At 42.5% G+C, this 139,000-nt stretch overlaps 4 protein-coding genes across 5 annotated transcripts; 2 read left to right on the top strand and 2 right to left on the bottom strand.

The window, feature by feature from the left end:
• Nucleotides 1-21,278: 21,278 nt before the first annotated feature.
• LOC137914774 (G-protein coupled receptor 22-like) lies at nt 21,279-22,595 on the top strand. Its single transcript, XM_068758268.1, has one exon. It carries the CDS (start codon nt 21,279-21,281, stop codon nt 22,593-22,595), a length of 1,317 nt encoding a protein of 438 aa, XP_068614369.1.
• A 9,779-nt stretch (nt 22,596-32,374) lies between these two features.
• LOC137914776 (B-cell receptor-associated protein 29-like) lies at nt 32,375-35,418 on the top strand. Of its 2 annotated transcripts, none has more exons than XM_068758269.1 (8): nt 32,375-32,445; nt 32,787-32,891; nt 33,096-33,196; nt 33,294-33,441; nt 33,541-33,676; nt 33,788-33,884; nt 34,007-34,107; nt 34,369-35,418. In XM_068758269.1, the coding sequence occupies exons 2-8, from the start codon at nt 32,800-32,802 to the stop codon at nt 34,402-34,404; spliced, it is 711 nt and encodes a 236-aa protein (XP_068614370.1). In that variant the 5' UTR covers nt 32,375-32,445; nt 32,787-32,799; the 3' UTR covers nt 34,405-35,418. The 2 variants fall into 2 exon arrangements, with proteins under 2 accessions (XP_068614370.1, XP_068614371.1); XM_068758270.1 differs by having other exon boundaries at nt 32,383-32,445; nt 32,791-32,891.
• On the bottom strand, nt 35,403-42,050 carry LOC137914773 (solute carrier organic anion transporter family member 1C1-like). The gene is made up of 14 exons (XM_068758267.1): nt 41,955-42,050; nt 40,238-40,379; nt 39,722-39,854; nt 39,381-39,502; nt 39,119-39,265; nt 38,828-38,926; nt 38,294-38,542; nt 37,897-38,061; nt 37,107-37,302; nt 36,780-36,945; nt 36,501-36,685; nt 36,271-36,335; nt 35,908-36,025; nt 35,403-35,601 (listed from the first exon to the last, which is right to left on the bottom strand). The coding sequence occupies exons 1-14, from the start codon at nt 42,048-42,050 to the stop codon at nt 35,403-35,405; spliced, it is 2,082 nt and encodes a 693-aa protein (XP_068614368.1).
• An 8,670-nt stretch (nt 42,051-50,720) lies between these two features.
• On the bottom strand, nt 50,721-99,613 carry LOC137914769 (cGMP-inhibited 3',5'-cyclic phosphodiesterase 3A-like). Its single transcript, XM_068758264.1, has 14 exons — nt 98,693-99,613; nt 70,333-70,383; nt 64,864-65,124; nt 62,575-62,732; nt 56,411-56,484; nt 55,732-55,883; nt 55,477-55,614; nt 55,160-55,271; nt 54,826-54,939; nt 54,082-54,281; nt 53,700-53,903; nt 52,901-53,062; nt 51,161-51,419; nt 50,721-51,031 (listed from the first exon to the last, which is right to left on the bottom strand). The coding sequence occupies exons 1-14, from the start codon at nt 99,611-99,613 to the stop codon at nt 50,721-50,723; spliced, it is 3,117 nt and encodes a 1,038-aa protein (XP_068614365.1).
• Between the last annotated feature and the right edge of the window lie 39,387 nt (nt 99,614-139,000).

Consider the following 139,000-nt stretch of genomic DNA (forward strand, 5'->3'; position numbering starts at 1 on the left):
GCACTGATAATAGTGGTAAAGCGTTGGACCCTCAGATCTCTGATTTCCTCAGCAGGACCGGACGGTTGAATCACTGGACGCTTTTCAATTTTTGCTGCACAACACACAGGAAAATGTGAAATGTGGGAGAATGACATGATACTGATGCTATTTTTTAAGAATGCCCCTTTTTTATTTCATTTTTTTTAATTTTAATATATTGGCTTGTGAATTTTTTATTTCATTTATATATTTTTAATTTTAATCTAGATGGAAAGAAGGTAAGTAGAGGGCTTCAGGTACCTCGGGTCAGTGCAGGGTGATGGAGAATGTGGAAAGGAAGTGAAGAATCGTGTGCAGGCAGGCTGGAACGGGTGGAGGAAAGTATCAGGTGTACTCTGTGATAGAGTGTCAGCGAGGATGAAGGGAAAGGTCTACAAGACAGTGGAGAGGACAGCCATGATGGACGGCTTAGAGACAGTGGCTCTGAGGAAAAGACAGGAGGCGGAGCTAGAAGTGAAGGAGATGAAAATGCTGAGGTTCTCCTTGGGAGTTAGTAATGAGACAATAAGAGGGAGAGTGAAGGAGACAAGGTCAGAGAGACCAGACTTCCATGGTTTGGACATGTCCAGAGGAGAGACAGGGACTATATCGGTAGAAGGATGCTGAGGATGGAGCTGCCAGGGAACAGAGCTAGAGGTCGACCCAGGAGAAGATACATGGATGTAGTGAGGGAGGACATGAGAGTGGCTGGTGTGGGGGAGGACGATGCAAAGGACAGGGTGAAGTGGATTTGCTGTGGCGACCCCTAACGGGACAAGACAAAAGTACAGTATTCATATTTTATATATTTGTATCACCTTATTGGTCTTTGTCACGAGAAGCATCAACTCCTGGTTATGTACCTTCTGGACAAATCCATATGCTGCATCCGTATCTGCTGTAACCTCACATCGAGTCAAATAGGTGTCAGAGCCGACACAACAGCTTGCTGGTTGTGAAACCGTGGGGGGGTAGAAGCCAGACAATGGAAGCAGATGACATACTGAGCTCAGCTTCCTGCTGCTGACTTTAGATGACAAAGAGAAGGGGGAAAAAAACACCACAGTGGAAAGCTGTGCCCTGTGTTCTGCCAACATCCTTTCAGCTTAACCTCCACAAACAGGTACTCTACCTGTAAAGACTCAATTAGAAAGCTATTAGCCACCGACAGACTGCGGGCTAATTGCTGCCTCAGGGGAATCCAGAAATGGGAGGAATCAGTGTACAAGGACAAAAACACACCATGAAATCCACCAACCCATGACATACTTTACAGGAAAGGACAGGAAGCTGTCTATTATTTCACTAAACAGATCAGAATCTGTTTAGTGAAACTTATGACAAGTTTGATTTCTTCTTTTGGTAGACAGAGTGGCAGGGAGGAAAACCATACTAATCTGACCTCTATGTCATTTGGGATGTAATCAGCAAAGAATTTGGGATGAAAATCAGCAAAAATAAATAAAAAATCCCAAAAAACTGTAGTTATTCTAATGAAAAATGCATAAATAACATGATTATAATTGTGATCCAAGTCAAACATTTTCTTTTTTTTTAAATCAATTGCATGGCTGCTTTTTACTTTGTCATGCTCACAATGGTGAGTTCAAAGGTATCTAAATTGATGCAGGAGAGCCAGATATAGCAGCTGCTTTGTGCGGCTCATCGTTTTTTCTTGTCAAAACCTGAAGCAGTTTTAGGTTTTAACCTCAACCCCCTATTCCTCAAGATGAGATGAGCAGCAGACTATAGAGAGGTCTGGCCAGAGAGCCCACTTGCAGCTAATGCTGGAAACACACTGCCTCCGGCGAGGAAGCATCTGGACAGCCGCACCAGCCCATTAAACACTGTGGCTGATGGGTGATGCGCTGCAAGTTAGGAAATGCTTGCATTTGGCACATCTGTTTTCCAAGCAGGGAAAAATGGTGCCCTGGTCAGAATTTATGAAGGATTTTATTTTTTTTATTACAGCGAAACTGTATTTTAAAATATGCATAAGAAAACTTGTGAGGTGAGAAATATGCAGTGCGTTAATAGAATATTGAATGAGATTGGCACGGCCTAGTTCAAGGTTTTAAACTATTTGCATAAAGCTGAGGTTGAGTTGTGCTTATGTAAATACATAGAAGGTAAATATTCTTTCGGTGGCCAATTGACTCAAATGACATCACTTGAGATAATCTAACAGCTTTCTCTCGAAGACGCCGCCACTGGTTTAACATAGCACAAAACACAGGTAGTGGTAAACCTGATGCAAGGCAGCCTTTGCACCGATCGCATCGTGACCAGTGCCAGATCTGCCTCATATCCCATCACTGTGCTGATGATATTATCTATGCATCATGGCTGGAATGATACTTGGTCATTTTTCCCAATCACAGTATTCTCCATAACAACCTGGAAAAAAGCCACGGGCAAAAAAACCTCAACGCTCACTTTCAGCATTTTCAGGCTGTAAATCAGTTGTTCAGTTTTTCAGAGCCAGCTGAAGAATCAGCCTTTTGTTGGGCACAATAACTAAAGCAAAAAAAATGATGCTGAAGTAGGTGAGAAAACAAACACATCTCTGCGTAAACTCCGTAAAGTAAACCAACCTGGCCAATAGCTCCTGAATAGGAATTGGAAGATTTGTTTTATTACATTTAATGTTTATTGGCTTATATTCTAAATGCTGCATAAAACCGCAGGTGTGCGTAGCCATGAAGGACACAGTCCAAGTCCAATTAGACCACCTCCGGTGTGATGCAGCAAGCTGCCGATTCTCAGTCACTGATCCTTTAACAGGGGATGTCGACATTTGAGGTAGAGGATTCAAAGAAACATCCTCATGGCTCCGTGGCCGTTTAAAACAGGACCTTTGCATTCATTATGCCGCCGAGGTTGAGGGTGATTTCAAACAGCATCTTCCCACAACTCTGCAGAGAGTTCCTCAATCTATCACAGACGCCTTCCCCTGTCATGCTGAAGTTGTCAGGCCTCCAGCGTTTTAGAGAATGACGTCGGCAAAGCACAAGCAATCTTCCAAAACTGGGTCATATTCAAATCTATCTCTGCAAATGAGCAAGATTTGCTGGATTAAGAGTAATTATTGTCTGGCATTTTCATGCAGCGCTCAATGAGTTTCAGCGGACATGAGATTCAAGCAGCATGTATTCAGACACGATAAAGGATTACCCTATTTTGGGCTCTGTGAAGGATGAGGGGAAGATGAAAGCTAGACTCTATCGCAAAGCCTCATGACAAGACAAATTCTTAACCAACAAACCCAAATAAGATGAAATCAACGTTTCATGACGTATCTCACAAGGCGGCAGCTCCCACTCGCAAACATTCATTGTCACTGTGCATCAGTGGTGTAATTTATTTTAGACTAATTGTTAGTTTGCATCGGCGGTGTAAAATCATTTTATTTTTATTTTTCTAATGTTACGTTGCATCAATTGAGTTAGTGAATATTGGTTTTATTTGTATTTGTATTGTTAAATTTGTATTGTTAATTGTGGATGATTTATGTACGAAGGACTTTCAACGGAAACAAGACCGCAAGGGCTTTTTTGAAATGCTCCTCTTAGACAGGATGTTTGACTCTATTTGTACTGTAATACATGCTACTGTGTGACTGTACTTGTACTCTAACATTCTATATCTAATAAATATATTCATCATCATCATCAGACAATGCATTTACGGTTACAGTTATGCTTGCGCAAATTGGACGTCTTCATTTTTTCTTATTTCATCCATAAACATTTCACCAGATGACAAATCAGCAACCCCCCCCCCCCGCTTTGAAACTCTGAGGTTGTCGCATTATTTTTCTCTTAAACTGATGCACGACACGCCTAGAAAAGTTATTATGATTCTGCATTTATATATTCTTCGTCTTCTGCATCGCATGGACACAGATTCCTTGTTGGCACGAGCTGCGTTCCTCTCTTTCAATATGAGGTAACCGCGGTGCAATAAATGGTTACAGCTTCACAACAGAATCTAAAACTACATGTCGTATGCCTGTCTTTACCAAACTCTTCCTTCCTCGGGGTGAGATGCGTTATCCCATTTGATGAACAATGTTTATAAGACAAAGTGTCAAGATTATATAATTTTACTGGAAATAAATTAGACAGTTCCCATGTTGCTTACTATTAGAAGTTTTCACACGTCGCTATACCAATTCTCACATCCAGTTATTGAGATTACAAGTCACGGATCTTAATTCAACTCAATTACTGAGATTACTTGCACAAGACATATTGTTAGATTAAGTGTCAGCCCTTTCTCCTTATTATTCTATTTCCCTCTTCACGCGAGGACAACTTTGCATTTAGTGTTACAGAGTAATATTAGACCAAGATAACAGTATCGTCTAAATAAGTGTAACAGGAAGATGGCGGTTTATGAATTCTAATTTTTCCTCATCTGTATAACGTGCATTTATGCTGGAGAGTGATTAAGCTCCATCCGAAAACAGAGCAGCTGAGCTACTGATGCAAATTCAATATGATGGCCTTAGACCCTTAGCCATCGATGGCATGACGCCAGGATAATAAATTAGATATTTTGCTGCAGTATCCATGATACCCTTTTTATAGCTGGTATAACACTCCAAGGCAATATGGAGTTATGTTCCAAGTATTAATACTTTATTTCAGCAAGTATTGAGCGATTCTATTTCCTTTCAGGAAGAGCAAATGGCTTATAATGGCTTGGCCAACAAAGTTCTGTGGGAAATAGGAAGACCTTCAAAGAGTAAAGGAGACTTTTAATGACATAAGTTACCAAAGGAACTTCAGCCTCTGAAAGAATTTGTAGTTTCAAAAAACAGCACTTTTTTTTTAACCTTTTGTGTTTAATGAGTGCTCTTAATTTAATGTACATTTACAGAGTAAATTCCTTTATACATCTCCCCTCACTTTCCCCTTTCTGTTTATCCATTAGTTCTTTTGTCTTCTAGAATTGTGCTTGGAAGATGAGTTTGACAAAAAACATGCATTATTCATCTGTTTGTCCTTCCTGACATTGCAGAGCTGAGCTGTAAGCACAGCGGTGCAAAGCAGAGCTATACACAATCCATCGAGCGGGGGCTGACATGCACCACAATGGGATGTATTTATTGGATGCCACAGGATGTTTGTGTAAACAGCAAAGTGTTGCGGGCCTTTCTTCTACACACTGACACTCTCTGGACCCTTTTCACACCAAAGACAGTTGCACTTTGTTGGTATTCTGCGCTTTAGCTCATGGAATAGCAAGACCACTTGTTTCAGAAAGGATCTTGACACCTTTCCTGAACTTGATCAAAAATTATGCTCTTTCTTTTGAACCGCAAAATCAGTGATAGCAGAAAGGAGCCACACATTCAAATCTTCATAATGTCTCCTAAAGATTTTTGTTTTGTGAGGTTTTAAGAACAAATTGGGATTCACCAAACTCTTTAAACAGCCCTTAAATTGTTCATTTTATTGATAACCCTTGATGAAGCTTCTCCATTCTGTGATTTATTTCGTGACCCGATACACTAATAACATCAAACTTGATTCCAAATGGGACATTTCTGTGCACATTTCTGTGCAGAGTTTGTATGTTCTCCCTCTGTCTGCCTGCCTACCTTACCTAATTCCATGAGAAAATGTGAAAATTCCAAGTTCATTAGTTCACATTTAGCATAACAAACCTTTTTCTCCTGTTATATATATATATATGTGCTGTAAAGTAATTAGGTCACAATGCTGCGCTCTTATGCTTCAATGATGGAAAGCAGCAGATCGTACCAGAGAGCATTTCAGATTTCATCCTTTGTGTCAGCGTCTGAAGTGTCTGCAGCAAATGAATAGAATTTATACAGTTGCCAACATCGCGTCATTGGATGACTGCTGTGTTCCAACAAAGGAAGTTCTTTTGATGTGATGTTAGAGATTAAAAAACATTGAGCCCTGATGATGGGAATATTGTGAAAAGAATGTTAATGTTGTATTAACTTGAGTAATTCATTCTACATGAGGCTTTATAATACTTGATTTATTTCCATCCTGTGGAGGAGGGCAGACTATCTGTGCATTGACCTCATAGAGGAGTACTTTTAAATTCTTTTAAATCACGCACATGCAAAATTACATTGAGTTTCGCTTACAAATGACTTTGCTGATTATTAATATATGAGTTGCCATTGTGGCGGTCACATGATGCAGTGCTTGGGGAGGATGGATTTTACTTAAACCCCTGTTTCTATTTAAATTGATAAATAAGATGTCAGTTTTAGATTTGTTTATTATTTATGTCCGGTTATAATAGGTCTTTATTAGCTTTTGTCCACCTCTCCGAGAAATGGCGGGGGTCGTGACTACTGTAGAACCCCGAGGGGCTTAGACATGTGAACGAATCAGCAGGAAGACATCATGTAAAATGGAGAGTAGTTTGCTGTTTCAGAAAGTAGTAATGTTTACACTTACTGACTAAATCGTATTTTTGATGCACCGATTAGAACTAAAGTATCCTATATACAGTACACGGTTTAGATATTGGCTATTGAGTGGGGTTTACACTTTTACAGAGAATGGCGGTTCCAATTAATATTCAGCAAAGCCCTTAAAAGAAGTCAAGTACCAAAGCTGATGATGAAAGACTATGCAAATCCAGTTGTTCACAAAGTACTACAGCTCAAATGTAATTATGAATATAACAACAAAGGCTTGAAATGCGGAATTGGTCCTATATATACTTTCATCTCTTCCTTATTTATCAGGAAAGTTCATTTCATGGCTAACCGGTTCATTACTGCGGTCACGCTTGAAGGGCCTTCTCTGATAAAACTCACTAAGGAGTTAAAGCGCTAAGCCGCTGGAGCGCAGGCCTTAATAATGTCCTCTCTCCGTGTCTTCGCTGCTCTTTATCACAGCAATATTGCAGTTAAGTTAAACTTTAACCCTTTTTTTCATAGAACTCATACACCTTTGAATGCAAGCGACTGCTATGTGGTGGAGCAAATCCAGCAACGCAAGAGAACCGTCCTTTATCAGAAAAGGCCACATACTCAGCCTCACCTGCTCCGTTCACCGTAGACAATTCTTCTACTGTTCTGGAGGGAGAGACTTTCTGCAAAGGTCCAGCTACAGGCAAGACGGCTCTGCACTGAATACTGATAGCAACCCTAAACTGCACCGTGCCGTCCTTTATTTCCTTTCCGGGGAGTTCAGCCTACCGTACTAAATATCCCGATTCAGCAGAATCTCTGACCTGACGCCGACTCACGCTTGTGAAAGCCAACCAGCGATGCCAGTGATCCCAGTTGATTGATCCCACATGCGTGATGTGTGAGACGCAGAAACAACTGGCGCTTTCTAAAAAAAACAATTTTTAATCTTTTCTTAAATGCACGCTCTAATTTAAATTGCGTCTCTCAAACAAAGTGCACTGAAATGCACTTTGGTAATTTGCAACTTGGATGGGTTGGCATTCTTTTCCCGTCAGTTTTAATCTAACACTCGCATGTAATATTCCCCTGAAGGATCTGTGTTTATCCTGATGGACCACACAGGTTAAATAAATAATCCACTATTTTGATCCTGATCTGAGATAAGCAGCACAGGTACCGTTTAGGCACTCGCACATGGACATGTATTACTAATAGAGCTTGAAATGCTGTGGTCAAAATGAACAAGCAAACATTGGTTCACGGTTCATGCTATTTATCCAAGGAGGATCAGAACCCCTGCTTAATCCAGTAGAATTGAGCGGCATCACTCAACCGTATTGATCTTCAAATGAAGTAGGAGAGAGATATATCCTCCGAAGAAAGATTGACTTAATATCTCGAGCTGCCAGGGATAGAGAATTAGAACAAAAATAAATAAATAAAGGCTTCTCTAAGCTGTCAGAGAGACTGCAGCTGGAAGAGGTGAGATGCTAAATGTTAAAACTGTAGCGTCTGGTTGGCCATTATGGCTTCATCAGGTAGAGGTCAGGCGGCTTAGATAAACTAAACATTGTGTTGAGTTTTCAATTAGGTAATCAAAGAAGAGAAATAAATCAAGCTCAAAGAGTTTGTGCTCTATAAATAGCCCGCACAGTCTGTTCTGGCCAATTATTTATGAATAATAATGGAGAAAAACCAGCATAGAGACGTGTTACAGTTCAAAACAACATCATACATCTCGGCTCTCATCGCCCAAGGCAAGTTGGTGCGAGTGTGTGTAGGTGTGTGCGTGTGTGTGTGTGGGGTACAGGTAAAAATAAGATATGCAAAACAGAACGATGCATAATTTTGAGCAACACACGAGGTGAATGCAAATCCAGGTGAACATCACCGTCCCTCAAACCACCGACATGAAGAGGAAGGAGAGTCTGCAGAATTCATCAAACGCTGTCATCCAACAATCTGTCAGGGAGTAGAGGAATTCTGAGGGGAAATGATTTCTGGATCAAAGTTATGCCACTGTTTCCAGCTTCACGTAGAAAAATGTTGCATTTTACCAGCCATCTGTTCCTGAAGGTGCTACTCTGTGACGCAGAGAGAGTTGGCGATATTCTGGTTAACTGGGCCGATAGCTGGCATTTTGATACCACATCTGCCAACGGCCGCAGCCACAAGGTGGCTGAACAGAGCAGGACCCTAGACGCGTCAGCAGATTGAATATATAGCATAGAGGATAGTGAAGCTGAAATGCCACTTCCAACATCAGTGTAATCGACTCCTAATTATGCCCAGTGTTCTGAAATCAAATGATTGGTATGTTTCATTGAATTTGAAGAATTTTTTTTTATTCCATATTAAATTGTTGTATTGCCGTTACACAACAATCAAAAACCTGACATCAGCGTCGCATCGCAGCCATCTGCCATTCAGCTATAGAAATATCACATGGCTCATTGACAGTCCCATAATGATCGCGCTTATGTGTGAATAAATCACATCCATGACATTATGGTCTGTCTGCCTCTGACAGGAATCAACAAAGATGAACAGAGGTGCCACTAATAACCTCTTGCGACCATAAAGCATCGACTGCAGCTGATGGTTCGTTACGGCGCTCATAACATTAATTGTGCTTTCTAAAGCATGCTGGCGCTGATTATAATGATCTGATCCACTGGAGCGCACCACATTTTGGGAATTGGAAAAGCTTGGCCCAACATCAAACATTACTCAGCAGCGTGTTCAGTTTAGTGTAAATATCAACTGCGGGGGGGGGGGGGGCACACAGAAAAGCTTGTGCCATCCTTCTAGTGCTGCCTGATTTGCATTTATACAATGCAACACTGAAAAATTGTTGTGGCAGTCCTGTTAGCGGTGAAGTTGGATATAGACTGTGTTATGGAAGTTGTTAAATTGCAGCGCTGTTCAGTCCTCAGTCCTCAGTGTACCGTGTACAGTATACTGTGTACAGTATACAGTACACTGGGAGGAAGCCTTTGTGTTCAGTGTTCATAAGGGATGCCGCTCATCCGATTCGATTGTGAAACTCTAGCAAATGAGGTGAGACCTGCTACACGAGTTGTATCCAGGGATAGAAGAGTTGCATTTGGCTCCTATAGATATAATCCCATGTCTGATTTGCATCTCAAATCTAAATCGGGTCCTTTATTTGCAGTGCGGGTCAGTGTAGTGATAATAGCGATGAATAATCAACCAATGATTCACCTCTGTCAACTGTTCTGTCAATCAGGGACTCATGAGAGCAGAGCTCGGAGACTTTGAATCCCCAAAATGCGCCAATATAACCCTAATTGTGGAAACTGAAGGTTTGTCAAAATATTCTCCATAATTTGAATAATGATTCCACAGTTGCCAGTTGAATGGAGGGATTATTTGCATCCTGCATCCTTACATCAGTTCTGTATGCAGAATGCACCTAAATCAGGACAATGTCCCCCTGAGTTCTGGGCCATGATGACAAGAACCAACACCGTCATCTAGATTTGAGAACTTCCTCTGTGACATTTTACCTTCTTCTGTCTGTCATTTGTTAGAAAGGAAGGTGCACATATGCACTCAATACATATATTAAAGGTCTTGTTCAGAAGAAGCATCCAAAGTGGCCACATGGATCTAGATGCAATGCAAACTCTGTCCACACACTCCTGTTCCATTGCTATCCAATTAAAACATCACTCATAATATCAAGATAAATAGTGTGTGGCGTGCGGCTTATTATCAGGGGCTCAGACCCTGGACATTACTGGGTGTTCTGAAATTTGAGGCCATCTTTGGCAATTTCAAGATTCAGTTGGTGTTGGAGATAAGCACAAATCAATTTTTGATTATTCCACAAACAAATAAAGAGAGGTGTTTTCAGACTTTCACTTCGGCAGTGCTCTGCTGTGGCGTTGCTAATGCTGTCTGCAGCCGCGCAAGACAAAAGGCAAGATATTTAACACCAGATTGTCATCACCTCATCAGACTCGACTGAAAGTCTTTGAAGTCCAACGGTGTGTGCTTGTAGTGCTGGAGCTAGCAGGTCTGCCTGACAAAGCATAATCTCTGGGTGAAGCTGAATGTTTTGTATTCACATAATGTTATTATTTTTGTCTCAAGGTGGTATAGTTTTCATTTGGAGACTCGTCCTCTTTGAAAGATAAATTACAAGCCCTAATGTGTTGTGCACCATCTGTGTTTTGTTCACTGTTCAATTTTTGTTAAGCAAATTAAATCTTTCTTGATATTTTCAAACAAATTCAGGCAAATGCAATATAATGATGATTTTTATGTGAGCCAATCCCTCCCTAACTTTATTTTGTGCAATTTTGGATATATTACCAGTCCAGAAATTGTGCCTGAATAAACTGCATCCATACAACGTGACCATTTGTACTGCCACAAAGTGGATCAGATTGGCTATATTAGATGCATGAATCGATGACAGCACCTCCTCTTTACTGCCTACACTTGTGTTTTCTTGTAAATGGAAATTGTGCACCACCTGCTACAGTAGAGCAAGCCAGCAGCCTTTAAGTCAGGCCCAGATACAGATCTCCTGGTCTTCTGTGTGTGTGGGTGGACATTCTCCCTTCCACTCTGTAGCAGCCAGAATGTCTGTATAAACTTCAGCGCCTTCTCCAAGCAGCTTACTTACTATGCATGTCTCAATTGTCTTTTGACAGAGACACAGACAGGAATATATCAGCATCACTTCTGGCCTACCCTTCCATGATCTTTAACATGATGCCGTGTCAGGAAGGCAGACAGAATGGGGTGGGAGGAGCGGAGTGGGGGTGCAGAGGTAAAAATAAAAACAGAGAACCAAGGAAGGGCGAACCAAAGGCATACTCAAACAAATTACTATTTATGTGAAAACGAACATCTTTGCAGATGTTACAGGGGGACCCGTCTGCACAGCATGCCAAAGAACACAAAGTAAAAGAGTTCTTATGTGCCTTCTGCAAGTTTTCACCCTGTTAAAAAATAAAAACCCCACCTTGCTGAAATCCAGACAGATGGTCTGATATCATCCATCCCGAGTATTTTTCACAGTATGTTCCTTCAAATGCACAATCTGACACCGGGCAGTAAGGGCCCTGTTGCTTGCCATCTGTTTGCGATTGTTGGCAGCAGAGTGAGCATTTCCTGTTGCGATCGCTCCTGTTGGGGACACCGTTGATTACACACTCTGACGTTCATGTCACATAAAGAAAAAACAAAACTGCATTGCTGCAATCATCATCTTATCTCTCAGCTATATCGTGTATTCTTACCTGCAGAGTGTCGAATTGCAAAACAAAACAGCTTTGCCACTGAAGTATTTCATTATGGAGTTGCCCCAAAATAGACATTACCAAACAGAAGTTGTTCTTATTCTCTGGTAAATGTAAAAAGAGAATCTGAATGAAGACTGAGTGCTTTTAGATGTGGCTAATGTTTTCCTATGAATATCTTACAGAGGACTTTCAACGGAAACAAGACCGCAAGGGCTTTTTTGAAATGCTCCTCTCCGACAGGATGTTTGACTGTACTTGTACTGTAATACATACTATTGTTTGACTGTAATCTAACATTCTATCTAATAAATATATTCATCTTCATCATCATCATCAGCCCAGAAGAAATCCAATCTCTACCGATCATCCAGTCCATCCAGGAACAACAGTGAATATGTCAATGAAACATAATTCTAATCAGTTTGTTTAATGATATGAGGCTTCTTTCTACTGGGTCCAACACACGGCCTGTTTATAAGACCCCGTGCTTTTACAGTTTATCACAGCCAACACCCCGGAGAACATATCTATCATTTTCTGAGCCGCTGTTAAAATGATCTTTGGGTGTCATAGTTATGGCAGTAGTGTATATTAGCCATGTCTTGCAAGCAGAAAAATGTGCAGATGAATTATTAAAGTAACCCAATATGATTCCGGAGAGGAGAGGAGAGATATTTCACTTTGTCAACAATCATAGATCTCTCTGTGCTGCTAACATAACATACCACCATGCCTTCAGTATTTCAGGCTGTATTTTCTCAGATCAACACTGCTTTTAGTGAATTTCTGACTTCCAAGGTTTTTTTTTTTCGATGAATTTTATCTTGCCTGGGGTTCTTTCTTTTTTTTTTTTTTTTGTCACAATCCACTTATCTTCCATACAATTTACCTGCTGTCTCTGATTATTCAAAAGGTCAAATTATCTACAGTCATTTAAAGCATCAGTCTTAGAGAGAGAGAGAGAGAAAAGGATCTTTCATTCCATGCCTGTCAAAGGTGAGTCGTGTATTCTTATGGTATAATTATAAGACCTCAGTTATTGCTACACTTCCTCACTATAGTATAAAGAGCCATTAGCGCTGCAATTAAGTCCTAATTGCATATAACTGACATATTTTTACTTCCCCTGAGATACTGGAGAAGTAAGGGGGGGAAGCTTGCCTTTATATTTCATGGTACATTACGAAACCCCTGATATCTTATGAATGACAATAACAGGGGTTTATTTTCATGTGTTTGAGAGCAATCACCGTAATACCCAGCAGAGGACCCAGCAATCCAGGTTCCCACCTCCTGTCAGGTGGATCTGTGGACTGGAACATACGGATGTTGACCTAGGGAGAGCTGAGGTCTTGTGAAGAACCCCGGCAGACAGAAGCAGAGACAAAGATGCTGATCTGTGTGCAACAGTAGCTGGAGGCAGGCTTTAATGAAGCGGCAGCAGCTGAGGTAGGAAGGGTCATCCTGGCTGTCAGAGCCACCCAGTGGGCCATTAGCGGTGGACCATTGAGTAGAGAGGCCTCGCTGACACGGTGCGACGAGGGGCAGACACAAGTTGACAGCCAGCGCTGGCTGATTATTGTTAGGTGCTAGCATGGAAAGTGAGAAGGAAGTAGACCGGGCAAAGCACAAACCAGAGGTCAGAAGAAAATAAAAGACACTATAAGGAAAAGAACAACAGCAAAAGACAGGCCATCTGTTTTTTACACAAGGTACCATAATGAAACCTTCACTGCAGGCATTACATTTCACATAAAACAAGACAGCTGTGAAAAGACAAATACAACACTGCAGATAGAAGCTGTTCTTTTGTGAATATAAAAGAAAATCATGCATTTTTACTGACTAGTGCTGCTTCGGTATATATATCTTTGCTACTTTTGTCAGGGTATTGTTAGGTGTCGCCAGTCAGATAAGCATGCAGGAGTGGAGGCTCACAAACACCAATTATTAAGCCATTGGCTATGATTTTATGGCCGATCAGTGTCTATTACAGAGGAAAGAGAACACCAATTTGAATGCATGTGAGCTTGCGAAAACATTCAAATGTGTGGGCCTCCTTTTTGGTCTCTGAGTTTCATGTCTCCACCCCCCTAAACTTTACCAACATTCTCTTCGTTGATTACTCACATTTCTTTTCAGCAAGGTATAAAAATACTTTGCTGAAAAGAAATGTCAGGGTTATTTTTTCACTCACTTCATGTAACTTAGCATTTTTCCTGACTTTTTCTTTGTAAAATGACATTTACTGTGACTTGTTAAGACAGTTCAGTTTTAATATAATATTATTGTATCATTGTGCTGGTTCAAAAACAACAACGCACAATCAGTTTTTCTTGCAAACTTAATAATAAAAAAGATACTTGTCTTTATGTTCTGTTTTGTTGTGATTTTTCTTTGATATATACGGTCATTGTGCTAGCAGACGGGAAAGTCAATGGGCCAGACGGCATTAGATCACAGACAGTTCGGCAGTATTCAGAACACAAACATGTGTGTTAACACACTTACGCACAGCCTGGGGAGAAAGCACATGTTGTGCACCAAACATCCAATGACAAATGCATATTTTTAAATATGCATTTAAGATACAGACAATCAAATATCTTCCATTTAACCTCACATTATGCAGTCAATGAAAATAAAACGTTTGCTGAAGTCCCTCATCTTAGTTGTTAGGCGCTGGTGTTTAAAGAAAATGACATTTTCCAATATGTCAATTCCCACGGGTCTCAGCATGACCAGACGAATGTGAGGACAAACATGTCGCGCTTTGATGGTGCCTGCAGGGAGATGCATTAGTGTGTGTGCATCTGTGTGTTTCTCCCTGTCTCCTATGTGCTTCCCTCTGCTGCCATTACACCGCCCCTTGGGTGAGTGTGAGGCCCCCCCGTGCACTTCTCTGCGTTCCCACGCCTGAGCCGACGGTCTTTGACATGGCTAATATAAACAGATGCTGCGCTGTGACAGGAAGTGGCTGACTTCTGAGCAGTCGATGGAATAGAAGTCGCTTGTCTCTGTGACAGAGAACAGTGAGGAGGTCACAGGTCGGCAGGAAACGGCAAATAATCATTTGTCTGTTGGGGATGATGGGGATTGAAGATCCCGTCGCTAAGCCTGTCATCTGACTGCAACTTGATCGTCATCATGGCTCCGACCTCAGTGGCCCAGAACGTGATCAGAACTCTAAAACTATAGCATAACAGATGCAAATGTTTCTAATGTAGTAAAAGAAAGAGAGCGAGAGCGAGAGGAATGCAGAAAGATACACACGAATCCGGCAACTAATATAATGACCAAATGAAATGAAAGCAAGAAAGAAACTTGTTAAATTAATTATGGGAACTTTAAAGTACACTTCGGGCTTTAATGACGGAAGTATTTTTTTCACACGAGATCCTGGAAGGAAAACAAGCAGCAAAAAGTGATGTTCAGAGAACAGAGAGTTGTCAGTTGAACATACATGTGTCCAATCAAGCAAGATTAATTTCAACAGTATAGCAGTGTTTTACAATTCACATATTCAGTGTCTTCAGCCTATGAAAAAAAAATCACAGTAAAGAAAATGAGTGGAATGACAAGGGGGTGGGACCAAATCCAGCATTTAAAAATGATGATTTCAAAATAACAAACGTGAAGCATTCACATATTACATTTGTGTGTGTGCGAGTTGGCCTTGATGGAGAAGACAGTACTGTATTTAGAATTGTTAAGATGGGAGAATTGCATATTTGAAGATCACGCGTGTAATAAAATAAATAATAAAATATTCTAAATAAACAGATCATTACTCTTGTAATCAAGAGAACTCAAGTTCATGATCAGAAGAGAAATTAAGAAATTAAACGTGGCTAAAAATTACTTAGCGCACACACCTCCACCAAGAAATAGTGTGACTCCCATAATACAAACAACTTACTCTTGGTTTCTGGACGCAAACTGTCGAGATACCAATTTATTAATGATTTAATAAATTTCTGTTCAGGATCTAGCTCATTAACACTGAATCAGCAAACTACAATTTGATTTAATTCTATGAAGTGAAACAATTACCAACTCAGATTACAAACATATTTTCATATTTATTTTCCAAAGCAATACTTGTCTGTCACAAATATTACATCCCTATATGTTCCTGCTTTCATCCCCTTTTTTAATTAAATTGCACGACCACCACCACCAATTTCACAAGAGCATCATTATTCAAAAAATAATTACACAATAATTTGAGGGTAGCAATTTACTATAGCAAAATCAAATTAACTTGTTGTTTTTAACAGTATTTCACGGTGTAATGCACTAAATGTCACACATAAATGAAGCCACTTCAGTGCTAATGGACCAGCACGGGAATGGAGAGGAAACATTGACATTTCCTCCGTGAGGCTGCTCATCGGTCTCGGATGCAACCAGGATGGGCTTCTCATCACATCCTCTTCCGGTGCAGCTCGACCCAGAGAATTTCAACCATTATTGAGTGAGCATGAATCCAGCGAAGGGTCAAGCAGGATGCCTTGTGTTCAAATAAAAGCAAAACACCTGCAGCAGGAATGCAGACTTCCATCTTTTTCTCTGTACTCTGTTTGTAATCGCTACAGGGAACAAAAGCACTCAAGATATATTATTTGTCCTTCTCTGTAGACCTCTGTATGCTGGGTGTCCTGGACATGCTGGCTTCCATCCCACTGCTACATAACTACCTGCTGGTGTTGTCAATGAAGGCACATTTGCATCTTCTTTATCTGATTAGCCAAGGCCAGAGAGGAGCCCCCCACACACACACATACACACACTCATACACACTGTAGCAAGGGTGTGTGCGCACATTAAGCGTGGCAAGAAGTGTATCGACAGGAACATGCATGCAGCATAATCATGCCATTCCGTAGCCTTTCAGAGTGAGAGGAGAAAAAAATGTAGTGAATCTCAGACAGTAAAATCTGAGGACTGACAGGGAAAAACTGGATGAAATATTAATGCCAATGAAATATTAACATCATTCTTCTATTGAACTCCTTCTATTGAATTGAGTTCTGGGAAATCAGTGTTTTGAAAGAAACATGTTTACCACTCTTTAAAATAGGACTATTTCCAGTGACCCATTAGAAGCTTCTACATGGAAATACAAGCCTTGCTTTTTATTCTTTTTTTTATTATGTATAATGCATTGACTTACAGGTAGCTGACAGAGGAGCTGATTTGCATTGATGTACTGTGTAATTATCGTCTGACAGCCTGATGCTAACAGATAGATCCCATGTAATGATGGCCGCTTAGATCACGGTGCACTATATTGCAAACCCAAGAAAAAGCATGCACCCACTTGACCAAAAAGTACATCTGTACGGAAAGCATGCAATTCTGCACAATCAGGGATATCCCATGACTACTATAATGTAATTGAGATTTTTTATTGACCTTCAATCTGATTAACTTTTCTCGTCATTGTCCTCCCTGCTAAGGAAGAACCATACAGGTGCCAATCAGATTTGAACACCTTGGAAATTAACTGAAACATTTGCCTGTGATAATCAAACTTCCACCAATGGAGTAACAGGACTGAATGTTCTTCTGTGGGATTTAATGAGGACTTCCAGATAGCTGAGGCATAGCTAACAGATACCTTCTTCTTCTTCTTCTTCGATGATGGAGACTGTCAACCAGGATGCCCTCTGGCAATAGTTGCACCTGATCGGTCCTGACTAAAGAATGGAGGGTGGTAAAGCTTTGAGCGATTTGACCGAGTATCTTAATATAATCACTATCGCCATCTGTTTTTTTTTGTTTTTTTTTACTTCTACTCTTTCTCCATAATCTCTCCCACTCGCAGAATGTATCGCCTCTCTGTCGGTGACACATGTGCATTAAGACCCATGTTTGAGTGAAAAATCAATGCTAAAATATTGCTTCTCTGTTCTGGCTCCTCATCATTCCACCTATGTAGCACGAACACATTGCTGGTTCATTACACCGTGACATAACTAATTGATCTAGCATCCCAGAACGTTCTCCTCGTTTTCTCTCGACTGTCTTCAAGCCGACTCTGCGGCATGCTGTGAGTTTAGCGCAGTGGCATTTCAAGTCCTTGTACAAAAGCGTAGTACAAGCTTTTTTTTTCACAGCAGCCGCACATGGGATGTCACAATCACTGTCAGGGACGAGTGGATGGATTAACAACAAAAATAAATACCGCCCCTCGCTGGACGGGAAAGGGTTAAGCCTATTACAAAGGACCAATCAGGATTGGGGTAGCACTGCAAACCTCCGCAGTAAGAGAGAGAGAGAAGGAGAGAGAGACGGAAAAGGGGAGTGAGAGAGAGGAGGGAGCAGAGATAGAGAGATACCAGGAGTGTGATGGTTTCTGGTTTACGCTCTTATTCTGACGTTTCAGCAGAGAGGTGGTGCAACAGAGTTCAGGAGATGGAAAACAGGGTCCAAATGAATGGATAGGATGACAGGGGAAAGACTCGGGAAAAGCCTCATCCCTGTGGACTAATCCCTGTTCACTTGTTTTTCTCAGGAAGGAAGGGGCATCTGCCAGTTGTGTGACCCTTGTGCTTTCATCAATATTCAACCCCTCTTTCTCGGATTAATGCAGGAAGGAGCTGAAGACAAAACCGGCAGCTCCTATCAGTCGACCTAGATTGTTGCAGAGCTGCAAGTAGAAGGGACAGCACAGTGTGTGGATCGGCTCCAGAGCATCTTGTGTTTACCCTGCATGGTGAGATTTGCTGTGTTTTGATGGGGCGCTCTACATATTGGCATGATTTACGGCATTTGGTGGAGGAGGGGGGCATGTAACAGAGAATAAAACTTACAAATATGTCAACAGATGCACGCGATTAGAAGCCATCGCCCTAATTTAGTAACTGTTGCACGACTTTTATTTCTGGCCATGCTTCAAGTGTAAATATAAATCACTCTTTAATATTAAATCTCGAAATTCCAAGTCGGCGATACTTTAAACATCGGCTCTCAAAAGCCATTTGACAATGTGGTAACGCATCGGGACATCTGTATATTCTCATGCTGTGAGCACATCCGTTTGTGTCTTACTCCCACATAATATGAAAGATCTGGCTTTGTTCAATGGGAAACGTGATTTGCTGCGTGCACTTCCACACTGTCAATCCTGACAACATGCATGACGCTCGTTTTGCCTGGTACAGAAACACCGGACCCACTGATCCTTTCTGACACTGTAAAGTAAAGTACGGCATCCATCACTGAAACAACCTTGAAGAATGACCGACATGTGCCTCTGCAAGTCTGCAGACATAACATGGCTCAAATATGGCGCTCAGGCTCTAAGCAAGTCTGTCCTATCATTAAAATCGCATGACAATATCACCACTGTTTCTGTACACGTGAGACTCACGGCAAGAGCAGCAAAAATGTTACGACAGTAAATCTTCAAATCTGAGAACGGGAGGCTGGGATGCAGTACCAGTTCCCTTTTGTTCTGGAAATCGTTGCTGGTGCTGTTATGTTAATGGTTTATCAAAGACATAAAGACATCAGGCAATGCACAGGAACATAAGACATTGCATGCTTGTTGCTATGCTAATGAGAATGTCCTTATATGTATATTTTCACTAATGCACCCCCACACTTCATCTCCTACTCCTCCTACTCTGTCTATCTATCTATCTATCTATCTATCTGCTACCCTGCCCTTTCTCTCTTCTCAGGTCACTGTGAAAGAGCGACGTGGGACTGAAGGAAAGAGACGATGTTGTATGCAACACCTGTTTCCTAGAGCCCCATGCTTGTCTGGGATCTGTTCTTTTTTATTATCTACAAGGCATGCTGTCTCTGCCTGATGAAGTCACGTCCATCACCACATGCGGATGATCTCCTTCTGAATTGCTGAATCAACCCCCTCCAATGTAAATCACGAATCCCACAGTGGTTGCATGTCACGTTGGACAAACACGCGCACACACACATGCACTTTAATAATCTGTTCTACTCACGCCATCTCCAGTGATTGAGGGCTCAGCATGTCGAGGGGCAAATTGGAGGCCTGCGCTCGATTTACAAGTCAATGGTGGCTGGAGCCAGGCGCACAGAGAATGATGAGAAAGGTGGAAAGTGAAGGCCTGTTCCGTTAGTGCTCCGAGGGGAGACATGGACTCGGATGCTACCTGGACAGATCGTGGACATTACCTTGGTTTAAAGTGGGGAATCCACATGACGTACTGACAATCTTTGCTTCTCGAGCACAAGCGAATGGATGTAATCGTTTTTTTGTATTCACAGATCTGACAACCATCTTCTCAGTGAGACAAAAAAAAAAGCCGGATTGCACAATGAGAATTACATTCCAGCCCCGCTCAGCGGAAGGAGTCTGCATTTCTTTGTCTTCATGGTTGTCTCTGTCGCTCCTGCCTGGGAATATCATGACATTATAAACAGGAGGTGGCTCCAACATCTTATCCCTCTTCCACTCATCCATCTGTGCTCCTACCACCAACCAAAACCAAAAGGGACACAATATCTGAGACGCAGCCTGTAGAGGACACTAACCTATATTCTTATCCACCGGGTGACTCCATAACTCGCTGATCGCTGAGGTCTGGGGGAAAAAAGGCTGCAGCCGACAGACAATCCATCCAGAGACGGGCCGGAGCTTCTCTGGCCGTCGCTAACTCTCTGGCAGGGACTGGCATTGAAAGGAAAAGCTTTACTGTGGGGCTCTGCTGGAGCAGGAACAGTTTTCCACTGGCTGTGTTTGGATGTGATGCTTCTCTCTGTGGATCTAATAGAGACTCTATGGCCTGATTACGCAGCCCTGCTATTCAGATAGTGCTGGAGGGAAGGGTAAATATGACTTCAAATCAATTAAGAGTTCAGATTGGATTCATCACTCATTATTTCTTTAGGTTGGATTATTTTAATATTGTATGTTAATCAGTTAAAGTAAGTGATTCTTGAGTTCAAGTGTAATAGATTTATTTTCTTTTTTTTTTACACCAATGTGAAAATAATGACTGCCCTGAAATCCAATTATGATAAGTGCACTAATCCCTCATTTGTTTATGACCATCTTGTACTTTAAAGTGCATCTCAGCGAGATGGATGCCTGCTAGTGGGCGGCTAAACACAGAGGCGGTTATGATATCCTCTCGTAATGTCGCCGAGACTCCAATAATTTAAACAATTCCAGTAGTGATGAGTTAAGTCACCACATATATAGTATAGCAAATATAATATTACCTATCCTGTTCAGAAGAGACTCTAGAATGCAAACCATTACAGAGTTATTGTGTCAATGTTTCTGACACACACCTTCGCTATTCATGTAAACATGGTGATAAAAGAAAGTACAAGCTGATATTGAGACAAGTAATTGCAGGAAAATATTCTAGCATAATTGTCTGGTCCTTTTTTTGGGGGGGAGCATTTAATCCTAAAAGCCTCCTTGTTGTTTGACGGCTGGCTGCGTTGCGTCAGATAACATTTGTTAGTTTTGTGTTGATGTCAGCTTGCCAAAGATGCGAAAGCATCGTTTTTTTACTTTACCTTTAGATGAAATTTCTTCTCCTCTCTCTACACACAGGATAATGCATATCCATCCCTACCCGGAACAAGAAGCCACCATGAGCAACGTCACGGTCACCGACAACACTGAGCCCATCAGCCGTACCATGAGTCCGGCCACCCCCAGCCCGTATACCTATCCCGTTAGTTTCCAGGTCTCTCTGACTGGCTTCCTCATGCTGGAAATCCTCCTGGGCCTGAGTTCCAACCTCACCGTTCTTGCCCTCTACTGTATGAAGTCAAATCTAATTAGTTCTGTCAGTAACATCGTCACCATGAACCTCCATGTGTTGGATGTGCTGGTTTGCGTGTGCTGTATCCCCCTCACCATTGTGGTGGTGCTGCTTTCCCTCGAGGGAGACACTGCTCTGGTCTGCTGCTTCCATGAAGCCTGCGTCTCCTTCGCAAGTGTTGCCACTGCCGCTAACGTGCTCGCCATCACCCTCGATCGCTATGACATTTCGGTTAAGCCAGCCAACCGGGTGCTGACCATGGGACGTGCCCTGGCCCTGCTGGCTGCCATTTGGGTGCTATCCTTTGTTAGTTTCCTTGTACCCTTTATTGAAGTTGGCTTCTTTGCCCGGGGCAATGTGGAGCTGAACCAGACGGCGGTGGAGGATGTGATTGACACTAACCAGTACTACACAGATCTCGGCCTCTACTACCACTTGCTTGCGCAGATTCCTATTTTCTTCTTTACTGCTGTTGTCATGCTCATCACCTACTCCAAGATTCTGCAGGCTCTCAATATTCGCATTGGCACACGTTTTCACGCTTCACAGAAAAAGAAGGCTCGCAGGAAAAAGCGCCCATCCATGACTGCTATGACAACGCAGCAAGAGGCCACAGATGGTTCCCAGAGCAGTGGCAGCCGTAACCCCACACTGGGTATGCGCACCTCCGTCTCGGTCATCATTGCACTGCGCAGAGCCGTTAAGCGTCACAGAGAAAGGCGGGAGCGCCAGAAGAGGGTTTTTAGGATGTCCCTCCTGATTGTGTCTACCTTCCTGCTGTGCTGGACGCCCATCACCGTGCTCAACACAGTTATCCTCAGTGTAGGCCCCAGTGACCTGATGGTCAAGTTGAGACTGGGCTTCCTGGTCATGGCTTACGGGACCACCATTTTTCACCCTCTTCTCTATGCCTTCACGAGGCAGAAGTTCCAAAAAGTCTTGAAAAGCAAGATGAAGAAGCGAGTGGTGTCAATCATCGAGGCGGATCCTACCCCTAATAACGCCATAATACACAACTCGTGGATCGACCCAAAGAGGAACAAAAAGGTAACGTTTGAGGACAAAGAGGCCCGGCAGAAATGTCTGTCTTCTGAGGATGTGGAGTGAAGGGAACTCTTAACCTTTGGGCTAAACAGTCAATTAAAGCAGCTAAAACTGACATCAGGTCATGATGAAAAAGGGAAAATGCTAATCCAAAGCAGAAATGTAAATAGTATGTGCAATAGAATGTACAGTAAGGAGACATGGATAATTTATTACTATTTATTGAGAGCAAAAGTAGGTTTCATAGATGAATCATACACTGTACTGTAGATATTGCATGGCTTTTTGTAACGTAGCAACATACAGTATAATATGTACATACGGTACTTGATACATGTACAGCTTAGGGTAAGAAAAGCATCATATAAATTGAGTCAGAATTGTTATGTATGCGTATATTTATAATAAATTTTATGTTCACTCACATAACGTGGCAAAATGTTTTCAATCCCCCCCCCCCAAGGAAAATGTTTGTTATCCTGTAGCAGCTGTGAGATTACGGCCATTCATCAACGCGCCACTTGTTCTGACAACAGACTGTGTAATGGCCCCAGAGACCACTGACCTTATTGCCTGGGAGCCCACTGAGGGAAGGACCTTCCGTCTGAAGTGAGACTTATAGGTACGAGAATGCAACAAAGGCAGAAAGGTCAAACACGCACAGATAGGAATGGAAAGGAAGAGCAAAGTGAAGCAGGCTATTTTTACACAGCTGAACAGCAATTGGGGCACTTTTTTTGCACTCATTGCTATATGAGAATAAGCGCAGACAGTCCGGCGTGGTTCTCGGCACTTCATTTGACATAAACCAGGTTTAATAAAAGCCTCGCCTGTTTCACTTTAACAGTCATGTCTTTGGGCCAAACGGAAAATCTGCAAAAGCTTTATTCTGGTTTGATGAAAAGCGAGTGACTTCACGGTGGGACTGTGGCAAACGCAGCACAGATAAAAAACGCAGCGAAAATAGTAACAAATACTTGTTTTATTCTTAGAGACAGCCAAATCCTCAGATGCTCTATTTTCATAGAGAAGAGATTCAATCTAAATAAAGCACGATGATGCAGAAGGTTGTATTATCAAATTGTCTGCTTTTACTAATGCCAGCTGTACAACAATGCTCTCTGAATATGCAAATCCTTATCTGCAATGAAAAAACAAACACTTTTTTTTCAAAAATCTTGAAGCCTAATAAAATAATCTGTTTACAGCACAAAATAACAGAAAATGAAGTTCCAGTCACAGAAGAAAACACAGTGAAATTGCATTTTCTAAGCGCCGGTACTAAATGCATATAAACGCACTCAACCTCGTACATTGGCTCAACGTCTATGTTTTTCCTAAATAAGTTTGAATAATATATTCATAAAACTGCAGTAGAAATTCAGTAGTAAGAACCTGCAAGCGGGGGGATTCTGTCATCTTATTACTTTCAGGCTGCGCTCTCATACTGAATCTGAGCAGAGTTCTAATATTCATTAGCATATAGAGCCATCCTCGGCCTGCCTGGCAGCTCCCTCCATTACAGCCCCCGGGTCAAGCATTGCATTGAGATGAAGATTATGAGATACACAGTGAATTCATATGCATACATAAAGGATTGCACAAACAAATGCATGCATGCACAGATATCTATTCTACACTGTACTATGGCGTATGTCGCGGTAATGAGCTTATTACACCTTTACTGTTTCAGGTACAGTGGAAAACTGAAGAGCCCTTTAGCGCCTGAGAGCACATGGCAGTTGGCTATACCACAATGATTACACAACCTTGGTCAGATGCTTCTCTTTCTGCCAGTGTGTGGTCTGCAGCACAACAGAGAGGGATGATGTGGGGGTATCGACGCCTGCAAGGTTCTTTATTACCCCGCCGTATACAGGAAGAGTAAATGTCATAGTGCCTTGAGGGCAAGTCTGTGATTGAAAGTAGAGATGCAATCGCCGCTAGCAACAGATGAATCGGCAAGGAATATAATATATATGGGATATACGTAGACAGTATACAGTGGAACGGCGGCTTATGACTTTATTACGTTCTTTAACTCTGTACGTAACCCGAAACGTTCATCAAACTAAATAATTGTTTGCATCAAAATTAATGTAAATCCTGTTTATTCCATTCTCCAGCCCCAGAAAATATAGAAAGGAATTAAAGATGATTGTAATCATAGAATAGCAGGAGAATTTTATGTAAATGGGACGTCTACTCTTCTACTTCTAACACTTGAGACCTTTGCTTCATTAGCACAGTCGCTCCTTTAGCCACATCAGCTGCATTTAGTGCATCTTTGTTCTTCAGGATAATGCAAATTGTCAATTTAGCCATTTTGTATTACTTGGCGAGTTCGGAAACACAAACACCATTTTTTTTCATTTTTATCTATTACTTCCTTCTTCATTTCCATTGTAAAACTCTTATGCTTCTTACTCCCACTACCAGTACCAATTTTAACTTTCTTGGGAGCCATAATTAGGTTAAATCAAATAAAAAATAAAAGCACCAGAAACACATGTTTTAAAAGGAGAGCATAACGAGAATGCTGCAAACAACGGTATGCACAAAGCACAACTTACGAGCTCGACGACGCCAAGCGCGGGAGCTGCTGTGCATGTGTGTTTGTATACCAAAGCTTGTTCGTGTTAGTAAACTGAGGAGTTGGCTCCACTAAACTATATAGTGTATATAACCTTAAAGCTAAAAATAGTAGGGTATCAATATGCATGTTGGCACTACAGCAAAGGAACATTCTGTCTCCCATTCCTGGTGAATGCATAATTTAGAAGTCTGCTCTAATGCCAGGTACTAAACCAAACTTCATCACTGTTACTGAAAAATCATTTGCATTGATTGCCTTCTAAAAATTACCCTTCAGTGACTAATACTGTTTACGTCAACAAGAATTTGAGATCGCACTTTTATTTTCCATCCCGAGGCAAAGCCACGCTGATCAAAAAGTCCTTTCAAGCACGATCAACAGAGCATTGTGTCTGACTGCAGTGTCATTTTGTTAACACTGTGCTCATGGATTATTTTGTTTTCACTAATCACTAAGACTGATGGATCCGTTCTCTTGATGCTATTTTCAGCCGCTGAAGCAGGGTGTGTATTGGATAGACGCACTCAGCTTGAAGTTTATCGGATACATTAATCTCAGATGTTTGTGGAACATGGAGAAATGTTAATGCTCTATTTTATTGTGCCTACACCAAGCTTAGTGGTTGTAAAGCCAAGCAGCTTTGCTGATTGAGCTTTTTCTTATTTTAGATCATAAAAATCAGAGGGGGGAGCATTGAATCTTTCCTTATATGTATATGCTGTCTTTTTAAAGAAACGCCTGCCGCTGCTTTCACTAAATAACTATTTATTGGTTCAACCCCTCCACCTTGTTTTAATTGATTATTGCTATATTAGTTTGGACTCTGGCTATCTCGTGATGACCTTCCTAATCTTGGCCCAACTTGGAACAAAACTGGCTGCTTCAGAAGCATCTCCATCTGGTTAAAAGCCACTCATTATAGCAGCAGCACAGCTCCGACACACTTTTAACTCACAGGCAGTAAATCAGGCACCAGAACTAGAACCGATTCAAGGTCAAAATGGACGCTGCTGCTAACAGCAATGACAGTCTTAATATTTTTTGGTAAATGATATTCCTGTAGAGGACCATAGTCAATAACCAGACACCTATATATTTTTTTTATACATACATATTTATACATGACACATGCTGACATAAATTGCCAAGCATGTCGTACTCAAAAACACGATGAAAATAGTAAAAAAATAAATATATATACTACTTTTATTCTGTCATTTCAGAAAACGTGTAATAATATGAGGAGCAGACATTTAGATTTAAAGGCTTACAATTAAAATTCTGCACTCCATCATCAGCAATAGTATCAAGTCGAATAGCGTTAGGATTTCTGGCCATATTGCTAGATAACAATGATTAATAATAAGAGAACATCACCTCTAACCTGAGCTGACCTCCAGAGAAAAAAACTTGTTCAATACACTATAATCAATAGCTGAAGGTCAATCAGACGTAGAATCCCTTGATCCTGGTGTGTCCTTTATCCCCTCCCCTATACTCCCTCTCAAGGCTCATACTTGCTGCTATCTCTAGCACATATATTATATCCTTCCCTGTATCGGTCAGTGGCTGCTCTTAAGCAGCCATCCCCAATTCAGATGCCATCTCTTCAGGGCCCCTCTCCATCCAGCTGCAGACACAGAATAAAAGCCTGGGAAATCACATTAGTCTGTCCGTATGAAGCCTTTATTGGATTAGTTCAGCGAACACTCAACTGTGATTCTGCTATCGTAGAGGAGAAGAAAGTGAACTGAGCACAACAGTCAGCACAGCTTGACAAATTGTTGGTTGTGGTCATTTTGCAAATGTAACTCTCACCGAGCCGCATTTAGAACGACAGAAGGACACTTTATGGAGTTGAAAGATATACGACTCTGAGATACATGCTGTAATGTCCGTACAAGAAAACTCCAGCTCAGAGAGAACAGGCAGAGACAATGGCTCATGACCTCTACTGAGACCATAATGGCATCATTGTTTGTTAGCAAAGAAAAATAACGCACCCATCATTCCTTCAATGCTGTGGAGATTGAAGAGGGCGGACATCCAATGACAATGAATAAACACTCCATTTTACCAAAAACTGATATTTAAATCACATCGGATATTGATGAAGGAATTATTATTGAGGGTGAGCTGATTTATACTTCCTATTGGTGCCCAATTATAAATAACCAACCAACCAACCATTGAGGCAGAGGCTAATGAATTGCTGCTGTCGGTTTGTTGATCTGTCTGTCTGCTTCATTGTTAGCATGATAATTCAAAATTCTATAGACGGATCTTGATGACATTTTCAGGAAATGTTGGGAATGTTACCAGGAGCAGATTGTTACATTTTCGTGATGATCCTGGATTATGGGTCACTTTGAAATTGTAATTAAGATTGCAGTCAATGGAGCTCCAAAATGTGTTCATTTTGATGATGATGATACATATCACGATTCAAGAATTTTATTATCATTATGCTAACATAACAAAATCGTGTGAAGGCCCACGGCTTCAGGCACTGGGTGATTCTCATGAAATCAAGATTGAGAAGGTGTCAAGCATAACAATTTTTAACATACCCTACATTTAGATGTAATTTCCAATTAATTCTCATTACCGAAACATTTGTGAGGATTTACAATTGTGTTTATTTAATTACTTTTGTAAAAGATAACATACACATTTTGTATGTATTGGTCACTAAATAACTAGTGTGGTATAACTTGTCTCTTATATTTTAAAACAAAATATGATAATATAATTATTACTTAATTTGTAAAACAAGACCAGGTTGCGGTAATGAGAAGGCCATGTCGGTAATGAGGATCGCCCTTTTCTTTTCACTTGATGCTTGCTTGCAACAAAATACCATACTTGAGTATAACATTTCATGAAAAAGATTGACACACAGAAATATAGAAATAGATTGTTGAATAGAGAGTTATAGCGCATTCCCTCCTTTATTGGTTTGTTTCTCATTACCGAAACATTGTATCTCTCCACCGCAACAGGCCCTCAACTGTTGCGGTGGATGATAATGGTGTTGCGGTGGATGAGTGACAATGAACGTTTATGCTAACATAGTTAGTACGTGATGTGCGCGCTAAACTATTCTTAGCTGTTTATGTTTAGACCATAATTGGGTAATAATAATAAATAGAATCATTATAATTTTTTTTAACTTCAAAACTTCACGTTTCGGTAATGAGAACTAAAAAGTTGTGTAGCTACTTAAACATACAAACTTTGAAATTATATCTTCACTGTAACTGTTTATAGTATAACATGCACTAAAGTTTATTCTTTTTTATCTTTCTTAATTAGTAATATTTCCATCTCATAGAACCCAAATCCAGTTATGGACACGTTGCGGCAATGAGAAATTTACCCTTAAATGTAAAGAAAAACGACAAAATTTATATTTATTATGGTAAATTTAAATCATGAGCAAATAGTACATTAAGAGATGTCTATAATGGTATCCTTATTATTTTGATAGCATTAAGTTTTATAATCAAAATGCGTCATGCCACCTTGTTCGTCTGGTTTCGCGAGAATCACCCTTTTGCCCCTTGACCCTCTGGAGGTAATTTTTTTCTCCTCCCCTCCTCTCCACCACCTCCCGGGCACAATGTCCCCTAACCCTGCCAGGCTCTCCACGACCTCTTGGCCCAAAGCTAAACTTTTAGCGGAAGACCTCCATGGGAGGGGGTGCCGCCGCTCAGCTCATGCCCAGCAAAGGTGCCCGAATCTCGGATGCGAAAAACGCGTTTGACCCTTGACCCACTGGAGGTCATTTTTTTCTCCTTCCTTCCTCTCCACCACCTCCCGGGCACCATGTCCCCTAACCCTGCCAGGCTCTCCACGACCTCCCGGCCCAAAGCTCAACTTTTAGCGGAAGACCTCCAGGGGAGGGGGTGTCGCCGCTCAGCTCATGCCCAGCGAAGGTGCCCGAATCTCGGATGCGAAAAGCACCTATAGGGACATAAAACAAAAATCTAAATCTCTCCTAAAAAAACAATATATGACAATGGGACTGAGAATCCAGCAAATACTGCAAACACCAACAGCAGCACAGTGGGACAGCCACATCACCATGTGGACGGTGTAAATCTACGGTAATAAGGAGCTGCTTGGCTGGCATCTGTGCTCACTGAGTGCTTTTCTAGATTTTTATGCTGTGATCAAATCAAAAGATGAAACATATTTCAGTTGAATGTATTTTAATGAGTTTGTCAAATGGATCTTTCCACATCACCACCTTTATTAAAAAATATATTTGTATTAGATTAGTGCATTTCTTTTAGAGTGCACTGTGCTTCTTTGAATGGAGAAAAACAGTTACTTGTGCATTTATTTCCTCCAATAAGATATCATCTTAAGAACTTATGCATCTAAATCAAAAAGGTTTGTTGCACCAGTTCCACCAGCACAGAAAGTTGGAGTTGTGCAGAAATGTGTGTCTTTTATTCATATTCCACAGCTGGTGCAGATATGCCCAAACAATATATGCATGAAGCCATGTGTCAGTCCAGTTATTTATCAGGCAATGACAGAATGTCAAGCGTTACGTGTGAGAAGAGAGACAGCAGAAAGACAATCGCTGCTCTCCAGCTCTCCCCGCAATGATGACTGCTGCCTGTAATACCAGTTCTCTTCTCTTGACATGAAAAGATATGACTGGGGGCCGCAACAGAGCTCAGCCCCATAAGCCTGGCAGCTCAGGTCTAGTGAGCATTTGTGTTTTTATTAAAGTCAAAATAGACAACAATATTTTGTTTGTGATTGCAAAAACAAAACCGTTTAAGTGTTAACAAATCATATGGAAGAGAAGGTTCTACATGTGAGGCGTTCACATGCAAATCCGTTGTCTGCATGACCTGGAATGGAACCGGGCCACTGTGAGGTCTCCAAAGATGCATGGGACACGCTATCTGCACCCCGATAAATATTAATTCATATCTGTCAGACTTATAATTATAAAAAAAATAATTGCTGGTCAAGTCCATGAAGGGATGGATGATATGTCGAGCAATATAAAATCACACTGGGAAGACAAATGCAATTGGTGGGAAGTTTGTACTGGCAATTATCTTATAGCTTTTTCATTATTTTTCATTACGCCACTTATAGATGACTCAACATGACAGCATGTCCAGAAGTGATTAAACCTGTCAACCCTGAATAAACCCTGAAATAGCTCTAGCTGCGTATGGATCGAACCGCTGCTCCTGTAAATAAACAATAATCGTAAACATGCAGTAACAGTTTAATTTCTTTAACACCACGCAGCTGGGGACGAGCCATCTGGTGCTTTTTCAGGCAGCGACCTGACCGTATCCTTAAATGTGCAGAAGTGGGCTGAAACAAACGTTAACCTCTTTGATGCTGAACATTATCCACCCATCTTTTATTTTGTGATTTGCACAGTTTACTGCCCAACAACTCCCCCTCAACTCCTCTCACCGTAGCTCTTTGCAAAACTGTTTTCAAGCCTCTATCTATACATGCATCTTGAAATAGCGTTGCTGGGAAACAGCGTATAAGCAAGGGAAATTGCAAATAGATTGTGAAATCATCTTCTGGTCTTACATTCTTCTTGAACAAACATTCAATATTATGCCATATGTGTTAATATATGATAATCCCTATCAGAAGCATTGTTTAAATTGCAGGAACCACTGCAAACTTAAGACTCGGTCATTTAAGAAATTACAAAAGGTAAAACTGAGTATTAAAACAATTAACCTCTGCGACATTTAAATAAATTGTCCACTCCTTTCTTAGTGGTGCGTACTCTACATTGGATCATAAATAACTAAGCAGCAGCAGTCCCTGAAAATGAAATTAAATCCTAATCTACATTCCAATCAAGAATGTGGGCGACCACATTTCATGATACAGTACTCCTATAGGCAGCTCTTGAGAGAAGAGAACCCAACAAGCAAGTCATCATCCTGCAGGATCACTGGAACCAGTAAGACATATTTGTGCCTCACACTCATGTCTGCTTATACCACTTAAAAACACACTAATGTCACAATGCCATCACAAACCTCATTATAATCTAATTCCATCAAAAGCATGGCCAAAATTCCCAAATGAAAAACAAATCTCTCTCTCTCTCTCAAATCTTATATAACGTTTAGGATAGTATTTTAGAAGGCCCTTCTTATGTATGATCACATTTACTGCTGCATCTGTCACGGCAGATATTTCAATAGAGACGCACCTTAAACACAACAGATGGAGCTCTTGGTTTGCGACAAACCACCGCACACACTATCAGTGTAGGATGACCATCTGCTTATGGCAGGAGTTTTGCAGCAATGACTTTTCAGTCTCCTGAATTGAAACCTCAGAGATTTCAGGAGAGGACAGCAATCAAAGCGTATATTCACTCCCTTAATGCCATTTGCCCACTCTCAAAAAGCTATCAGAGCTTGCAGCTGTAAACATTTTGCTCCTCAGCACTCCTGAGACATGCAGTCAAAGAGTGTAGCAGCCTCTTTCACCGAGGACGCTGAATACGCTCTGCAAGCTGCACAAAAAGCAGTACTTTTCTACCTCTTGGTAGTTAAACCATATTTCAGTGACAGCTATTTATAGGCAGCTGGCTGTAAACGGAGCCCTTAATCCTCCACACTCTTGGCTTGATGCGAATCTCATTGGGAATATTTGGATTGGATTTACTGAAATCACCAAAGCACACAGGGCGTCCTTCCTAAACTGTGACGAAGCTCAACTACAGGACAAGATAACGCTGCCCTCTTGTGGCTCTTTGTTGGGCTTGTTCTGTCCAGAAAAATGTGGATCCAGTCTGTGGAAATTCATCATGTCTAATGAGATGCTGAGAGCATTAGGTGTGATTTTTTATTCCAGGGAAGAACAAAAGAAACCAATAATTAATTATTATTCGTATTAACAGACTGTTCTTCTTCATGATTATATTTGTACCTTGGCATGAAATGTGAGAAGACTACAAAAACACACCCACAAATCAACATATTCATCACGACACACAGCAGTGGGGGGAAGAACACACGTTAAAAAACACTTTTCATTGAACTATTCATTCAATTGATTAAAAATAAAGTTGTTTTTTTGGTCAGATTGGTCGGTCAGGGTTTGATCTTTCACAAATTCAGCAGGGCTGAACCAATCATGTTGACTGACAGTTTTATTTAGGGCAGGAGCTCCTCTGATGCTCACTAGCAGCTGTTGTGAATGTGTGTGTGTGTGTGTGTGTGTGTGTGTGTGAGAGAGAGAGAGCATTTGTGTGTTCATCCGGACTTTTCCATTACTCTGATCGTTCAACTTAGTCTGGTAAGCCAACAACTCTATTTATTGCTTGAACTAGATCAGCCACCTCCTGCTCTTCAATAAAACGAGAACACCGGTTGATGATACAAACGCTGAAGCCTCAGAATACACTGTAAAAAGCCTATAAATAGCAAATAGGCCAGGGAAGCTTGCTCTAGATCGCCTGCTTAATGTAGTGGGCCTACAAAAACATTTTGTGAGTGAAAGTCAGACTTCAGTATATGAGTAGCAGAGCGTATGAGTTCCTATTGTGAAGATGTAATAAATGCATCGGACTATTTTGGCATATTCGTTTGCCTCCATCGTTTCCGGTTTGGAGCTCATTAACCGGTTGTTCCCCTCAGGAAGGGAACGGCCATGACTCTGCAGTGGACAGCTGTGGCTTTCTTTCTCTATGCAGAGATAGCAGTCAACCTCATCTTGTGCATACCCTTCATATCAGCAAAGAGGTACTGCAGTTAAATAATCCCACAATGCATCCATAAGTTAATTCTGCTGCCCGTTCTCGGAGTCCGTTCAAAAATGATGTCCTCTGGAGGAACGTCTTTCTAAAAGGAAGATGTGGCGGCTCACCAGCAGAGTGCACCCATGTGCAACGACTGCATTCTGCATCATGACAGACATTCACAGTGGCCTCATCGCCTACTTTTCAGATGGCGTTTGGTTTTCAGCTTGAGAATATGGAACTGGTTATCGCCGTACTGGAACAAGTGCTTCTTTACCATGATCATGGTCCTCGTCGTTCTTTTCCTGGGTAAGTCTATCTGCTGTAGGAGACAGACATTTGGACAGCAGCGTGACCAGACTGACAGCATCTGTTACATTTCTGCGCGCTTCTTCATCACCTGCAGATGCCGTCCGTGAGGTGCAGAAGTACTCGGGTCCCGAGCCCATGCAGGATGCTAAGGTGAACCCGAACGTGTACGACCACATCCACATGAAGCTCTTCAGAGCCCAGAGGAACCTCTACATATCTGGATTCTCTCTCTTCCTTTGGCTGTTAGTGTAATTTCTGTCCGCATTTATTCAGAATAAAAGTGTTTTTATTCTGGGGCCCTCTCATTCCCCTCCTTCTCCTCCTCCGTCCACTTATCACAGCATCATGCGTCGGGTCGTCACCTTGCTCGACCAGGTTGCAGCCACATTAGAGGACCGTTCAGATCTTCAAGCACGGATGGACGACGGTGTCAAAATAGCCAAGCAGCAGCAGGACGACAACCTGATGCTAAAACAAGTGAGTCTTAGTCAGATGACCTTTGTGTCACATCTGAAAATCGAACGTTTTGGTTCAAAACGTTTTCAAGATTCGTCTTCCATGCTTTGACTTAGCCGTTTATGTTCCAAGGCTCTCCTGGATGAAAAAAAAGCCATGTCAGCAGAAAACCAGCAACTGAAGCTGGAAGCTGAGAAGCTGGCGAAACATATGAAGGCTGCTGAGGAGGGTAAGACGTCACCGCCTGGTTCACACAGGATTATTAGGAAAAGCTCTTCTCGCCAGAACTGGGATGATAAAAGAAGCTGAGCTGAGGCGTTGATTTTATAGACTGTGGAACTGTTTGTAAAGCTGTGAGCAGGTCTCGCGTTGAACTGGAGGCCATGAAGAGGCAGGCCAAGGGTCTCGCACAGGAGTACGACAGGCTGCTGAAGGAACACCATCAACTCCAGGTACACACTGACGTTTTTAGATGTGCGTGCAAACACAGCGATAAAATACTGCTGCTCTGTTATACAGCCGGGCGCCAGAACTCAATACGTCTAAACTGGCAAGTGTGAGAACAGACCGGGCTGCATCAATTTAATTATCACTGCAATTGATTACGCTAATGGTAACAGTATCCCTTTAATTTGGTACTGGGACCACAATTATTTAAACAATGCCTAATTCTATCCCTGCCTAATACCAGAGTGACTGTTTTTAATCCACAGAATCTTCAGAGTGCTGCCGATAAAAAGGACCAGTGACGACAGGAAAACAGAGCAACAACTTTTTCCTGGTGGTGGTTCAGTTCTCATTACGCCAAATATTGTGTTCCACAGACAGTACAGAGCACGTTAGGATTATCTTCAATAAATACTTTTGTTTTTTTTTATTAAAGATTTATGTAAAATAACACAAGGAAAAGTATATTTTGTCCTCATATGTACATGCTTTGTTTTTGAAAGTTTCTTTCAGTTGTCTCAACTTTAATTGTACAAATTAATGGAACTTTTCTCAGTTCTTTGATCACTTTTAACTTTTAATCCTTTACAACCTGAGCTGTGCAGCAGTTTCCTTGGACTTTCCACAGACCACAGCGCCGCACATTGTCACGCAAACATTCTCGAGATTAAGTGATTGTGTTGCTCCTCTGAGGCCTCTACAATTGCAAATGTATAATAATGGTCATGAAGTCAAATTTGTGGATTTGACAACAATCAATGAATTTCTGTCACACATTTGTTATTACAAGCTTTTAATTTATAGATGAAAGCTTTTATAAATGTTTTTCAAAAAACATTAAAAAAAAATTGCATTTTTGTTTTGTCACAGTTTGGTTTGTATGTGAAAAATAAAAAATAAAAAATAAGATCACATGTTGGGAGGTAAAATGTCTTGCGTCACAATAAGGAACAGTGTATGCGTCTCTTTTTCATTCCCAGGGACACAGAAGTGTCATGATGGTGTTAATCCTTATATTCAGGCACTTAACCATAGGCTTAATCAAAGCACCCGTTTTATCAAGTTTAATCAAAAAACCAAAGACCAACATAGAAAATAAAGCACAATTACATTAGCATTTCTACAAAGGCTATCCAATAACAAAAAACAGAAATACAAACGCTTACTTTCCAGCACATTGTGTTTTCAAAATGACTCGTTTCAGTTGTCAGATATTTACACAAATTCTTTACGTGGGAAAAGTGTCCACAGATTTTGTCTTGTAGCCGAGTCCAAAGACAAGACGCTGCTGCGTTGGGTCTCATAAAGGAGTCTCTCTGTCAGGGTTGCTGTCCGAGGAGCTGCTCTCCTCTTTCCCCAACGTCTCCATCTCTGCGCTGCCATTGGTCAGAGTATAGTTCTGTTGCTTCTCAATATGTCTTTTGAGAAGAACAAAGCCTGAAATACAAAGGAGGAAGGAGACGGTCCTCAAGCCCAATGTCAGGCCCAGGTACACGATCCTGGAATAAAGAGAAGGCAAAGCTGTCAAAGTGGCTCCAACGGTCGTCACAACTCCAGCTTCATCATCAATCAGCCCCCATCTATGCCTTTGAGGCCATTGGCCAATGTATAGTATATGCTAACTTCGTGGTGATGGTGCCATGATGACGTCGATCTACTTCCTGTCAAATTAAGTAACACCACTCAAACGCCTTTAACCCTTAAAAAGTTTTTTTCTCACAATGATGAAGAAAGCGCTACAGAGTCACAGTCTAGTCTGAAATACTTCTTCACCTCCTCCACTTCCTCACGGTGGAGGTCCTTACCTGTAAGCTGAGGTGTCATATATCCTACACGCTCCTCTTCCTCCACACATCTTGTATCCCCATTTGAGGCATGTCGTGTCAATTAGGGCTCCAAAGTATATCGGGGCAGGTATTCCAGCTGTCACGTAATTTAAAACAAATTGTTATGACACAAACTTAGTTATGGGTTCCTCAAAGTTTAGATATCTATCATTTACACTTTCATGAAATAGCATAAAATGGGGTTATTATTTTTGTTGTTGTTATTTACAGCACAATAGTTTCCAAAAACATATAGTAAGCATTGGTAAGGGTTCTGCTCCAAAACAATCTAAATATCAACTCAACATTCACACAACAAAAAGTCATCATGACGATTCTCACCGAGAGTGCGAGTGGCCAACGTGTGGATTCCTAAAGCCAGGGATTTTAGCTCAGGGCTAATGCACCTACGGACAAAAGGCAGAGGTGTTGAAGTTATTCACCTTGTGAACCTTACAAACCTTTAAAGAAAGACAATGATGCACAAGCTTTCCACTGGAGGACGTCACATCAAAACGTGCAGTTGCTTTAATGCAGCATAGCTGGTGAGGGGGCGGGACTTTCATCCGGACCTGACAAGCAGCATAAAGCCAGGCGTTCCCCCAAGAGAGATGATGAACGAGCTAACAACGGACAGAGCAAGGAAGTAAGGGAAGACTCTGTCACAGCTGTCTCTGCGTGGACACTGTCCCAGCGTGGCTGTCCGGTTGCCTGGTTGGGTCCCACTCAGCGCTACACAACTGCAATTGTCAAACACCTAGCAAAGTAGAAAACACTCATTTTAACCAATGACAGACAACACAGCAGGACACAACCAACATGCCATTCGCTGCTCTGTGTGTGTGTTTGACCGTATTTCTCCCAGAGCCAGTAGCGGACCCACATCCAGCCCAGCATGGAGACATGTAGGTGATCCCGTTCACGCCACAAACTGGATCCCACTCCCTTCTGGAGCACGAGCACTCCGAATTACAGTCAGAAAAGAGAGCCGGCTCCTGATTGGATGAGCCTTCCACGCTGCATTTGACAACAAGAAAGAAGAAAATGCATATATTAATGAAAAAAAGTGAATCAAACATATAATGTGCATTAAATATGAAGCTATAGCGACAAAGGAGGCAAACACAAAAGGAATTCTAAGAAGTGTTACGTTTAATGATTTAAATCTATCCTCGTACCCGGGATATGAAACTGTGATGCCTGCCAACTTGGAATTTTCACAGCCCATGGCGAAGAAAAAAAGTGACAGGAAGTAGCCCAGCAGGGACGTCCCAAAGGCAAATTTCGCTGCTCCCATGATACACAGCTTGTACTTTTTCATGACAACTCCCCCAGAGAACATCCCAAGGGCCACAGCTGGGATGTTGATCATGCCTAGCCAGACCGCACAGCACAAAAGATTTTCAAAGGAGTAGAAAAAACGAGAAACAACACAAAGAGGCATCAGGCAGCAGCACAGCCCATGTAAGAGCCCAAACTAAGAACACTCTCATTCATATTTCATGTCAAGTGAAGCTCATCAAAGATGAAAATGACTTTTGAAGGCTGAAAGGATACATACTGCATTATTTCCCATCGTTAAAGCCCCCCCCCCTCTGCACTGTCAGTTATGTCTATTCAACAAGCGATGCTTATTTACACTGTGTCCAACTCCAACAGGGTGACCTAAAAATTGGTCTCATTATTATACTGTGTGCTTTTGTTAGCCGATGTTGGTCACTGGTTATCTTTTGAAGCCGCATCTTCACATGGGAAACGGGAGATGAAGCATAAAATATTCATCAAAGGCACGAAACACTTTGAGTTCTCATCACTTTGTATTCTTAAACACTTTCCTTTCAGTGAGGCAACGCTGGTTTTGGAACGAGCTCGCAAACACGTTTGCAAAGAACCCCCCTCCCCCCCCGGAAGAGGCAGAAACCACCCAAACAAAGAAAACATTGTGAATAATTGAAATGCTCTGCTCACCCATTAGAAGATTGGCTTTTGATGCCGACTGGCCGTAGTGCTGCTCAATGTATTTGGGTTTGTAGGTCACCATCCCGATGAGGGAGTTGAACTGAATGACGGTCACGCATAAGTAAATGATGTACACAGGATTTCCCAGGAGATTCTTCAATGTGGGTATGAATTCTGTACAGAAAAGTTCAAGACCAATACTATAAACATTACTGTTGAGTTCCACCACATCTGCATTTGTGATTTTCTTGTGTTTATTAAAAAAAAGGATCCATTGTTGAATACTAGACCACAAAGCAAGACAAAATTTGTCCCCACAAGAAGCGAAGACAATTTAAATTCATGAGACGAACCACTGGCTTGTAGTTGTGTTACAAACGCGAGCTGAATGCCAGTGTCATCCTACCTTTGGCCATCTGATATAAATTAGCTGGTTCTTCCGGTCTAAACTTGTGCTCCAAGGTTGGGGAATCTTTGATAAACCTGGTTTGCTCTGGGGTGCAGCTGCTATCGTGTTTATCCACGGGCATGGGCAGGGATTTAGGAAGGAACCAGAACGGAAGAGCAGACATCAGGGTGAAGGTTCCAGCGATGAGGTAGCCCAGCCACCACGCCCCCACCCAGCGGGCATCTCCAGGGGTAATAGTCAGCATCTCTGTGCAAAGCACACAAACGCTTTACCGCTCAGGCTTTTACTGGCTATTCTTTTCTTGTTAGAATTATTTATTGCGAAGGCAAAGTGGCTTTAGTCATAACTCGCCACAGATTTTACCCTGACAATAATTTTGCTCCTGTGTGTGGGTATATCTTATAAACCTGAAATGAATTGTGAATTTCTGAATGAATCTCTTCCAAGTCAGATTTTGACTGTGTTTCTGAAGTACGAATAAAAAACAAACGTCTGCAAAAAACAATTTTCATCAGATGACGGCTCACTCACCCATGTCCACATAGCCAATGTCAACATAGATCTTGGCACACAGTGACCCCAGCAGGTACCCAAAGACAGGGCCGATAACCGATATGGTTTGGACACATCCTAGGATGGAAAATAAAGCAAATTCTTCCCAATACAGACTCCATATTTCCATCCTGCATAAATGAACAAGAGGCTGCGGGATCAGTTCCGTATGTCTAGCTGTCAATCTGGACACTTCTGATTACATTAAAATCAGGAACCTTCATCGTATTAGTCGTAATCGGTGACAATGAGTGAGACACATTACAGTACCAATATAGAGGGCGGCATTCTCTGATTGTGCAAAATCATCAATGTAGGATATTCCCAGAGGCTGTACGGGGGTTTCTCCAATGCCACGCAGGACATTCCCCAGCAACACGTAGATCCACATTGAAACGCTGGATTCTCGCTCACAGCCTGCAGCACAACAAGCGACAGACGAGATGAGAATGTCAAATTTAAAGACTCAAAATCAGATATAAAGGAGAAAAAAAAGGCATGCTTTTATGTATCTATTACGCAAAGCATTCACCTTCAGAGGGAATTGTGGAGGCTCTGTCACCCACCCTGGTGGACTCAGTTGAGCTTTCTGGACACGGAGGGAGGTTACCGGTCGAATTCAGGGACAATCTGACCGACGTTTCGATCTTGTAGCTGCGTACAAAATACCAATGTGACTGTTAAACAAGGGAAGGGAGAAAGCGTCAGGTATCGTTAGATACTCGTAAATACACACAGACAGACAGAGTAGTAGTTCAAGTTGCAAGAGATATCGTCATTACCGGTATATTATGTTTTACGGGGTTGAAGATCTAAAACGGATTCATATACAGTATGTTTCATCCACACATCCACATATGAAACTGAGCCTACCGTCCAATCATGAAATGAGGCATGGCCATCAAAAAAGTCCCAAAAGACATCAATATACATCCGATTGCTATGATCTTGGGTCGGTGGAGTTTAGCACCAAAATAGCTCACAAAAGCAATCACCAGCAAATTCCCTGCAGAGTTGTGATGAACAGAGGAGAGAGAGAGAGAGAGATTGGGGGGGCAATTGGATTTTGTGGACCAAAAAATGTGTTTTCACAAAATGCTCTATGACATACATTTATACATCAGTAGCTCACACAGACTCTATTGTATATCTGTCATACTGCGCTCCCAGTCATTAGTAAAACCCCCATTCCGTGCCGAGATGGTGCAGTTTCAAAGGATATTTCACCCACAAGTGGCTATTTAAGCATCAAAGGGGACGCATACAGTGCATGCTATAGTGTCCGGTTTGGTGCCATGCCGATATGAATTAGCATTTAAATGCATCAAAATGTATGCATGAGTAGCCAGAAAACAGAGACATATGGACAAACTGAAATAAGAGACTCACCTATTTCAAAGCTCCCATCTATGATGCCGATCAGATAACTGGGAATGTCAAACCGCCTCTCCAGTTGTGTAATTGTGCTCTTCATGTAGCTGCCAGAAAGGGCCTTGGCAAAATATGCAAATGATAAGGCTGCCAGGAACATCTACAGAGATACAAGGAGAGAAATCAGACAATGTTCAATTTGGTGGTTCTGAGATGCTGAATGTATTTTTATTTTATTTTTAAATAAAAGAAAAAACTGTTTTCCTGACCTCATTCTGAATCAGATCCAGAATATATTTTTTATGATAGTGCATATCGGACCCTTTATGAGTCAATTGCATACGTATTTTACAAGATATGATTTCTTGAAAAAGCCTCTATTATAAGTAAAGGGGAAAATCAGGATTTTGTATTTAGACTGGGATCTGGATCGCTCTCATAATTTAATGGGATCTAACTTAGACCAAGACCCATATTCAGATTTGTTTTCCAACAAGATCCCTCTAGCAGCTTTTTTCATAATCCTGCTAACAAACGGATTTGTTTGCATAATCCTTTTTTACCTCCTTGGCGGAGGTAAAAAAGCAGGCAGCGATGGGAGATTTATTTATTTTAGACCCAACCAATAAGTCGATGAGATGTGCCAGCCAAGCCTCCACAGCAGCCAATCAGCAAACATCACATTCTCTGTGTGTGTGTGGGAGGGGGGGGGTGTTGGGGGATTGGGATGTGATACAGTGTTATGCAAATGTTTGGGCACCCCTTAGCAAAATCAATGAAACAGTTTGTCATTTGCTGAGCTTTTGAAGCAGCAACTGCATTTTAATATATGTTATACCTTATGGAAACAGACACATTTAAGAGCGGGTAGTCTTATGATCCAGATGTTAGCGATCGAGAGGTTGGCGGTTCGATTCCTGGCTCCAGCACATGTGCCCACTGTTGTTGCGTCCTTGTGCAAGACACTTCACCAATATTGCCTGTGTGAGCGAGTGAATGTCGGTGTCAGGAGGGCCGATGGTGCAAATTGGCAGCCTCGCTCCTGTCAGTCTGCCCCGGGGCAGCTGTATCTACCCCAGGGCAGCTGTGGCTTCAATAGTAGCTTCACCACCATCAAGTATGGAGTGAATGAATAATGCACAATGTAAAGCATCTTTGGGTGCCTTGAAAAGTGCTATATAAGACCAACGCATTATTATTATTCTTTCAATAAAATATTCAGCTTTGATATCACTTCTTTAAACCTCACAAGGCATTCTGGGTGTGGCATAAAATGGCTGCAGCACCCAGCTTCACTGCTATTGCGCTCCCCTCTAAAAAGATCAAATGTTTTTAGAAGGATGTTGAGGATGGAGCTGCCAGGGAACAGGCCTAGAGGTCGACCCAGGAGAAGATGCATGGACTTAGTGATGGAGGACATGAGAGTGGCTGTGGTTGGGGAGGACGACGCAAAGGACAGGGTGAAGTGGAGAAGGTTGATTTGCTGTGGCGACCCCTGACGGGACAGTTTAATACTTGAAACATAAGCAGGGAAGCAGCTTCTTAAAAAAAATGAACAAAAACATAACATTTATTGAAAAGGAAACCAGATGAATTATTTTTTATTATACATTATATAAATTAGTAAATTATGGATGATGAAGCCATATGGTCCACCAGTATGAAACATTAATAGATCTTCCTCTGGCCAATGATTCTGCTTCTCTCAGTTTTCTAACCCTTTAAAGTCCAGTACCTTCAGATTGCGGTGGCAGGAGTTCTTTGCTGGGGGGGAGGAGGACGGGCTGTTGTCGAGACCCCAGCTGACTTTGGCTGTGCTGTCCATCTTCATCTCACCTTCAGATGGTGCCTCACATGAAACGTGGTTCCTCTGCAGATGATTGGGAAGGTGTGTATTTGTTCTCACCTGCTGGAAAGAATGAATGTTCACAAATGTGTGAAACCAATTTAGCTAAATAAAAATAAATAATAAATTGCAATCCTTTAAGACAGAGCGTTGTGATAAGGTTTACTATCAGAATCAGTTTACCATGTTCTTTAAAAATCGTAAGGATACATAACACACGCTTTCCAAAACACTGGAGGGAAGGATAAAGACATGTCCATATTTTCCCTTTCTCTGATGGCCTACATTTAATGTGGTTTCATTGCAACACTAGCAGTTTTTTATAATCCAAAATATGGTATTCAAAAAGCATCCTTAAACATCTACAACATCTCTTTCAGCGATAAACCTGCACAGTGACCTTTGGCTGTTACCATGCCGGTGGACACTTGCACAAAAGACCAACACCTGCATGCACCTAAAGCCTCTCTGGCTTTCATCCTACAGGTGAGGGTGTGATTCCAATAAGTGAGGTGAGGAGGAGAGGGTTTAGTCAACTGTAACAGGTGTGTTTTTTTGTACTGCCTCTCCAATTATCTGCAGTATTACGTTTATATTTTTTTAGATATGCTTGTAATATGTGTCCATTTTGCGAAATGGGTTTATTCTTTTGAGAAAGAAATAGTGATTGTTTTTTGGAAAGTACACAGTGTTCGTTTGAAATCTGTCAGGCTTTTGTAAAACATATTTTGCTTGTTAACTTCAGTCGGGGAAATTAGCACAACGGATAAAATCAGACCAACACAAAGACCAGTGGCTTTGAAATTGCTTCAAAGCCAGACAGCCTATTATTTGATAGGACAACTCTGCATGGATCCCTCCTCCAAGCGCCAAACCACATACAGCTTTGAATTGTGCAAGAAGAAATGCATGAAAAGAAGGCTTTCATGCTCATCTTTTCTTAATGGAGCAAAGCAATGACGACCACAGCATTTCTTTTTCACACATAAAACAAGCCCTAGCAATTATAGTTGCAGAATTTGTCTCATGTCATCTTGCCATGACAACACTGACTTCACTTTTCTTAACAATCGTCTAAATTGTGGCCCATAAGTATTTCACTGTTTATTATGTTTTGTCAGCTTCTTTTGAAGTGTTTATCTTGGGAGGGCTATTACTCAGCATATAGTTAGTGGGCTGTGGTAAGGTTTCGGATTCAGACATGACAACACATTCCAAATCTACCGAAGAGAATAAAGTTGGGTCTTTCATAAAGGAAAGATTATTTTGTGAAACCAAATACTTCTCATCTGACTATAGTGTTCAAGTGTAATAAACTGCATGCCGACCACACAGAATGTTACAGAGTACTTACAGTTTCTTGAAGACATGATGATAGGATCAACACATGATGCAGTCTCTAATTAGATTTTCACCATTCACATGGTGATCTGGATCCACACAAAATTGTTCTAAATTGTTCTTGGTATCTTTATTACACCAACCATGAAAAGTAAAAGTGAATCAGAATTGATGTGTATTTTTCAACAGATTTTTGAATCCATAAATTGGGTTTTCAATGTTAAGATATTATATTTTTTCCTGACTCCATTCTGGATCTGATCCGGATGAAATTCGGTGGTGAGATAGAGACGTGCCATTCACTGCAATGTTAGTACACATTTCAAAGTGTTCCAGAATCCAGGATCTCTTCTGGGATCATCACCAAAATGTAATCATCTGTTCCTGGTAACATTCCCCACATTTCCAGAAAATGTATTGTTTTAAAAGTGACTGGCGGCTAATCAAGCTTTTTTTTTTTTATTTATTTTTTTTTTACAGCAATCAAGAAACTTCTGTGAGGGTCAGATGACTTTGGACGCAGCGATCGGGTCATCTCTGCGCCACAAAAAAAAAGCGCTCTCTGAATTTCACAAAGTGCCTTTTATACTGTGAACCGCGCGCCCGCAGAAGGTGTTCGGTGACATCAGCGCGCTCCCACGAACAGATCCATAGGTGGAAATACGCAACTTCATTCAAGTCGAGCCTTCATATGTCGCAGACTAAACATTCTAACGATAACAACAAATCCGACTACTTACCCAACCCGAAGCTTCCGACAATTTCCTCTTTGCGTCGTCTCCGAATTCTTACTTTAACCCCGGGGCATGGGCTACAAAGGAATAGTTATAGAATAGAAAGACCTTTCTGCGTAAATCACCTGCTCGATCTGGAACAACGCGCCCCTCGGCAACGGAGAGAACACTGTGTTTCCCGAAACAGGGTGGGATACTGATCTCCGTGAAACACACGTGATGCGCGCAAAAGAAAACTCCTCACCGGGGACAATCCCACCTTTTCGGTGTGCGTTCACACTGCACTGTGAATCTGTGATTGTTAATGAAAACCTCTCAGCGTGTTAGATTCAGATTAATGCAATGTGGCTTTCACAGTATTTTCTTTTAACCACGTGCACGCATAAACGATCCCTCCTCCAGCGCATGTGATGGAGGCATCATTTATGATTTAAGGATGGCTTTGATGTGTCAAGATCTCTGTCTTGCTCAAGGGACATGTGAGCCAGAAAATATGAATGCTGATAGAGATGTGTCGCTCTTCACTGCTGCAGCTCACAAACGACTGCATTGTGTCTTTCTTTACTCGTCATGAAAGGGGAAATTGAATTTCACGCTCCAGTGTCTGGAATTATCAGCCACGACCAGTTCAGTTATTTGAAATAATCCAGATGCTGATCATTAAACATTTTAAAAAGGAAGCTAAGTGGGCGATTCACAGCAAAGAAAGAAAGAAAGAAAGAAAGAAATGAAGGAAGAAAGGAAGAACGAAAGGCAGAAAGAAAGAAAAAAGAAAAAGAAAGAAATGAAGGAAGAAAGGAAGAACGAAAGGCAGAAAGAAAGAAAAAAAGAAAGAGAAAGAAAGGAGTGTGACTTCACCTTAAATTTTCAGCACATGATGCAGATTTGTCATTAGATAAGGTCATTCTTCCCTTGTTGAGCTGACTGCACATTGGGTGGTCAGACCTGACTTCTCAAGTATCTCTGTTGCCATGGGAATAGCTGGTCTACACAAAGCAGGTGGACTGGTAATGAGCATCCACACACCTCTCTTTTAGGCGTCATGGGTAGGTTAAAAGAGTCTGCTGAGAAGCCAGTGTGAGATGCAGAATTGCCTACGGGCCTAAGATTCTCTATTCTCTATTCTCTCTATGAGAACAGAAGGGCCAGAGAAGCCAGAGTCTACCTGGAGAGGCACAGCCAAGTGGCCTGAATAGTGTACAGGAACATCTGTGCCTAGTACGGATTAGCCGTGTCCGACAAATCCCAACAAATCCCGACAGGAAATACCACCGAAAGGTCTCCAGATTCCAGATTCCAGGCTGACAAGCAGCTGCTGGCTAAGCAACCGGACATCAGCAGCATCAGGAAGGAAGAGCGTGAAACGACTGTTGGGTTCAGATTTGACCTGAACAGGTGCTGCATGTTAGAAATTGATCATATCTTATCTTTTAAAATGGACTATTGATTTAAAAGTGTGAGTCAAATCATGTTAGATGGCTTTATGGAATCTGTAACCTGTCAAATTATAAATGCCCTGCCTTTTGTAGGTTATATTTAAATATATATATATATATATATATATATATATATTTCACGAGGGCCATTTACACTGACACAATAACTGTCCGTGTGTCCTAAGACATTTGCTTAGTTTCCTAGGAGACAGGAACTGGTTTGTCTTTGAAGTGTGTCAAGACGGCGACAGAGAAAAGCAGCCTCGGCATTACCATATATAATATATACCGTATGTTCTTTATGGTATGTGCAGATCATGTAAGGAACGGAGGTAAAGGTGCCTCTACATTCTTGTGAAATCTGCACAAGCATGTTGTAGCTACAGTCATAAAATGACCCGAGGCTTTACAACACTCAGGAAACATCCCGCCATGATGTTTGTGCTATTTATTGTGGTTATTTATTGCTTAAATGCTAATTAATGATGATGTAGTGAATGGTCATTAATGCTTATATGGTAATCTTCATCGTTCATAATATATTGTACATAATATTCTCTAAACGTAGCCTTCAAAGGAAGCCTCATGTACCTGTTAGCCTTGTAATACTTCACCTCACTCAAGTGCAGTGTAATTCCATGTAATATTTCCCTACATTATCTAAAACTATTTGCATTGCCTTGTTTCATCAGAATACTTTTATTGATCCCAGAAGGGAACATCTGCTTACAAGAGTACTCCACTCACACAACGTAGAAATAAGAAATTAAGACTGTGCACATAGAGCAGTGATAGAAATATCATAGAAGGTTACAATGATGCATCCTGTTTTTTAATTGACACAGGAAAAAAACACCCTTCTATTCAGTTTTTGAGGGGGGTGGTCTACCTGTTTGTCCGTGTGCTCCTTCCGCCAGTAGCTGATGCGGGGGGGGGGGGGGGGGGGGGGGGGGGGGGGGTCCAGTTTCATCCCCCACATCACCTGCCTTACGGATTAGTTTGTTGAGTCTGTTTGGATCTGCAACCCTCAGTCTGCTGCCCCAGCACATTACAGCAAACAGGATGGCGGTAGAAACGACAGACTCCTAAAAGATCCTCAGCATCGTCCGGCTGATGTTGAAGGACCTGAGCCTCCTTAGGAAATAGAGGTGGCTGTGGCCTGTCTTATAAAGGGCTTCAGCATTCCTAGCCCATTCCAGGTGGTTAATGCGTATGTGTATTGTATGTGTTTTTGTAAATTAGAATGCTGTTTATTTGTGCTCTGGTCAAACTTCTTTTTTTGTACTGTACTTGTGCTGATAACACATTTTAATTTAATCTAATCTATAGAGTTTGATAAAGTCACACATGATATTAAATGAAAGTTAGTTGTTTTGTCGCCATAAACAGCCAAACAGATTGACTCATTGTTACCTTCTCAAATATTAATTTGGAGATTTTGATCTAATCAGATCTTTGGCAGCTCTCATAATGTAGAGAAGTCATTTGAAAAATGAGCAAGAGACAGACACAGGGATACCACATTATTAATAGTTTTGTAATTCAATGTATTCACATTACAACATCCACATGGTTCAGTTCGTGACAACTTCTAATGATCTTCAAATATATTCACCATATAATACAGAATTACTAATATAGGCACTTCCAGTAAGTCTGGCAATATTGAAGCTACAGTATTGTGTCTAAATTACAAAATGGTAAAAATAAATAATGTATATCTAAAAGTTTTTGTAGTTTTAAAATGTATTTACTGTACAGCATATATGTATATTGTACAAAATGGAGCATCAACCTGCAAGGAAGTTTATATTTTACTTCGACAAATACTGTGTATTTGGACATATTATTCTTCCTGTGTAAATAATACATGCGGTAAGTGCAAGATACTAGTGAGAAGAAAGCAAGTAATTAATCATGTGATGACTATATAAAAATATCAATCTTATTTCCTTTACTTGTCATAAAACTACTTTGGATAATGTGGCTACACAATTTTTAAAGTGTCACTTTCATTAATGTTTATAACCGATATACTACAAGTTAAACCGAGCGACTGGGTTGGGGGGGGTTGTGTACAAAGTTTAGTAAATAAAATGAGATCCCCAATGAGCTAACAGCGTGGTCAGAACCGCATCACCCAGACCCAGAGAATGTGAGGAATGCATTTACTGCATCTGTAAAAGAAGTAGACGGAGAAGGTCACAGGAAGCCCAAGGTCAAACTTGCTACAGGACCTTCTGCGAATATCAACTTCATCTGAGTATCCGAGAAAAATGAAAGAACCGCTCACTCCATCAACTTCATAACTTCAGCACCTTTGAGAAGGAAAGTAGCATCTCCTTCTGCTCAATGCAAACCGAACGCAGGACAGAATCGCCTTAGAGGAAGGATGGAAGAATTCAGTTACACAAAGGCTGTGTTCACATCACCAGGCCCAAGGGTTAAAATACCTGAATGTGATATAAATCAGATTTTCTCAGGGTAACGTTGACACAAAAAATTCAATCTGTATAAATCAGACTTGACTCACTTTCAGACTTGGTTCCAGATTGGACACGTCACAATTTGTGAATCAAAAAAGTTGGATCAGAATTCAAATGGCTTTATGGATATTCATCCTATCTGTGTGTTCTCCCCGTGTCTGCGCGGGTTCTCTCCTGGTTCTCCGACTTCCTCCCACCTCCAAAAACATGCAATTTTGGTCAATTGGCTACTCCAAATTGTCCGTAGTGTGTGAGAGTGTGCGTGAATGTTTGTCTGTCTCCGTGTGGCCCCCGCAGTGCGCTGCCATGCATCCGTCTGTGGTGAGTTCATGCCAGTTTGAATACCATGAGTTGTCTCATGAATGTGAACTTATTTGTTGTTGTTTGTGATGCTAACGATGCCTGTCAAAAACATTTAAAATGTCCAGGTAGCCCAATCTGATTTTAACATACAAATGGAATTGAATAATGGCGGCTTGTAATGTGAGCATAAGTACTACATAGACACAAACACATGCACTCTCTCTGACACACACACACACACGTGCACACATGTTTCACTGTTATTACACTATACTGTATACATTCACAATGCAGGGACTTTGGTGAGTTTCAGTTGGAAGTTTGTTTCAGAAACACATGGAAGTTACATGCATGAGTAATAAAAAGAAAAAGCATTGCTTAAATTGTTTTTTTTTAAAATTCTGCACCACTTCAGCTAAGATATCTGTGATGTATTGATTTCCTCTCCTACGCAGCATTAATTATATATCCATGGTAGTTTCTAACAATCTTATCCATCTGTGATCGGCCATCTAAGCGCAGAGCCTTCAACTCGAGTCAAGGGTCACTTATACGGATCCGAGCAAAGGGGGATGTGTATTGTTGACTGGACATATTACATGATATTCAAATACAATGAAATTGGACTTCTACTTGTTTATCTAATGGCTTTTTTTCTAAGTAGAGAATAAGTTGTGACATCAAGGCCACTGATTTTAACCCACGTAATCATATTCGGTGCAGTGATGTCATTCCATTTAAATTATGTTTAAAGGCCATGGTTTGTATGCATGGAAGCTTTGGAGAGTGACTCCTGTATTCTTTGGATCATTGATATCAATAGATAGAAGTTACGATCAGTAAAAGAAACATACTCACTACCTTTGTTTAAGCTTGAGCCAGAGTGGCGAGACGTCAACGACACAAAGATGCTCATTATATTGTATAATCACATTGTGCTACTATTGCAATGCTATTTTCTTCCATCAAAATAAAAAAGCAATGGTACACAAACCTTTAGGACCAATGTGGTGCCAACTTCAAACGGACTGAGCACGAGTCCATAACAGATTAAATAATTCAAACTACTATTTTTCTTGCGTGAAATCCCCCCCACCCACATTACTTTGCATCATTGAAGTACAGGTTGTGATTTATCAGGTTAGGCTTTCACTTGCACAAGACCTGGAGTCCTGTCTGTTCCTAACAGAGAATGAATGTCTCCCTGAGGATCCAGGAAAGTCGGTTCAGGCGATGCAGATGTTTACTCTGAATTTCAACAGTTGAGGTTTTCCTGAGGATTTAAAGGTCAGCATCATTTTCGGGTTTTACACATTTAAGACCATAAGTATGGAGAATACCGGTAATACAGCACACCAAGTCCAGATAGGTAGTGAAAAAGTCAAAAGTAGATAGAAAAGATGATATTCTGCTTATGCTACTTTGGAGGATTATGCTGTACATTTCAATCAGTGTTTGTTTTTTTTACAGTTTCTGGTTGTTTGTAGTGTTTTATAAAAGCAATGTCAATTTGTTTTACTTGTATTCCCCGCTTTGTTTTAGAAGAACCAGAGTATGCTATGCATACTGGCACATCCTTTTTGAATTCAACACCAATAATCTCTGTTGTTATGTAAGTGAACGCCTCTGAGGCAGCGATCGAAATTTGGGAATAGATGACCAGAAATGGCACAAAAGACAGGCAATCTGCTAAATATATCTACGTGTGTCCTCTGCAGAGGAATGTTTGCACGGGAGTACACTGCTTTAAACACACAGACACATAGATACAGATCAGGAGGAGCCTTATGAGCCTCGAACTCATATGGTAAGGTTTAAATTACTTAAATCTGCATCAAATAAAGCACAAGGTAACTATTTGATTTCGTGTTTTGGCAGACAATGGAAGGAAGAAATTGACCATGTAAGAGCTCAAAAACCCTTGCTACAATTTAAACACAAGTACAAGTAATAGTATTGATATCTATATAGAATTGTATTCAAAAATAATTATCTATAAATTGGCAGCAAATTACCGCAGTCCTGTGTTACGCTGAGGTCTGTGCAATCAGTCTTCCTCGTCTCTTGACTGTAGGAGAAGAGTCGGTAACCCAAAGAATGCAAATAATCCTGTACTGCAACAAAGAAAGCTCCTTTAACTGTTTGGTGGAAACAAATATTCAGATTAAATATGTAAAGAACAAATATTCCTTCCCTGTTTTGTTTTGTTTTTTGTATAGGCAATCATTTCCCAAACATCTACAGTGTTGTGTCTAAGTGATGTGCTGGCAAAAAAACAGGAGTCGGTTTATAGGATAAGAAAACAAGAAGTACTTCTTCGTGTCCTTTCTCTGTTCTGTTCCACATTTGCCTGTTTCACTGTGGACCCCCTAGTTCCGCTGCAGGTTCCGGGTCTTTCTGCGGAGAAACAGGCCACTCCGGTTCCTCCACCCCTTCCTCGGGAGCGTCTCCTTCTAGGAGCTCCTCCCTGGTTCCTGACTCCTCTTCCTCTTCATGGATCGCCAGGATTGGCTCAGCTACATTGTTTAAATGGACCGCCTCTGCTCCTCGACCCTGTTCCTGGGCCTCCTCTTCTTTGATCACCTTCTTCCACATCTCATGGTTCTCCAGGAGGTGCTGGGTGATTTGGCAGAAGACTTTCCTCCTCTTCTTCGAAACTGGTTTCTCTGGAACAGCAAGAAAACAAAAAATAAAATACAAACATAAACCTAAACTTAGACCTTAAAACAAAACTTCCAGTTGGGCCTCCCCCTCATTCAGGTTGATGTCTTTATCTAAGAACATGTAGTGCTTACGTGATGCGTCTGAGCTGGTGGATGCATCTTCCTCTGCAGTATCCTCCTCGTCCTCCTCCTCATTCTCCATGCTCTCGGGCTCATCTGCCTCTGGGTTGGGCTCTACCCATCGTCCAGGTATGAGGAAGGCTGAATCGTAGGAGTTGCAAAGCGGACCCACGATGTGTGTGATGAACGACTCCTGGAGTTTGGCCAGCTGTGGCGCTGATCTGTCCATGAAGGGGCTGATAGGAAGACCCAAACTAGACTCCTCATCCCCCTAAGAATGGCAACAGGACAAAAGCATCACCAGCTGATGGGCTGCTTAATTGCAGTCTTAACCATTTTGAATGCAGCATTGCTTTTGGCTTAAGACAGATTCAAGCAAGGGCGGCCCGGTGGCGCAGTGGTAAGCACTGTTGCCTCACGGCGAGATGGTCGCGAGTTCGTCTCCGACTTGTGGTCATTCTGTGAGGAGTTTGCATGTTCTCCCCGTGTCTGCGTGGGTTCTCTCCGGGTTCTCTGGCTTCTTCCCACCACCAAAGACATGCAGCCTAGGCTGATTGGTGATGCTAAATTGTCCGTAGGTGTGGGTGTGAGTGTGAATGATTGTCTGTCTCTGTGTGGCCCTGCGATGAACTGGCGGCTTGTCCAGGGTGTACCCCGCCTCTCGCCCATTGACTGCCGGGAAAGGCTCCGGCTTGGCCCGCGACCCGATGACGAAATAAGCGGTTGGAAAATGAAAAAAAAAAAGATTTGAACAAAAACTAAAATAAATTATTAATATTTACCCAAATTTTAACTGATTGGATTAAAGCCTAGATCTATGCTGCCCTAAACTGTATGTTTCGCAATAATGGATGAACTTAAGAATAGCCAACATGACATTTGGCTTCTACTGCACAAAATAATTTGTAGTGATATTGAAAAATATATCTTTAGAGAAAGGAAGATCTATCTTAGAGATCTATGTGATTTCTTTGAGTTTTCAGATGTATTCTAACTGTGCTATCTCCAAAAATCCAACACAAAACAGATTCAAAGCCTTCAATCATGGTTAACAGGTCATAATCAATCTGAAAAGAGCCAGCATGGCCAAAAATGCTCCTCCAGCCTGCACCCCCCCCTCACAGACGTGGCGGCAACATAGCCGTGGCACCGATGTGAAGCGGCACAAGGGTCTGAGCCTGACTCCGAGGTATTAGCAGAGATTATCTGCCATTCTGTGTCAAAGGTGCATGCATACTGTTACAAAGGTCAGTGAGGTTTGCATTTGACTGAGGACATGATGGTGTTGTGCCAGACCATAATATATTCAGATGTGTTTCAAGTTTAACTCATATTTGAATTCTAATATTAAACATTTTAATGTTAAAATGTTATGTTTGTTCCTGACCTCATTCTGGATCAGATCCAGAAGACATTTTGCATGATAGTGCATATCGGACCCCTTTATGACTGGGATTTTTGTTGAGTGAATTGAAAGCATATTTTACAAGATATTACAAGATATATGTTTTTTTTAAAGCCTTAATTGGAATTAAATGCAAAAATCCAGATTTTTGTTATTTTATTGTATCCAGTCGGGTGGCCGAAAATGTAATGTGATCTAAATTAAACCAAGCCGTTTCTACGTAATCCTGCTAATAATCAAGCCAGCAAACAAACAAACACCGCCAAAAATATAATAATAATAATTATTATAGGTAATTATTGGGATATCATGTGCACATATCATGTAGATCTAGATGGGTCGCTCACCTGTTCGTAGAACTCGTTGACGATCCCCTCCGTCCACTGCAGGTGTAGGTCCTTGGACTTCAGAGGCCCGTTAATGTCAGCCAGTTTAATGCACATCTGGCACACCAGCAACCTGTCATTCTCATTAGACCAGTCGATTCCTGTGGATGGGTCGTCACCAACCTTGAGGATCAGCAGACAGGCATGCCGTCGTTAGACATATCCAAACAAGCTGGCAGACACAGTGTGTGTCAGATGCATGCATTATGTAAATGTGATGCTTTTCCAGTAAGATTCAGCATATATTTACAAAAATCAATGAATTTGAAGAGGTACAACTTTAGATAATTCCGATTTGTACTGATGGTAGATGACAGTCCAGTACCAACACTTTACTAATACTCTCAATGGAAAATCAACAAGATGCTCAAATCCAAATCCAACAATCTGTCCACACTGAAACTAGTTTTTGAAAAGCTGCAGGGTGCTTTGTGTTGTTGGCTTAAGCTGATACTACTGCAAGTACTTCAAAGTCCTGTACAAACAGAACCATTCCTTGAAAACCACAGGATAGTTCCCTTTCGATATATAAATAAATATCGTAAGAGCTGAGGAATGAGAATAAGAAGAAAACATCTCTACCGGATATAGCTTGACTCTTAAAAATAAATAATGCTGCAACACCTTATAGTTCACAAGACAACACATTATCCGGTCGTACAATAAACTAGCCAGAAATCCCAATCCTTCAAAATTAGTTAAATGTGTCTAATCCTTTTATAATTTTTCCATACATTTTGTGTGCAAATGTCATAGCAACCTTGGCATTGAATTCTGCCAGGAAGTCAAAGTGCTTCTTCAGATCAGTGGCCAGTATGGCCTCAATGACGAGGAAACGGAAACGTTTAAACTCCACGTGGTCGAGGTTGACCAGGAAGTTGTAGTCTGGATGTGACATGAAGAGACTCCAGGCTGAGGCAGCATGGTGATTCTCCAGAACAGAGCGATCATTGTAAAGTACCGCCTGCAGAAACACACACACACACACACACACACACACACACTTAACATTCACATAAACATAAAAATCATCACATCATATTATTGCTGATAAGAAAGAGTTTGCAAAATTAAAGGAGCCAATTAAAATGTTACAAATCTAATCCGGTACACTTCTCTACTGGGTGAGAGTGAGAGAGAACCTGTGGGGCGCTGGTGGCCACGAGGAAAGCATTAGTCCGCCCTGGGTGGTCAAAGTCGTGCATCGCGGCGGCCACGTAAAGGGCCATGAGCTCCAGAGCAGGTATGAGGCCTGACAGGCAGCCGTAACCGTCCTCTGACACAGTGTAGGTCTTTGAAACCAGGAAGCCCATATGACTGTGGGTTATTCCACTGTCGGAATCTAGCCACAAGGGAACAGACACAGAGAGGGGAGTGAGGCACACAAACACATAGCACGCGCACATCCTAAACACACACACACACACAATCATGCATGCACACTTAAGCATTAAATCCACTTATATGTGTATCAAAGGGATGGCCTCAGCAAGGCATTCAAATGAGTTTAAGGAAATATGGGCTAGAGGAAAGTCTAATCTGCTTTCAATTTCATGCTGTTTGAGATGCAAATGAGAGCACTGAAAAGCCTGTGAAAGACAAATTGCGTATTGGATAAGGACACAGACTCCTGCAAGGTTTGATTCTCTGATGTCAATGAGGTGCATCACTGTAAAACTACAGCCAGATAGCAAGAGGTAACTGGAAGTATGAGGATGTCTCTATGACAGTCTTTATGGTAGCATGTCGTCTGATTGTAAGTTGGAATAGCTAAACAAAAAGGCATTGAAAGGTCATGCCTTCCCATGTGGGAAGTTAAATTGACTTTACCGCTTCATACACGGTTTTACATGCAAATATTTGCGCGCATATTTTACGAGGCCCACCTGAGTCACTGGTGGAGCCGTGATCAGTAATGAGGCTGGGTAGACCAGGTACAGCCTGAGTGGTGAGGTACCAGACTGCATGAAGCACGTCTGTGGCGTGGACCCTGTTGTGATCTGGGTCAAGAAAGAAAAGTGTGCGTTATCGTCTCCACCAGAGGGCACTGTCGACCTGCTTATGCCGGGACAACACAAGGGCTGCTTACAGTAAAACAGCATAAGACTGTAAAAACAGAATGGCACGGCCCTCTAGTGGCTGGATTCACAGTTACAGATGTGAATACGACAAAATTAATTATAATAATAAATAAATAAAACATAATAGGTTCGCGCTTACATGGTATATCTCTGTAACCGTTCTCCAGGGCATGGAAGTAGTTCATGAATTCTTTTACTGGGATCTTGAAGGTCTCAAACAGGCCAGTGTCTTCAAAGAGCCTGTAGGAGACCTGAAACACAATGGAATACACCCTTCAACATTTATATAAGTATGAAAGAATAGCTATAGACAGACAGTGGCAGAGGTGTGTCTTACTTGGGCCATATACTGATAAAAACAAAACTGTTCAAACTAAATACAATAATTAATAATAATGATATTTGCACTCTTTTTGACCTCTGGGGTTCATCACTGGTGTTCTTTGACGCTCTCACCTGACTGAGGATTCGGCCACATTTCCCATTGGTCTTCTCCATCAGAGTGAAGATGGGGAAGTTCCAATTGTTTAGCTGACTCATCAGAGGTTCTAAGTCCTCCATTAATAATGGCTCTGGAGCCAGAGTTGGTTTGTCCTGTGACACATGATTAAAAATGGCAAGTGTATATACAATTATCTTTGTTCCAATGTGATATTATGGATTCTCCACAGCAGTTTACAGTGTGTACGCGGCGACTCGGCCTCGCCTTACCTCAGGAGGTATTAGTGGGTGGAGGATGGTGTTTTGGGAGGGGGCTTTCCCTTCCTCTGCCTCCTCCTCTATATGTGCTACGTCACTGCTGTCACTGTGGTTGGCTTCGTGAGTGCTGTCATAGTCGGAAGACACGACGACTGGGTCCTCTGCTTTTAGAGGATTAATAAAAGAAAGACGTCAGACTTCAGAAGAATGGAAAGATCAATCAATCAATTTGATGGATATCAACGGGATTTGTTATAGTATTGACATTAGCCTCTCTTAAATGTTCACTTCTCCTGATCCCAGTTTGCAATACTGAGAATATGTGCTTGAAGGTCCCTTATTCCAACTGTGTCTTATCATGTGTGTTCTTACAATGACCTATACTTACTCTGCTAGATATTTAACTGATTAATGAACACTGCAGCAAAATGTTTTACCTTGTGTCGACATGTTTCTGAATTACCGCTACCGATACATGTTTAAATATTATCTGGCGTTGATATTACAAAAGCATTTTTCCTTTCGCATATTTTTTCTCGACTACTAAAGTGGTGACTTGGAAACGTCTCAGAGGGAGAGTAACTGTAAAACCATTCACTGTTAAGTAATAGTAATGTATGTTACGCTAGTAGCATCTAAATGTAGATTTACATTCGTGTGTGTTAGTGCAGAAACAAGATGAGGGGCCCACCTGACCGTGGGATCCTGTCCCCTTTGTCGATTGAGCCCTCTCCATGGCTCAGTTTCATGTATTGCCGTCCACAGCTGCAGACAGAAATGGTTTAGCAGGTTAGGTAGAGTGCAAACAAGGAAAAGGTTTCTCCATAGAGGAGAGCATTCGCTGTTGTTGCTGCGGCACGTGCCGTCTTGCTTCTTTGTCTGCTGAGTATGCTAAAGAGGTCTGAGTCAACGTAATCTGTTGACTTTTAAATGAGAAAACTTCCAACACCGTCACTAGAGACTGCACACAATCAGTGACGACGCTTTCCTTTGCCCTGACTTTTACAAACGAATATGTATGAAAACTTTTTTTTCTGAGATAATATGAACTCTTAATGACTCTCTCCGAGTTTTTAAATTCGGTGTTAATAATAACGCTGAGCATTCCAAGGAGTTTGGTTTTGACCTTCAGAGAAGCCTGCTAAACAAATAACAGAAAACATTAAATACTATGAGAAAACTAAATATACATTTGTGTATGAATGCAAAAATGAATAAAAGCAAAATATTCAGGACAATTGCCATTTGTCTTCATCTGTCTTCGCTGTCCAGTTGGTAGAAGTCGTTAAAGATTTAACAGGCTCGCGTAAAACAGACGTGCAGACACAAAGAAAAGCGCTCATGACTGAACTTAATGGATGCCCACATTAACACAAAGAGAGCAAGCAACAAAACAAATTTGCAGCAGGTGCTGTTACAAATGGCTCGTTAGAAACAGCGCTCGGAAGCGTCCCAGGCCCACGTGAAAACAATCACGTTTATTGACTGGGTTGCAAACCAGTCAGAAATGATTTATCTTTTATGGAAAGAACCTTGAGCCGGCTCGCTACTGCCTGGTTAGCTGTGTGACGCCGTCGGGAGCCTCCCGAGCTGCTCTCAACAGCTTTTCCATGTTTCTGCGCCGAGGCCTCCGTCAGGCTGTAGGTGGTTCCAATTAAAATACCGCTCCCTAAATGTTGTAAAACCTGCCTTCTCAGGGCAGGAAATGCCTGTCGTCAGAGCATGCCGTCACAGGGAGCAGAAAGGCCCGTAGTGTGTCTATCTCCTTCTGATAAATTGTTTCTTGAACACTTTAGCGCTGCAGCCACCCTGCTTAATGACCCCGAGGCCCCAACAAAGGGAGTTCTGTTGTGTTTGCAATGCCAGGTTGTGTAATGCCTTGCAGGTGTGGAATATAAAATAGTTTGATAGTTTGGCGGGCGAACAGTTAGTGCATTATTGTCAGAGGGTCTGGGCAGACAGCATGCAGCACTTGGCTTAAGAGGTTGACTTTTAATGAAAGTTGAAGAACTGGCATGCACTCTTCCTATTCTGCTAAGGCAGCAGAATGTCTCCAGCCACTGACATTGAGTCTTCAGTGCAAAAATGTAAAAATAGAAGACTGGCCATTTTCACTTGAGGAAGCTGTCAGTCACAGCAAGGATACATATATATATATAATTATTTAGATAATATAATGATGATGATTTTTGTTTAAATATATTTTAAAAAAAGTACATTCTTCTGACACTAGAAGCGGCTGTGCAGAATCTTTTCTTTTTACCAAAACTTTCTTGTTTAAAATGACAGAACCATTTTAACATGAATTATATGATGATGAGAAAAAATTCACAGGTCTAACATAATTTATTTTAATTGCTTATTTTGCACAAATAACTTTCTATTATTTTAGAACTTATCATCTGTTTACATCATCTGGTCACGTCTATCCAATAGCACAGAATTAGCCAATCATTGTGTTGCTCTCTTTTTAATTGATTACTTATTTTACCTCTTTTCCTTTTTTGCTAATCTACACATCCTCCCCTTCCACATCGCCTCACTGTCTTCACAGCTTCACCAACTATAAAGCTTCAGCAGAGTCATCAGCCGCCACCACCATCTGTGTCTTACTTCAAGGGGATTTATCTTCCTGTTGCTCAGTATAGACACCTTTCTATCTGTCCTGATTTCAGCTCTAAATACATTTACCTGTACATTGTGCTGTGATTGAAGAATGATTGTTTTTTCAAAATGTATTTGTTTCCAGTAAGCATATTCTTTTCCCCGGTTTTTTTTTTCATTCATTCTTTCATTCATTCATTCATCTTCTGAACTGCTTTGTCCGTTACTCGTTGTGCTGGAGCCTATCCCAGCAGTCAGCGGGCGAGAGGCGGGGTACACCCTGGACAAGCCGCCAGTTCACCCCAGGGCCGCAGATAGACAATCATTCACACACACACTCGGTGTGTGTGTGAATGATGGACAATTTAGTGTAACAAATTTAGTGTAACAAATTACACAAAAAAAACTGTGACCTTCTTGCTGTGAGGCAACAGCGCTTACCACTGTGCCACAGTTTTGCTTTATTTTAGTTTTATGACTTTGAATAAAGCCAAAGCCGATTGTGAACAGTCAATTGGAAAGCTTTCTCTGAAGTGGAAAATGACTGCTGCTCTCACACACTCAAAAGCACCGTAGCAATCTCCAGTGTAATCCTTAATCAAGGCAATTTCACTGCAGTGGAAAACACCGTATTCTGAGAAATACTCCAGCTTCGTCTGCCGCTCGCATGCGGCTTATCTCACTGTCTCATGCACTAAACTCTGACTGGCCTCTGCCCACTCCACTCTCCGCTGCTCCCACATGTTACATTCAACCACTCTCAGCAGGTTGACAGATTGTCTTTGGTTCAGAGCCCAAACAGACAGTGTCCAAGCCACAGTAAACAGTGCAGTCATTATTTCTGCTTCCAGTAATCTACCTTCCCTTCAGCCAGATGACGTGACGACGATAACAGCAGTGTGGCCGGTGTTAAGGGAGATGGAAGGTACTCAATCGCTCTCTTTTTTTCACATTACGTCTGATCAAAAGCCAATAATGCTGCTTTGAAGAAGCCGCTATTTCTTCTTAAGCCTGTGCGTCACTAAAAGCTGGCCTGGCGGAAGAAGGAGGGGCAAAAAACAAGTCTAATGTCCTAATTAAGATTGCACAGATTTGATAATGGAGCAGAGAGAAGGCAACTGCATTCATTTCCCCCCCTGCTACGCCTCCATGTGTTATCTCTCTCCTTTCCTGTTCTTCATTTCTGCATCTCACTATCTGAGAGGATCCCTAACAGGAATGATTAATGCTGTTTTGCTTGAAGTGTAAATACATTTTTTGTGTTATGGTATTCTTTGCCAGGTCTCAACGGGGATTAAATACACAATATTGAAGATAAATTACAAAAACAGTCCGTCCTACGCCTCCAAACTTGTGATGTGTTGAAGATCACTTGAGCAATCCTCTTTTGGCAGATTGTGGAATGGGAAGAGACCCTCACAGGTTTGCTCCCAACCACATTGATTCGTTATGAGTGGGCATAGATCCTCTCCACCGTCTTTAAGCTCGACATCAATGCCTTGCCAGCTTTTTATTTTATTTTATAAAAAACAGATGCCTCCAAAAAAAAGTGTTACTCAGAAGACATCCCTCTCAGCCGGAGTAAACGAAACCCAGGGACTCTGCACTCTCGAATTATGACTGCACAACCCCTGCCAGAAGACGCAGCTGTGACAGTGTGTCTGAGCATGTGTGTGTGTGTGTGCGTGTTATTTGTGGATGTCTGGTGACTGGGGAGAGACCCAGGTGTTTGCTTATACTCACACCACCATAAGTGGCCATAGCCGGGGCCTGCTTTTGGGCTGGGCTAAGTTTTAAGACCAGGCGACAGGGCTTTGTGTACAGAAGCAGCACAATGTGCTTACATTTACAGAACCCGTTCAAGTATCACAACGCCATTGTGCAAACAGACCCAAACAGACGCCGTCCACACGGTTCTTTGGAGGGTTCAAGACCAAACCGTGCTCGGGGTGGGGGGTCAGAGGAAGCTCTGCTAACTTAGTACAGGAAAGGAAATCATGCATTATTTAAAAAAAATACAAGGTTTTGTATTTTTGTAATTTTATTTTAAACATTCCCCGATTGCCCTCCCATCTCCAATTTGTGGGTCTTCCTCATTTCATTTTACTTTCTTTATATCAATCACATCCTGATAAAATCTCACTAATAAAAACTTCACTAATAGAAGCATCATCATAACTGAGACCAATAAACAATATTACATTTGTAGTAAAAATGAAATTCTCAAGAGTAAACTTTGGAATAGCTAATGTGGAATACACATAGTAATTGAGTAAAAGCTACTCAAGTAATTCATCTAAGCACAATTTTGAGGTACTTAAAAAATATTTTTATCATCTCATGTTCAAGAAATTTTATATACGGTATATACTGTTGTTTTGTGTATTTGTGTGCGTGTGTGCGTACATTGTCAAACAACTGTAACTCATCTGAGACTGCATGGTCTGAACTCCCAGGCTGTCTTCTTCAGAGACGTCTTTCTGAGGTTCTTCTTCACATTAAAAATTAAGCTCCAGCATAACCTTAAGATAAAAGCTTTCATTCAAAATTAAAAAATGAAACTTTGAACAGCGGCACAAATGTTCTCAAAAAAAAAAAAAATGTATCTAAATCCCAGCTGCCATCAGAAGACTTGACACAAACCTGACAAGCCAGAAGCTGGAAAGACAAAGAGAATCTTTCTGGTTGTGGCATAATTTTAACATCAGGGAGCATTGTGCAATGCATGCTGTCTTTGTACTGCATCTGCACCCGCATCCTAAAAACATATTCAATAAATCACAATCAAGTAGGCACGACCACGCACAGCTGAACATTGTCATCTTTATTTTCTACTCCTTTCAAAGACCTAAAAAGGCACTAATTTTCCGGAAGTCTTGGAAGATATTCCTAACATAACATCACAGCAATCACAAGGTAATTTTAAGAATGCAATGTCTGCACTGATGACCGTAAACAGAGTTATTTCTATTAGCAATCATGACTAATAAATGAAGTCTATCTCTATATTATAAATGTAATCGATCAATTTGATTTCAATTGGAAAAATAAAATTACATTAAAAAACAACTGAAATGAAAAAGATTGTTTCCTGTCCTGTCGTTTTCTGGATGAGTTTTCTTGCTGAAAACAACGGAAGCATCCCGCCAGATTTCCTCTGCAGCTTTTACAAAACAAATCTCTCCATGCATCAACCCCATCATGCATCCTATCACACAAACGCAAGCATGAAACACACTGGACAACTGGAACCTGCGCCATCTCTATTCCGCAACACTTCCCTCCCAAAAACTAGAACCGACTCAAAAACCACATGCAGATCTAAATCGGAAGCGTGCTGCGTCAGTGCAGCATCAGTCTCGTGCTATCGCCTGCTGCTGGTGCCGATAGCCGATCTTAGTTATTCATGTTCATGCATCCGCCTGTGGGGCTTATTTCCATTCTGGCTCCCATTGCGCACACATCCCTTTACGAACGGCTGCACCATTACTGTCCACTCACGCTGACGTCTTTGGCATAACCACTGCCGCATCGCTGGGAATAAGTGGCTTCAGAGCGACTTGACTGTGTAAATCTGTTGGATAAACCTGAAGTATAATACTAACTGCGTACAACAATACCCAGTTAGGGTATTTAAAATGCTAAGTTATTGTTTATGCGGCACGGTGGCGCAGCGGTAAGCATTGTTGCCTCACAACAAGGTCACAGGTTCGAATCGGATTTGGGGCCTTTCTGTGTGGAGTTTGCATGTCCCCCCTTGTCTGTGTGGGTTCTCTCTGGGTTCTCAAGCTATCTCCCATCATTAAAAACATGCAAATAAGGCAAATTGGTTACACTAAATTGCCCATAGGTGTGAGGGTGTGTGTGTGTCTGTGAATGATTGTCTGTCTGTGTGTGGCCCCGTAATGAGCTGGCGGCTTGTCCAGGGTGTACCCCGCCACTTGCCCGTTGACTGCTGCAATAGGCTCCAGCACAACCCCCCGACAAATCGGTTAAGAAGATGAATGAATGAATGAATGAATGAAATTCCACTGCTTTGCTTCCATCAAAACAAATATTATTCAGTGAAGCTTCTTCTTGTAAGGAAAACACTAAATTGGAAAGCAAACGTAATGACCTGTGGGGCCATATCTGCTGAATCCACAACTGGAGAACAACAATCAGTAAGTCACCGAGGACGGGAGCGGTGAAAGGGAGAGTCAGAACAACAGAATACATGAATGATCAGTCATTCAGCTGCAGCTCGGGTACCTGCAGGTGAGAGTTTCATGGTAGGGTTTGATGCTGGCGCTCCGATCCCTTCGGACAGGCCCGGGTTCGATGGTAGGAAGGCCCGTGGCGGAGGTGGTTGTGGTCCATGTGGAGGAAATCCTTCTTAGAAGACCAGGATGGAGACTCTTCCTCAGACGCTGCAAACACACAAACACGCATGTTACTTTTCAAAAAGATTAAGTAAATTATCATTCATAACTAACTGGGGATTTTACCATGCACTGTAATTGCACAAGTGGCTTTCAATGTACCGGTAGTCAAAATTATCATCTATCATTATCATCACACAGTTGGTTTTTCTAAAACTACCAAATATATCCTGGAACATTTTTGCAATATGGGCCACATTCATGTTAATTTCTTAATTGGACTAAAAGAGAATTTAATCCAACCGGATGGCATTATAGCCAGCAGCTGAACCAATGATGCCCTTCTTGGCTCATTATTAGACACATTGTCAGTATTGATGTGTACAGATACATATTTGATCATGAAGATTCAGCCCCTCTGCTTTTCATTCCCTCTTTTGTCCCATTCTAGCAGTCTTCCTTTTAATCTGTCTTTACTTTGTTGGGACTCCCAGTAGTTTGTGCCCTCGTGATGCCTCCATCTGTTCAATGCTGTGCTGCATCCATCTCTCTCTCTCTCTCTCTCTCTCTCTCTGAATGACCTAGTAAAGATTTCCTCAGGATCCTGAATGAGCCCATTCACTGCTCAACATCATGCAGTATACTGAGCGCAAGCAGACACACACTCGCTCACTGAACAGGACATTTCACATTTTTGAGGCTTTGGCATGAATTTAATCTGCTTAATTTTAGAATGTGGTTGTAAAGGTGAAAGACATAAGAAATGCATTTGCACACAAATGCACAATCAATGCATATTTGTCCACTCACACATTTATATACAGTATATATATATATATATATATATGTGTGTGTGTGTGTATACAGCTGCATGAATGGAGCTCCATGTACTTCATATGTTGTTGTTTTTTTGTATTGTGCATAATAAAATGTCTAAAAATATGCATTAAACTCCTTATTTTAAGAGTGGAAAAATGAATTTTGTGATATGAATTTCAAGCACAATACTTCCTTTTTCCCATTAAATCCATGCAGAAACACACGCGAAGCAGAAATAAATGATAGAAATATGCGCACACACACACACACGCATCACCAATCCCAAGCCATTCTCACAAAAATGGAAGAAAAATAATTATAGTTGATCTTTGCTGCCGCCAACGTTGATTCAAATCTGCAGCTAGACTTATGTTATGAGTGTTAATGTGTGAAAAGTGAGATCAGATTGTGTTCAGCCTTGTTTGCATAGTACAGGCCAATGCAGTGGCTTTTTCATTATTTTATTTTGGAGAAAATGTGCAGTGTTGGTTAAAAAAAGTGAGTTTAGAAAAAGTGCTTGAAAGGCATCAGTATGCACCATGATGGACATCAAACTCTTAGCCAGGAGGCAGAAAAGCAAGCGCAGGGCTTTCCACTCCTGTATTAACCGCTCCACTCCTCCTATTCTCCTCCTGGGCAGTTGGAGTCAGGTAATGCATCTCTGGGGATTGGAGGCTTAAGGAGTGCAGCCTCGCCGGCCACTCAACAGGAGCAGTTTGTCCAAGCTACTTTTACAAAGTTCAAACGGTGTGAAAATGCACCTGTTAACCGAGAGATGGGCTTAATGGCTTGGCAGGCATCAACCACACTCCAGCCGGGAGAGGTATCCTCCTCGGGTAAATAAATGTTGCTGTAATCATGGAGGGGTTCAGTTTTCTTTACACAACCATGTCCATCTCTGTTACCTTTTAAGAGGCGCGCTCACCTTCATGTAGCCTCTCCACTTCTGCTCGACTCACATGTACGGTACATACACACACACTGTCCTGGCTCTGCACATCGATCATGTTGACACAGCTGTGCCTGTGAAATGGAGAACGGCGCTCCGAGCAGTAGACACTCTCTATTTGTCTTCCCTCAACTCTATGAAAATATTCTCCTTCATTTGACGCTAAAAGCTCCGAGAGCAGGAAGCACTCATTAGCTGAAACATAGGCTGAAATATTAACATGTGTGCACCGTGTGCTATATAAATCATTTGGCTATAATAAACCAGACGGCATTTCCATCTAAGGATTATTTTCAGATATTTCTAAAAACGAATCTTTATTTGTCTAGTGTCATAACTACTTGAGATTAACCATTCGGACTCTCAATATTTGGGTGAAATACGGCGCTTGATCTTCATTTATTTCCTTACCTTGTGGATGGATGTTCTCTCGCCTTTCTCGGGGCCCTCTTCTGAGTCGGAGAGAGTGTAGGCATCGCTGGGGTTAAGCAGGGGAACAGGGCGTGGCCGGTGCAGCGGTTGGAATGTGAGTTGGGTTGTTAGGAGCTTGCTGACGGCACGCAGAGAGGTACAGGTATTGGGGGGCAGAGAGGGGTCAGCTAACAGGTCTGTGATTAGTCCGTGAGCTTCTCCCATCACTGCTATGTCCACCATGACGGTCGTCCCTGAAGACTGTGGGGTGACAGGAAGAAAGGGAAATCAGGTCATCATTAGTGGATCTTTATTTATTTAAATGTTAGGTAGTTTGGAGAAATCAACATGACACTAGATTATCGATGCCCATAAACAATAACAACACAAACAATACAAAAATAAGAAAATAGGCAATGCATTCCATGGCACTATTAGAGGAGACTTTTTCTATCAGTCAGACTGAGATAATTTGTTAAGTGTATTTTAGTGTTTTCAGATCCTCACTTCAAATACGTTATTTGATACCATATATGGCTCCTTTAAGCTCAGAGAATGTAAAAAAAAAAAAATGAAGGGAAGGAGAAGAGGAGTCAGTGAAGCTGACGTACTTGCAGTCTTTCAGACATCTGAACAGCGTCATGCAGCGCAGTGCGACAGTCGACGCTTGAGGAACGGATTCATTACCAATGTCTAGGGTAGAAGGTATGACCTTTGACCTCCTCACTTCTGAGCCGCCGTCTGTTTCCGGCCGCCTCGCAGTTGGACAACTACAACTAAACATAGATCAGAGTTGGCTGCCAGTAAACTTATCTAATGCACCCACGAGTTCACACTGAAGAATGTTATCAGATATCTCATTCACTTTGCATTTTATTTTCCTGGTCGATTCAGATAGTCATTGTGTTTATACAATCTGGTGGTTTGCAGCAATATAAAGGCCGTGTGTTCATTGGTTGTGAGGTCATTCCATCACAGTGGAACGCGTTTATTGATGGATCTGTCACACGAACCGCTCTGAGCATGAAAATCATTTTTTTAAAGACAAAGAGACATCCTGTTGGATTGCCCCATACCTCCTTCTGTCTGAGTCTTCTCCTTCCCCTCCCTGTCCTCTCATACTCTCCTCTAGTGCATGCCTCGAGGAAAAGACGTAAACACCTGCCTCTCAGCTCATTTGCAGGCAGATTTATTAGATTGCTAAAAGGGGGATTTAAGGAGAAAGTAGAAAAAACAACTGCCTTTTGTCAGGATCAAACATGCATGCATGTACAAACACAGAAACTCAAGGTCAATTTTTGCAAACTATATAAAACCACCCACCACAGGCTCTACTAATACTGTACTTTTGGCTTGTCCCCCGAGGGATCCCCACAGCAAATCAATGTTCTCCACTTCACCCTGTCCTTTGCATCGTCCTCTCCAACACCAGCCACTCTCATGTCCTCCCTCACTACGTCCATGTATCGTCTCCTGGGTCGACCTCTAGCCCTGTTCCCTGGCAGTTCCATCCTCAGCATCCTTCTACCGATATAGTCCCCGTCTCTCCTCTGGACATGTCCAAACCATCAAAGTCTGTCCTCTCTGACCTTCTCTCCAAAACTTCTAACCTTCACTGTCCCTCTTATTGTCTCATTTCCAATCATTTCCAACCTGGTCACTCCAGGAGTGGCCAGGTTGGAAACAGTGGTTGATGTTATCACGATGGAAACATCTGCACTACTTGTAAATTCCATTAAACACAGGGATTAAAATCATTGTAATTTAACCTTTCAGTCAGACTGTTTTGGCAGACCTCTGAAATTTTAGATACAATGACATTTATGGATATGCCAAGATAATTATAACATGCAGTTTGATCTTGTAGTAGATAATTATTTTCTGATTTTGCTGATGCCAGACCTTGGCACCAGACACTCATCCCCCTAACCTGGCCCATGTCATGCGTATCAACACAAACCTGTGTGAAATTAGATGTTTGATAGCCTGCATTTGATAAACCAGAGTAACAGTTTCAATAAACAGATATGACTATCTTGTAAACATACCAAGACACACTCTGCACCAGACATGAACAGTGTGTGATGGATTTTAGTGCTAATCACAAAGATGTGAAACATCACTGGTCTTATTTGCATACGTGAACACAGTTTAGAGCAGTATGCCAATAGACACGCCATAGATTAACACCCGCGCAGCAGTTCATGTAAACCAAAGCTAAAGCCAGTCAAAACAAACCAGCAGTCACTCCGGAGTGACTGCACACAAAGCTGTGGTCTACTCAGCTTTGTGTGCAGTTTCAGTCACAGAAATGTGCACCAAAATGCAATAAATAATTACAAATGAATACTGGCATAATCAGGCATACCAGATCAATGGGGTTTGAGCTCACTCATGCTGTTCACTGATCAATAACTAATATCCATGCATGATAGGGTTAAAAGAAAAAACATACAGAATCATGTTGAAAGTGATGCATCCATGGTATTCTAACTTGCACCCCCATCAATTTAGATGTTTGGACAAAATGTAAAATTTCACAAAAACACAATTTATCACAGACAACATCGCCGAGTGTTGCAAGGATTGGAAGAACATTGTTGTTTCTGCTGTGTCCACACGCTTGTTGCCAAAAACTGAATTAGACAGATGAAGTGCATGCGATGCAACAAACAAGGCGTTGATCCTTCTGTCTAATGATGGTTATTAATGGCATGCATAGACAGGGAGGTCACATTTTTGCCATTTTTGAGATGGTCCATTTCATGCACTTTTAACCCCTCGGCTCCCTCATCTAAACATGCAGCGTAAAAAAGCCTTTTGTGATATGTGGACCATCTTAAAATTGTGCAATGGTGAGGATATAATGCATCCCACAGACAGGACAAGCGCCTCAGGTGCTGACTGTAGAATGGCTGATTCTCTTAGTAAACACATTTCAATAAGTGCATAAATGCTTCCTTTGCAATCAAGGCCTCACACAAATCCCAAAATTGCTAGATATGCAGGAGTTTTCTGGCCAATATGCCGGAGAATACATTTCAAAAATACTTGGGTGTTTCCAATTTGAGTTCAATGCACTGAAAATCATTACTGCGCAGCTTTCTATACCAGTAGCATTATAGTGAGTGTCATGGCCATAATTAGAACTGTCAAGCTGGATTAGGAAAGAAGGAGCCTGGGAGATGGCGATGTTCTCAATTCAAAACAACAGGGCAGTGATACAAGACAAAGCACAGCTGAACAGTAACACAAAAGTCCACGGAGACGCTCCTCGACCCTTCCTCGACTCCTACAGACAAAATTACACACAAGCATCACTTCCATTTCCCAAATAATCTCCTACCTCATCGCTGTGACCCAACCTCTCTCCGTCAGCGAGACCCAAGCCATCCCGAGCCGGGTTCTCGGCCGCAGCCAGGAAGCAATTACACTATTTATTACATGTTCTATCAAAACGGGGTGTGCTGGGGGCCGTGGGGGGATAAAACAAAACAAAAAAGAATAACTGCCTCATTAAGGATTTACTGGGAGAGGTCAAGCCAGTTGACCCCAAACATGGGGTCTATCTCATCTCCAAGGAAAGCTTTGCTTTTCCTTCCACATATTTCAGGGGGTTTCATTCGTGCAACGGGAGCCAGCTTAGATTTAAAAAGCAGCGATAAAGAGGAAAGGAGAAGGCAAACAATATGAGGGAAAATGATGACTCACGCCTGTGCATGAACGAGTGAGGATTTAGCATATACCGGTAATGCAAGCCGTTAAATCCATATCCAGTGGGTACAGTCACAGGTCTTTAAAAAACCTCACGAACTGAACGCAGCATTTTAAATAAAAACAAGTTCAAACTTTATTTCTCTTCCTTGGCTCCTGTTCGGGAAACGGCATCAGCTCAGAGGTGTTTTACTGTCGCACATCGTAAAAAGTAGGAGTTTGAAATCTGCGAATACTTTGTGCAACCTTTGTGGCAGATCCAATTATATCTCAGGCAATAATAATTATGTGTTTTCAGTCAGTGTATTTAACGTGTCACAGGACGCAGTTTTCTAAGAAAATATTCCACTAGATTGTCATAATGGTAGGAACGACAAAAGGGGCAGTGACCTTTTTCAACTCGAAAAACCCACAGTTTATGAAACACCGATCTCGTGTTTGAATTGAACACAGTAATTTGGAGACGTCTGCAACACAACTGCGATGTCACGGCTCGTCTGCCTCACAGACCACTCTTCTAGCTCCAGGCCTACAAGCGCTCTTTTCTCTGATAATCTCCCTGGGTAAAGTTCCGAACCCAATGTGTTTTTCAAGTCGAATGCAAATATTTAAACAGCTCTTTCCATACATAACTTCACTGTCAATTCCTAAGCTAAAACATCCATGACAAGCTTCAGAAGGCGGGGGGAAAAGAGGTGGTTTGGAAAACGAGCCTGCTAGTGTGTGCATGTTGGCGAATGCGACACAGTAGAGATTAATCCAACGCTCCGGTCACCAGCTAAAGAACAGAGTGTGTGATTTAACCACTCTGTGTGCAGTGCACACCACACTGAAGTGCTACAGGCCTCTCCCACCAACGACATCGTCCAAGAGAGCAGAGCCAAGGGAAAGCAGCCAGGAGATGGAAAAGGTTGCCAACATAAGCCTTGACTCCTCACACGTCTCGTCAGTCTCTGGACTATTACAGGATCCCACTGACAAACACATGGGATCCAAATCCAAAGAAAAACAAAACTGAACTGACCACTGACTCTAAATGGCAGCTTACGGAATGCATCAATCAAAAAATGTGTTTACTTACCAACCGACCCGACGGAACGAGAACAATATTTCAAAAGACTAACATGCTATTTGAACATTTCTCTTCTCTCATTTTTTTCCCCCCAACTGCAATTGTTCAGCATTTACTGCTATCCAAACATACATTGTCAGTGCAGACAAATTGTCATTTCATTCACTGTCCTGATGGCAGAACACATAGTCCAGAGAACACACACACACACACACACACACACTTTGTACGGCCTTGCCAACACTTAGGGCATTGTTTGTTCTGTATGTTCTCCAGAGCACTGCCCTGTGGCTCTGCTTTAGCTCAATACATCAATTCCCAAACATGCACACACACACCCCAAAGATGGGAAAGGTAATCTCAAGGATGTGGCTGCATGTGTCTGCCCTCTACAAACTGTGCCCTCTGTGATGAGTCGCTCTAGTTTCAATTCCCTGGCCTTTAATGGTTTGTGCAGAGCCAAATCACAGACCTACGTCCTTTAGACTAACAGAGCGCAACAATGACTGGTGGGAAGTGACAAAATGAGAGGCTGAACAGGCCTGTAAGTGCCAGGACTTCAGCTATTGACATTATTTAAAGGTGCATGTAGTAATAGAGATCAGGGCACTGGTTAATAAGTGCATGCATCTTCCTGTCAGCTGTGTACTGGCGTGTCTCTTGTTTTGGTGGACAGTTCCAACCTGTGATCCTCGCGAGCCTCTCTTGTGGTCCCATTCTGAGCGAGGCAGCATCTGTTGGAAAAAAGAGACACGTTCAAACCACAGCGCTGCGAATCCTGTTTCTGTCCTATGACTTGCCGCCTCACAAAGGCGAAACCATAATGGAGATACAGCACATTATAATGGAAAAGGGGCGGTTCTAATGAATCCCACAGGCTTGGTACAGTTTAGCTCCTACTGACTGCCTTGGGGGGGGGGGCTTTCTTGAGTCAATGAATGCATCGGTGCATTTCTGTCACTGATTTTGGGTGAACATGTTGCATGAGAGCGATAATGGAGAAACCCAGCATGTCACTGTAACAAATTGCTGCAGCACACACTGAAAGAAAAGGGCTCTGTATGCACTGAAAAAAAAGAACCCGTTTGAAAACATCTACTTGAACTGTGGAAAATTAAATGTTAGGGGGAAAAAATATTATCGATAGATCAGAACAAGTTGATTGAGATATATTTTCAGAGACTTTTGGGAATGGCATGCGAATCCCGTACTTTGAATCGTGGAACCTTTGATTCATTTCGCTAATCAAAACGTAACCTTGATGTGTTCGACCAGACAGGACACAGGTTTTTAATCATTTGGCTGCTTTGTGGGGACTTTGATTGTACATCTTCATCATTGGGCCAAAGTTCTGGCAGCAGTGGCTGCTGCTCCTCAGAACACGGTGACCCTGACAGAAAGCAAGCGAGGTAGCTGTCACGGCAATCGGCAATCATAATCTCGGCATTGCATTCTCATGTCCGCCATTTTTCCCCAAAGACTGCAGCTATGAAGAGCTCAGACTTTCTGATCAGCCGTAAAGTTATATCTGTGGCCACTTTAAAACTCTATCAAGCACCAACAAACCTTTTATGTGCACTAAAATAACCAAGCTAGATAGCATAAACCCTGCATACAAGAGAAGTACATAAGTGTAAATATTTCTGTCAGGAAACTGGAGGGTCATTTATCTTGTTCTTTACTGCTCTGACAACTTGTCAGCTGCTCCTGCACAGTCTTGGTGGAGTCCTGCGCCGTTAGAAGGTCACGGCTCTGCAGCTTCTGCAGAAACTGTTTCAGTCTTACGGTCTCATTTAATCCAACCTTTTATCCCCTTGCTCCGAGAGACAGACACAGAAGTCTACATGCACTCTTTGACGTGCCATAACAAAAAAAAAACCCACATGAATTCAAAGCCGGGCATAACACTAGAGCGCCGCAGATAGCCTCTTGCACAAAGTGACTTAACAGGCCACAGCGAAGTTCGGCTCCCCTGAAAGTGCACGATGTGGCATTTATTAAATCAAACAGTGCAACAGTGCTCCTTTTTATCGAGAAATTCCTAGAATACAACTATTATCTCTGCTCAAAAGCCCAGTTAGAAAAAGACTAGACGATAATCAAATCAAGGCTAAATTACTTATATGTGCCTGAAATGAAGAAAACTAACCAAATAAGGCCAGTTAATCTAGCATGAACAATGATGGTTGAAAAAAAAAAAACATGCTTCAGGAGCATGGAGGAGTCTATGGTTACACTAAAAACATGCGACAGTTCACTGCCAATATTATGTCTGGAGAGGTAAAACCGCATATGAATGATTTCTTAGATATCTCCTCGCTTCTCATGGACACCCTACAGCCAGCACAACCAAGTCAAGCAGTAAAATGTCCTTTTGTCCTTAAGCTCCTAGTGTACCCACTGGGAACAAAATAACAGCTCAGAAGAAGTTCATATGCCCTCCGTTTCATCCCCTGCAAGATTCATCATGCTGCCCCATAACTCAGCCAGGCCTAGTAGTGACTTTCCATTGCTTAAAGCAGTAGTCGTGACTCGTAAGAGACTGAGGCCAGGCCTCACGAGAAAAAAAAAAATATTTTTGTCTTTGTGCATGTGTCTTTCAATTACGACGCAACCGCCAGCTACAAACATGACACACTCAATGAGGTCAAAGGCATGTTTTTCTTTTTTTTTTTACTGTCATTGCATTCTTGAGTTTTATGATGGAGAGTGATTTTAGTTCAGAAAAAACCAAGAGCGACAGCCCCCCCCCCTCAAATACTGTATAATGGAAGCAGTTGGCAATTTGCTCATGGCGCTCAAAGAGCCAACAAACACATAAGAAAAACACAGCAATGTCTGTTTACTGAAGTCACGACCCAGTTACTCAAGACAATCCAACGCATTTGGTATGGGAAGCTAGGAATGATTTACTTGGTGGAAAATAAACCTTGTTACTATGCAAAAAGAAACGTGGGCCTACTCGTGGACTGTTGTAAGCAGTTCCAAAATGCTTACAACAGGATCTGTAGATATTTTTTTTTAACATTAGCATTGATTTATATTTAAAATGCAAGCCTATTATTCAAGTCCAAGGGACGTGCCGTCTTCTTCTTTTAACCAGATTTAGCTTAATTCAGTGTTATCATTTTTTTTGCAGGTTTGTTAAAGTCATGGAGGCTCCTAGTTTTGATCTATTTACACACTTATATGGTTGTGCATATTGAAGTTCATGGAATATTCAGAGTCATAAAACAATTGTTCCTGGAAAGAGGGAATGTGAGCACCAAAAACAAAATTTCAATCTTTGTTGGAAGAGAGTGGATGAAGAAATCGCAGAGAAGGCTATCTAAGAATTTCTTCGGTTTTGGTTTCAGTAATTTGGATTCAGGTAATTCAATTTCTTCAAAGTTTTCTTCAATTTATTTTGTTTTAAGTTTTTAATTGTACATAAATACACATTTCTTCTTTTTGTCTTAATGTCACCTCATGGTGTTTCATTATTGAAGGCACTATGTTTGTTGTGACAGTTAGCCTTTACATGACTAATAGGTGAGATACAAATTCAATTTGGCAATTCAGACTGATGAATATTAGCAAATATTAGCTTCAGCTGAATTTTGCCACGCTTTCTTCAACCAAACATTCAAGTGGATCCTGTCCCGGAATTCTTACGCTGTTGTCCCTCTAAGATGGAAACCTTTGCAAAAAAAAAAGGGTGATAATTTCAATTTTGAAGGATCTTTGGCAATCCAGGTCTGGGAGTTTGTTTAGAAAACTTTATATGTGTCAAGAGAAATCATAAGGAAGCGTACTCATAAATAGGTCAAATGAAATTGTAAGCCACACAAAGAAAGCAACCGGCCAAAACATGATGCTTGCCCTGTGCGAATGGGCTGCACATTTATGACTCCAAAGAGTCGGAGCCAGGTAAACTCCAGGCCTTCCTCTGATCCAGTGTGTTGAGAGGGCAGCGGTGTGGATGCCAGCACGCAGCCGTGCCCTGTCCACCACCGTGGCTCCGGGCCACAGCCCACAGCACACACTGCTGCTCCTCTGAGGTGCTGGGTAAACACCGCAGTCTCAAACACACACACACACACACAAACTACTGGAATATACTTGTTGTTTGACTTGTACCCACCAACAACCAGCTGAGAACCACTTCCCCGTTTGGTGTGAAGTGGTGGGTGAAGCAGAAGCAGAACCCACAGCACAGCTCCACTTTCACACTGAACCACCCGAATGCCTCGTCGAGAGCCCGAGCGACTGTCTGGAACCCATCGTAGAGCACGTTTCTAAATCCGTCCGGAAAGGGAACCGGAAACTCTTCTTGTCCCAATATAGCCCAGCACTATTTTACTGCGAGCAGTGTATCTTAATTTTTCATTAATGATGAAGCCCTCTTTTCTTTTTTTTCTGCCTCCCTTGTCCTATTTCGCTCCTCATTACTGGCTTCATGTGACAGCAGTTGATGTGCGGCGTTGACATAGATATTCAGGGACTGTGTTAGCAAGATGGACTGAAATCCAAACCGGATGGCCATTGAGGAAATAGAAGAAGTGCCGACTTGAGCTCTTCTGTTTGTGTAAAAAGAGAAAACCTAGAGAAAGCTGATTGGACAGTATTTTGGTTTCATTAAGGCCAGGAGATCCGACTGCAGTCGTGTTATCAGCTTGATCCGAGGGTTTGATGCACCCACTTTCTGTCCAATTAAGCTCAGCGTTCTCTCTGCAAAGTCATGGATTCCAACATATGCCCACTTGAGTAAGTGAACACACACACATGCACTGAGAATCATGCCCACTGCTCCGTGGTCTCAGAAGATTCTCTTAATTACTGCGCCTTTGTTCTTTTATCACTACTCTCATTCAAAAATATTCCATCTCCCCGCGCTCAATTTCACTTCAACCATCAAAGCCGAAAACAGGACAGATTCTACAAAGACTGCCTGTATGAAGCGATAGCAGCCGAGTCATCAGGACGCCATCAAGGTGACAATCAAAGGCCCATCGTGCTCACGTTTACTCTTTATTGCCCCGAATGGCTTTGAAAATGAGGTGTAATCTTGTTTTGTACCCCCAGGTGGAGGTATTCTCATGATTAGTGCCATAAAAATGTTTTCTCTTGGGGTCATTTTTGGGAGACTGTCCTCTTTGTTCAACTTTTTAAGAATTGTGACAATGCATATTTAAAAGAATATCATTAGATAGTGTGTGTGTGTGTGTGTGTGTGTGTGTGTGTGCTTGTGAGTGTGTGTAAAAACACACGTGATAACTTGACATTTAAATTATTGATCTCTCCATTTATGAATTTACTTTGCAGTTCTTTGTATTTTCCACTCTTACATTTTCATAAAAAATAATTATTATCCTCTTTGGGAAATATCTGCATAAAGGTCCAGACTTTAATTGGACACAAGACAATAGTAATGCAAGAGGGGAAGGGAAAATAGATATTAAATGACTCAGAATTAAGAGGGTTGTTTACTTTGTACAATAAAACTGCAGTCTAATGTAATGTGGAAAGGCATGGGCTGAGACAAACACAGATTTTTGACAGAAACCTTTTGGCTCTTCCACCCAAAACATGGCAGCCGCTGGCAGGACCCTCGTAAATCCTTCTCTACCTGCCTGCTGAGGGGAGAGTTTGGAGAGTCATTCCTATTCATGCTGGCTAATGTTTTACAGGTTTTACCGTGGGGGTCAGTCATCTTGCGCCATTTGCGTCATTGCAGGAGGGAAGGGAACTATTGAGGTGGGCTGCCAAAGCTGAGGGGGCCATGTGCAGCCAATTAAGGACACACTTGTGTGTATAGAAAGATTAGCACATGCACACCTAAAAGCTATTTGGATTCCACACCCTCTCATATTCTCTGTCTAATGCCCGCAAAGCAAACACACACGTGCACACATACACCTATACATACACACACACACACACACACACACACACACACAAAATGAACAAAAGCACACTTGCACGTGCATTGAAAAGGCTCACATGAACAAATACAATGGAATGATGAATTTCAGACACTTTGGCTTCTCTTTAACCCTCCCCTACTTTTCACACTTTCTTGCTCAGACTCTTCTAATTTCTAAAGTGTGACCAATGGGATTCATCGTCTTCCTGGGAGAAATTGAGTTTGATCTCAGAATAATCTCCCAGTATCATTCTGTGCCAGTGATGGGCCTGTCATTCTACCAGAGTGAAAGCCCTTAATAGTTGTATGACATATTCTGACCTTTAAAACAAAGAGATATTAAGTCCCACTCATGCGGATATTTGATCATAATTCAACACTATTTATTTATTTTTTCTTTTCTTATTATTTGTATATAGAGAGAGAGTTTTCCGATGCTGGCTGACTCCTTGTCAAGCAGTGAGTTTCCCCAACTCCTCACATTCAGCTGGGTGAAAATGAGGGATTCTGGCTCAGCGGACCTGGCGGCCCGCCTCAAGACGACATGCCAACATCATTAGTCTATAACGGTCCAGTCAGGATTACTGCTGGGGCCGGGAGAGCTGAGAAGGGAACACAGCACTAACTTGTTTGTTTATTTTACAAGTCTCAACTCTGTTCAGTCTGCAAAGATGCCAGCAAGGCTTTGTCTTCTTGAATTCACTGCAGATTCAAATGGCGGACAGTGTGTTGATAAAAGCAGCTTTTCTCTGGACAGCAGCACATTTGATGGAAAGTATTATGTCAGGCTGTGACATTTTGATTCATCTATATGCTAACAATCACTGGTTGGCCAACCGGTTTCCCCAAAGGTGGCTGTAGCTCCCTGTTAATTGGGTGATTAGAAAACCATCAAGAGCTCAACTTGTTAGCTCGTGTATATTTTGTATTAGTATTGGCTTCATATTCATCAAATAAGAAGGACGGTGCTGAGATAAAGAGAGTTCCACATCATCCCTCAGCCACTCGGCTTCTTCAGCCGCTTCCAGCTAAGCTTTCCTGACAAAATGGCAATATTGATTTATGCGTCTTCTTAAAGACTTTCTGTAGCATTTATGAATTACATGGTGAAAGTTCAAGGTGATGAAGAGAGTCAGTTGGTAAAAAAGGATTGTCATATTTTTCCTCGTTCGGTTGCCCACAGAACCTGTTTAAGCAATGAAAATGATAGATTTGTGCTAGTTTAGCGCTCAGACAACAATGCTGGGTGTTACAGCTCCACTGTAAAATGTTTTTTTATGAAGCTTCAAGTCTGACTGGAACAGGATGCAATATTTCTTCTGTAGGAGGAGATCCACGTCAAAAGGGTTTCTCAAAGTTAACAAGCAGTTCAGCAACGAAACACGTCGGACCTGACCTTGACATGTGAAGTGAAGCAAATACACCAAAAACGCTGGCTCGTATTAATTTTAGCTGATTAATGAAAATCTACTATTTGATAATAGACTGTTCAAGCTTTTTTTTTTTCAATCCAATTTAGGCTTTGCTAGAAGATAATTTATTGAATAGGGAATGAGAAGAGTCCACTCACACACAACGCTCTGAAAGCTGCGTGTGAGTGTGTGCATGCATGCTCCCTCCGGTGCGTATATCATTTGATCTTTTATTCACAAGTCTGACTCAGCAAGGTCTGTGTTCTATCTGCGCTCAAAGAGGACCACACACTCCCCCCCCCCCCCCCCACATGGAATATTTACAATCCCATCGTGATTCCCACAGGACCCCCAATAAACCAACAACATCCCTACATACTTTATAAATCACTGATGTGGAAGCATAAATCTACAGTCAGGACAAGACCTATGTGCAGACTGATGGAATCAATGTCAGCATGCATGAAAGTGCTTGAATGTCAGCCACTAATAAACAGCATGTTTACATGCGTGGGGCATAAATCTCTGCTTCCTCTTTTTGCAAGTGGAAGCATTTGCATTACAGAGCCCGTTCCCAGAGGTGCGTCTCAGGTCGGCCCTCAGGGCGGGTTTTTCGCCATTAGCTTGCAATGCTGGCTTTAGCCAGTGGAAATCACAGAGGGCTCCGGCGACAGAATTAAAGCGCAGGTCTGTGGGGATCGTGAAGGTACAGGGGAATAAGAAATGACCTTCCATGGCACATTCTTTTTGGGTCTCCCTCTAGGTTCCCGAAGAACAGAACCATTACGAACTGGGCATCATGCCAATAGCCATCCTGAAAAGCTGGTTTAAAGAAAAAGAGAAGAAGAGTATGAAGTAGGAGGTACTGGTTTCCTTCTGAGTACAAAAGCTGAGAGCTCCATGAGAAGACTGTCCTCTATAATCACAATTAGCTATTTCTTGTGGAGATGGCATTTGGGGTTTTGTTTTGGACATATTTATTGGTTTCTTTTGCAAAATATGGTTTCTTGTACGCAAAAAGGTATTATTTATTTTATTTTATTTTTTATTCTGCTTGAAACAAACAATAAACTAAACTAAACTAAAACTAAACCCAACATTTGCTGAGGTTCACAAGCGCTACACAGCATCTAGTCTAGAAAAGCTTTCTGTTCTGCTTGCCTGAATGATATTCATTTCCTTTCGTTCATTTTCCAACCGGGTCGCGGGCCAAGCTGGAGCCTCAGCAGTCAATGGGTGAGAGGCGGGGTACACCCTGGACAAGCCGCCAGTCCATCGCAGGGCAACACAGAGACAGACAATCAGCCACACACACACACACCTACGGGCAATTTAGTGTCACCAATCCGCCTAAGCTGCATGTTTTTGGTGGTGGGAGGAAGCCGGAAACTCTCTGAAGAGAAATTTGGAAGTCTGGCTAAGGATCCATTTTAATTTCATGCCGACCAGAAGGAAGGCCTGAGGTCAGGCCAGATGATAGTAATGGTTTGATCATGTTTCTGTAAAATAGCTTTAACAATATTTGCCTGTTCAGGGATTTGCTCTCTTAAAAAAAAAACTTTGACCTGCTTAATTTTCTCTTTTCTCCTATGTGTATAAAAGATGCAACCCATTGAAAAATAGGCCTACAATTTCAAAAGTAATCAAATCCAATCATTATGCAATGTACACCTTTTGAGTTTCAGAGGGATGTGGATAGACGCTTAAACATACAGGCCTACGGGAAGGGTAGGAAACTCCCTTTGGCGCAGGGAGATTGTGATAGAAGGGAATCGGTCTTCACCAATGGAAAGAAGCAGTACCCCCCCCCCCCCCCCCCCCACACACACACACACATTTGAGGGTCAGACACTGGTGGTGGAGGCTGATGACGTTAGCGAACGTGCGAAGACTGGGTGCTTATTGGGAGGTGGAGAAACAGCACAGAAAGACTTTTATTTAATAGAGACAGCAACTAAATGACGATGAACGATGAAGATGTGCCGATGTAACCAGCTGATCGCCTGATAACTCAACTCACTAAACGTTAAAATATATGTGCACGGAATTATGTAAAGGCATATATATTCTTCATATGAATTGCTACAGTTTCATGCTAATGTGCGCAAACATATGTACTCACGTATGCAGGTGCAATACAAGTGTAATGTACACACACACACACACACTTACACACACACACATGAATCAATTAATTCCTTTATTCTCAGTGGACAACAAGGAGCAGAAGTCGTTTGAAGTGGATGGTGCCATTCACAGATGTACATGCCAGCCCAAACAGCTACTCGTGTTTACCTAGCCATGTGACTGAAGCCATGATCCCTCCACTGACGTCAGGCTACATTCCACACATTCATCTGTCTCAGCTCGCACTGATACTGTCTCAGGCGCCGCCGAACAGAGGGAGCCGAAATCATGCATTACAAAGGCAGCAATCATTCACTGGGCCGGCTTTTGCTATATTTATCTTTCCTTGATGAAATAAATAAGTGCTACTTTCTGTTTGCCATCTACTTTCATAAGCGGTTGCTCGCTCATGAGCAGCTATTGCCTGAAATAGTCTTCCTGTTCTACTTAAAACGTGGAATCTAATAAATAATTGCAAAATGCTGTCAAGAGATGGATGCAGGGAACAAACAACTTAGTTCATGAATATGCATGAACACTTCATCTGTAAGCCACAGTATGTTTTGCTTGCTGTGTCTGGATCTTGTTGTTAAATTAATTGGCTTCTCTTGAATTGCAGGGGCAAAAGTGCAGATGAAGTTCTGATGATAAAGGAATGTAAAGGATGTAAGGGAAAATATCAGAAATCATTCTGCAAGATACTTCACTGTCCAGATGACCAAAGCAAGCAGGACATCGGACATAGTTGCTCAACATCTGCTCAACACCATATTAAATAAAATCTAAATATAATATGCAATATATGTAATATATGTATGTATATGTAATGTATCGGTATACATTAATATGAAATATAATATATTCCTAGTTGCTTTTACAGTACAATTTCTATTTTATTTTAGCCCCAAACATTGATTGCTTAATGCATAAATGTAGACCTGAAGTGTTCACAGAACCTCTTTCATGTGAGGTGAGGACTGTGGTCTTCATGTTATACCAAAAAGGTCAACAGTGAGTTGGATGACTATAGACAAAACATGCTTACTATGTTAACATTAGCACACCTATCTGCACCTGGGCGTCACGATGAAGCCTCGGTCTGCGGTGCACCAGTCCTAAACTTTGAGCGAACCCCGTCCACCGCTCACCACCTCGCTGAGGGTTTCAGGCAGCACAAAAATGTAGCACCTTCTTCACTTGGAAAACTTTGCATGAAAATTAAACCAGAGCACATCAATTCTTCACTTTTTTTCTGGGATCGGGGGGGAGACTTTTTTTTTTTTTTATCTGTCATGAAAATGAATTCTAAATGATCAAATTCTTTGTTGTATTCTCGGCTTTCTTTTGATTAAAACTACTGAAACTTAAACAACAGAGGGTATTTAAGAAAACGTTTAAATTATAAACGTATGCTAAACAGTCATCTCTGCAGAACAGCTGAGGAAACAATTGACAGAGGCACCCCCCCCCCCCCCCCCCCCCTGCCGCATGGTCCTAAAACGCAGCAAAACAGGAGGCTCATTTCGCTGCCATCTGAAGAAGGAGAGAAAACATTGCGGACAGTGTAATGGAAGCCGTTTAAACCTCACTCTGTAATTACACTGTCTAAATCCTCATTTGTTACTCTCTTAATTGGCAAATCAATAATGATGACAGGATAATTAATGAAAACAATAAAAAGAGCAGATTAAACGTGAATGTTTCTTGTTTTTATCATTGTGCTCAGCAGAGGTTCACATCCTGTACATGTCCAACAGAGTGGGTCTGTAGCCCGAAGCTGAAACTCCTCATCCGTAATTGCTGTAATTGCACATTCCATAGACCATGGAAAAGTAGAAACAAATAATGCCTGCTGCAGCTTTGGATAAATGACAAGCATCAACCATGGGGTTTTTACAATGTTAATGGGAAAAAATGCCCAATTGGAAAGGCTAATCTGGCATAATGGGAAGTAACTCAATTAATTGTGGAGGTAGACTTGGAGAAAGGCCCCATAAAACTGAGCCACAAACAGCTTCAACTGTAGGGTTGATAAGGTTGGGCGGTGTGGGACTTGTAAATACAAAATGGCTACTCTAACGAGAGTACGTTTTTCCAAAAATCTGCATGTTTATTATCTGTATGTGTGCATTAATAAAAGGGAAAAGGGACTCCAGAACAAATTAGTTTGCCTGATAATTCCGGTGCAGGCAGCCAGCGGTGACAAAGAGGAGGGCTGTGTGTGAACAGAGAACTCACAGCGCTTCCTGTTACTGCAAGCGTCATACTGGAAAACCCAGAGAACTAGAATGGAGGAGCTCGATGGCAGACAGACCTCCCTCAGCCTGGATCTACATCCAGAGCGGTCACTGTCAAACATTACGGAAGCCATCAAAGCTGCAACGATGCAAGTGGGAAACAAATGGTTAAGTGTCAGGTAAAAGGGGGATGATTTAGTGCAAAGATCACACTTTCCATCTGTTACGGTCCATTGCAGCAATTTCATTCTACTGGGTTGCAGCACATCATAGTTTGGTAAAATCACTACTGCCCTCATATCTGTCTGTTTAACATGAATAACATGAAGCTGCAGCAAGGAAACGTAGTCTTATATATTTGTATGAGTTTCACATATGAGATATAAGAGACACAAAAGCAGGCTAGCATTTTCCCATATTCCTGTCTGTATGCCAAGCGAAGCTAAGCATCTGCTCACTGCAGCTTCCTGCTGAAGAGATGAGTATAAACGCGTTGCCCATCGATTGAATTCAACTCTTGGCGAAAAGGGCAAATAACTGTATTTCCCACAGAGACACGAATGCTTGCTTTGAATATGATTCTTCCTCTTTCCACTAAATTCTGACTGTTGCTCTGCCTCGCTGACACTCATTCCTGTCCTCATTTGTGATTGGATTTGATGGCTTTGCTCAGCTGGCAGTGCCACACTCCCTTGTGGGTAACTAGGACAACTGTGTTGGCAAAATTAACCTCACGTTGGGCAATAACGCTCTCAGTTTTGGTTCATTTGGTTATGGTTTGATAGGGCTCCAAGCGGTTTGGTAAAAAAACTCTGGTTACATGCAACAACACACTAATGGGTATGATTCTGTTTGTCCCAGGGCCTCAGAACAAAGTCAGGAGCAAGTCAAGCGGAAACCTGACTCTATCGCACACACACACACACACACACACAAACACACATCAAATTGATTGGAAAATGTATGTTTGAGGCCAGTTGATGAGCAAGAGCTGCAGAATCTATGGCTATGTCCCCAACACATGGACCCAGGCCTCCGTTATTAACATCACACGTTGACAGCAACGTATCGCATTGCACTCCTTCTGTTTGTCTCCACTCATCCCCAGTAATCAATCAAATCTACAAATATAAAGGCTGTAAGCACACCCATAGGCACAACAGGTTAACTCACTAAATTGAAGATAAGTTGCAGTTTTAGTAACGTAAATATGAAAAGGCCCATGGTAATAATGACCTCAGAACCCTCTGTCCCACAAGATGCACAGGAGCAGTGAGATCTATCCGTGAAAATTACTGCGCACTATCCTCTCTGATGATACAAATCAATGAAGAGTCATACACTGATGTCAGTAGGAAAGCGTGGTTTTTTTTTTGGCAGTACATTCTTTGGCTTGCACCTCGCGCTGATGTGTTTTTCCCCCAGGGGACAGCTGTCAATGACCCTGCAGACTGTAAACATATCATTACAGGATGCACAGAAAGCCGTGGTTGTTGCACAACGTTTTATTCACAAAGAGAGGTCAGATCTCATCTTTGATGACTTTTAAAAGGGAAATTGGTTAAAAGGCTCAAAAGACTTACAGATGCTCCCGTGTTGCACAGGCGGCGGAAACGCCCTACTAAACTGGATGCTGGAATACCTACTAAAGCATGACTTTAGCCCAGTGGATCGTTTTAGAAAACTGGACTTCTAAGTTCTGGATCTACATGATGGTAAAAGTGGTGGCAGGCCTGTAGCACTTGGCCTTGGTTTTCATCTGCAGCTAAAGAGAGGAAGGTCAACTTTCTGTCTTCCTTCTCGCAACTATAGAAGAGGGATTTTGACTTTCAGTTTGATATGTTGCCAGATGCGAGTCAAACCAATCACATTCCTGACTGAAGGAGTGATGGAGCAGAGGGTGCACAGCACAGGGAGGTGGCGGCCCGGAGGTAGATCACTGCTGGTCTGTCAGACAGCAATAATCCTCCCATCAGTGGAGCAACATTTACCACAGGGGAAGGAAATGGGTTGCAAAGGGGCCGTGCAATGTTCCCAGTGCTGGCTTCTCTGAGCCGCGATAGCAGATGTAACACAGCACCATTCATGGCTTTGTAAGCATTTAGCCAGCCAGCCAGACCCGCTGCTGGCTAGAGGCCAGCCTGATTATTGACATTTTGATAGCGAGGGTTGTAAAAATGTTAGTCTGTGCAGCTATGATGCTGTTGGCCGGCTTAAAAAAAATCTGAATTGCACCTACACACTGATCACTGGAGTGGTACAAAAAAATGGGCAACACAACTTTTTTTTCCGATCATAAACTAAACCTGAGTCTACTTCAATGTCTTTTGACACCTTTGCGGAATGGCTGGAGCTTCGTCTGGACGAATGCACGAGCGATATGTTTCATTCAATCCTGTCCTCTCACCAGCGCGAGGAAAGTGACAGGAAAAAGGGCAAACTGTAAAAAGGAAGAGCGTGTAGAAAAGAGAAGGGTCGGCCGTTCATTGGAATTCAACTGTGCATGAAAGGCAGGGAGAGGAATGAATACATCCGGCGTGGAAATAGGAGAGGTGGTTTGTCAGGCATAACAGTTTGGAGAAAAGAAAAGAAAAAAGGCTAGAGAAAGGACAGAGAGTAAAACGAGGGCTAATCATCAGAGAGCTGGGAGGCAAGAGGAGACAGCGGATGACTAAAATAGGCAAAGAGCTCGTAAGAAACAGAGGGAGAATGAAATGAAAAAGAAAAAGAAGTGGAGGGTAAAAGAGAGCAAAGTGCGGTCTGTAATCCAATGAGCACATCATGAAACTTCAGATAAGGGGGAGGCGATTTTAGCTTGTGGAGTAATGTGTCCATCCTGGGCCGGAGCTTTGAGCACACATAGGATGGGGGAAAGAAAAAAAAATGAACGCGCCTCCCCAGAGTGGAGCGCAGCATGTTACCATGGAAACCGCTCTGACGTCAGAACAGGCATTATGTGATTACTCAGAGAGTCTGTTGAGGAGCGGGCCAATAAAACAGGGACCATTACTCACACTGGGAGATGGCCTGAGCTCATGTTACACACACATGCTTGCATATATACTTACACTCACAGACGGTAGACACACAAACAAAAGCATATGGAAACACACTTGCGTACACACACACAAAGTTGTAATTCATCCTAGTGCCTCCATATTGAATGACGGATAGACCGATGAGACAAAACTTGAGCATTTTTAGAATCCAGATTCATGAAAAGAAACTCACAATTTTACAAGAGCTCCCGAGTCGGAATGCAAAACACGCGTTTTAAGTGTTTGCATGACAACCTTGGTGCCGAGGAATGAGGCAGAAGCTGGAACACACAGTGCCCGGTGCTGAACCCACAACACAAGACTTCTCTTAGTGACTGGTGTGACTTCCATCCCAACAACGAGGGCCACAAACACGACCTCATCGACACAACCGCAAACACGATATCGCTGCATGCTCTGCATTCCACACGTCTGACAACCATCAAACATGCATGCTGGCATGAAAGTTATTTGTGCCACACAAAACAGATACACACAGACACACACACACATGCTTACTTCCTCTCAATATCTCCCACACATTCTCCACTGGGAGTTAAAACACTGTTAGGGCTGATAAGGATCCAGGCAAACAGTGTGGATAAACAGTCACTCTGGTAATTAAGAACCATGGGCCTATCGGAGAGGAGTATGCCGAGACAAACATGAGACCCAGACTCCATTACCATGGGCGTCCACATTCCCACCACAACGAGCATTAGGTGTGTCCTGACAGATGGTGAGAGAGACCAGGACGCTAAAGGCCGAGACTGACTGCAGTCTTTCCAGCTCCACAGTTATGTGTTTTTGCACCCAAAAGGTTCACTATGTGGTCTGATGTAGTGTTTGGGAGAAACATGTGCACTTACCAGGCGCTGCATAATTTTCACAAGAATTTTAGAAGTTCTAAGTAAGCATTTGTGAAATGTGTTTATGTTTCAATATGAATTGAATATGTTTGAGCTCCACTCAGAAATATCTGTCTCTGTTCACACGTGAAGTTGCATGTTCACATGTGAACGGTGTATCTTGCACTGCCGTAACTGTATTTTCAACTGTCCTTAATGGGCATGATGCAAGTGTGTTTATTGCATTTGGGACAAAGCTCTCCATGTCACCTCTCTGCCACAAATGTGACTGAGCTGGGGCCAAAACTTGATATACTATACTCCACACCATAACTAATCTAGTTACAGCGATTCCATATCTGTTTGGATCAAATTAGAGGCGTCCAAGCCCAGTAGCCCCCCCCTCCCTTCCTGTCTGTCCCTGTTACGTGTGTGAACATGTCTTATTTGTTCTTCTACTGTATTAGCAGATGCACATGTGTCGAATCATGCATCACTGTGCGAGCGTATGTGTGCCATGTGCATTTGTGTATGTCCTGAAACAAGCTGCAGCCCATCTGGCAGGCCAGTCAATTTAATGAGTCTCGTATTCATGCAGCGTGTGCAGCCACATCCGGTGCCTGAGGCTCTGACCAGGTGCTCTGACCGAACACATATTCAAACATCATGAGCAGGATCTTCCCAGAAGGTCTTGGCTCTCGTACCATTTCTGTGACTGACAGCATACCACCCAGAAGGAAGTTTTTTTTTTTTTTTTCATCTTTGCTGTCATACCATCACTAACAATGGCTTTTAAATATGGGAGGCTGATGATGATAGTGGTTTTCTAGGGAAATTTATTGCTGCTGTAAAAGCATAAATATATTGAATATACTCAACTGGTTTTCAACTGTATTTATAATTGAAGCATTATATGTTAAATATGCAATTTGGTCTGATTTCATGGCAGTGAAATTACTTTAAGTAACTAATATCTAATGTCTCTCCTACATGATAGGCACAAAGAGTGCAACAAATATATATATTATTGCACATAGTCTGTTATGAGTATATTGCTCAAGAGAAATTACTCTAAACTACATTCACTGATTCTGACTTGTTATGATGACAATATTACATCATTACATTATGATTCATCGATGTAGGAAGGTGTCAAACATCAGCTCCGCTAATGAAATCACCAGGAGTATCTCCCCTATTATTATTATTATCTTTCATTGTTTATTTTTTTTACATTGCTAACAGTATTTTAATATAAGAAAACAAAACAAATATGTGTTATTATAAACACTTTTTTAAAAGTCTTATGAATCTAAGAATCTCTGTTAGAAACAGTTGGAAATGTTTTTTAATACCCAAAATTTGTATATTAACTTTCAAGTGATTAGCAAATGAAAGTCTTTTTTTTTATTCTGATTTTGTTTATTGTGCTTTTTAATTTGTGAGTGAATCTGTAACAACTAAAGGAAAGCGCATACAAAGAAGAGCAACATTTTGTTTTGAACATTTTATTTTAACTATTGTGAATTTTGTCAATAGAAGTGTCACACCCTCATTTCACAGACGTGCTGGTGGGTCCAATTGGCCCCATTAGGAAGCATCCAACCTGTTCTGGACAGGGTCCATATGAGGTCCGGTCAACTCAGGCTGAGCAACGATAATACACTAATGAATCACTGCTGCCTCCTCTTTCCATTACTTTCCAAAAAGAGAATTGCAAAATACTCCCTTACTCACCCACTTCTCTACTCCTGCTCCTCTTCTCTCCCTAAAGTCAAGGACGTCGACCATCATTACAGGAGGGTGGCCTTTCCCTGCAATAACAACTATTGCTACTGATTTCAGAATCCGCTCTCTCCCACCTCCTTTTACTTATGATCTCCAGAGCTCCTTAAAACAAATGTCAAAATGTTCAGGGTTTATGAGTCAGGGAGTGACTGAGGAGAGGAAAAGTATTTGAATTGTTGAGGCTCCAAATGTGTGAGAGTGAGGTTTTATTTGCAGCATACCGGGTAGCTGTCTGCGCCGACCTGGAGCCAGGCCCTGTGGCTAAGAACAACTTGGCCAGGGCAATGCTACCGGGGCAGCAGTGAAGGGCACTGCAGAGCTTTCACGTGTGCATGACCGTGTGTGTGTGTTTGTGCACAAGCGCGTGTGTCCAACATGCATCATCTCACATAATGTTTTCTCTCAGATGTGACCCCTAGTTCCAGTTCCTTTCCAGCAGCTGACCACCACATGTTAAAGGCCCACACAGGTCCACTGAATCTCTGTCTAATGGGCTGCACAGATGCCATTTTCCTGGAACAATCCCTCTTGTGTTTGTGCCCAAGTGTGTGTTTGTGTGTACGTGTGTCCCTGTCTTTCTCCGTGCAACCAGAATCTGACGTTCCACACATTTCTCTGAATATGTTTCATCACTATATGGAAACACAGAAAGGGAGCCAGGTGAGAAGTGGGGAGGGGAGAAAAAGAGGAAGGATTGAGGAAGGTGCCGAGCAGGAGGATAGAGAAAAACACGAGGGGGGAAATTAAGCTGTTTTGTTTGGACAAGCATTGTTGTGGGTAAGTAAAAAGAAGGTCGTGAGGGGAGGAGAAGAGGAGAGGGAGGGTAGACTGTTGAATTAATGGCAGAATCGAGGCTGTCAAGGGCTTCAGAGACATTGTTTGTGTAGTTTGGACTGGACCTTGTAGAGCGTGCAGCGTGATGATGGAAATCTTACACTCACTCAAAACAAGCCCGTGACCTTTTCATCTCCGGCCCCTGAATAAATCTTAACATTCTGCCAACATGGAGATGAATGAATGTTCATTACATCCATGGAGAGGCGGCAGCCTCCCGGCGCCTCGTCCACACAGGTGTGCTGCACAAGCGCGTCCCTCCAGCTTTATCTGTTTGCACTAATCTGTCAGATCGGCGTGCATTCCCGCCATCGAGCAACACTTTCAGCACACGTGAAATACAGCAGGGACGGTCTTCACGCTGTAAGCAAGACCTCGTTGGGTCTGTCTTCAGCTCGCCATCCCTCAGCAACAGCGTATACAACAACGAGGAGCTGGGCGCGACGAGAAACGTGAAGAGTCACAGTAAATTGATTTGCTTCTTCATTACCACTGACCTTTCAGAAATAATGTGTAGACAGCGAGGGGAGCCTCTCGCTATTTTGTATGAATTCTGAACACACACACAAAATAAAAGGTGTGAGCAAACATCTGCATGAAAGCATTTAACCCCTGAATACCCGGCGGGAAGAAAATAAAAGATGGCTGCAAGCCATGGATTATAAACTAAACGTCAACATTTAAATAGCATACACACAACCTTATTGAGATCAATAGGTATTTGTGTTTCCTTTTTAGGTGTGGAATATTTGGTAGATTTTGCTCAGAATTTGGGATGCGACTGCCACGCCTGTTTTGGCAGCCAGTGCCGTGAAGATATTCTCTCAGATAGATGAATGCTCTGAATCCCATTGGGAACAAAGGAACTTGCATGCTACAGAGATAAAATCCAAAAGCATCTATCAAAAGTCTCCCAGAAGATTCCCAAAAAAATGTTTCAAGGCAAAGTGAAAATGATTGCAGAGAAAGATGTCTTTACATGGGGAGCAAGCGAACATGTGATGTTCAAATGCATGGCTCAGGTTTCATACGCAACTTTTCTGCCTGTTCCTTTTTCCAGCAAAGACCTGCTGCAGGCTTTGTGAACATACTGTATCCATGATATGATCTGATCAACTGAGTTTTTTTCCTCATTACCAGTGATTATGTGGCGGATAGGTTGCACCGTAAATTGTTATTAGATCAACCAGTATCATTTCCGACAACGCACATGGTTGCAGATGAAAACCAGCGGACCCACAAAAGCAAAAAGAAATCAGCTTTTAGTAATTTAAAGTGCCACCATTCACAAACATTGTTGTTCCTTGGTATATAATTAATTGGTTACACTCACCTTATATGAAAGAAATAAAATAGAATAGATGTACCTAAGGGAATAGAAAACCTTTGGTATGCGTTGTGCTGTGCTCCAGTGGGATTCAGCATGCAGGCTGTGCAATCTAACCCATTCTCCTGGAACAAGCACTGCAATGGGCACCTTTACAGTTTCAATGAAAGCTACAGAGACAAGAAAAGAGCCTATTGCACTGTAACATGTCTAACTAACCGACAGACCAGAACGAAAGGCTTTATGCAATGTCTGAAAGCACCAGAGCAAAAGACGCAAAGCGGAAAAGAAGGAGATCGCCCCCCGGCTGATAAGCAGGATGGAGCAGAGAGCTGAAGTAGTGGTTCTCATGCACCCAATATAATTTTGTTTTCTCTATGTCCACCTTAGTCATATGGCTGGAAGACATGCAGTAGAAACTGGATCAGGCCATGTTCTGTCTCATGCCCATTTGGAAAAAACTCATCACGTGTGACCTGCCTGACCCGCTAACACCATCCCTGTTATCGTGTTGCAAATCGCTCACAAGAGCGGAATCTGACGACCACATCAGTGCACGCTTGTGCACACCCACAAACCCAAATGAGACCCATAAGTTCCCATCCCTTTGACTGTCTTTCAGTGGATATTTTTATGGAAAAATAAAGGCAGAGTAGAAAGTGTGTGTACAGGGTAGGTGTGTGTGTGTGTGTGTGTGTGTGTGTGTGTGTGTGTGTGCGACTGTGCGTGCATGCAGGCTCATCTGTGTAACATCTGCTCAACCAGCCCAAGGCTCCTTGCCGCTTGAGAAGTGGGTCACGTTTCCCGATGACGTCAAAACTCCTTCTGTGTCTCCAGTTTGTGGAGCTTTGCCAAAACCGCCGCATGCCATTCCTTGTCCTTATAATGAAAGCACTTTCTCCGAAGCCTTGAAGAATCCGATGCCAAGCCTCTCACGTTTCTTACGTCTTAACAGCAAAGGAGTTTTACTATCGACAGGCAAAGGCAACACACATTCACATTAAATTAAATGGAGACGAGTGAGCAATAAGTCAAATACAGTTGCAATAACACAAATAGATGCAGGCAACAGTGCGCTATAAAATACTAAATCTACAATGATGTCTCAGAGGGATCGTTCGGGATTATCCAGGATCTGCTTAAACTGATTTGCTCCTGAATTACTGAGGCTAAAACTATTTCCACAGTCGATGAGGAGGACAGAGCGAGATAAATTTAAAAAAAAACTTTCTGAAGTAAGGTGCCTGCTTAGATTGAGAGATTTTAAGATGCCCAGTCCTGCGGGAGACAAGGCAGGGACCAGCAAAAGCATGAATGGAACAGCAGCTAATGGAAAACATTGTGGAGAGAGAAATCTGAAACAGCCCATGGTTCATAACCATTAAAATAAACATCGACATCTATTCAAACCTCAATCACATCATTGTTAGACCCATTCTCAGTGTTCTCCCTCCAGAGCATGCAGCTACGTGAGATCTTGGCAGACAGAGATTCATATGAAGACTTGGAGCCTTACAACCCAAGTCCGCATGTTGTCATATAGCACGTCTTTTCACCACTCTTGTTGTCCAACACGTAGCCTGCTCTGGAGCCCCTGGATCAGTGCTCATGCTCCATAAAGCAATTATCTGGTCATCCCGGGCTGGGTCAGCCTACACTTCCTGAACCAGACTGGACTCTTTCGATTAGACACACATCCGCAAAGAACAGCCCACTGCTCTCAGGCATCAACTGGGGCTGAGTATAAATGGATGTCACCCACAAAGAACACGTCAGACCTGACATCGTTTAGTGTCTCTCCACGCAATGCAGCAATGAATCAATGTGTGTGTGTGTGTGTCAGGTAGCAACAACGTATAGAAAGGACATAGTCGAGGGGTCACAGATTTATCATGGGCACAAATCCCAGGGCGTGAGCACAGATTTGGGAAAGACAAACTGAGGACAAGCCGTAGATCGCTCCTTTGTCTCACTTGTTCTGAAAAAAGCTAGCATAGACTTTCAAATGCAGCAGATTATACGCTTGCCATTGTGGGACTATGGCCCTTCCCTTTTGGCATTTATTGGTATTTTCACGCAATGAAAGTGACTATGGCAGTTTCCTTTTTCCAGAGTCGAGTCATTAAATATGAGCGAAGTGGCTAAACCTTTCATTTTTTTGTTCATATATGTGTCCCCAGACTTTTCAAAATCATGCAGACTCCCTATCCTTCATGCAAATTCAGTGATGCATGATCGCTATACATTGCACTGATTAAACTGAATGTGACTGCAAGAAAACAGACTCTAAACCAAACCCTCTGCAAGGGGTAAAATAACCTGACTGACAGACTGATGTACAGACTTTTTTTTTTCTCTCTAACATATTTAGAGAATAAACCATAGCATTGAGCAGGGAACAGCAGAAGCCTTGTTGGCTGCTGGGACAGGCAGCCAGCGAGGCAGCAGCCTGGATGGACATGGATTTCCTGGTAACACGCTGACAAGCTGGACAGACATGCAATCTACTGACAGGGGGACACATTGTACTTTTCGTTTTTATGTTATTGGAACCAATTGATGGCACTTACTCTGAAGTTTTTAAACAAATCATAGCATCAGTTGATGCAAACTGACAAAATAATCTTCCTTTCAGTTTGTCATAAGGCAAAAAAAAAGTTATCTTAAGATTGCCGTTAAGAAATACCATTAAATATGCAGCATAAGTGAACACAAGTAGTAATAATGCAGTAGCTAATAATGTATTACAACATTCTGCTGCATAACAAATACAACTGTTTTTGAGACGTACAATTTGCTGATAACGCTTCTGTCTAACTTATAATTTATGGGTTTATGTTGAATTGCTACTTTCAAGTAAAGAATCCGATCACTTTTTTTTTAGCAGCAGTATTTTGGACACAATTTAAAATCGCTCTGTGGTCAAATTGAGAGGTTGTAGTGTTCAATGAAAAATGTATGCTACATGAACCATTTGAATCAAATAAAAGACAAGCCATGGCTTGTCAAATTGTAGCCAGCCGGTGGATTACCACGCTCCTGAAATATATACAATTAATAGCTGACCATGTTTGGATTTATTGGACAGGCCCAGACAGAGGGGTTCACAATGTTCCTGCTTGCTAAATGAATCATGGCAGCAGCAGAAACTGTAGCCCGGTCTGTTTCTAGCAGAGACACAATGGACCAAAGGGATTATCAACACTTCCTCTTTGAACCCCCAAAAACAATCAAAGGCCACAAGTTGTTTTTTTGGGACACTGCCTTATGTCCCACATGTGCATGGGCACCCAGTCTCAGAATGGAAATTAGTTGTTCCTTCCATTTGTTTTTCACAAATTCTACTGACTACAGTTATTTATCTTGGGAACTACCCCCCCTTTCTATGTTTCCCTGAGAAAAGCACGCATATACAAGCATACACGGGGCGATGTGAGAGTGTCTATTCATTCGGCTGAAGTCAGTTGCACACCTGGTGACAGCCTGGGATGGCGGTGCTGGCTCAGGTCAGGGAGTGTGGGGAGAACAGGGCCGTGAAGGCGGGGGGGGGGGGGGGGGGGGGAGTGTGCCCACAGGCCTGTCTTTCGGGGTCCGCTCAACCTGCATATTCCAGCTCATTTAGCACTGGGGCAAGCACAGGAATGTCCCCTCATGTAAAGGATCGCTGTCTTAAAGGTGGGTTCCTCGAGTGATTGAAAAGGCCTTTCAGGAAGACAAATAGGGAGGAATGCCCAACGTGCTGCGTATGGTTCCCCAAAGCGATGCTGCAGCGGATACATGCTGGCACCCATTGACCTGTCCATCCTTTTCAGAGCAAGAGGATTGCTTCAGCAGGTGCTTGTTTCGCCCATAAGACTGGGAATCAAGATGGGTCCGTATGACATTTCGGATTTTCAACCGCGCTTTATGTCCATGTCTGTTCCTGTCATTTTTCAGTCAGTTTTCAGACTTTTCTAAAGTTGAGTATTGTCTCATTTTTATTTTGTGTTTGTCTGTACTAGCAACCGTCTCTGTCGTGGGTAGTTCTCAATGCGCATTCTTAATTTCCATCTGTCAATGTCTGGGGTTGTCATTTGAGATAGCGAGCGCTCGCACCATCTGGGCTACATCCATCCAGTATCATAGAGGCACACCCTCATTAGCTCATCCTGTTGCTGTCTTTAAATCATTCTCTCTGTTCCAGTAGTTCTGGTCACCACTCCACTTTCCCACCAACAGCTAGCATTTGTAGGTTTACCAACGTCATAATTTAATGGGCCTTCAGATTTGTGCCTCTCAACAGAGTCATCAGCCACCACCACCACCACTACCAATGTGGGGCCAACTACTATATACAATTTACTGTGATGAAAAGTTATCTTTACATTTGTCTCTCCTGACTGAATTGATATAGAATCAGAACTATTTGTAGAATGAAATATATATGTGGAATGCAGTTTTTGTAGGACCCAAAGCAAACCATTATAATAGCAACAGAACTAAAACGCATTCATACATTTAACATCCGTGCATAAGTTGTTCTACTTTTTCATGAACTCGCACATTCTCTTTTTGGTCTCCCTCACACACAATCACGCTCATACACAAGCCGTGAAGTACGCTTACACAAAAATTGAGCCAGGAACATTCTGTTCACCTTCATCACTGAACACAGAAATCTTGAATGACAACATTGCATTAGTCTAAAACAAATGAAGAAGATAAAACACCTAATATGCCGTTCAAGACACTCTCCCAGCCCGGCATCGGATTCTTCGATTTTATTCAAATGCGAGGCAGTAATTCGGATCCTGAGGCGTTAAATGTGTGCCGTATGTCAGGGCTGGAGGCCTGTGCCTGTCTAGCAGTTCCAGTTGCATTGCGTTGTGTCTGTGGTTTGAGGCCCTCCCTCTTTCTCTGAGCGGATTCAACCTCTCAGCCTGCAGCAGCTGGCAGCCATCAAGCTACTGGCAAGAACACACACACACACGCACACAATCATCTTACATGAACACACATGCTCACACGGACGTCCTTCCATAATTTCCATGGCAATCAACGGGGAGCCAGAAGGTGGAGGGAAGCGGGGTCCTGAACTTAGTCCTGGACCTTTGGTGTGCTAGGCTTAAGGTGACCAGAACCAGGATGTGAACTCGTCTTGTTGCTGTAAAATGAAGGTAATGAAAGAATTGGACACAGATGGGTGAGCCGTGTAATGTTTAAAGGATAATTCTGCTTTATTACAACTTTGTAGTTTTGGCCATTTTCTCTATCTGTGATAATAACACTGTTCTCATGCTGAGATCTGTGAAAATGGCCACAACAATAAAAAAGAGTTCACACTGGGGAAACGGTTGTGTTGTTACCCAACGTGATTCTTTTAAGGGTACCAAACGAATTACGTAGGTGCTACTGAGTACTGATTCAGTCTAAAACATCTGGTGCCAAGTTTCAGAAAGAGAGAGAGAGAGAGAGACTACATCAACCCTCTAAACGTGACTTGACTTTTCAAAGCCAAATTGGCCTCAGCAGCCAAACTTAAGAGTGTTTGGTGGAGCCCCTCCAAAGCCTGGCCCTATTCTTGCTCACTTCTGCTTTGATGAGGACCGAACACCACCAAATAATGGTGAGGAGCATCTAATGCACCTGAAGAAATACCGGGTCAAAGATAAAATATTAAGTATCTAAAAGACAAGTTGTCAGCCCTGCAAACCACGAAGATCTACCACACAAGTGTGCTGTGGATCTATTAAAGGTCTGTTCGTCATAGCTGAGGCTGTGCTGATGCAATTAGGTATCGACTCTCAGTTACATCCCGAGGAAAGCCCCTCTTGGTAAAATATTGCTTTCCATCATAATAATAATCATATCATAGCATTGATAATAATGAATAATGCCAAAGTGATTCCAAAATCTAGAAGTTTCCATTATCAAGGAAGTCAAACTGCTGTGGGACTTTTGCTTTTAGGTGCAATATGGCTGAAAATAAGATGACGCTGTAATAACCCAAACTGATCATGCAGGGGGGGGGGCTGTTTTGCCTGGCCTCAAACAAAAACCCTTGAATGACCTACTTCCATTATTACCCCATTTCTTTCATCCCTTGTCTTCACACATATCCACAGTGCAGCTACAAATGGGACTGAAAGTGTGAAGTGTATCAACCAAAAGCAACACACACACACACACACTCCATCATGGGGTTGTGCATCCCTCCAAATGTAGGGACAGCCTTCAATGAGAGCCTCGCTAATCCAGAGGCCAGTCCTGTCCAAAACAAAACCCCCTCATCATATCCCATGAGGCTATGTGTTTAGAATACAAACAAGCTGTTTGGGATGAGAGCGCACAGTGGCCCAGTGGTAAATCACTGGCCTACAGGCGAGCAACAACGTTCTCCATCCAAAACACAATTAAATTATGCACAGGGCAGCAAAAATAGAGTAACAGGAAACATTTATAGCAGCTATGGTAATTATGTTTGGATCTCCTTCCACAGGAAGTCATTACTATAGATTTAAAAAATATCTTTATCATTCAAGTTGAGAAAGAATGTCCTCCTCTGGTTAGGATAATATTTGTGTTGGTGTCAGGAAGAGGACAGACAGAGAGCAATGAGGGGCGGAGCTACTGATAGAAAGGGGCGTGGCATTGAACACATCACAGACAGAACCATATAATTAGCAGAAGCGATTCGCTAATCTCGATATCCACTTCCCTGGCTAATCAAAGTATGCGCAAACTATGCAGCTCACCTCGGTTTCAAGTATAAAAACTTTGCAGAGTGCTGGTTACATGCCAGGCATCTTTCTTTTGCTTGAGAGGAGAGAAAATTCCCCGTCAGTGCTGATGTCTGCAGCAGGATAGCCTTGGACTCAAATTTCCTTAAACGCTGTGAAAAGCAATCCACACCACAAGCCCACACCTCTTCCTGCAGTTCAATATCCCCAGTTGAAACAGGGAAAACGGACCTGTCATTTTAATTCAACCCGAGAAAAAGAACTGCCAGATCAGCGGATTTTGACTCTTACTACACTGATGATAGGAGGGATGACCCCCGCAATGTGAAAAACACCTTAGTGAGCTGATATGCCGGCAGCCAATTTATGATTAAAAAGGATGCGTGCACAGTTTCTGTTTATTAAATCAGAACTGTGCACGCTGAAGCATCGCCTCGGAGTGAGGGCTTTGCAGGGCGACAGAGGGCAACACAGCAGCCTGAAGGAATCAGAGGGATTCCTCTTTGCTCTATTTATTTCCTGAATAAACAGTTTTTATAAAAGTGACAATCAATCTGAAGAGCCTTGGCACGAGACTCCAAGGCCTGTGGGAGAAGCGTTCCGAGAAAAACAAAGTTAAGTATCAGCTGTAATCCTTTATTCAACTTCGCGTTTGTCTTTGGACACTTACGAGGCACAGCACTAAAGCAAACCTCTTCGTGTCAGCAGAGCAGAGATCTACTCCTTGTCACGCTGCTCTGAGTGCTTCTTTAAAACACGATCATTCTGATGAACAAAGCAAAAGGGGCAGAACTTCTAAAACATCATTCAACCTCCTCGGGTCACGTCGCTGAGAAGCAGAGCGCTCGGTCAATTACAGCCGTGTTGCTTCCATGCAGTTTTGCCAGATGATCTGCATCAGAGTCCGAGTTAGTTAGAAGCGTAATGCTCCCTGGCATCTCGGCTGCTTCTGTCAGCATGTGGCGGTTGAACTGCGGCCCCTAAATGAGCATCCGAACTCCCTTAGGGAGGGCCAGAGCCCCGCGTAAGCAAGGTGATGACTGGCGTCGATCAGCATGGGATCGTTTACACATTGCAGACCACACAGACAAGACACGGTTACAAGACAACACATGTACGCCATGTGTGTCTCAATTACGATCCGGGCACAACTCGTCATCTGCTTAGCACTGCCACCAGGAGTGAGAGTGAAACGATCATATTCTTTACTTCCACCCACTTTAGACAGTAGGAGCACGCCTGTCGTTATGCCCAAGAGTCGGGTCAGCAAGAGGGATCCAGAAAGGTTTAAGCCTTTATCTTTGCATGCTATTGTCTACTTTTTCTGTGTGTTCCCTTGTTGAAACGTTGCTGTGAGGAAAAAATGAATTACTGGACAAAAAATGCGTTAATTGCTGCAGCTGCATCAATGAGAGCCTTTTACAGCTAATCTCATGATTCTGGGCGTGTTTTGTTCAATAACTACATCTCGACTCTCTCACAGTGATGGAGTCTGATTCCAGACCTTATGGCATTTCATAAAGATGGCTGTCTTTGAAAAGGGAGATTGTTTGAACCCCCCCCCCCCCCCCCAAAAAAAGTGAATTCATTACCATTTGGTTGTCTTATGTTTATTTTTATTCTTGCCATCATTAAAAGATTGTTGTGTGAAGGGATTTTTGTCTTTTTTTGTTTTGTTTGTTTACCAATGGAGTTTCCTTGTTTGTACAAGATTATTACGGAAATGTGTATCTGGGTAATTGAGTGTAATAACGCCATGCACACATACAGAACATAAATTATATGTATATATTTTTAGATCTAAATAAAAGTTCAGACTTCACAAGTACATTTGTTTTTCTATGAATTGTAGCAATGTGAAATAATCCACCTTCTGCTCATGTGTTTTTTTTAATAGCTGTAAAGTAACTTTTTTCAACTGCTTCAGCTCATCCTCACTTTACTGCATTAAATCAATGACTGCAAATCATACAAATAATGAGCCTTTTCATGTCTAATTTGTGTGTGCGTGTGTGTGTGTGACCAAAATGAAAAACAAACAAGCATGCTACAACGCTAACAAACCCTAAGAGTTTAGGGCATCTTTCAAGTGGCTGGGCCGACAGTGCAGCCTCTCATCTCCCAACCTAACCACGCTCACAGGTCACAACAAGGGCTTTGAACACTCCTAAAGTCTGTTTCTCATTCACACATCCAGCGTGCTCATTGATTTTCCATAAGGAGATCCGGGGAGCTGATATGAGTCTACTTGAATGGCCCCCGTACAATGCAAATCGGTATCAGAGGAGGCTTAAACCCAGAGCCGCTACAGGCCCTGATCAATGAGGAGCAGCAAGTGGGATTCGCTGGGGCAGAATGATAAACAATACATTTATCATTTCTGAAGCAGTGGCACCGAATTCATCTTGGGGAAAAAGTTTGACATAAATTATTAGGGATGAGATGAAACACTTGACACCCTCCGTGTCCTCAACGTCCCATTCTCATCAGCGCTTAAAAGCTCTTTATAAAAATGTATCCCTCTCACTATACAAAACGCAACTGTATTGTTTATGTCTACATGAATAAATTAATCACTTTGTGCTGATGTGTGAAGAATGTTGGCTAGATTCATGATTTAAGGTGAGGATAACGTAACATTCTTATTTTTTATTTTAAAGAATTGCACGTAATTATTAGCATTTACAACAATGTGACTGGAGGGAAAAAAAACATTTGTTATAACCACAGGTTTGTCTGGAACAACAGCAACAGCAGCAGTAATAATGATTATTATTATTATTCTGAAATGGGACACAAACTTCTTACCTGGTCCCTCTGGATGCATGGCAGAGAGGTCCGGCGATGTGACTTACTGTTGGACTGACTGTGCGCCATGTCTGAGGCGATCACAGAACTGGACCTCCTGCGCCTTTTAAATACAGGAATCTCTTCCCTGACTCCAGTCACGGGGGTACAGCCCTCCTTGTGTCTCCCTTGGTTGGGAAGGAGCTTGTCAGCATACCTCGCCAGCAGGATGCCCAGCACTCCAACCAGGTACGCTACGCACGGTCTCCAAGTGGCGCGTACTTTGTGCAGAGAAAAGAGTGAGATAGTCCTGACAAGGCTGATGAAGAGAACCACCGATATGCCCTGATCCAGACGCGCTACCATGAGTGCACCGGTGGCCACGCAGAAAAGCACGACCACGGCTGCTGTGGTGAAAGAAAGCAGCCGCTCATCTGTCCCGTCCAGGAGAGAACGCGCCGCGGCTTCGCCCAGGTGGCACAACGTCAGGAGGGAGAGGGCGGTCTGGACCAGAACCCCGCTGCGGATCAAGTAGACGCTGAACCAAAAAAAGGCACATAGGAGGGTGAACAATGGCGAAAGCACACTCCAGCAAGTTCCCAACAGCTCCGTGGCGCAGCGTGAAACCGAGTGAAGGGGAGACGATGAATGCGAGAGTCTGTTGTCAGCGCTGCTGCTGCTGCTGGCCTCAGCGTTCCAGTCCGCGCATTTGGCCAGCAGAGCGAGCAAAACTGAAAGCGACCCGGCACACGCCGCGCCGAGGATTCTCCGTGAACTCCATAATTTAGTGCGCATTAGCCTCACCCTCGACTCGTAATCTCGGTCACGGGACAGTGGGACGACGCGTGTTTTCACGTAGCCGTTGCGATCCGGTGCGCTGGAGCTTTTGCCGTGAGCGCTGCTTTGCGCGCCGGGACTGTCAGATTCTGCAGACATCACCATCACTCATGGCAGATATGAAGTATGAGGAAGTATACGATGCATCTATACTAGAGAGGCGATGGGACAGGACAAAACAAAACAAACGTAATCTGTCGTGCGCATATTGGAAAAAGTACCGCCAATACGCACCGGTGGGTCTCAATTTACGCACGGAGCTGTGCTGCTATTGAACACATTCGTTTTGTTTTCCCAGGTGCGGGTTGAGAAACCACTGCCCACAGCAGCATGAGAGGAGTCTGAATGACAGAATAACTCAGGTATGACACAGATCTAGGGCACTGCGTCTCCGTTTACGCGCGTCCTGCCGTATCCTCCTTCGCTGATCGCAGTCTGTTTTTGACTTCTGCCGTCCTTTCCTTCGCTTTTTTGGCTCTACGGAACGGTCCGTGCAGCAGCTGCAGTCTTTGCAAAACGTCCGTCCCGTTCCTTGAACGCTCAACGACGAAATGCGCCCTCCGCGTCCGTTTCTCTGCGTCCCCGGTTTCTCCTGAAATTGTCGAGGCTCGTCCGTTGCTTTCGAGGACAAACGCTGCTGGGGAATTGAAGCCGTTTGAGTGAATCTCCGAGGCCCCGAGGCGCAAATCCGGTGTTTTCTCTCCAACCAGTTCATTCACACTCCCGTTTTTCCGACTCCACACAGGGAACAAGATATGGCAACATCAGTGAAACCCCCGAAATCTTTCCTCACCCAGCCCAGCAGGTGTTGACTAGATCTGATTGTATTATTTTTTGAAGCATAGCAGAACACTTTTCTGTATATTTTCTTTGAGTCCCTCTCTTTAACAAAATATTGTATATTTAGGAGAAAAGATTTTAGGACATATTTTAGATCAATGTCTTCTTTTTCAGCTCCATCTTTGGTAATATTACCAGTCTCACCTGAGAGCTTTTTGGCAATGATTAATTTTTAACCGGTCAGGATGCTGATGAATGGCGATAAAAATGGATGCTCTGCATGCAAACTGTTTTGCTGTGAAAATAGTCCCGTGGTTGCCCTCCAGCTTGACGCCTAATGTCCCCGCACCACCAGGTCGATGAAATATTCATCCTACTTTCAGTGTCACTGATGATGTGTTACGTCAGTGCCGTCTATCAATGTTTCATCATGCACATCGTTCCGTGTGCGGAAGTGCTCACAGACTCAGTTCAGGAGGCACATGTGTGTTCCCTCAGATGTCTGTGTCGTGCTCTGATGGGGTTGCACCCTCTGGCATAAATAGACATTTACAGCCATGCGAACACATGCAGTCTCAATCACGTTTGTTGATGCACGCACAAAGATGCTCATGTGCACACTGCGTCTCCTTCACTCTCTCATCAGACACACACTGTTTTGTATTGTACGGTTAACCCCGAAGCCTTTTAACATCTGGTCTTCTCACAGCATCTAAATGAAGAAAGGGTGTCCTCGTGGACAATGATCTGTCACGCCACAGACTTGCTTTCACAGAAGCAACATGACGCATGTTTTTATTTTGTTTTGCTTTCTTTTTACTTCTGATCAATCTTTTCACAGACACCCCCCCCCCCCCCCCTCCCCCCCCCCCGATGAGAGACAACTCAACACAACGCTTTCTCTCGACTGGTGTAGACACGAGTCTTGTGTATCCTTTTGTCAACTGAGATTAGAGGTAAGCATGGGAGGAGGAGAAGCACTAGCAGGGAGTGATCGGAACAGGAGGAGGCCAGATCATGTCCATTACCTCTCAGCACATGCTCACTTGGTACCAGACAACCCTTTCAATGCTAAAGAGACAGCTGGTGGCTCCACGTGTGAGCACAGCTTTGTGACTTTGTGTCTTATCAGAACCCATGAGTAACTTTTCTTTTCTTTGGAAGAGCTGATTGGTTCATCTGACTGGATTATTTCATCTGAGGAAGGAACAGAAACTTCCCTCCTTTACAAACAGAAGATTATAGAAATTCAAAGGAGTGAAGTATGTTAATCAGCCCAAAACAAAACCCCTGCAAGTATTCATAGTACTGGTATAGTGTGGTGCACTCACTTTGTGACATTGTTAAGAGCAAAGGGATGGACAGAGTTACTCTATCTGTGTGGTATTGATCTATAAATAAATATAAATATAAATATAAATAAAATGACGCAGATCATGCGATATAGGCCAAAACACAAGGGGGAAACACCCGTTATTCCAAATGTGGGATCTGGAACAGCATATCAAGAGGGCGCCTTTACAGCTGCTCTGGTGCTATCGGACGCTCTTGCACGATTGCATCGACAAATATTCCTCGTCTGGTGCTCATTGAAAATGGCAATAAACTGATTCTGAACATATAGCATGTGTTAACAAATCTGAAAACCAACAGCTGCCCTAGTCTCCCTGTAAAACGTCAATGTGAGGAAGACTGAAGCTCATTACAACCTGCATACTTCCTCAATGAAAGTTCCTGGTTCAGATCCAGTGTGTGGCAGATTGGAATGACTCACCATGAGCCTCAGCAGCCACTACAATCGGCATCTCAGGACAAGATCATCTTTAAATTTTCTTTCTGTCATTGGTCCAAACCTGCCTTGAGGCCATTCTGAACTGCACTTAAGAATTTTTTTTTACATGGGGGGAATGCACACGTAACTGCCTTACCCTGTTTGGCTATGCCACGGTCCATTGTGAAAAAGGAAGCCTTTTATGTGGAGCGATTCATCAGACATCTGTTTCGGGTGTTGTATGGTGGCAGTCGTCTTATATGACCCCCACAGAGACCCACGCTGGCCCCTGGTGCTGCTGCTGACAGCACTGTTGCGTACTCAGGAAGTTTGAACATCACAGGCTGGTTTACAGCAGAATAGTTTATCACCAATTTACTCCCACATAGCATGTGCATCATTCTATACATCATAAGATACAGTGTGGTACAGAATTGAAAGACCAAGAAGCAGAAGGGAGGGGGGGGGGAGAGGAGCGCAAGACAAAATGGAGTGATGGAAACAAGTTTACATTGTGTTTGGCACTTGTGTGCAGAGTGAAATCCATCACAGCGTGTTTACCAGCTCTCACGGGCAGCACCGGCTCAGGGCCAAGTTTCCACTAAGGCGCTGTGGGCACCCATTACGCACACAAATGCCAACACCATCATATACAAAGACACGCATGTGCACAGGCTTCCTGCCATTTATTTACCTCACAGTTGTAGGAGTTGTTGGAGGTGCAGGGACTTTCTGGACTCTATACACCAGATACATCAAAAAGAGATTCTACCAGGTGAATTTTTCAATTGATTAAAGATCATAAAATGATGATACAAATAGAAAACAAACGACCTACAGATGATTACAGCCTACATTCCACTACAGGTCTGTTTGTTGTTAAATTACACCGCCGACTGTCCATATGTCGCCTACATCTAGAAGAAGGGTTGTAATGTCTTTTTAAAGTTCATTCACATGCAAGCCCACGCAAAAACACGCAGCAGTTAAGCAGGTAGATGTCAGAGCCATCACAGAAAGTGTCTGTATTCGTTGTTTGGGCAACCAAAGATCCCAAAAAGACATAAAAATAAAAATGATTGCACAGAAAAATTAAAACAAAATGAATCAAATACATAGAAAAGTGCTTCAGGAGAAGTTGTTGCTTTATCGCAGCACTCTCCATTGGTCAGTGGTTAAATGGTACCGTCCATTCAGGTACACTACGTGTGTACAACCAGCCAACTGTACAGTGGTATTTTTACAGTTCGGTACCTCCTTTAATATACAATTAATCCTTTTGACAGAGAAAAGCGTTCACTAAACATAATGTCTAAACATGCCGGCGTGTTTATTTTAAAATGGTGGCGCAGAACGTGAAAACCGATAGGGCTCAGTTTTGGAGAGGACGGCGTAGAAAGGCTTTGGGATTGAATCTTTAGATGGTTTTTAACTCAGTGGGGCGTGGGGGAGCACTGCAAGAAGAAAAAGAGAGATGCTGCCTTAGATGAATAATGTAATTCAGCAGTTTGAGTGGGAAAGCACTACAGTACGTGTTTAATTGCATATATTCAAAGGCGTTGTACGAGTTCTGAATATTTCAGATCAAAGTTCTCAAAGTTGCTCTCCCGCCTCTGCTGCCCACTCAGCCCATGTGGCAGTTAGCTGCTCGTCTGCGCTGGATATCTGCTTGATCCTCGGATTTATGCTAACCCGAGGAATCCACAGGAAGGAACCCCGATTGCATATCTCTGTTTCACTTGTTTTCGAGAATACAGATTTACTTCCTAAGCCTTTTCAAATAATGCAAAAATAAAACTGTAGCTCTTGTCTTGCCACACTGAGGTGTAATTATCTTTGTACGAGACAAGCCAGGATACCTGAATGAAAGCCACTACACATGTCCACCTTGTTGGAGATTTGTTAGCTTTCATACAGGTATCTGGGCCAAGAGCTCCGACGGCTCACTTTCATTTTTTTCACCGTCAGTTTACATGTTTTCCTAAACATGAGGAATGCCTTTTGGAGCTCAGGCCCAGAAACAGATCCTTAGGTTCTATTCACTTGTCAGGGAAACAGGAGGTCATGGGCAAAGTGTTTCACGGCAAATGTTCTGTCATGAAGAATTATGAAGTTAATGGGCAACCTTTTCCAAATGCTTAACCACAAACAACAATCAGACAGGTTGCTATTGCCTTTAACAAATGTTGGCCTTGTCCAATATGCTCTATAAAAATTTTTTTAAACCCCTCTGGAACAGCTCACAAAAGCATCACCATTTTGAAAAGTTTTTTCACATCCAGTTTTGAAAATTCACATGGACTCTCATGGGATGACAAGTTTCAGTAAAACACATCTGCTTATGCTCGATGAGCTATAAAGAATAAACAAATGTAAACTCATTCTGAGCCACATCTGACCGACAGGAAGTTAGTTGGTGGACATGCTGGAGCGCTTAAGAACAAAGACAAAGCTACTTCTCTCAGAGACCACAAGCTGAGCTAAGAAAGATGGACTATGGGATTTAAATCCACCAGGTGGAAATAAAAAGGCTGCTATTGCCCTGTGTCAGATGACTGTGTAAGAAAGCACTTTACTACAGCCTGTTTCTGTTTCATTTCCCACTTCCAGATTAGTTTTGCCTTTTGAATTTTCATGAGAATACACTCAATAAATTTCAGACGATTCATTTAAAAAGAAAAACAAACAGCTGAGCAGTGTTGGATAATCTCACACCTCCTGAGTTTTAGTGTATCTGAATGAGCATCTAGAATGATAAAGATTTCAAGCTGATGTTATTTATCTAAACTGTAATTTGACCACTTTATTCTCCCGGGATGTAAATATGCTGTTTCTGAATGTTTCTGTCTACTCAGGGAGGACTTCAAACACAAAGGAGTGCATGCTATTGGTCTTCAAAAACGGCAGAGGAAAAAAACAAAGAATCAAGGATGAAAAGCTACAGAACAATTTAGGGCACCACGCAGAATCAGCCAACAGCTGTGGGCTTTCAGTGAAGCGTGCAAGTCAACTTTCCTCTCCTGAAGCCAAATCCCACAAACTGCAGCAAACCTTCATAAAAGTCCGTTTCTCTGAATCACTTGTCAGGTGATTTACCGTAAAACGGAGCTGAGCCCTGTGATGACAAGGAGAGAATGAGGTGTTGGCCGACCCACGGAGCGCCGGCACTCAAACAGCAGAAACAAGACTACAGACAGGCAGAGTGGCATCTAAACAGAAGGAGAGGCAGACAGAAGACAGGACACCCCAGTAGACTTCCTGTCCCCTGGAAGCCACAGGAGGACGAGCCCGCTTCATCTCAGCCGGGCCCAATCAGCTCACATCTCACATTGTCGCTGGTCTTCATCTCTGGAGTCTGTCAAGTACTTCTGCCTGTTTCTATTTCTTTCTTTTTTTTTGGTAACTTTTATTTAGGACAGAGGCTTTTAAGATGCCACGTATCCCTCGCTGTTTGTACCGTTTATCCCCGTTGCCATCACAGAGCACGGCGCCAACACACATAAAGCCGTTCTCGGGCCAAAGAAAAGGAGGAAGGAAGTGATCCATAAAGTGTGTGGTCCCTCAGGAGGAAGGAGGTAGATTTAGGCCTCCATTTACTAACTCTTTCTCTTTTACTCTTACTCCCTCGTCTATCAATAACATTTATGGGAAACACCTACACAGCTGAGACCCTAAACAGAGACTTTTAAGGCAACGTTTTTGCCTCTTAAATTGAGAATATAAAGCCTCTCCGCCAATTCGCTTCACTTCACCTTTCATCAAATGAGGAGGAGGGACTTAAAATCTCCCATTAAGAACAGTGTGAGGACAGTTGGGGTAAAGAGAAACATACTTTAAAAAGCCCTATTTAGCCTTCCAGTGGTTGTTTGACGTCATTTAATGGAGGAAAGCCTGTCTTAAGTAAACTGACAAAAATAAGAAACCTCTCTAACAGCTTACAGTTGTCATCTGGTTAAGCCCAAGCATTCTAAACATCAGGAAAAATCAGACATGATCCTCGCCGCTTACGAGCCTTTGCCGAGTGAAATATGCACTGTGTGTTCAAATTTAACAAAGCAGACTTTTAGAGGATGTAAATCATCGGTATCGTCACACAAGAATGAAACTCTTCTTATTTCACAACACCCTGTTAGAGTCTCAGCTCTCAAGGAGGTATATCCATCATGTCATTGATTAGTAAAAAAAAATCTCATCCCACAGCGAATAAAAAGGTTTGTAAATTCAACGCAGTGAAATTCAAGAACTGGTCCATTTCTGCCAGAGTTTGTGAATCGCCTTTATATCATCAGCTGGTATTTCTTCCTTGAGGAAAAACAGCAAAGATTATTTCCTTGGTAAATGATTTGAATATATTGTATTTTCTCTTATTCTTTTTTTTTTTTTGGCAATTTAAGCAGTTCTGGTCCCAAAACTCACAAGGCGCCGCCAAAATAAAGAAAGACGTTCAAGGAGTTTTAGTAACAAGCCAAGCTAATGGTGGTGACAAAGAAAACTGTGTTTTCCTACATTACTTCTCATTCGTGCTCATCAGGCTTGTACCTCATCTTTAAAATATGTTGTTATACATATAAAACTGAGGCCGTTACTGGATCATAAGCGTTGTCTGACTTGTTGAGAACAAAAGAGTTTTGGTACGATTCACAGGAGGCATGTGTGCCCCAGGAAACACTGAACACTACCTGGTGTCAGAACTGTTTACAAAAGTCTGATTCATGCACAGACTCTCTAGCTCGCTGCTACCCTTTAAAGGCAAAGCCAGCAGTGATGCATGTTTTCATTGATATGATGATTGAAAAGGGTACCGTTTTGGGTACCATTTACTGCTTCTAATCTCGTTCATCAATCCTGGTTCTCAGTTTTAAACAAGATGTTAAGTGTTTATATAACTTTTTTTGTGTGTGTTTTGTTAGCATTTATTAATTCACTCAAAGAAATTTGAGTCTCTCTAACCACAGACTGAAGATTCACATTTCTCAACACAGTCAGCATGATGTTACACAAACAAGCCACATATTTCATATTGACAAAAACATGTTTTGTCATCTTTTAAGTTGCGTGACGTAGCGAGCATCTGTTTCTTTTTTCTCCTACAGGAAGTGGTAATGAGTTCTACAGTGAGCACAGACACAAGACAAATTCCTCAGAAGACATGGTGCTGACACATTTCTCTGTGTCTGCATTATGCACAAGTTATCCATGCCTCACTGGGAGTGTTCAATAATTAAAGTGCAAAAATGGCATATGTTTAAAAATGTAAACACCGCTTTTGCCCTTATGCACTGCACTGCTCTTCTCAGTGTTGTACTCATGTGGGATGTGTCACATAGAAACTTCAAGATGATACAAATAACACAGTTGGCAAATGTTTTGTTCTCTGTTGTTGATAGGGGTCAAATCAATCAAATACTTCCATGCTAAAGAAACTGAAAAGCTAACGGGAAGAAATAAAAACGTAACAATACCAACTCGACCGCTAGAGTTGTTGAAATGTGTCCCTATCCCTCTGGTACCAGATTGAGAGTTTAATGACTTCCACAGTCACAGGTCATTTCCTGTCTGTACTTCCTGGTGCTAAGACATTTGTGTTTTGGACTTGTACTTTCCCTTCAGCGGTCTCTGCCTGAACAGGACTGTTCCCTGGGAATGGGGCCATATTGTCCAAGTGGTAAAAGCTAAAGACTTTGAGCTCTCAGGCCGTGTTCTGATCTGATCTGTGCTCAGCTGAAAACCCTGCAACCCTTGTCATTACTCTGGTGCATGAGGGAAGTTCTCCTTCCACTATACAGGCTTCTGGTTTTGTCTTGGTGGCTTTAGAGTGGGGTAAGATGAGCCACTTTTTACTTACATTGCCCTGCACACAGACAGATTGACAGCATATTATTTTATTTCAGGATGTCTCCTATCAAATTAAATTCTCAGGATGCATTTCTGACAAAGCTGCCCAAAATAATGATTGTTAAAAAAAAGAAAGTTCCCCTCTGGCTCAGCTTGCCCCCAGGTTAGGGGTAAGTTGACCATATAGTTTTTATAATATAAAACTGCACATATTATGCTAACAAACAGTTTAACAGTTTGAACTTGTGAGAACAAACCACCAATTCGTTTTGAAACAATTTAACCATGAAATCAAAAGAACTACGGTATTCAATATTCCAACTGTCTAAATTGCAGGGGAATACAAAATGTCGCTCCCTCCATGCAGTTCCTATAGCCTTTTTAAGTTCAACCATTGGCTCAATTTGCCCCATAATCTCCGTTTTGGAAAAACAGGCTAGCTTGGAAAGTCGTGATGGTCTTTAGTGAGGTGATTCACATGATTTTATAGGTTACAAAATCACCAACATGTACAATATATAATTTTAGACCCAGATGAATTTGCCTTGAGATAATCCTCAGAAAATTTACTTTGACAAGCAAAAAACCTGTTTTTTTTGTGTGTGTGTGTAAAACAAGCAATTAGCCTTACCCCATGTGCTTCTCCTTAACACAGCAAGATAGAAGTGATAGGTGCTTCCTGAATTAATGGTCACATGACAAAACATGTGCACAATTACCGAGATACAAGGGGTGGGTCAATTTACGCTCTGGCTCATCTTACCCCACCTTCCCCCCCGCAGGTACGCATGCACGGCAGAAATTTGTGCGTAAAGTTCTGACAGTTTGCTTCGCAACACCATAATTACACCTGCAAACCTACTTGTAACCCCGTACTCACATTAAGTACATACAATAATCCAAACTTCCTCTTTTCAAAATAAACGCTTTTCAAACACGTTGGCGTGTTGTGTTCTTTTGGCAACTAAAAGTCTCCAATAGTTGTGAACTTACATTTTTATTATTATTTTTGTCTGTAATTAGTCTATTTTATAACCAGGAACTCCAACAGGGAACAGCAAATATTGCAGTTCCAAATGCAAAACCTTTCAGCTGCTCTCTGTATTTCTGTGGTTCTCCACCTCACATAGCATCACCTGGAAATAAAAGTTGAGAGTCAGGCTCCAACAACAGGCTGGCTGGGTCTTCGGCATGTGAAGACATCAGTAGAGAGTCGAGTGTGTACTATATAGCCTCAGGAGGACATTAGCTGTGTCCTGGTGTAATATTAGGGCTGGAAAAATTGCAGAAAGAATCAAATTCTAATAGATGCTGTGATTTCCACAGCCACAGTTTTAGGTTTTTAGGAAGGCGGTGTAAAATGAGTTTAATTTGTTGGGTTCTGAGCCATGAAGTATTTTCTCTTAAATCTGGAGAATATGATTTTATTGAGAGATGCTGGGCGTCTCTGCAGAGCCACCGTGATTTATGTTGTAATACATTTTACCTTTGGCAAAAAAATACAATAAAATGAAAACTCCAGCCAGCACAGATATTTCACTTGACCAATTTGTGATTGCAGTAATATTTTGATACATTCTTCAGCCACAGTTGATTTTTGCAGAAAAAAAGTTAAATACTGTATAGACTCAAGGGATATAAAACATATTTATTTACTGCTTGTTATTGTCGTGAGAAAAACAAAAACAAGGGCCAGGCATTTTATGAGTGACAAGACTGGAATACAGGTACACAACATTTTGCACACAAAATAATCGCTTTGCATCGCATCATATAGTTGAATTCTTGCTAAACTTTTCTCCCACATTCTCATGCCAATTGATAGTGGAGGGTTATTTTATCAAGGGGAGGCAATTTGAGATTACATTGATAAAGGCTTCATTTTTGCCAAATTTTAAGAAATCCCCTCTTGTGAAATACTGCATTCACAAAAACAGTACAGATGGAGGAGCAGGCTGTAAACATAATGCATCTGGCACAGAGGCATTTAAGCATGAATGAATACTGCATCTCAAATGTAAATCCTGTTACAGTATTAATCAGGTCAGCACAGAGGCATTTTCCATGTAAAGGTCACACACATAACAGCTAATAGAGTTCTGTCGGGATTACCAAGGCTTAATTAAGGTTAATTGCAGCATTTATGCTTCTTCACTTAATGTATAAATCAAGTGTGACAGCACAGTATTGAGTTGAGCTGCAGGACTGGGGATTATTATAGTGAGTTGACATCCACACACAAGACCTCTCAAGTCAGGTGGCTTTAGGCATTTTGACAGGCCAAAAGTTGATTCTAATACTAATGGTTGAGCTCCCAGACCCCCCCCCCCCCCGGTGCAGTTTACCTCCCAGACCACAGTAGATGCTAGTCTCTCTGAAAGCAGCAGCCCAGTTGGATGCCCCCCCCAGTGATGCACATGTAAAACAATGCAACAATAAAATGCAACAGACTGGAGTGTTTATATCAACCTTCTAGGCTACGCTGCTGCCATAAAACCTGACCAGTATAGCAATATACCTCATCAACCCAGGCCTTTGTTTTAGCAGATGCTGCTTCCAAAGACAATATTTGATCAGCAGCTCAGTTTAACACCAGATGATAGTTTCAACTCTATAACTTGAAAAATATATGCTTCTTGACCTTTGACTTCTCGGATACGAATCAATTATACAGCATTTGTAATGAATTAATATAACCCAACTTCTTTTCATGTATTCTATAATGTTGCATTAAAAAAAGAGGAATGTTGTTAAAGAAGGCCACTATTTCTAATTCCTTTCACATAGCTCTAATGATGTGTTCAGGTACGGCAGGACCAGCAGAGTTTCTTTATGATCAGTCAAACATATATGAATCAATATATCTGTGCTTTCTATACTTTTGGTGGTAGGCTGGTCACAGTTGTAATCACCTGAGTGTAATTATTTGTGCTAACCACATTTATGTTGCATCATTATTTTAATTTTAAAACAGCTGGTTTAAATATAAATATCATATTTTAATCACTAATTCCATGTCGCTTTCCAGTATTTGAAGTTTCACTGGTTCCTTGTTGATGAGACCATCTGGTTAAAATTACTCTGCCATGAGAGGAGAATTAAATTAGCCCTTCTCGACACCGACTGTTTATCCATTGAGGTAATTTGATTATGCTTAGTTATCTACTGATGTGAACTTGATGAAGAAAAAAACTAATTTTGGGTTGAAGCTAAAAGAAAAATGAGTATTCAATAACTTGGAGAAAGTGATTTGCTGAATTTAAAGCAAAATAAGAAAAAGTCACGTAAAACAACCAGGGACCAGACCCAGAGCTTATCAATCAATGCATCATCCTCATCGATAACACAGGACATGGCAAAGCCTGTTAGGGGTGTTCTCTAATAGCGGCATCATCTCACATCTCTGCACTCCTCTCCAGTCATTGCTGTCACCCTCTTTTGAATACAGCAATTTCATCTCAACGTTCAAGTGTTGGCTGGAGCTTTCTGTTTCTGCCCTGGTTTCACTAAACTGGCAGAGTCGATAGATTCTGTTGGCTATTGTTTTCCAACATCCCTGTTTGGCTATTTTGACCCTGTCACTTACGATGGCCTGAGCCGTTCCTATTTAATTTATATCAACCTCACAGAGAAAGCTCGCACACAGGAAGCCCACTGTAGAGACCGTAGCTGCAGCTTTCCTGCCTAGGTTATTTTATCAATGCGGAAATGCAGAGCCAAGATTTATGTTCTGCAGGCTATACATAAAATATCAGGGATACGCCAAGGCCAGTTCCTGCAACCCTGCTAACCTCAAACTTTCAGATTAGTGTACTAACAACATATCCCGGCTATTCTCCAGGAGGCTCAGGAATCATATCCTGAATGTAAAGTCATGCCGGTTGCATAATTGGCACATTGTGCACGAATCAGTTCTCGTGCAGTGTTTATCCTCATGCTGTTTCTGTGTGGCAGCATCAGCTAGGATCTCTCCAAAGTTTCCATAGAGGTGAAGCCTCCAAAGCCTCGTTTAGCCATAATTGTGGGCTTCAAAGCATGGCCTCAAATTTGTGATCTGTCTCAACATTTATTTTATGACGCATACGACGATTTTCACCATATCAAGGCTGCTATCACAAAAAAGATCACAGCGAAAAGGGAGCGGGAGGAGAGCAAACTGGAGTTGAGGGATGAGACTGATTCACTGGAAGTGAGCATGACCTCCTTTAAAGTATTTGGAGCTCTTGTGCATGTCATGAGGAGATCCAGGGGGACTTCTGTGATGCATGAAAAATGTCTCTTTTGATCTGTCCCCGTTTACAGTCTCCGATGCTCCACGGCTTAGCTCCGCTCCAGCAGTCTAACCCGGTCGACGGTTTGCTGCTGCCGCCACATCAGCTGTAACTCCGAGGATGTTTTCATCCCAAACTAAAACTGTTCGGTGACTAAAGGGATTCAGTAAATTTGCTTTTGTTAGGTTTTCCTATTACTCATTTTAAAGGTGTAACTACTGTCTGAGAAATCCTCCATAACGAGCCATACCCCACAGGGGAGAATTAGCCGCCACTGCTCGTGCTGAGAGTGGAAACATGGTTGAGAGTTAGAGCTGCAGACATTCTTGGAGTGTTTAATGCCGTCATGACGGCCTGACCATCGGTCCGCAAACTGACAGACCGTCATCGGCCGCCGGCCCCCAGGCACAATTGTGGTCCTGCATGTCTCAAGGAAAAAGCAGCGAGAGAAATCTGCTGCCGTTGAAAAGGTTGCATAAGACGATATTTGGAGGTGATCTATTTCGTAGAAGGACTCTGGCAGCTGTGGTGACGGCGGTGGTGGTTGCGGTCAGGCTGGGGGGTTCTAATCACATGCAGGCCCTGCGTCTGCTGCAGCTGAGGCCAAATATGGTAAATGTGCCAAATGAGGAGAGCGACACAATGGCAAAGCATTTATGGAAGAACTAGATTCTGTTAAATGTGAACGGCATGAACAACAGCCTCACTCGCTGTTTCCGTCATGATCTCAGAGATGAAACAAAGCAACATGACGTAATGTGAAAATCTCCTGACACTGAGACCTGTATGCATGCATAAACAGCCACGCACATATAAGAGTACATACAGTATATACACAGCATATATATATACAGTATATGCATGCCCCAATAAAGGCATGCAATACCTTTTATTGTTTTTGGACTCTGGTTTTAAAGGGACAGACATGCGACCACACAGCAAGATGTTTTTAAGAAGCTGACGTCTGAGCCCTCACCAGTGATGCAAACAGCACCACTTTTCATCTAATAAGGTTTTATCTGATTTTAATGTGACATTTACAGGAGCCAGAGACACAAGCTCGAACTGCAGACATTCATTAACTAAAGCCTTGGTATTAAATATGTGGCCCCAGAAAAGGACAACTTGTACGTCAGCATGTATAAGAGATTGCTAGCGCATGATCGTGGTAGATGACTCCACACCTAATAAGTCATATGATATATCGGAAGAGGACTTAAGGCTATCACAGTTCAGGATGCTCTGCTCTCATGTTCTCCCCTGGATCCCCAGCCTCCTCTTGCATTGAGCAAACATACCATCAGCTTGTGTTATCTGTAGATGTCACTCAAATAGAGAGAAGAATTGCGCACGACACATTTTAAACAACCTTGAAGTGTCAACAGTGGGGGTGGGGGGGGGGGGGGGGGCACGTGTTTTTCGGAGTCACATTGAATGAAGAAACCTGTTGAATTTTGTGAGGCAACATGTGCCACCGGCTGGCCTTTAGCACGACATCAGCCAGCCACCTAAAGAACATTGTGTCCCCAGATGACTCTGTTTTTCACCAACATGAGAAAATGCATCAACGCCGAAAAACAGAGCCATTAAGGAGGAGACTATTATTGCCAGGAGGCACGGTGGATGAAGCTGTCAGGGGATACAGCGCAACACTAGATACATGTTGCAGGGACTTCATTGCACCGTGGCCCCGAGAGTCACAGATCTCTCCTGGAGGGAAACCTAATAAGTCAACTGCGTGGCTGTTTTTATGTGGTCCCTGCACTATATGCTTTTATCTTCAGTATTTAACTACCGTGAGCCTGATGGATGCCGACAGTAAAAAGGAAGAGGTCTGATAAACAGTGCAGAGGGCACAACAGCAATGTATCACAGCCACCTCTGGCTCCCGCCCACCGCTGCTGTGCCGACAGCATCAGGAGATTACTTCCTGAACGCAGGACGGTTTCAGCAATTCTAGCACTGCTGTAGAATTTCAGGCAAAGTGTTAGAAATGAGTATAAAACTAGGATTAAAAATTGCATTGAATTTAGGACATTTAGAAATGAGATTTCTTGCATTTCTGAGCATTTTACAGTGGGTGACGTTTACTCAGTTGTTGAGTCCAGTTTTAATCAGTTTACAGGCTTCAGCAGTAAGTACAGTCATCAATGCTCTGCAACGCAGTGATTCCTCAAATGTTTTAATTGTTAACATGCAAATCAAACTGTCACACTCACATCTTGATCAATGGAGTTGCAGACCAAAGAGAACAAAGGGTTTGTTTCTGAAATTTGCCCCTGCACCTGCTGCAGCAGAAAGGGTTGGGTGGAGAGGGGCCGAGGGCGGTGTTGGGGTCGGGGTCTGTGCATTGGTCCCAGGGCCATAATAGAGAACGAAGATCTTGAGCCTATGATGCATAATACATGTCCATTCTTGCCAGAGGAGGTTTCAGTACCAGCAACAGAAGCACTGCTCTGTCAGCTGTAGCTACATATGAGGTGTGTGGGGGGGGGGGGGGGGACTTTTGGTGCAGGTGACTGAATTTAGAACAACACAGCAGATTGAACTTAGTGGTTCTTAAACCAAGGGTACAGGAAGCCGGGGGGCGCAGGGGGCCCGGTCCGCCAGATGTTGTTGTTTTTTTTAGCAACATGTAGCATAGTGGACCTGGAATAAAGAGCACAGCCCTGACTTGAATGGGATGTATTATTTAAATTACGTCAGTCAAATGCACACGGTATGGTGAATTCTGCTCTGACCCCTCAAGAGTATTAACATTATATACTTTATATTATTCTATACTTTAAGTGAGTTTGGAAACTATGAAATTACAACATCCTCATATAAAATAAAAACTAAGTGTGTTACCGCAGGTTTTTAGACCAGTTTGTGCACTTTTAGAAACCATCAATGGTGAGTTAGAGTTTTAGTGAAGGGGTTTATTTGGAAAAGTCCGGCTTTGTGTTTTTATGGTATTGCTCACTAAGGGCTCAGTAATTTAGCTTAAGTTGCATATTTAATTAGTGGCTGATGTGTCCCCCCCCATAACTTCTGTGCTTTTTTTGGGGACAAATAAGGAGCACGTGCAACGGTCCGTGGATGTTCCACGTGTCCCGTGTGTTAGTCTTACAGCGCAAGAATCACATCTGCTCGGTGTCAACCCAAAATTACCTTGTGCTCCGTTAGCACTCTCACTCCCAATTTGTATGACATGCAACACACACAATGCAAGCATTCTGCCCTGATGGTGTGAAACCGGAACAACACGTCGATGATTACGAGAGTTAGAAGAGCAGGCAGGCACTGAGAGGCCTTTCAGAGGAGAGCACGAGCGCCGTGGATTAGACTGGAGATTCATTTGATTTTTTTACCTGCCTGGAAAAAACTGATAACAAAGATGTTATCAGAAAGTTTGTAGAGTGAGTATTAAGCTCTGGGGGGGGCGATGATGTGACCATTCTTTATCAAGCTTAGCTGCAGCAATGTTGCTAATCAGGCAATCCTGCGTTTCGGATTTATTTTACACACAGATGAATCTGATTAGATATTTTCCTGTAAACGCTGTCGTATTTTCAGTTTTTGGTGTCACGCAGCCAAGAGGGGAGTCGCAGCTGCATGGTGGAATCAGGGACACAGGAAACCAGGTACTCAGCTGGGCAGTGACCTTAGCTGAATGCATTTACTTTAGTAATCAGGTAAAAGAGTGAATTATGCAAAGCCCCATAAGTTGAATAGGCTCAAGGAGGAGATCTGCCGTCAGTGAAGGATGACTGATGAAACCAGCTGTGGTTTTGTGGCTCTGTCTCTGTAGTTCATTGACCTGCTTGATTTCTCTGGCTCCACAAGGAAAGTATTTTGCCAAAGCTAACTGAGGAAATGATTATCTGTCTCCCATTTTAAGCACCACACTAATCTCTTTCCTGTCCTCTTTAGTGTTGTTCCTTCTCCAGAGTCTCTCCCTGTGCTGTTGAGAAAGGAGAGAGCTTGTTTCCCAGCTCCGGCTCTGTTTGCGTCTCGCGCGACGCCTCTGATCTCAGAAGAAGTTCGACTCCCTCTATCCCTTTGCTGGAAGCTCGAGAGACAATCTCTCCTTCCCACCGTTGACGGTAGCGACTGAGGACTGAGAGTCCACGGAGGCTGTGTGGTTGCTCTCCTTTCTTTGATTTTCAATCAGAGAAATCCTGCTATCAGGTCTGCAGGAGGGAGTGGGATCCCAAATAGAGAGACGCTGTGCAGAAAGACAACCTATTTTCTAGTAGCGTGGTTGTAAATTAGTGATTGTTATTTGGATTATTTTGAGATGAGGCATAAAAAATAAAAAAAAACCTTAATCGTTGTCAACATCCTATCACATCTGTCTCTCCTAAGATGGTGACGTTTTATGATCGTGAACGCACTAACATAAACATAAGTACATTTTTTCCTCCCTTTCTCCATCATCTGACTCTATTTTATCAAACCTCAACACTACAACACTTTAGTCATGGAGAATTGTTTGTGTTCCAGAAGCGTTTATAGGTTAGGATGAATGGAGCGTGTGAGTGTGTGTGTGTGTGTCCGACCCATCCCCACTGTCAGAGACTGCTTTTCCACTTCAAAGGACTATTGAGCAGGTCTTTAATGTGCTTCATTTTATTCTGAAATGGACATGAAATGGTAAATAATGCAAAAGAAAAAAAACAATTTTAAGGAGGTGTGTTCTCTTGTTGTAGAGCTCTCTGAGGAGCCAGTGAACTTTTGACCGCGCCTCCAGGATAAAAGCTGCCACAGTAACAAAGAAAAAGAAAACGGCTGTCCAAACTGGACAAGACACAAGGGACGGAACAGATTTCCACCCTTGTACAGTACAAAATGATTTTCCTCTAACAGTAAGGGACAGAAACGGAGAGAATCTTGTTGAAAATTAAAAAAAGAACAGCTATGAATTTAGATATTTAATCAGGAACAGTGCACAGAGAACAATTATAAGCTGAGTCTTGATGAAACAGCTGTCCAGGGGTTGATACTTATCCATCCATGCATCCTGAATGGTGTGGGTCCATTGCGATCTGCACAGCACACTTCTCCTCTCACTGCTGGGAGCGATGGTGCAGCAGTGGAGCTAACTGGTTTCACCTTCAGCCCCAATAAGGATCAGACAGCTGGGAGATTCTTCTATCATCTGTCGTTGGAGCGGCGCCTCAATCTGCAGCCTCTGTATTCTCTAATGGGGCAACTGCATCAAACATCACATCTGAAAGTAACTGTCAGGTAAAAGGAAAAACATATGAAATGTTTAATACAAATAAAATTTCCTTGAAAGAATGATTTTTCTGAAAATGTATTTTGCAATTAGAACATAATACTTCCAATTCCCTTCCTTTGATTTTGTATTTTTGTAGTTTGGTACTGTAATAAAAATGCAACTGACAAATATGAATATATAAAGCTGTAAAAAATAGAGGAGCCAAAGAAAGAGAAAGAAAGAAAGGCATGCATTCATACTGTGAAATTCTGCGTTGTGATATTTAAGAACACATGGCAGGGCAAGACATAGTTTTTGCATTTTGCAGTGCGTAATCAAACATGAACAGGGTGGCTGCTCGGGGATGATCCTTGATGTCTGTCTGTAACGGTTGTGTCTATGCAGTCGAATAATGGTGCAGGCGAGTGTGTGACCGCTCGGAGTTCTGCAGGAGGACAGCTTGGAGATAATGTGGTGACGTCACGGCAGAGTCAAGCCTGCTATCTCTCCCTGACGGCAGGAGCGTGCGTCACTCCTTATATCCTGAGCCAGCCGGAGAGGGGGAGAGAGGGGGATGGAAGGAGAGAGGGGGAGAACAGGAAAAGAGGTGTCGAACCACCTTGACAGATGGCTCCCATTAGTTACTGGAGGCTGGTGGATCTTCAGTTAAGGCAAGTTGGGATAGCATGAAGTGAGAGAGAGAGAGAGAGAGAGAGAATAGAGAGATGCACAGAAGGGTTAGAAGTGATTTTTGTACAACAGCAAAAGCATAAAGTAAGAAAGCAAAGCGGCGACAGGCAGTCATCAGCAAGAGACACGGAGATTCACTAGTGGGAAATGTTTTCTTTCTCCCACAAGGTCACAAAGATCTTTTTGCAGCTTCAGAGTGTGGATTGCTTTTTAACATTTTTGTTGTATTATCTAAAGTGAATAAAAGATGAGCTTAATCATAATGTAATAATGTTGATGGTTTTTAAGTGGCACATAAACTTAATTGGAGAGACATCGTTCCTCAATGCCTCCCTTCCCCCCCCTCCCCTGTGGCGGCGAAGCTGAAATGAAGGATGAGAAGAGATTCAGAAATAAACAGAGAGACGGAGCAGGAAGAGGCAGGAACCGCAGTTCACCTTATGATAATGTGTTAATGAGAAATTAATACGATTCAAAGAATCTGGACTCTGGAGCAAGGTTCGTCATTGTGCTGAAGAGCAGCAGCGTGCGGTCCCGCTAATTATAACTGTTGTGGGAAAATTACATTCCTGCTCGTCTCTTTTGAAAGGAACATTTCTCCCAATGGTTTTAATCTTTCATCGCATCGCTCAGAACTCCGAGATCAACGTGACCACCAGCAGGAACACGCTCATCTCGTTTTGAGGATTAAGTGAAGAGAAAAAGATGCAAAGTTGCGTCAACCAATTAAAGCAAAGTGACGATGGCTCAAATTATGCCCAAACTTCCGAACCTTGCGTGGCATTGTTCATAAGTCATTTTCAAATGTGGTCCTAATATTCTGCCCCCCCCCCCATCATGTATGTAAGTATGGAGAACAGAAAATAAAGTCCGGTACAACAGCACCATTAATTATGACCGGGAGAATAAAGAGATTTCTAAAAATGTAGGTGACAAAAAAATTATTTAAATTAATTGTGTATTCAGTAAAAACAATTAATTTAAATAAATGGTGCATGTGGACCTGCAAATGTTACAGCGACACTAAACACAAAATATTATTCTAAAAAAGAAACCCTACTGAATGAACATATTCCACCAAAATGAAACTATTACATTTAGCTGGGGGCGTGGAGTGAAGCGTTTTCAAAGCGTGTGTGGTGGAGGCTGGAGTTCAGCCTGTCAACGCGGCAGGAATGCATTCACTGATGAGGAAGCGCCTGCCCTCAGTTCCCTCTCCATGTCAATTAGCTCACACTGGATCGTGCGTCATCAAACCAGATCACAGGTTACGGTCAACCTCTCCGTCCTTGGGAGAACGCTCCTGTGAGACCCTGTATCTAGGGAGAGAAAGAACTCCAAGCACAAGTGTGAGGGAGCTGCTGGTCACAGTCGGTGCACCGTTAAAGCAATCAGTTTACAGCTGCTGTAAAAATCATGGCAACCATGACTTTAGCCTTGAAATGCATTGATTTACCAACTTATATAGATATACATATATGTGTCATCAAAGATCTTTCCAAATCGGATTAGTAGCTTCTGACACATTGTGCAATATAGTCATGATTTATTTACCCCCAGAATCTGCCAGTAATTCAAAGGTATAAGATGCATCATTAACTTTATGGCTTGCATGCTGGAGCCGAGCCACATCACAGCGTTTACTTACTGCAATTACAGCAGTTCCTACTGACAGCCGGGCTGTGCGAGGATGGAAGTAAATGTTTAGGGGGAAACGGTGAAGGAGAACATAAAAACTGGTTTCACATAGAGATAATGGAATATAAAAATAAACACTGCTCTGTTCGTGCTGTAAGGCTGAGAGAGCACGTTCTACTAAGTGAACGGCGCCCGGCGGCCTCCGACGGAGTTTGTTGATTTCATTCATATGACGTTTATATGAATCAGGTTCCTGTGTTCCCAGGACAGCCGAGGAGGGGGAGGAGACTTATGACTTCCTCAGTCACCTTCTTCCTTTCCACTCCACTCGTATATCTTTGCCATAGCATTTTCACACACACACACATTAATTCCTGCGTGAGGAAACAGGCTTTTACAGAAGCACAGCTGCTATTTCTGTACAATGGCTGAAGTCATTGTGCATGTTTCAGACTTCTGTTGGATGAGGACATGAATAAATCTCACCGGTGCTGGAGTGCATTAGAATCCTATTAATTTTGCATGGGCCATGCATTTGATGATGATGATGATGTTGCTACTGGTGCTTTGCAGTCTGCAAAAGCACAACATGGTCCACTCTAGCATAAGAAGAACAGAAAGCAGTTTCCCTGCACGAGAATTGATAAACGATCAGTGAATTTTTACAGAATGATCTGATTTGAATGATTTTGTCTGTCAGAGCTGCCTCCGTTCATTAAACGTATGGCCATATGGATGTTTCTCTGCTGTTTGTCATCTGGTTGGCTCGTATTCTGGAGCGGATGTTTCGGAACCAGTTCTGCTTATCTTAACTCTACTCACATTTTTTTTTAACCTCCGGTAAGGCGGGCGTTATGTAATCGCTGGTGTTGGTTTGTCTGTCTCTCTGTCTGTTAGCAAACTAACTCAAAAGGTTACAGACAGATCTTTATGAAATGTTGGGAATGTTACCCGGAGCAGATGATTACATGTTGGTGATGATCCAGAATAGATCCTGGATTCTGGATCACTTTGAAATTTGTATTATCATTGCAATCAATGGAGCTACAAAATGTGTTCCTCAATATCTCAGTTGACTATTGACCAATGTTTATGCAAATTGCCACAGTCATGTAGGGTGGGAACCTCTATCTCACCACCAAACTTTATCTGGATTGGATCCAGAATGGAGTCAGTAAATAAATATTGAATTTTAACATTGAAACCTCCATTTAAGGATTCAAAAGTCCAATTCACTTTTACTTTGGTTGGGTTTATTCATCAGTATTCGGGATGGGGCTCATGTTTTTTTTACTTTTCCATTAAAGCAAAAATACCTGCCAGGCGGTACCACGTTTTTTTTTTTAGAACTGCCTTCATTGCGGTTTCAAAGGAGATGAGCAGGTGCTCGACGCTCATGTTACAGACCACTGATTGGTCAATGCCCACGATGCACCGAATCTCCTGCACAGCACAAATCGATGGCCGTCACACTGAAACAACCAAGTTACGATTTTTTTTACTGCATTTTTTACTGCACGGGTGATGAGAGGACGAGGAGTTTCATGCAGCATTCAACCACCCTGACAATGTGCTGCCCTGTAACGGAAAAGAACCTGCAGAAAAATATTGATACACAGATGGGTCACGAACAGCGGGGCTGGTACTGTGCAGTGGAACTTTGGCTTTAAATTAGCCTTAAGCAACACAGACAAATGTCTACCTTAAATAACTTTCAGGAAATTTGACACAAAAACACTCAAAACTGTCAATATGACATATCTAATGGCAGAAGCAAAAGAAGAAAGAGAAGAAGAGTGGCGGAGGACTGCTTATTTTAGCACGGGTGATTATGATCAGACAAGGTGAAGGGAGCAGTTTTGTGAAGGGTGCGATCCCTAAAAATTGGAAGGCCAGAGAGAGGAATATGTGAAAGGAGAGAGCAGAGGGAAGGATTTTTTTTTTTTAAAAAGGGCAAAAGCAGCGAGAGCATTTGGTTTAAGAACATCTGGGAGCCATCAGGGACCGGATAAAAAAAAAAAACTAAACTCAGCTGAAACTCTCGGCTTCTCTTGCCGCACTACTTGCGTACTTGCTTGCTTCATATCCAACCAACACCTTCCCCCAGAAGATGCAAAGTTGAGGAGGAAGAATAGAGTCTATCACATAGCAGAGAGCAAGAGAGAGAGAGAGCAAGAGAGAGAGAGAGAGAGAGACGCAGTGCTCCTTCTCCCCTCAGATTACAAGGAGTGTTGTGAAAGTGGACCAACGAATGGGATTCATCCATTACACACATCACCTTTATTCAATATATGCACAGTATATATAGCATGCCTTTAAGTAGTATGTATAGTATATACCGTATGTAATTGAACAGTAATTAGAAGGGATTTATTTGGAAAATGTTCTGGTTTAGGCGGGTTTTGTGTTGCCTGAGTTGTGTTTTATGGTATTGCTTAAGTTGCATATTTAATTTGTGGCTCGTCCCATAACTTCTTTGCATTTTTGAGACAAATATACAGCATTTAAATTATGTATGTATAAATGAGGGAAACCTCAATGCCCTTCGAGCATAAATAAAGGCTTGAGATAAAAATGAAAACATAGACAAGCTAAATGCAGCATTTCCTACAAGGATTATCTTATCAGACAAACGGCCTTCAATTGCTGTCAGTGAACACCAGATGGGCCAATCAGACAAAGGCGTCCATTGAAACAGAGTTAGCCAATCACAGACTAGGAAGCACTGCAGGGATGACAAATAATAAATAGCTGGCTATGCGTAAGAGGAGGAGTGCATGCCTTAATGTTTTGGGAGAGCAGAGCACCTCAGCCGGGACACGGCAACGCCACAGACACCAACGGCCAGGCAGGGAGGGGGTGCACCTCCAAAGAAGGGCCGTGGCTATTAGGATCTACATCCGCAGACTGTGGAAACACGGAGAGACATGGAGCTTCCTGTATGGTCACAGCGGTGTGAGCACAGGGTGGCTTCGGTCCATGTCTTTATTGGAATGGTACAGCTCATGTGATGGCAGGAGCAGAAATGCCAGTCCGCGGTCCCAGCGGTTGTGTAAAGGGCACACTTTCTTTTTCCATGGCATCACCACAGCTATCCAGCAGATTCCCAGGGAACGTCTCCCTGTCATTTTCAAGGGAAGGGGCCAGGCTGACAGCTTGGGTTGATATATATATAATATATATATATATATATATATATATATATGTACGTACACTGTGGTATTTGAGCGACAGACAAATGTTTTAAGGCGCCTTCCATAAAATTCTAATATGTGTCTCAGGAAAGCGTCTTTTTGTGTGAAGATATCACTGTCGAGCAAAGGTCGCGAGCTTCTAAAGGTCAAAAGGCACTTTCTGCTTGGAAGAATTAATACGTTTCAGATCGGTACCTTGTGCCTCTAACAAGCGTTCGTGTGCTCAGTGAATTCCATGCCAATGTGAACATTTAATTTGCGCTACTTTAACACAAATTAATATGAGATTCAGACAATAGCAGGAGAGAGGAGATCAACGGGTTCCTAAAGGTATCGGTCCGTTCATGAGGAACTGCAAATATCTGATGCAGATTCAAGGTACAAATTAAATTACTTTGTATTTCTAGACTGGTATAATGCAGACATATTACATCAGATACTAAAAGATCAACATTCATAAACCTTAAACAGATTTATGTTAAATGCCTTAGCTCAAGAAGAAGGAAGGACTTACATATCAGTAATAAATGTTTAAAGCATTTGTATAATGCAAATGACCTGCTTTAATAATCTATTGACTGTTTATCCAAGGCGATGTTTTGTTTTTAACCAATAAATGATGTGCAAATGGTGGATATTTATAGATTCACATGTAATAATTGTGTTTTTGAAGATATTTTTTCCCAGTGCTCAATGTTTAAACGCCTGAATTACAAACTACAAAAGCCATAAAAAAAAGAATTCTCCTGTTTGCAGTCCACATCTCTTTGGTGAACGATGTCTGGCAGCGATGACGCAAACAATACGATTACATTTGTATTCAATTAGTAGGTCCTCCTGCTTACTATTTAAATACAGTGTCTGCTCGTTCAAAGCCACACAATCATTTTTGATGTCATTTTGCTCTGATTAAATCAAGCAGATGAATTGTCAAAGGTCAACCCTGTTACAGTTTTGCCCTGAAACCATCCAGAAGCGAATTTGTGCACAGCTGCGTCGTCTTTGACTCTACGATGACGCCATCGTACCAGCCTTCGTCACGGCAGGGCAGGGGGGAGGGAAAAAAATAAATGCATCCACTTCCTCAATGATGTATGACAGGAGATGAGTAAGGATGATGCGTTTAGATGTTTGTCTTATCAGATTATATTTGATATAGTTCTTTGACTAAAGCTACAACATTTTGCAGCGGCTCAAATATAAATCTCTCACCTCTCTGCCTTAGATGGCTAACTTGTTCTCCAGCCAAATCCCCTCCAACTCCTTTTCTCTCTCTCTTGCGTTGATTCAGTCCTCCCTTCCCCCCATTCTTATCCTCTGCCATCCTTAAATCCAACTTCCATTCTCGTCCAGAGAGAACCCCGCCCCCCCAACCCCCCAACCCCCACCCCTGGCTCGTGCCTCTTTCTCCTGTGCGCCTTACTTTCTTGCACATCACTCTGTCTTTCGTTGCCATCCAGAAGAGGTAGCCATGACGACAGCGGTGATGCACGGACTCGGGCAAGAGTCGAGGATGGCGCTGCAGAAGAAACGCGGGCATCATCATCATCACCATCACCATCATTGTCATCATCAGCCAGATGAGGAGAGCCAAACTTGAGCTGTGTCCATCCCTATCAGGCTGGCTGACAGTCACAAACTCATCTCTTATTCACTCCACTCATCAATTATGCACAGGCCAAAGGAGCCCTGAGAGGCAGGAGGCTGCAAAGAGCCCTCTCCATGTGTCATCCCCATCTGCAGCACAAAGACACACTGCAGTACTCTGTGCTCAGCCCTTACCATTGGTCCTCCTTCAGTCGCCGTGAGGGCAGGGGACAGCTTGTCATCAGGCCTTTAGCCGCTGATGCTACAGTAGGTACGGACGTCATGTTTCTCATCATGGGTACAGCAGATAATCTCGCCAACCACGACTCCAGCGCGTTTCCTTTGTAATTTCATGCTGTCCTACAAGGGGACAGATAATAAAAAGAAAAAGTAAATATATCCTTTTTAATGCCGCAATCTGATGAGTTGCTCCCTACGGATGAAAACAAATTGACCAAAAACAAATCTGACAGCTGGCCAACATGAATCCTGCTCAGGTATATTTACACAAGGCTCCGCTCCTCTGTGTGCCAGCAAAGCTCTTCTTTCGCTACCTGTGATTTACCACACAAGAGGGACCAATAGCAACTAACAAAACATGACATATAGTCATGGAAACCTGATTTAGAAAGGAAAGGCAACATTCAGCTGTCAAGACAGGTCATTAAAAGCTCCATTTTGGGCTCTATCAGTGATGTGTTGGTAGAAATAATGGGCGAACCCAGTGCTGAATTTACAACTTTGTCATGAGAGATTAGAAATCTTTTAATGTTGTGTTCAAAGAATCCAGTTTAATGCGAGAGGAGGTGAGGTTAGAGATGCTATCTGGAGCAGACAGTTGTCAAGAGTTCACTTCGAGCATGAAAGATCAGAGACTAATTGTGCGCTATCACCTGTGTGCAAAGCTGCAGATTCTGACAAGTGCAGAAACCCTCCCAGACAACCCGGCATCTGATGATCTCCTTCCTCTGAGAGTGTGGCATAGAGACTGCATCTGCTGTGCAAAAGCCTGGCTTGGTGTTTTAAAAAGAAGGAAGCGTCCCTTCACACACACACACACACACACACATACAAACGGTTTTACAGCCAAGTTATTTCCATATCAGGCAATGAAGCTGCTGTTGGGACGCCCATTCAGAGATGTGGACCAGCCCTTGCAAGAAGGAGGCAGCTTCTGTGCCAGAGTTAGCATGACATGTCCATTACCTTCTCACTCTTCCTCACGTGTGTGTGTGTGTGTGTGTGTGTGCGCGCGCTGCATCGAGTTATCTGACCTGAGCGGCTAGCTAATCACTCGCCATGTAATTCAGCTGGATCTAACAAGCTCAGCACATCAGTTTCATTGTGCGAAAGGTGACTGTGACAAGAAAAGAATGAGGAACAAAACTAGACAAGCATCTCAGGAAAAAAATATATTCTATGTACATGGAGCCAGAAATTTTTAAAAGGAAAAAATAAATCTGGTGTTTGGTTCAATGTGGTTAGAACTTTTAACTCAGAACGAGAAGGTTCTGGATTAGAATTTTTACTCCTTCTTGTGCCTGTGAGGCTTCCCTCAGGGATTTTGTTACCCTCTGACCCTAAAAACAGCCGCTATTCAACAGTGTAATTTTGTTGTTGTTGTTGTTGATTGCAGTTTATTAAATGTATTAATTTTAAAGGAAGCCCCCCCCCCCCCCCCCTCTTGTCCAGCATGCTCTAATCAGGCCAGCCATTCATGCCAATCATAGAAGATATTCTGGCTACATTCGCTTTCAAAAACTCCATTTCATTGAATCTTTCAAGGGTAAAGGCAGCACGATATGAAATACACGAGGCTCGTGTTTTGTAGTCGGGCACTTGGAAGGATTTTATGAAGCATGCTGGAAGGAGAGGCTCTTAGAGGAGGAAACTGGACTGCGTCTCTCAGTCAGCGTTGTTGAAGTGACGGATTGTTGTGACTTAAGATGCGAGGATGGTCCAGCGGTCTGTGGTCGGCGCTGGCTCTTCTTCCCTGGCTATTCACTTTGAATTCACTTTCCTCCAGAAAGTCTCTCAATGCTATCAACGCAGTTAAACTCGAGTTGCACAGCATCGTTTAATTGGTGCCCCAGCAGTATCCGTAATGCAATGCAAGGATTGGTTATTTTTCTGACCTGAACATGCTGAGAAACTCACAAGCGTAAGCAGAACATTTGAGGCTGAAGAAACTGCACCGCAAAATGGCTCACCGGCGCCCCCTATAGCCCTGCCTCTCATTTAACGTACACATACAAAGCTTGTACGACACATGCAACTGATCTGAACCAGCAAATTAATATTCTATTATAGTAGTTAATTCATGACTATAGCTGGTTCTGAAAACCTGAACCGAGTCACCTTCAGACTGGAAATGTGAGCCTTGGTGTCAACGGTTCCACGGCATGCAGCAATCGTCCCGTCCTCCTGAATACGGCGTGAAACAACTCACGACTGACAAGTGAAGTTTTGCCTGGAATCAGATCTGATGGTAATGACTGGACTGGGTGGAATGGGTGAACTGGGTGATTTTTAAATTGTCCACAGTGTGAATGTGAGTCTTTCTATGTGTCAGTTCAGTAATGGGAGCTAAGCAGTCACAGAATGTTGATATATGGATGGCCAGGAATAAGCAGATAGCAATGCAGGCTCCAACAATTGGTTTGCACACAAAGTCATGTAGCCTGTTGCAAAATAAGAGCACTTCAATTCTCGATCAAGTCATTGTCCTTAGTACAAAATGTAAAACCCTGATTTGTAGGTAAATAAATGAGGATAAACAAATATCAGAAATATAAATAATATGCAGAGGTCAGAAACACAAATGAATTCCCGCCTGGAAGCTCAGTGGAGCGTGATCGCTTTATGTTTATTCTGGTGATTATTTATCCTTTGATGATCTCCAGTCGGAGCTCGTAGCCAACAGAGTCGAATCTAAACAGGTCCTTGATTATTCCAGCCACAATCACCAAACCAGGCACTATATGAACATGCACTGCTGAGTTGGTGAAATACCATCATCGATAAAATAAAAGCCAGCTGTGTTGTTCGGCTGCAGAGCCTGATGAGAGGGAGCGTGATGCTGGGTAAAAGGTCAAAGGGTCATTGGACTATTTTGCAGAGTGCAGATGTTGAAAGAGTCTTGGGCAAAGCATTGAAACCCAGCTGGACATTAACTCATTTACAATACGGGCCTCACTGGTCGCAGGTCAGCTGTAATGCTGACTTACATAACCTCTACACACTCAGAGGCTCATGTTGTCATGTTGTTGGGATATTAACGGAGTCCAATGGAAAAGGGAGTAGCCATGTGGGACCGGCCAGTCTATTTATAGATAGGCCTGACATATAAAAGATCATAGTTTGACATTTACGCTGTTTCTGAAGATTAGATGAGAAGTTTCAAACATTCCCATGTCTCGGTTTTAAATATGAAGCTTGACCCGGGGGGGGGGGGGGGGTAGCATAGCTTAGCATAGACGGGAAACAGCCAGTGTGCCCGTTCCTGCAGATCAAACACATCCACTAGTCAGGTTCTATCTCCAGGTGAATGCTGAACACGCAGATCTGAGCGCAGCATCAATCTGACTCATCTGACCTCTAATCGGTGCAAATATACTCACACTATTAAATCTCAGGCTGGACTGGTTTTTAGGATTGTCTGATGTTTCAGCATCTCATCTGTGATGTCACTAACAGGAAGACAAGTCAAATAAGTTGCCTTACTCTCCCGCCACAGCAGGTTGGGGTCGCCCGATGATCATTTTCAGATTTAGTTTAAGACTGCACAAATAAATTGTATTTGAACTCGGCATGCAGCAAATTCTTCCCCATTCTTCCGGTCAAATGTCTCCATACTGAGAACAGATTAAAATCTGAGCTCCGCTTCATAACAGAGATCAACTGAAGGAAGGGAATACCCTCCACAGTAACCCCACGGGCAGCAAACAGAGACCACCACTGAGAGACTGGCTTCCCCAGCTGGACGGTGTTTAGACAGGACCAGTTCCCCGTGTTGACAGGAGGGTCTATAGTCAGGGCCGCTTGAGGATAGATTATTGACTGTTTCTCCATGCAGGCGCACTAATGGAAGAGCCTGAAGCTGTCAAAATATATTTGTGCACAACCGTTAAACAAATGAATAACCCTTCAGGATGAATAATGAAGGGAGATGGAGTTATGAACGGACAGTTGCGTCACAATACGGACTCGGGTCTAAAAAGGACCTAAAAATACAGATGGAGAGAATACAAATAAAGGACTATTAATGCCTTTCGCTTGCATTTGAGGAGGCTGTTCTATTTGGAAATTACTGCTTGCAAAGTTTGATAGTGATGGATGAGAAAATACTCGATAGGATGGAGCACCGGCACATAGAAAAGCACAAACACGATCCGATGGTAGGATAATAACACTTCCAAATGACTGCGAAGGTGGACGCTGTGAATGTTGGAACGTTGTTCACACGAATAGAGAAATCAAGCTTTCCAGTTCAAAAAAATCTAGAATCACATGAATGAAAAAAATGTTTGCAGATTTTACACACACACAAATCAATTGTCAGGGCATTTAATGTTAGAATTTCCTCAACAGTAATTCAGAAAAGACAAGAAAATAAAAAGATTATGTTGTGTAACTATGTGTTACCATCCTGTAACTAGAGGGCAAGGACAGAGATGCCCCCCCCCCCCCCCCCCAACTGGAAAAAATCCATTTCTGCAACTGCAACAGGGCAGAAAGATGACATTTAAAGAAATCCAAATGTAAAAAGCACAAGGATGAGAGAAAAGGAATTGATTGTGCATCTCAATAATCAGATGCACACCTTCGGGGGCTCCTACAAGACATGTGGGACATTTCATCGAATTCTGTCCAGCAGTTTCTTAGATGTCAATGAACCATTCACTGTAGAAAAAGGATTTACAGAAGGAGCTTATACTCCCCCCCCCCCACACACACACTTTGGTGTGGGAATGTTAAAAATGGAGGACAGTTCACATGAGTAGCAAATCCAACTAATGGGGGGAACTAAGCATGTGAAGCAGAAAATGCCTTCAGTGAAAATGGCCCATCTTCCCAAAAAGTAGCATTCATCCCCCGGCACTGCAGATACTGACCTCCTCTCGTGATTCCAACTCGTCTCACAGCCAAACGGTCCGCAATCATCTGGCTGGAAGATGCCGACGGAACTGTGGGAACGTTATTTACCGACCGCTCCAAGAAACCGATGGGTGCAATCAGCTGTCTTCCTCGATGACTCACGAACGACTGAACTCTGGAATGCGAAAAAAGTGAACTTCAGTGGTGGCTTCCTCACGTCCGCCGACCGAAGTCCAGCACACTGTTCAGTGAGTTTAGGTGGCAGCAAAGGAACGAAGCATGACTCGGGATAAACCTTCATTATTCCATCTTTTCTGAAACTCTTAATGGACTTATGACCCGAACCCCTTAAAAGGTGAATTGTTCAGTCCAGTATCTAAAGATATAAAAATCATTATTTGCAAAGAAGCTTGACTTTCCCAACATTATGGCTCAAGTTCTGCTTTTACATTTTTTTTTTTAGTCGTTCTTACAGTTCGGTGCATTAAAGTTTTAAATACAGCGACACCAAGAGGAAGTTGGTTTTCCATAATTTGTCACAAAGCAGTTCCATGTGCTGCTCCAGACCTTTACAAATGCAATTAGTCATAAGAGCATTAAAAAATAGCCTCCCTATAAAAACCTCCAGTAACCTCCCAATTAAAAGAAAAGAATATCACATGTTTGAGTCCTAAACTTGGCATGAATCGTGGATGTTTGAGCCACGTTACAGCAGAACCCTCCCTGAGCTCGGCTTGGGGCAGGGGGTTTCTGCCCTGCTGGGGCCAGTCATTAGCTTCTCCACACTACGCTTCCAAAGCTCGTCTGTTAATGGACGCCAAGTAAATCCTTCAATCCCTCCAACGCACACGTATGGAACTCAATACCAGTACCACAATAGATGCGCTGCTCCTCTTCACATCCTCCATCTGCACACACAAACTCTGAGGTCTGTCGCTTCCTAATTTTTTTTATTATAAAGAGTATTCTATTTCCAGGGAATACATACAGTAGAAAACACACTTAAACAATAAAGTGTTTTGTATCATAGGTCACAATGTGATCGACAGTTCATGTTTGTGGGGTGCTGATGTCATTTACACTGTATATGCTGAATTGTTATTTCTCTACAGAGTCCTTAACTACCGACTTTGTGCTCTCATAACACTTTGCACTACAATGAACATGACTCCCGACGTGACTGGCACAACCTCACATTTCATCGGCACACACTTTAGTGAAGTACTGCATTCAGTGAGTATAAATAGGATAATTTGATAACCATGTACTTAAACTTCAAAATGTCCAAATACCCCAATAAGTCAAAGTTAAACATTGATTATCACAGTAAATATAGTTTGATTCAACCCACATAAATGCACATTACAACAGCGTCATGGTAGAAAAATAAGTTAAAAATGTGCATAAATATATTTGAACACAAGTTATAAAATATGCTGTACTTTCTGACAAGGTTACACAAAACAGTCGTATGTATTTTACACCACTGGGTTTTAAGTATACACAATTCAGTCCAGCTTGATGCTTATTTAAAGTAAAAAAAAAAAAAAAAAAAAAAAGGATTTGATGAACACAAACTCAAAAACTGTTAGTCCCATTTTATAAACAAAGTCAGTGACAGTCATTTCAGATTTACAAAACTCCAGAGCAAAAAAAACCAGGAGCACTGACACGAATCCCTGCTGCACTTCCTTTAATGGCCACTTCACTCTGGATTCAAGCAGAGACAGACGAACAATGTCCGAGGGTTGACCCTTTTCCCCTGACGTATCGAGTCCTCAGAGGCTGAACACAAACACAGAAGAGAAGATGGAGACGAGACGATGAGCTGGTCAGACGGCAAGTCGTCGACACATCAAGCTGACTTCCTGCAACAGTTACACAACGACGCGCGACTGACTTAATGAAAGTAACAGTGAAGTTCTGCTGTCTTAGAATTCCCAGGATCGAGGCTCTGGAAGCGACTGCTGACCAAACAAATGTCTTTGCGTTGAAAAGGAGCTGAGAAACTGCTTCCTCATTCGGGAATCAGAGACATGGCTGCTACTGAGGATGCATCCAACATGGCTCTACCTTCAAACCATGAGCACGGTTTCATCTATGTTGCAGCAAGACTCCTATAAAAGCGATGAGTGCAACGCCACAATATACTGCAGGCTTGTGGCTGATGAGCAATGGGGAGGATAAACAAGCTCCCTCTTGCGAGCTTCAAAGCTGAACAGTTGTTGATAAGAAAGACGTATGCATCAGCCTGCCCTTCCTGTGCAGTCGAGACAATCTGCTGCGAACAAAGCCTTTCTTTAAAACTCAATCAAAACCCGTCTGGAAAAAAGAAAATAATTAAACCACTCGAATAACAGCATCCCATTCGTTTGCATACATTATAGCATTCGTAAGTGGATGCAGTTTTGTGTGGAACACTTTGTCTGCACGGTACAAGATGATAATGCCCAGGGTACAACCAAGTAAAGCCCGTTTCCTTACAACCTATATCTAACGAACACCCAATCGGTGAAGTGTCAAAACATACCTGCACTTCAGCCGCCTCTGAGGAAGTGCTCTGGAAAGACAGACAGAGTTTGTGACTGAACTGAGTAAGAGCATCTTTAGCATCTGACAATACGAGATCAGCGTGATGCAAGACAAAATGCAAGAACCGCAACGTGGAAACATTGCTGAGAGGTGATCGCTGCCCAAGACTCTCACTGCTCGCCGCATTCACAGAAAGGGGGTGGGGGGGGCTCCATATCCTGATGTATTGACTGCCACAGGCATCAACCACCTCATTCTTTTGGGGATTTCATGCATAGGGAAGATCTTGACATTAACTGGCTGAGTGCTGACGGTTCTATTCAGCTATGAAACCAGAGTCCAGCAGCAGCTCCTGCCTTTGGGCCGACCGGCACTTTGTTCCTCCTTCACACAACATTTACAGCCTCTCATGGTGCAACATAAAGCTAATCTGCTTTAGTTTTCATCTCACTGATCGATGACCTAAATCTGAAAGCAATTCATCAAATAAAAAAAGAAAACAGTATCATAGCCTCAGTTTAATATATATTCTGTGGAGTTACTTTGTCAGAGAGATTACAATCTTTGCTGGTCAAAATGAACAACGTGGTTTAGACTGCGTCATCTCTCCACATGAATCAAACACCAGACGCAGCCCACTAGAGGAAACATCTACAGGTCAGCAGTGACGGCCATCTTTCATTGTCCTCGTGTCTCACTACTGTTGATGAAGCATGTCCTTCATCGGGAGGCCCAGTGTTTACCACGTCACAAAATAAACCCCGAGCACATACACAAACAGCCCGACCGCGTCCGCTCGACGCTTTCCAAGTGTCGTTTAAGGTGGGAGTCGGCACCACCTGGTGGACGACGGTGCAATAGATGACACAAACACAAAGAGCCCGTCTGTGCGTGTGTCCATATGCTCCGTCATACACTAACTCACCTGTAGATGTTAGGATCTAGTAGCACGGCCGTGTCCTGCGGCAACTGCGACAAGTGCACCACTTTAGTCTTCAGCTGCGATCGCTCCGTTTCATTGACCCACACATCTGGAAGTCTGCGAAGCACACAAGAGCAGGGCGGAGACGTGAGCAGCAGGGTTTGACCTCCTGAAGGAGGAGAATGGGAGAAGGTCGGGGTTGAAAGCAAGGACGATGCTACAATGAAACTACACATGCTGCCTGGAGCGCTGATCACTGGCGTCATTTTGGGAAGGATCATTTGAATTTTATTTCACTCTGTGTCGTTTCTTCCCCATCCTACCAATTCCTCTCAACTCCTCATGTAAACCGACCCCCCCCCCCCCCTATTTGAGTCTTATTTCAACTCGGGTGTCCCGGGAGGAGCAGTAGATTCTGCCCTGCAGAGGCACGGATGCCTGAAATTACCCCCCTAGCGTATCTTTGCAGTTTTAAATTTTAATGCTTCTTATCTCTCCGATTCCTAGAGAAGACTGCTTCTGCTATTGTGGCGTGTTTGCATGGATGCCTGACACACAAGCATTGCACAGCTGCGTGTCGCCACAACGGTGCGATTGCACGTGAAAGAAGGGGCCAGCGAGCGCCGGCGCCACGGGGCGAGGTGCAGAGGAAACAAAGAGTTTAGCCAGTCGATTGCAAACCCCCCATCCTCCTCCAGCCGTCCCGTCTCCGCCCCCAGCATTCCCCCCGTCACGATGTGCGTCATCACTGGAGCCCCCAGAGATGCGGACACACACAGGCGCGCGCGCGCACACACACACACACACACACACACGCACACACACACACCGGAGGCCGGAGTTGGGCGAGCAGGGAACTGTGCAGCCAAATCACTCATTCACGTGCCGAGTCAGCCTTTTCAGTTGGATGTTGTGCAGGTAACACTTTGCCTGCAGCACATTCAGCACAACGGAACAAGAAGGTGATAGAACATTTAATTATGTGAAATTATTTCAATTATGAACAGGAAAATATAGAGAGGGGGGGAGGGGCAGGGGGCTTAAGACAAATGTGGTTCCGAGTTCTTTAAGGATAATTTAGAACATAGTATAATGTTCAGACAACGACAGTAGGGTACATACAATTTACATAAAGGAGCTATACCGAGGGGTAAATACACAAAACACACACACACACACGGATGTGTGTGTGAGCAGATGTGTTGCTCTCCCGAGTCCCCCTGAACATGTCACAGCGACTGTGCTGCTGTACGGAAGACTGATTATCTTCTGATGGATGGGAGGCACACAGCAGGGCTGCAGCGGGGGGTTGGCGCGTCACACGTACACGTGTACATCAGTGTTCAAATCACCCCCCCCCCCCCCCACAGGTTTTCATCTCCACCAGAGACTCCTTTCAGTCCCACTAAGCCAAGTAAAGACAATTTTATTTATTTTTTAGACGTTTTTTGGCTTACGAGCCAGACATGTACATTGGGAGGGGGGGGGGCTCGACATGAAATCCAAGAATGTTAACGGTTAAACTTAAGCGGCCACTCGACTGCTGCAGCTCCGGAAAAGACTGACCAAGAAACTAAGTGTGAAATGTGGAGGGCGTATGAAAACCTGACACCGCTGCCCAGCGGGATGTTTGTTAAAGATATCAGCTCTCAACGATAATGCGGTAAAAGCATCATTAAAAGCAGCTTTAGTGCATCATCGATGCCGAGAAGTCGCACCCGAACAGTTGCAGTGCACGGTAAAAGTGGGACACTGTCCTCAAACTATCATGTTGGTTCTGAGGAGAGATATTTGGCTTCAACGGGGAGGAAAGGACAAAATGTTCACGAGCATGTTGGCCATGGAGTGACGTCACCAGCGACCGGACAACGCGTCCAATCAGGATTCAGGTGCTGCTAGAATGATTGAAACATTCAGGATCATCGTCGACCTTGTTCAGCGACTGGCCATGGAAAGAAACGTTTACATTTTATGCGCTTACGCAAATATAATTCTACTTCTATGGATGTGGAATTTGGATGTCGTGTAAATGTGTGCAGATGTATATTTCAGAAGGAAACTCGACCGGTGATTTTCCCCTGCCTGATATTCAGTCCTAAATGCAGCCATTAAGTTTCAACTTTGGGACACATTTCTTTCAACCGCATGTAAATCAGTTAGTCATTAATCCAAAAGGAGCTAATAAGTGTCACTTAGGATGTGAACGGTATGTGCAAGGATGTATCCCCACATTCACGTGGCTAATGATTGAACAGACACACACACACACGTGTACAAACACACAAGGACTTGTTGACCTCCGTTGTTTGGGGGTCACAGCGTTTGATGATGTCTAAACATTACCGCCGTATTGCTCGTCAAATCACAGAATGTTACAGGTCAAAGATTATATTTTAACTGTGCCAACTAACAATCCGCTTCTCAAAAGAATCTAGCGCTCATTGAATCCCTCTGCAGCGCGGTACCGCAGGCCTAGGAGGTGCACGAGGTGCACGAGGCAGCGCCATAGAAACGATGCCGAGCCTTCATGCAGCTTCACTCGAGGGACTTTATAGGATGCTTCCAAAACCAGAAACAACCAGAAACGCAAATGTGGAAGTGAAAGATTCATTGTTGTGTCGGTCTCCTCTAATGCAAGCTGTAATTGTTGTCCGTTATATAATTGTGCATTCGTGTTTGGAGAACAGCAACACAAAGGAATCTTATTCATGGCACCTTCCAAACGCAACTCTCCTGGCAATCCTTTTTCCGTTGCCGACTCGCCTCGTCATACGTGGACTGAACGCTCGTGCATGTTGACGACCACAGCAGTCGTCTGAGGGACAAATATGACTTAGCGTCACCATCTCGTTTCCATCTGTTCGACTCTCTCTCTCTCTCTCTGACTTCATTCTGCCTCTTCATTCGGCTTTCCCCACCACCCACTTCTTACTCCTCCGTCGTCTGTCCCTCCCCATCATTTCATCCATCCATCCCGCCGCATCCATCTCTGTTAGGAATCACTCAGACTAGATTTTCTTGATCGCCGAACTTCATCTTTCCCTCCCTCCCCCCCCTTTACCTCATTAGGTCTCCGCACCGGATTAAAACTCCCACGTGTCGGGCGAGGAGATGGCAGAGGTGGAACATAAAAGGGGAAAGGAAAGAAGAGGAAGAAGGGGAGGATGAAGGCTTTAGTTACAGTGTGTCCATCGGAAGCTGTCAGCTGCAATCGACTCCATAATGCATCATCCAGGTTTCCTTGCCCCGCCATCCTTTGCACCAAACCCATTTTCTCTGTTATCCAAAATCTACTTTGTCTCCCTTAACCTTGTTGCCGTGCCCTCTCTCTCTCTCCTCCTTCACCTTTCTGCTCATTTCTCATCTCCCACCTCCCTCCATTCGCTTTTTAACTCCTCTCTTATTTCTCTGTGCTCTCTGATCATTTTCAGAGTCCATGTAGTCGAACCTTTAATGAGAGTGTGGGAGGACTGACTAGAGGTTTGGTGGGGAGCTCCTCTTCCCCACTTCTTTGAGTGGAATTGGTTCCTGGCCCAAACATATAGTGTCTTTGATGATAAGCTGCTTCTTACGATATACACGCTGCGCATCGATCCAAGGTTCATAAGAGTAGGACAGGACAGGAAGAGTCCTCTCCATGTACAACATGCATGAAGATCCTCGCTGATAATTATGACTGATGGGCCCTTAAGGAGAGTCAGAGTCCGGTGTGACGCGGACTACGTGGGGGCCCGGGCTCTCCAGAACAAATATTAGCAAAGAGGAAGAAGCTGGGAGGATTTACAGCAGGCCCTGACGTGAAGGAATGGCACCATGTCGAGTGTACAGGATGAAAAGGAGCGTCGTAAAACTATCAGGGAGAGAGAGAGAGAGAAATGTACGCTGCTTTTGTTCACTTTGAACATACATGAATCCTCCTTCTCAAAAAAGGAAATGTTTGCATGACTAGCGCCGCCTGTACATGGTTAGCATGCGCAAGAGGTTTGTAGCTCTGACACTGTAAAGGTTATCTACGAACCTACAGTACGTGATTCATACGAAACCTCTACTGAAAATATGCACTAACATAAAGGAGTATTTCAGAATCAACCTCACCCAATGTCTTCGAGCAAGTACAGAGCTCTATTTAATTATTTAGGTGAGTAGTCATCTGGCTAACTGATCTCGAGGAGTCTGTGACGCAGTTCATTACGACAGATTCAGTCCCGTTATTTTTCCTTCTAAGGATTGCAGAATTCACAGAGCACCACATTGCTCAGTTTCTGAATCAAATACCGCAAAAAATAAAATAAAATGCTCATCTTAGATGATCGAGGATGAGGATTTCTGTTTGAGGAATCGCGCTTCAACCCGCTGATTCAGACCAGGCGCCGTCACTTTTGTCGACACGTCCCAGACCCCTCTTCTGAGCAGGACGCCGTTCGCGTGTTTACTCTCGACGCGTCACAAGTCAAACCCGCACCAAAGTTGACACCGTACTTCCTTTGACCCCCAGAAAGTGACGTGCCAAGTGTGAAGTGGATCCAGGACGGTTCTTGAGGTCGGTGACTTATTAGATGAACTGAGGTAAACGTTTATGGGATAGCTGGACTCACATGTCCTCAGGCGTCCAATGTAGCAGAAGCTTCACCTTTCCCGTCCCCTCTTTCCTTCTGGCCAGCACCTGCGCAGACACACAAATCAAGCAAAAAAGGGTAAGCTAAGCCACGTAAGACACAACATTTATGAACTACACACGACTGCTTCCTGTTTCCCAAGTTTCATTCATCCTCATTTGACTCTGCTGTACCGTTAACATTCCTTATATACACAGCAAAGCAGCTTCATTCATGAACTTTAACCACCAAGGTATAAAATCCAACCTCCATATTAGGGTGACTTTATGATTTTAGGTTAGCATAACGCGCTATTGAGCGCAGATAATCCACCCCTCTCTGGATTAAACTCTGAACTTCTCATCATCGCAAGCGGACTTTCTGAAGAGCCGAAGAAGTCGCCGCTCTCGTGGCGGATTACGTCGCCGCTGCACGCTTTAAAGGCTCCAGGCGAGCGTGCGTCTTATTTGAGACCAACACTAACATTTGAAGTTGCGTTAACGTCATCCGTTAATCGCGTGTTGTGATGCGATTTTCAAGAATCCATCTGCCAAAAAACACAACCTCGAACTTTAAAGGCCTTTCATCCTGCGCTAATGCAGCTGAGACAATACCGGATTGATTTAAGAGCTCGCCCCTTTTAATACAGAAGATTTCATCTTTCCTGCTGCGTTGGTTTATAGTAAAACGGGTCTGGAATTCACAGAAATATTGGCAGCAAGCAAAAGAAAAAGCTAGAAAAATAAACACAAGTGTCAAAAATAGTTACAAATGTAAGCACTTGCGTCAATCGGCTTTTTTGGGGGGGGGTTGAGGAATGTCTATTATTAGGAGAAGGAATGATCTCACATGTAAAGATCTTCTCTTACGCACTTGGATATCCTTCTCTTTATTTGAGGCTCTAGACTGTGGCATTGATGGAAACTGGATTCAGGACAGGAGGGTGGGGGCTCCATTGAGACAAGAGATGAATACAGAGACCTAGAACTACTCAGCTCTTCTTCACATCCCAGCTTTAGGCTACAACTTATTTATTTTTCTTTATTTTTTAGGAACCTAAAACAGTTTTGTTTGTCTCACAAATCTGAACATTTGTATATTTGTAGACAAAGACCTACTTTTGTGTTTTCAGGTCTTGTACAAAAATAAAAAAAAATACATTTAAGTATCTGGATTATTTGCAAAAAAAAAAATTCTAGACTCATCTGTTAGAAAATTGAATCTCCCCATTTTGCCTGTAAGCCAAATCAAGTGAATTCAGATGGGGTGAGAAGAACTTTGCAAATCCCTAATCCTATATTACATATAGTTTATATTATAAAACCTGCAGCCGACACGTTTACAGAACGGAAAAGCGAGCGAGGCAGAACGGAG

The sequence above is a fragment of the Brachionichthys hirsutus genome, unplaced genomic scaffold (genome assembly GCF_040956055.1).
Source record: "Brachionichthys hirsutus isolate HB-005 unplaced genomic scaffold, CSIRO-AGI_Bhir_v1 contig_1420, whole genome shotgun sequence".
Taxonomy (NCBI): domain Eukaryota; kingdom Metazoa; phylum Chordata; class Actinopteri; order Lophiiformes; family Brachionichthyidae; genus Brachionichthys; species Brachionichthys hirsutus.

Coding starts and splice junctions, on each gene's coding strand:
- LOC137914774 (XM_068758268.1), top strand. CDS start 21,279: ATGCATATCCATCCCTACCCGGAACAAGAAGCCACCATGAGCAACGTC.
- LOC137914776 (XM_068758269.1), top strand. CDS start 32,800: ATGACTCTGCAGTGGACAGCTGTGGCTTTCTTTCTCTATGCAGAGATA. Junction 33,677..33,787: donor ACAACCTGATGCTAAAACAA/GTGAGTCTTAGT, acceptor TTATGTTCCAAG/GCTCTCCTGGATGAAAAAAA. Junction 33,885..34,006: donor TATGAAGGCTGCTGAGGAGG/GTAAGACGTCAC, acceptor CTGTTTGTAAAG/CTGTGAGCAGGTCTCGCGTT.
- LOC137914773 (XM_068758267.1), bottom strand. CDS start 42,050: ATGAAGATGGACAGCACAGCCAAAGTCAGCTGGGGTCTCGACAACAGC. Junction 38,062..38,293: donor TTTATATCAGATGGCCAAAG/GTAGGATGACAC, acceptor TTTTCTGTACAG/AATTCATACCCACATTGAAG. Junction 36,336..36,500: donor GGCTTTATGCTGCTTGTCAG/GTCCGGATGAAA, acceptor TTTTGTCCGTAG/GTGCATTAGCCCTGAGCTAA.
- LOC137914769 (XM_068758264.1), bottom strand. CDS start 99,613: ATGGTGATGTCTGCAGAATCTGACAGTCCCGGCGCGCAAAGCAGCGCT. Junction 70,384..98,692: donor CATGCATCCAGAGGGACCAG/GTAAGAAGTTTG, acceptor TTTTTCCAACAG/ATGCTGCCTCGCTCAGAATG. Junction 54,282..54,825: donor CGGCTCCACCAGTGACTCAG/GTGGGCCTCGTA, acceptor CCTTGTGGCTAG/ATTCCGACAGTGGAATAACC.